Genomic DNA, 144179 nt, shown 5'->3' with positions numbered 1-144179 from the left:
GACGACCCTGCTGTTAGGTGTGTACCTAGCTTAAAATATCTCAATAGCTGTCATCCCAGTTCAGTGGAGGACCATGACCTCACCTACCAATATAGATTGGTTTTCTAGATTGGATTATAATATGTCCATGGATGACCTTTTATTATCCAGAAAAGATAAACTTCAGTAGTTTAGTGCTGTTTGGGGACTGTGGCTTATGTTTAAAGAGACCCCATTTATTCTGACCTATTCCAATGTGGCCAGCAAAGGCCTATTTGTCACGACCATTGGCTTAAGTCTAACTCGTATGGATCCACACTCCCCTATTCTCCATCCGGAGCATCTGCATGATTTACAGACGGAAATCCTGGCCTCTTCCTAACCCCCAATGGCGGTGACACACCTGCGTTTGGGGAAACGGAGGCTCTTGCCGCCCCCTCCTCACCCAGAAACAGCAACAGACTGTCAATCACTGACAGTCTGCTACCGCTCTTTGGGTGAACATGCAGGACCCATACTGCATATACAAATGTAATAGGGTGAGAGTTTAGAAAACAGGGGCATGTTAGCCCCATTTTCCAGGAGTGGCAAGGCCAGGGGCTGTGTCCACGGATGCAGTTTCCTGGCCTCATAGGTTGGCCAGCCTACGTAAGCTGTGGCTTACTCAGCTGGTCACGATGGTTATCCCAGCCTGCAACCTCGGTCGCAGTGCTGGGATCGCAAATGCAGCAGGGGGTGTCAGACACCTCTTGCTGCATTATCATATTTGCAAGGACGGAATTGCAAAACTGCTTAAGTGCAGCTTTGCAATTCTGTCTATTACTGAATCACCCCCTAAATCCAAAAATTGCCCTAAACTAGAAAGATGTGAGTTTAGACAAATTTTTAGTCATCAGCCAATCCTGAGTTCCACTTTAAGTGCTAACACACAGTTTTTTAATATGCAAATAAGGGTCCAGATTTGGCTTCAGCTGAAGCATTCGGGTACTTTTATACTGTAGCCCTGTTTTTTTTACAGACTTTGTCATTTTGGCTTATAGTAAACTGGTGTTGATCTGGACATACTTTGAGACTCTGCCCTGCCACTTGCCGGACTCTGGGCCCAGTGGTGACTATCATGTTTGACATGCTGCTGAGATGCCATATTATTGAAGTGCACCTGCTATACTAAATAAATCTGTGTTGCATATATACCTGGTGTTGATCTGAGTGATCTAAGATACCCTGTTTCCTCACAAACATGCTAAAAAAACTTCACATATATGCAAACAGCAGCCAATTACTTTATTGCACCACAAAGACCCTTACCCAGCATTCTACAAATGGCAGACTGTGGGTCTGACTCAGAGATGTACACTATCCTGATGGTTAGATCTTAGCACACATCATCGCTGATGTTTGGGAGTCTTCTCTTGCACAGGACCCATTCTGCGCATGTGATCTCGCACACATTCCCCCAAGCCCCTGTCTGATTGACAGGCAGAAGCGTTTGGGGGGGCCGCGTGGGGACGGGGACGGCCTGCATTCCCGGAAACAAGATTGTGTTGTCCCAATTTTCTGGGAGGGGAGTACTGAGGCTAAGAGTCTACATCCATGGAAGCAGGCCGATGCCAGGAAACATCATTCGGGATGGTGATCCCAGGCTGCCACCGCAGTGGCAGCACTGGGATCACAGATGCCGACAGTAGCTGTCTCATCTCTTCAGATGCCTCCTGCAGCGTTAGCATTTTAGATGAGCGGTATTGCACAGATGCTTGTTTTTGGCTCTGCAATACCATCCATCTCTCAATCAGGCCCTGTGTCTGCGAGGAGACATATCTTCGAGAAGATGGAACAAAATGATCAGTGTGCAAATTGTTTATATAATCAAGGACAAGGACCAAGAACTATTTTAGGGTTTTATAAGTAATGTCATTGACATTGCAACCCTTTAAATAATATTAAAAATAATGCTAGAGAACATTCACGTATAAAGAGAATTTCAGGCTTTTTTGTGCAGAACTGATTGTTCTGGCCAGCATGTGACCATAGAAGCATTAGAACAATTAGAAGGGTTCTCTTCTGAAATGTAGTATTCCCCTTCTGTTGAAACTGGAAGTTTGTCTAACCTAGAGAAATTTACCTATTGGCAGTCACACACCAGAAGCTCTATCAGCATTTTCCTACCTACACTTCCCTGAATCTATCTCTATATCACTACTATTGCAGAGATCGCGACTCATGTGCACCGCTACAGCTGATCGACGTAACCTCGCTGCCTGTGATGTACTGGCTGTCAGCACACAGCAGAAGTACAGCAGAGGCAGATCAGCTGAGATATAGGAGGTTATGTATCAAGCCTTGGAGAGAGATAAAGTGTAGAAAGATAAAGTACCAACCAATCAGGCCCTAAATCAGGCTGTGTTTGAAAAATGACAGGAGCTGATTGGCTGGTACTTTATATTTTTCAACTTTACCTATCTTCAAAGTTTAATACATTTGCCCCATACTGCTTAAAATCCACCCCAGTGAGTCCAACCAGCTTTGCACTACTCAAAGCACAGAGTCTTCATAAGACCTTTGATCTTCTGTGGTCCGGATGATTTTACAGTAAGATTGGAACCCCCAAGTAAGTGTCACCTACTACATCCATCTAGTAAATAATTATAAAATACTAGCTGGGATACCCAGCATTGCCTGGGTTGAAGACTGGACCCTGAAGTACACCTATAGCATTTATTTGTTTACATTGTCCTCGCCTATAACCCCATTCCATTGATCCTGAAAAGGACCCCACTGTTTGCTAACATGCATGCAAACAGTAGTGTACCTCCCGTGGTGCAAGGGGTGCAGCTGCTATGGTGCCCGCACTGCTTCTGTGGCCCACCGCTCACCCTGTACCCAGTCACGCACACAAGGTGGGCCGGACTAGTCAGAGCCGCCAAGGGTGATCCAGTTGTCAGCAATGTTGATTTGGCACAGGTGGCCCACCAGCAGGCAGACATGGAGAGACAGTGCCGCCAGTCACGAGGCAATCAGAGCTTGCAGACTGGCAGCCAATCAGCAGATTCAAATTGCACTGGCACTGTCTGTCCATGTCTGCCACTGCCTGCCAGTGACCCAGAACAAAATCACCACTTGCTGACTGCTGATGGCACACAGGGGGCAGGCGAGAGAGAGGCTGCTGGAGGGACAGAGGGAGATGAGTTGCTGGAGGGGCATAATGTGTAAGGGACTTTACTGTGTGGCATAATGTGTAAGGGGTATTACTATTGTGTGGAATTATGTGCTGTATTGGGTACTACTACTACTTTACATAATTCGTAAAGGGCATTACTGTGTGGTATAATATGTAAGCGGCACTACTGAGTAGTGTAAGGGGCATTGCTGTGTGGCATATTGTATAAGGGGCACTACTACTGCATGGCATAATGTGTGTAAGGAGTACTACTGTGTGGCATAACTTGAATGGGCTCTGTGTGAATAACATGAATGGGCTCTGTGTGGGGGCAAATTAATGTATTTTTTTTTACCGCTGGTGGGTGCCTTTTAAGATCTTGCGGCCCCCAAAGTTCTAGTTACACCCTTGCATGTAAACACAGAGGGCTGACTAATATATATGGTCACTTTAAAAAGGACTTACTTTTGATTTAATATGAACTTGCATGAGTCATAAAGTTTACTCCACCTGTGAGATTACTGTACATTTGTAGCTTTTACACAGGTTTTTGGCAGACTGTCAATTTCCACTGGAGCCAGTCCCAGTACCTGTGTAATGTAAGAGTGTCCCCATTTTTAGAAGTTGTGTGAATGTTTGTGGCCCAAGACAAAAACCTAATCCTGGTCTAACTACACCACCCTGTCAAATTTGGTGGAGCTAGGTCCAAAACTCTGGCTGTGCTTAAAGGACAGACAAACAGACACGCTTTCTCGCTTATTATATAGATTTTCATATCAACACAATACTATTCTAACTAATGCTCCATATTTTTATTTTATATTCCACCTATTAGCACAGTAGGTAGCAGGACTGTAAGAGCTTCCGTTCTGTGACTGGTCATTTAACTGAACTGTTTTCCTTCTTTATTTCCCTGCAATACCTCAAATGACATTTACAAGGTGTATATATAATTGGATGTAGTCATTAGGTCGACATTCATAATGTCCATATCACAATATCGACTTTAGGGTTAGGTTGCAGGCATGAGGGTAACGGTTAGGCTGCGGGGAGGTTAGGCCTAGGCTGCAAGAGGGGTGCTAGGGATAGGGATAGACGAATAATACTAACTGGCACACTGGAGAATCACAGGTGGGACCTGGAAGTGACTGTCACATGACTGCCAGGCCACTGCAGATTTCGGGGGCAGGTAAGTGATCACTAGGCCACCAGGGACCATATATCGACATGCTAACATGTCGACATTTCATCAGTGTCTACAAGATGAATGTCTACATGGTCAATGTTGATATTATGAATGTTATCATATCATTCCACACCCATTTATAAGATCTATATAAGGATGTAGCAATTGTGTTGTGTCTGTTGAATAAGCAAAATGATTTGACGTACAGTAAGTCCCCACTTTGTCTTCTTGGTGCTAACGTATAAATTTATGTTTAACAATGTTACAGTGACTCTGTCAAATCTATATATTTATTACATTATGGGGTAAATTACTAAAGTGACAGTTTTTAGAAGTGGAGATGTTGCCCATAGCAAACAATCATATTCTACTATACATTTAACTAGCACCTTCTAGAAGATAATAGCTAGAATCTGATTGGTTGCTAGGGGCAACATCTCCACTTCTAAAAACTCTCACTCTCAATTTACCCCCATGTATTATTTCACTTCTCAAAAAAAAGAAAAACTTTTTTTTTGTTTTTTCTCTCTAAACTTAGACAATAGGCAAATGGGTATATAATGATTACATAAATAATTGTATTGTTTTCAATTAAAATTTTTATAAAAATTGTATATTTTGTTGGTCATTTCTGCAGAGCACGGCAAATCAAAAAGTTTACATGCTGTAGTAGATACATTGCTTACAAAACTTTTATCTCAGTTCTTTTTCCTTACTTTACATTGAATTGTGCACAAAGAAACACTGTTGTCAAAAATGTGCTTCCGTCTCGGTTATCAGTTTACAAGGATGCACTAGAAAAATACCACCAGGTGTCAGCATTGTAGGGAAGCAACAGCATGAAACTTATGTCTGTAACAAAGGTTCCTGGAAGTTAAAGAGCTGAGTTTTATACTTATCCCACTGTGAACCTTAAATGTTCACTGTACAAGTTGACATTTGTGTAGAGAAATAAAATGCAAATAACAGGAATTCATTGTAAATTGTTACTGTTACCAATGGTTTTAGGGAGACCCAATATCACACTAGCAAATAACAGTGGGCCTGATTCTGAGATTTACACAATGCCGATATTTATGCAGATCGTGCAATTGTATTGTCATCATGCTCACACAGAAGATTCACTTGCAAAGTGATTGACAGGTAGTCAGTGTTTGGGAGTGGGAAAGGGGGGCTAGGCAAACACGGGCGTGTCAGGACCGTTTAAATTCTGTTTTATTGGGGTGCATAAATTAGCCATTGCATTGCGATCCAGCCGGATAGATGACATATCGGGCAAATCGTCTAGTACATTGTGTACCCGCTATGTTGCTGACAATGTGCGCTCCCATGCGTTGTCAGTGTCATCACCCATCGGACCTGCATGCTGGTGCGATGGGCGACATCATTAGCGAGGGACATGCTGATGAATACACCATGGCCACTGTCTTTGCTTTGTTGTTGCTGGCATCGGCAGGTGTGTACGCACTTGCCGATGCCGGCACCCCGCCGGGCAGTGGCATAACTAGGGCAGGTAGAGTGGGGCATGTGCCCTGGAAGATTTGGCAGGCCCAGCAGAGGGAGGCTCTGCTGGGCAGGGTATCGTACCCCCACCACCCATGGTGGGGAGGTGATGGTGTGCTGAGGGATGTCGCAGGGGGGAGGTGATGGTGTGGCTGAGAGATGATGCGGGGGGGCACTGGTGTGCTGAGAGATGACACGTTGGGAAGGTGATAGTGTATTGGGAGATGACACCGGAGAGAGGTAAAAATGTGGCTGAGAGACGACACAGGGGGGAGGCGATGGTGTGCTGAAAGATAACACAGTGGGGAGGTGATAGTGTGCTGAGAAACGCAAGGATGGAGTTAATGGTGTATCTGAGAGAAGCAGGGGGGAGGTGATGGTGTGCTGAAAGATAACACGGTGATAGTGTGCTGAGAGACAATGAGAGACAATGCAAGGTAGGAGGTAATGGTGTAGCTGTGAGACGCAAGAGAGGAGGTATTGGTGTATCTGAGAGAAGCAGGGGGGGAGGTGATGGTGTGCTGAAAGATAACACAGTGGGGAGGAGATAGTGTGCTGAGAGACAATGCATGGGAGGAGGTAATAGTGTAGCTGTGAGACGCAGGGGGAGGTGATGGTGTGCTGAGATACGACGCAGAGTGGAGGTGATGGCGTGGCTAAGAGACAATGCGAGGGGAGGTGATGGTGTGCTGAAAGGTGACATGGTGGGGAGGTGATGGTGTGCTGAGAGACGACGCCAGGGGGAGGTGATGGTATGGCTGAGGAACGTAGGGGGAGGCAATGGTGTGCTGAGAGATGACGCGGTGGAGAGATGATGGAGGGCTGACGACACAGGGGGAGATTGTGTGACTGAGATACATTTAGGGAAGGAAGTTACACAGGAGGAACGAGTCTAGTTGAACCGCTGTTGTATGATGATAACCTTGTTCATTTTTCAAACAAAGAGGCATCTTCCGGACGATGTAACGTACATAAATAGTGAATACAGGGCCTGATTCACTATGGATCGCTATTTTGCTTATACACATGCAACGCAAGTTGCTAATATTAGCGGTGATATTTAAATGTGTGCATTCGCATTGCAATCACAGCCTGACATAAGGACGCCCACTTCCCCTTACTCACATCTGTATACTAGGGCAACATACCGAAACTATCAGTAATATTGAGTAACATCAGACAGCTAATGAAGCCCAGACCTTACTCAGAATTTGCTTACTTCAGTGCATGCTATGAAACCTCAGGCTGCATATGGTATCGCAGTGGCTAATTTATGCATGCCCCTTCAATGCTGTTGAAACGCACTGGCATGCCTGTGTTCGCTCGACCAGCCACCCGTCTCCACCCACATACTGATATTCCTGTCAATCACTCTGCCATGGGTCTGCGTAGCCTCTGCGATCGCAGTCCCGATCACAGTGTCTAGTTCGAGCACACGCACTGCAGTGCATGCACATGCACAGAATGCAACAGTCGTTTGGGGGGAAGGGGGGGGGGCGCTGCTCTTCTACTTGCTATGAGCTCCAGAGACCCTAGTTACGCCTCTGCCACTGGGTCCCGTCTCTAACAAGGTTGGTACATGCTAGACATTGCTCTGGTAGGTCCAGGTGCTCCTATAGACACAAAGGTGGTAAAAGTCCTGGTTAGGGCACCCTAACTATGGGTTTATCGCAAATGTGTGCTCGCACCCTCCTGAGGGTGGGAGGAGAAATGCCAGCGCCGACGGCTATGATGCTCAGACGGAGCCACAATTGAATTTCTCCATCGGGGGCCTTAAAAAAAACAGCCACCGCCTAAACAATTTGAATCGCCCCCATAGATGTACCTCAGTAACCAGGGCCGGATTATGGCTGGTGGAGGCCCCAGGGTAACTAAATTGTGGGGGCCCCCTTCAAGCCATACGGAGCCCCCCCTTCCCCCTAAGCCTACCGCCCTCCTACCCCCAAAGCCTATTGCTCTGCCGCTGAATTACCTGAGTGACGGCGTGCGGGCATGACCTCCCGGCAGAGCTGCTCCCTTGTCCTCTCATAACCGTCGTGGACGTAATGTATCACGTGGAGCCGGTGAGAGGACTGTGCCGCTGTATATAGTAACAGCGGATTGCGGCAGTGAGCCTCAGTCCTGGAACAGGTGCCACTGGACACCTGTTCTCGTCAAGTCGACAGGATCACTCCGACCCTGTGTGGGGGCCCCTCCGTGGGTGGGGGCCCAGGGACGACCGCCTCTAACACCCCGTCCTTAATCCGGCCCTGTCAGTAACTTAATAAACCCAAAATATGCAAAGTTGGGTATTTTGCTTTTATTAAAGACAAAATGAGATATATCACTGTGGATGATGTGTTCCTGGTTACAGTTGATTGCATGATGACAGATAACTGGAGAGGCTGCAAAGTTTGGGGTGTGAAGTTTAAATATTATTGGCTGTTGGACTGTTTTGAACAGTCTATTAAATAAAGCAGCGTATTTATCTATTTATTACTACTCATCATGTTACTCATCACAGCAGTAGTGTCATTTTGAATAAATGACTTAGAAACAAAAAGAAAAATACAGGTGTATTTTATCTGTTCTGTGTGTGCTGGATAAATTTCCATATATTTCCAACCGGCAAACCTACATATTTTGTTGTTGATAAGCGAAGCTGCAAATTAAAAAGGATTCTGTTTGATTCCTGCTTCATATAAAATGTAAGCATTTAGTTTTAGTCAGTAAATTATTCTGGAGATATTTAACAATCTAGTGTGTGCAATTAATATTTTGATGAAAGTTTGGAGGATATGCTGACAGATATTTATCATAATGGCTTGGCTGCTGTCATAATTCAAGTTTTAAAATTGTGCCTCATACACAGCTCTGATGATCTAAAATAAGCAATTGTTAATGTTGTGATTTAAACACTGTGTTAGAGAGGCAGTTTTATTTTAATTTATGAGCAAATTGCTGCTTTAATGCTATCAGTAGTACGTGCACTGTATAAGTTTCATTCATATTACATACTATACCGTTATTTCAATGCCAAACAGATGAATAATAGTATAACAATGTAACCATGAACTGAATGTTGTACATTTGGTTACGTTTGAATATGTTAGACTTCTGTACAGTAGATTGTTACCTAACATTGGAGTTGGGTACGTGATCCCAGTGCGCATAATGCCAGGGGTCAGAATCCTGGCAGTGTAATCCTGATGCATGCAGGTAAGTATCCTAACTCTTTCCCTAACCCACCTTTCCTGCAGCCTAACCCTAACCCCTCCGCAGCCTAACCCTAACTGCCGCCCCCACAGCCTGTCCCTAACGCTCCCTTACCACAGCCTAACCCTAACCATCCCTTAGTGCCTAACCCTAACCTTAACCTTAATACTTACCATCGGGATCGCAGCCATTGGGATTCAGAGTACCTCCTTGAGCACCAAATAGAATTATTGAAGGAGGTACTCTGAGTGGAATTTTGAGATTTCCCTTTTTAGGTAGAGCATAGGTGATAAGTGTTAGAATGAACATTCATGAAGTAATTTTGTCATCGCACACCTACTGCAAATATCCTAATTGAAGACATATAACCCAGACTCTTTTGAGTATCAGAAGGGAATTTAGTTGATATTATTCGATATTTCGCATAACCCTTGATATTTAATACTTGTTTTAATGATATTTTCTTTGATATACCCCCATTTTGAACACGTTGGGAATATTTTAAAGGGGTAGTATCCAATAAAATTTGTGTTTTAATACATATACTCATCATATTGTTTGAATTACTATTTTTAAGTGTGCCCCAAAAAGTGTTTTTTTGTCTTCCCCTTGCTTTCTGGCAAGAATAGAAAAATAAAAAATTATAGAAGTTCACTAAGCAGGTTCTTATTGTGGCTGGCTGATGGGTAATTCCCCGCATGAGTCATCAGTACTGGAGGTTAGTGGTAACACCTGAATGCTAGAGGTTAGTGGTAACACCTGAGAGACGTGTTATGTCATCTCTAGCCTGAGGCGGTGCTTAGCTGAGATCTGTTAAGGATTCTAATTGGGAAGGCCAGCAGTCAGTGTAGAAACTGGACATGCTGGGCAATGCCGGTGTCTACCACTAATTATGTGAGAAGTAATGCAGTGTGATCCAGCTCTTTTACTTCAATGTGACAAGTCGGAAAACTACTAGACTCCATACTCAAATGTTGAAGTTGGCCCCCTATGATATACAGTTTGGGTTAGGTTAAGTCGTACTCGCTATTATAGACCATACAGTTATTTATTGCTGAGTTTATACATACAATAAAGACATTCTCCACCAATTGTCCCTTCTAAGTACATTATTATTCCTGCTTATTTCCTAATTTTAAAAACCTATTCTGCATTTGGCTTTCCAATATTTTATCTGCCCAGATTGGATTATATAAGATCCCCTTATTGGATCTATACCATTTCGTGGATTATTTAAAAAAAAAAAACATAAAAGAGTTGTTCATATTAATGGCTACTGTGAGAAGGCAACAGATGTATACAGGGAGACAGATAGAAACAAAAGGAAAATGAAAAGAAGAGAAAAAAGGAGAAAGTGTGAAAAGGAGAGAGAAAGCAATATGTAAGTATATACAAATATAATATATAATAATATGCTATAACGGTTAATCTTCTTAACTTCAGTATTTTTATTTTAAGTGTAAAGCACAACTGAATATGCTGGCACTATATACATAAATAAATAAATAAATGAGTGGGTAAGCCTAAATTAAACATAAGGAATAATTAATTAGGGAGAAGGAGAGGAACCATGAAAGGATGGGGGTAGTAGTAACAGTAAGTGACAAAAATGTGACAAATATAAAAGGAATTCATGGATGTAATAGTAAAACAAACTAGTAGCTGTAATATATTTATTGAAAGGATAAATAGTCAATAGAATGGACGGCCTGGTGTTCTCATACTTTGGAGGATGTTATCAAAATTTTGCATGAAACATGTTATACAGTATATCAAGTCTTAAGTTTGCAGGAATTTTTTAAACTGCTTGATAGGAGGGGGAGAGGGGAGGGATGGGGGTACCACTGAGCTATCAATTAATTTATTTTATTAACAGTTTCTTATATAGCGCAGCATATTCCGTTGCGCTTTACAATTGGAAACATAAATAGAACAAAACTGGGTAATAACACACAGATATATAGGTAGGAAGGCCCTGCTCATAAGCTTACAATCTATATGTAATATACTAATGATATGCCTTATGAGAAAGTTTGATTCCTAGCAGCATCTGGCATGGAAATGGGAAACCTGGAGTATTTGATAAGCAGATGCACATCTATATGAAAGATTGTGAGGATAGTGGCTGTTCAAGACTCTTTTTGGGTCACTCATCCAGATGAGTTGGAGTGAGTCCACATGTGAGCAAGATTTCTAATATGTGTTAGGTGCGGTGAAGAACATTTTGTATATCCTGTATGGGACAAACTACCAGTGAAAGAATAATTTTAAGCATTTTCTTTGGTTTGACCCTCATCAAGGCAAAATCTGCTCCAGGTCTCTAACATTCCTCCTCTTTAAAATTTTCAGAATGGTTGGATTCCCAATGAGTTTCATGTAAGAATTTGGTTGATGTGTGTTGGGGAGATATACTTCAATCTCGAATTTATTGTTTAAGCAGTTATATGTTTCTAGTCTATTCTATCTCTTCAAAAAGGTTGTGTAGGGCTATGAGAGGGCTGGTGTGGGTCATAAGTCTGCATAGCTATTTCATGATATAAATAATGTGAATTAATTTCTGTGATGTTAGGGTTGAGTCTTCTTAACAATTGGTTAAACTACTAGAGCAAATATTGAGGGAGAGAGTGTATCCTTGCTTAGTCTTGTTTAAATATTTAAAGGGAGTGGTTGTACTGTATAGCCATTAGCAGAGATTGACTCCGCACAGTCCAAGAGGCCTGTGCAGAGTCAAAATCTGTGCCTTCACAAATTTATTTTCAAGAGCAAAATCTGTATTTTGCATAATAATTGTAGTAAAGTATCAAAATGCCTATAGAGAATGTCCCAGAGAGACCCTCAGCATAATAAACAATCCGATCCTTTCAAAAACCTTCTTAGCAACCAGGACTAGAATTACGGCAAGGGATTTATGTCGGGGTGCTATATGAATTACGTTGATCGTACATTGGGGCATTGTCCAAGGCTTGTTAGTCAAGGACAAATCCAACTAGATCAGGGTGAATTATATCAGGCAAGATTACATTTAAGGTTATAGCCAGTATTTTACAAAGAAAGGTCAATGGATTGATAGCTTCTTGTATGGCATATAAAAGCATGGTAAGTGCCATCAAAAGGGTATTAATAAATATTTTTTTAAAATACTCCAGGCAAGCCATTCCAGATGGGAGCTGAGAATAGTTTAATAGATTTAGTGGCCTGCTTGGTTTCCTCAGTTGTGATCCTTTTCTTAACAGATGAAGATGTCGTTCTGTAATGCAGGAAGTTTAATTGTGCTTAAATACAGCATATTTTATCAGTTAGTGATTCAGATGGCGTAGAGAATCAGGAAAACTTTGGGGTCTATGTACTAAGCCTTGGATAGTGATACATTTTTCAAACACAGCCTGTAAAGTGACAGTTAGGAACTGATTGGTTGGTACTTTATCTTCATCCACTTTTTCTCTCTCCAAGGCTTAGTAAATAGACCCCAATATAAGAGGGCATAGAAGTCTTTAATCTCATATACATTGTAAACGTAAATTAGAGAGATTTTCTTAGATTTAATTTGTATAATGAAATTCACAGAAAATTTTTCTTCATTTGTTGCCCAAGATAGAGCCAGCTACCTGGGGATTTAAAAAAAATATTGTTGTTGGAGTTTTTTGCCCGTCCCTTTTGGAAAGTAATGTGTTTAATTGGCCTTTTAATTTAGTTATTCCAGTGAGTAGTGTTGTGGAAGTAGACGTCTGATGTTTGTCAATTAAGGTATCTTATTGTGTTTGTAATTTAGACACTTCTTATGCAGCCTTTTTCACAATGCTGGAGATGAAACTAATGAGGTTAACTTGAGTGACAGCTCTATGAGCTTTCCTCCAATAAAATTTGAGCTATCTTCAGCAAGGTTATATTAAAAACAAAGGTTTCTATGTAGTAGGGAGGGTTAAAAAGGAGTGATTTGTATAATCACCAATGATATTTGTGTGGAAGGATAATGGCTAGTGAAAAAATGATGTTGATGGGTGGTCAGAACAAGGTAAAGATGTAATACCTGCTGTCTTGAGTCAACAAAAATTATGTCTATTAAATAGTAGGTTAAATGGACATAACTATAGTGTTTTAGTCTTTAGCCAAAGAGTTTACAACAAGCCATATATCAATTAAAGCACCAGTTACTTGGCAGGTATAGGATGGAGGAGAGATGTGGGCAAAATCAATTCAATTTGGGATCAATAATCGAAGTAAAGTTACTGCCTAGGATAATGTGGCATTTTGTGGCCTGCTCAGTGTGCCTAAATATCTTATTTTAAACATAGGATTGGGTATGATTAAGTACATATAGGCAAACTAGTGTAATAAAAATCGAATGTAAGGTATTTGAGATAACGAGACATCTGCCTTTTGGATCTATTGTTTATTGCTGATTTCGACATCTACTCTTCTGTATTTACAATTTGCTAATGTAAAATTATTTTTTTATTAGTGTTTGTCTGCGGCTTCGCTCATATGGATGTCTGTTATTGCTCAGCTGAACTAATTTTACAAAGACAGTGTCATCTAACATTGTGATGTATACTTTATATTATAGACATCGATTACAAAATGTCTTTGTAAACAATATTTGCAGTATTTTCTTCAGGGAATAACACAAAAAGATGCTAATAACTCATGAGCAAGCCACATAAAGCTGCCCATGGGAGAAGCAGCTGGCCCTGAGACCTATGCCTGCTGCCCTGAGCGTTTGTCCCTTCAACTTGTAGCAAAGCAGACACTTACAGGAAACTGCAGGCGCTTAAATTGTAAAGGAAAATTGTTGGTGATAAGGGTTATACATGGTATAAACACAGTCTCACCTGCGCCAGATCTCGTTAGAATCTGTGCCTCAATTAGGTTCCTCTGTAGAGAAGTGACTTTAAGTTGGGTTCTGTTGCATAATTTGGGCGAGTCAAGTTCTGCAGAAGCCTGATCAGAACACCATCTTTTGCAACTCTATGATATGTAGCATTTGTCTTGGTGTCCCATCTACTGGATTGACATGTATACTGCAACTTCATGAGTCCAGGTAAGCTGCCTGATTAATGCTTAATAAATACTAGTTGGATTTTCCTGAGAAATAGCTCTTGAGATATAAATTGTTGGTGAATTGGTGAATAAGTTGCCCAGGTTATAGGCCAAGGGGTGGCTACTGTTAGGAGTCTTGGATCTGCTGTTTGGACACTGCTGTTTGTGTGACTTTCTGTGACCTCTGCTATAATCTGTGACTTGCTTGTAGCTGTAACCTGCTGACATTCTGCTAAGAACTGCCTGTCTTGGAAAGCTGTGGAGAAATGAACTTGTAATTTGGAACTTTTACACCAGTGTATGTGACCCTTGTCACAGTATATACAGTATATGTATTTCTATATGCATACATATACAGGTTGAGTCTCCCATATCCAAATGCTTGGGACCAGGGGTATTTTGGATATCGGAGTATTCCGTTGTTTGGAATATTTGCATACCATAATTAAATATCTTTGTAACAGGACCCAAATCTAAACACAGAATGCATTTATGTTTCATATACACCTTATACACACATGCTGCAGGTAATTTTATACTTTTTTTAAATAATATTTTGTGCTTTAAACAAAGTTTGTGCACAATGAACCATCAAATAGCAAAGGTTTCACTATCTCAGTCATGCTAAAAAAAAATCCATATTTTGGAATATTCCGTATTTCGGAATACTTGGATATGGGAGACTCAACCTGTATATTTGTTTGCGTTTATATACATAGGGGTTTATTTACTAAAGGTTGATTTTAATCAATTTAAAATCGATCAACATCGATCAACATTGATGTTCGGTGTTCGGTTTCTGGTGCTAAATCTCACATTTACTAATACTTAAAAAAATGAAATAAAAAATTGTCTGTCAGTAAATGTGTGATTTAGCCCTAGAAACATAACATCAATGTTAATCGAATTTGATCGATTTTAAATTGATTAAAATCGACCTTTAGTAAATATACCCCATATAGTCATTTTGGACATGAGGAGTATGTGAAAATTCTGATTTTTTTTTTGTCTCCATAGTTCATAAGTAGGGATGTGCGCCGACCCCTGTGTTTTGATTTTGGTTTTGGATATTTATCTCCTTCAAGGTTTTGGATCTGGATTTGGTTTTGCAAAACCACCCTCAAGTGTTTTGGTTTTGATATTGGTTTTGGATCTGGATTTAAAATTAAAAAAAAAAGATAAAAAGTTTTAAAAACAGCTAAAATCATGTAATTTATGCAATCCAAAACCTGAAATTTGGATTTAAAATCCGAATTCCGAACCACAAAAATATCAGAACCACGAGCTGGATTTACCCGGACCTCCTCAGGAGATCAGAACCGAGTCTCGGATTTACTCAGATTCACAAAATTTGGGTGGATTCGGATTTCTGGAGAAACCAACAGCACATCTCTATTCATAAGCAGTCCCTAAAAGTATATTTGTCCCCCCAAAAATTAAATTTATGTGCATCTTGTCATTTTTGGCTTGAGGAGCCAGCACACTGCACGTGGTGAGTGTCAGGCGTCTGGTTTTTCCTTTATTGCTCCTCTCCCTGATGTCACATTGAGATAATACAATCCTCAGTTTCTTTCTAGGTGACTAAGCTATACAATATTGAAAATGCAATCCAAATTCATCCCATAGCTTTTGCATGATGACAGAATGAACAGACAAACAAAAGTTCCGCAAACAAATAATAATTTTGTCTCCATATTTCATACGCAGTCCCAAGGAGCTTACTCCAAAATAATTCTATGAACAGACACAATCATTACAACTTTATTATAAGTATACATAAAAGTTTAGCTTATAGAGATTAAGGGGTCTATTTACTAATCCTTGGATGGAGATAAAGTGAACGGAGATAAAGTACCAGCCAATCAGCTCCTAACTGCCAGGTCACAGGCTTGAAAAATTACAGTTAGGAGCTGATTGGTTGGCACTATATCTCTGTTTACTTTATCACCTTCTGAGACTTAGTAAATAGACCCCAAAGTACTGTACATTTCATGCAGAAAGTGTTTGCTGACTTTTTTTCTCAGCAGAACAATTATTACCATTGTGCGTATTCTTGGGAAATTAAGTCTAGCCATAACCTTATTAAATGGATATATTTCTTGCAAATAACATCCTGTAGAGCTATCATTTTCATGAATTAAAAAACAAGATATACAGTGCATAGCAAGAGGTGTCTGGGTGAGTGGAGGATAACACGTAAGGGAGGGGGAGGAGACAGATGCTCTAATAGGCAAAACATTTTAAACTATAGAGCCTCAAAAATACTCAGCACATTATTGGGCCTTCTCAATTTTGAATGCTGGGTGTTCCCCATGGGATGAGTATTTTATAGAAAGTTGAAGCAAGCAACTGCGGCTTTCAAAGACCAAACCAATTTATTTGCCTCACTACTAAAAACAAAAGGGAGTTCTTGGTTTTGGATGATTTCTTTGTGAATTCAGTAGGATCCTTTATTTGATATCACCTAATATTCAGTTGCAGTTGTACACCTATGCTCTGGCTCCATGGGTTTCGGTGCATATCTGGATGGAGTCTGTTGTGCTGCCTCATGGCCCAAGCTTTCTATGAATATGGTGACACTGGAATTGTAGGATGCTCGCTTACATAATAAGAGAGTGACAATTTGGTGTGACAATTTGGGGGTGGTGCAGGCTATTAACAAACAGCGAGCTTCTTAAATTGTTAGTGATTTGCCTGCTTGCACAAGTTGTCCTTTGTTGATTGTACTGCAACATCTTTTTTAAGATGTTCCCAAAGTAGAGAATTTAATTGCATATCTCTTACTTAATTCAGTTAGGATTAGGGAGTTGGTGCTGAATGCTAACCTGCCTGGTGAGTTGCTTTCTTCTTAAAATGACAGGTTAGCAAGATGGAATGAAGGATTTAGCTTGGCAGGTGGTTGCCCTGGGAAATGTTAGAGCCCACAACTCTGCATGGTAGAGCACTATCTGGAGAGTCATGCACATACTAGTAAGTCAAGGACTGAGCTTATGTTTTTATTCCCACCACAGCCCTACCTGTGTGGAGTGTGTATATTCTCCCTGTGCTTGCGTGGGTTTCCTCCGGGTGCTCCGGTTTCCTCCCACACTCCAAAAATGTACTGCTAGGTTAATTGGCTCCGAACACAAATTAACCCTAGTGTGTATGTGTGTGTACATGTGATAGGGAACATAGATTGTAAGCTCCACTGGGGCAGGGACTGTTGTGAATGGCCAAAATATTCTCTGTAAAGCGCTGCGGAATATGTGTGCGCTATATAAATAACTGATAATTAATAAATAAATAAATAATAAATAAATAAAATAAATACATTTGTGTGTGGCCTTTTCTTAAGGTGTTAGCCCCAGGCTGTAGCAGTAAGGATGCTTGCTATTGTTTTCTGTTTTATGTGCTTGCATGGACAGTGTGATATCACCAAAACCTTCTTAGTTACCAAAGCTTTGAAGGGTTGGGCCAAGGCTACACTTGTACCTCCTGACTCCAGATTACCCAATGACATGCAATTGCTTACTACATTTTTGGAAGTGGTGGCTGACATTTGTTGCTTGGTTCATGAGGTTTCTTGTTTTCATTTAGCATTTATCATGGTGTTTCCTGTGGCTTTTAGGGTGGGCTCGCTGGTTGCTTCTGCATGGTATGCTGTAGCGTCTATGCTAGTTTCCAATGTTCTTGGTTTAAAAACATTATATTTGATTCTCAATATAGCTTGTTGGCACACCTCGGGCCAAATGTTATAGGGTGAGAGTTTACAAAATGTGAGAGTTTTCTCTCACTTTTTAAACTCAGCCAATGTAATAGAGTTTGAGAACATGCAAACTTGCATGTTTTTCAGACTCAAAAAACTCTAACAATTTAAATTCTCATCCAGATGTTTTCCCATTTTGAAGATACAGTACAACTAGACCAATGTAATAGTGTGAGAGCTTACTGTTAAACTGATACATTTTCTAAACTCTCACCCTATTTAGCTCCTGGTGTCCTAACTTGGGGCTTCATCCACTTGTCACTGTGCATTGGTGAGGGCCCTTTAATGGATTTTGTCCTGTTTAGCCTGACTAGTACCTTGATTGGCTGTTGGCATCCTAGCAGGTATTCACCTCAGGTCAAGTTACTTGCCTTTTCCCCCCACCGTCACCCTATGTTGGAGTTGTTTAGAATTAGCGCAAAAGAAGGTTAACATTAAGTCTATAGGGTGTTGTTGTTGGCCACCCTTTTTAGGAATTTTAGGACTCCTTTCTCTATAGGTCTAATGGGGTTGACTCAAGGCATTCCACTCTTGTTACAAGTTTGTTATGGAGGATTAAAACCTAATGTCAGGTTAGTATGGTGGCAGGCTTCAGTTATCTACTAGGAACCTGGTTTGGTGGGAAATTACGACAGTCAGTGTTCATCACCTCCAATAAATGGATTTGGCTAAAATTACCCGACCGCGCTCAGCGGCAACACCCGACTGGGTGGGCCTGTTTTGTGTCATTGGAAGAGGAGTTTGGATACCTCAATTTTGGTTGTGTAGATGGGCTGGAAATTGGCCCCTATCTTAGGTCTGTTGTAATTTGATTCAGCAATTGGCTTAACTGCCTAGCTGGCTGATCACCCCCATTTAGGTTTACTTAATAATTGTTGATTCTTCAATAAAAGCTAAAATTTTTCCTACAACATATGCCTTTGTGTGTTTATTTAGTATATGATTGACTGGTTTAATTAGTTTATTGGATCCATAGAAGACTACAGATAAATGTTTATGCTGGAACTCTCTGGAACTGACATAACTAACAAGGGTCCTGATTCAGCAGTGGTTGTTAATGCAACCACAATTGCAGTCTTTCAAGGAATGCAGCTGAGATTTTATGCTGCCAAGGTCACCAGTGCTTAAGAACGCCCTATGGTACATATACAGATCTGTCCGTCATAAGGAATCTCCATAAATATTGGTAGCATTGTCGCAGTTTGTCCAGCCCTGGGTGAGTCTGACCTGTCTCAATTGTTGTGGATTCCTGTCATGCATAGAGCTCTCATGCTACAACAAGCTTCACAAAGGCTAAATTATACACTTCCTAGAAATGGTGTTTAAATGGCCATGCACGCCTGCATTTGCACAGCCACCACCCATCCCCCCCAAACGCTGGCTGGCTATCAGTCAAGTTGCGGCTGGTTGCATTGCTGGTGCAGCGAATGTGCATTATGACTGGTGAGCAGGCACAGTGGTGAATAATTGTCCAAATTGTGATTGATAACACATTACCAACCACTGCTGAATCAGTCTCACTAATAAAAGGGTCTGAGGGCCTGATTCAGAGCCACTCGCTCTGACAGAGCACTCGCTCTGAATCAGGGCCGGGCTTTTTTTTTTTAGAGTGGCCCCTTGGCCACTCGCATAGCTATGGGTGACCACCCACAGCTATAGTGAGCGGCCATGATGATGGTCACGATGGTCAAGACCATCGTGACCATCGGGCTTGCGACGAGACCCTTGTGGTAGGGTCTCATTCATTGCAAGCCCCAGAGAGCTTTCGGCTCCAACAGAGCTGAAAGCTCTCCACAGCAGGCGTTCTCATGGGAACGCCTCCGTTTGGGCAGCCACCCCCCCGGCCCGCCCACCAAAGGGAACGAGCTGTCACTCAACATCGACAGCTCGCCCCCCTTGGGATTGCCCATCGTTAGCCGGGTCTCATGCATACGCACGATGGAGCCGGCTCTGTCATGCGCATGCACTGTGGGCCACCATTGACCCAGTTGCGAGCACTCAGGGGGTCATTCAGACCCGGTCCTTAGCGTCGATGGCCCCCCACAGAGCATGCGCATGATGGTGCCGGTGCTGTCGTGCGCATGCGTAAGACCCACTACGACCGACAGCGCCGGTCGTAGCGGGTCTCGATCCAAAGGGGGCAAGCTGTCAATGTTGATTGACAGCTCGCCCCGTTTGGAAGGCGGGCCGGGGGGGTGGCAGCCCAAACTCAGACAGAGCCAGAAGCTCTCTGGGGCTTACGACAAGGGAGAGCCTACCCTAGGGTCTCGTCATAACCCCCGATGGTCGCGATGGTCTCTTACCATCGTGACCATCACCGGAGCGGTCGTTAGAGCTGCCTAACGACTGCAACAGCCTAATGACCGCAACAGAGGCGGGCGGTCAGGATGCAAGCGGCTGCCCAGTTTCTGAGCGACCGCTTGCATCCTCCGCTTGCCCTCAGTGCTTGCAACTGGGTCTGAATCAGGCCCTGAGTTCATACCACATGTCATTAACTGTAATGTAGCTGTTACTTAGCAAAGGTTTTTGTTTGTTACTCCTTCATATTTGTACCCATACTTTATTAGCACCAGTCTACAGAGACAGTATTAAGAATGAGAACATATTGAAACTATTTTTCAGAAATATTGTTTGAAACAGTACTAATGTTTGTGAACCCCAGCTGTAGACACTGATAGGCAAGCAATGAGAACTCTCTTGGATAGCTGTGGTTTTGTATAAGACTGGACTGGATCCAGTCTGGGATGGATCCAGACTGGATGAACTGGAATAGAACAGGACTGGATGAACCAGAATGGGCCCTGACTGGATGCACTGTGATGGGACCAGGCAGGATAACTGGAATGGAACCAGATAGATTAGCCAGAATGGAGCCGGACAGGATAACCAGTATGGTACCAGATAGATCAGGCAAAATGGGACCAGGCAAGTAACTGGAGTGAAACTGGTAAGCAACTGGAGCCAGTGGTGCAGCATGATGGGAATCTGCACTGAGTATCACAGAACTGCAGGAGCTCAGACGGAAGCTGTCAACTAGGCTGAAGACAACAACATTGCACTGGCAACTTGCACAGTGCTGGGATCTTCCTTAAATATCCTGCGCTAGTCAGGGATTGAATGATGAAGTCAGGTGATGGCAGACTGGGATTCCACTGGTGAGGAGTTAGTCCCCTGATCGGCAACAACACAGCAGTACAGTACCCCCCTCTTATAGGAGGCCTCTGGACTCTTCTTGGCTTTTTGAGTTTTTGTTATGGAAGTTTTCTCCAGCTGAGGAGTGTGAACATCTTTGGAGAAAACCCAAGACCTCTCCTCAGGACCATAACCTCTCCTATTGATGATGTACTGAAGGTGACCATAGCATAAACGGGAGTCCAGGATCTCTCTATCTCAAACTCCACACCCCATTGAGTTTGTACTTTGGGACTTCTGGAAAGAGAAGCCTAAAACCGATTGAGGATGAGCGGTTTCAGCAAGGACACATGGAAGACATTTGGGATGCAAAGAGATCGAGGAAGTTGAAGCTGATATGCCTCTGGATTAATGACCTTGGTGATTAAGAAGTGTCCTATGAAGTGGGGCACAAATTTCATAGAAGGAACCGGCAACCTGAGATTGTGTGTGGACAGCTATACCTTATCATCAGCTTGTATATTGGGGATCGCTCTTCTCTTCTTGTCTGCAGAGATTTTATAATGCACAGAAGACTCCTATAGAGTGGAATGAACCCCTTTCCAGACCTTTGCAAAATCTTGAAGAGATGCTTTGGCAACTTGAATATCAAATACAGGTAAGGACTGGAATTCTGGTACTAGAGGAAGAAGACCAAAGACTGTGAGGAATGGTGTGGAACCAGAAGAGGATGTACAATTGTAGGAATCCTTCTAAGCCTTGGTTAACACATTCAGTTTGTCCATTGGTCTGAGGGTGATAGGCTGTGGATAATTTTAATTTGATTTGTAGAGCTGAGTAGAAAGATCTCCAGAATTTGTCCACAAACTGAACTCCTCTGTCAAAAATTATGTCAGAAGGAAGTCCATGAAGCCGGAATATTTCAGATATGAACATTTGAGTCAGACGTAGAGCAGAAGGTAAACCATCCAAGGGTACAAAATGGGACATCTTGGAAAAACGATCGATCACTACCTAGATTGTGTTATATTCTTTAGAAGGTGGGAGGTTGGTAATGGTCCATTGATATATGCGTCTATGGATGGGTTGGGATGGACAAAGGACAGAGCAACCCTGCAGAAGGCTAATGAGAGGTTTTGTGTTGTGCACATTTTGCACAGGAGGCGACATAGGCCTTAACATCTGTATTCCTGAGTGGCCTGAAAATTAAGAAGCATGAGCTCAATAAATATGTTTCTGACGTAGATCAGGATTCACAAAGGTTTTCCCTGGAGGGGGATCCTTAGAAAGTCAAGTGGATGTCAACATAGCAGGATTCATTACGGATAAGGTTCTGTCTTAATTGGATCCTCTTCTGAGCACACAGAGCAAGACAGAGAATCAGCTTTCTTGTTCTGAGAACCGGGTCTGAAAAACAACTTAAACTGGAAATGAGAGAATGATGCCCAAAGAAACTGATGAGGAGATATGCACTGAGCAGTCTTTAAGAACAGCAAGTTTCAATGAGTGGTATAGACTGAAATAGGAAAATGTGCTCCTTCCAGCATATAGCACCACTCCTCAAAGGCCATCTTAATGACAGAATGGCTTTTACCTTTTCTGGGTCCATTTGGAGGTTGGATCCTGAGATTATATATCCCAAAAAAGTGATAGATGGGACCTCCAAGATGCATATTTACAACTTACAAAAGAGGTGATTGTTGCGCAAACAACTATGGAATTATTTTACTTTCTCTCCATGAGAAGAGAGATCTGAAGAGAATATAAGAATATCATCCAGGTAGACGATGATGGATTTGTAGAGAAGGTCTCGGAAGATTTCATAAGTGTTGAAATACAGCAGGGGTATTACTCAACCCAAAGGGCATCACCAGATATTCATAATGACCATCTCTTGTGTTGAATGCTATTTTTCATTGGTCTCCTTCTTTTATCCATATTAAATTGTAAGATCCACGAAGATCTAATTTTGGAAAAATGATTGACCCCTTGACATGGTCAAAGAGTTCAGTAATGAGGGGATAATGATTTTTCACTGTGATATAGTTTAAACCCTAATAATCAATTCAAGGGCGGAGTCTGCTGTGTTTCTTTTTTACAAAGAAGAAGTCTGCCCCAGCTGGTGAAGTAGATGGTCGAATAAATCATTTTTCTAAGTTTTCCTTAATATATGCAGATGTGGCTGCAGTCTCAAAAATGGAAAGAGAATAGGTATGACGTCATGATGGCATCTTCCAGGGTATTAAGTCAATGGGTCAATCCCAGCTGATCCGCCCCTTGTTTACTGAATACATCCTGGAAGCAGTGGTATTGTGGTGGAATTGACTCCTTGGAGAATAATGGATCAGATCTCTCCCAGAGAGGTGATATCCAATCAAGCACTGAACCAGTAAGCAATGATACAATGAACGCCACTTTGGCTTTATCAGTGGGAAAGTTTGCTGGTTGTGGAGTAAAATGGACATCGCACTGATTGAGAAAACCATTAAATAATTTAGGATTTCCATTGAATTTGTTCAGAGTAGACAGACGGAGATTAGGAACTCAGGCAAATGAAGCAGAGGCTGTATTCCTGGAGCTAGATTCTTCGGATGTGTTAGAAGCCTGTAGACCTATAACATTAGTCTAAAGACTTGATGAGCCAAAATGTCCTGCAAAACATGCACCAATTGTCACTGAGATGACTCGAGCCTTTCAAGGAGTCATATGATGCTTTGCAGGACTTCTGCACCACTAACAGGACTGCTTGTCAGATCCATTGGGCCAATGCAAACTGTCACACTTGTGTGGTATGCTTGTGAACCCAAGCTGTAGACACTGGTAGACAAGGGTTCGGGAATGCACAGAATGAACCTGGGAGGCTTGATGTAATTCCGTCTCATGGACTGAGAACTGAAGACAGATGACCAGTGTTAGGGAAGTTGACTGAGACCCAAGTCAGAGGTGCAGAATCTAATATGCCGGTGGCGTTCACCAGTGACCCCCGCAAGGGGATTGGGCTTGGCTGCACCCAACATGCAGGTCGCGTTCCTCTGCTTGTGTTTCCCTAAACTGGACTGTAGTTGGAGCAATGAGAACACTCTTGGATAGCTGTGGTCTTGTATGAACCAGAATGGGACCGAACTGGATGCACTGGGATGGGACCGGATTGGATGCTCTGGGATGGAACTGAATTGGATGAACCGGAATAGAACCTGACTGGATGAGCTGAAATGGTACCGGACTGGATGCACCAGGATGGAACCGCACTGGATGCACCGGGATGGGACCAGACAGGATAACCGAAATGGAACTGGATAGGTTAGCCAGAATTGGACCGGACAGGATAACCGGAATGGAATATATGAAAGATTGAGGTGATATTAGTGTGCAATAAGGGCCCGATTCATTACCCATCTCAACTGCGATTATGCACACAATCGGCCGATTGTTGTGTTCTGCACATGCGTATGCATTGCAGTGCACGAAGACTCCACTGCTATCAGGACTGCAATTGCAGTGACTACACAGACCCATTGCAGAGTGATTGACAGGAAGTGATGGTGATGGGGGGGTGGTTGGCGAAATGCAGGAGTGCCAGTGCGTTTGAACGCCATTACAGGGGAGTGCATAAATTAGCCATTGGAATGCCATAAGAAGCTTGGGCTGTCACTGCATGTGATGAGGTTAGCAATTTCTGAGTAAGTTCAGGCCTTGTGCAAGTATGCATGAGGCTACGATTGTACATGATGTTAGCGATGGTTTTGCAGACTTGCAAAGTATTACGGATGTGTATATAGTAAAGTGGGCGTCCTTATGCTTGGCTGTGATGGCATTGCGATTGCAATCATTAGCATATTTTTGCAGTGACACTGCGTGTGTAATCGCAGTTGCGATCACAATAGTGATCCTTGCAAAATCAAGCCCTAAGTCCCAAAGATCAGCCAGCAAAAAAACAAAAGGAAGTTTTTACCTTGCTTCCACAGAATAACTTTGTACAGGATTAAAGTTATGTCTCCACTCAGGCACTCTTAGGATTACCATGTAGCCCTCAGTACTCATCATACACATACTTTTAACACCTACTGTAAAATACGTGTCTCCCTGCTTATATACTCATATAAAAATGAGAGCAGGAGAAGACACAAAAGAAGAGAGACCAGTAGCGCAGAGATCTCGCAATTTTAATTTCACACATTACACTCACATAGTAAACAGAAGATCTGCTATTCCTTTACTGTGGCACAGTTTTTTTCAAAAATGCTGAGGTGATAAAACGGTATGAAATACAGCCGGTTCTGTGTCCGTCAGTTTGCATCCCGGCAGAGGCAGGCCGACAGAAGCAGAGTTCCCGGCAGTGGAAGCCCGACAGCGCTGGAAATCCTGATCGTTGTAAATGTAAGTAAAAACTAACCTAACCCCCTAACCCTAACCCTCCTTAGGGGTGCCTAACCCTAAGCTCCCCCCCAAGTGCCTAAACCTAATCCCCCCTCTAAGAGCCTAACCCTAACCCCCCCTTCCCCCGCTGCCTAAACCTAAGTCCCCCGGGGGGGTGCCTAACCTTAAGTTTCCCCTGGGGGTGCCTAACCCTCCCTCCCCCTAGCCTAACCATAACCCTCCCGGGGGGGTGCCTAACCCTCCCCCCCTGCGGCTGTCCGCTTGCGGCGCCCGGCATCCCTTCGATCGGGATGCCGCGCGCCGGTCTCCCAGCGTTGGGAAAATGACAGGCGTCTAGATATAGATGCCTGTCATTTAACCCATGCCGGGATAAAGCAATGGGGAAGCCGGCTGTCGGGTTTAAGACAGCCGGTTTCCCGATTGCATCCCGATAAAACAGCCAGGATAAGCACACAGTTCCCGGATACTTAGCTTGTCCATAGGGGGACTAATACAGTGCATCCGGAAATTATTCACAACGCTTCACTTTTTCTACATTTTGTTATGTTACAGCCTTATTCCAAAATGGAATAAATTCCACAGTCCCGGATACTTAGCTTGTCCATAGGGGGACCAATACAGTGCATCCGGAAAGTATTTACAACGCTTCACTTTTTCCACATTTTGTTATGTTACAGCCTTATTCCAAAATGCAATAAATTAATTTTTGTCCTCAAAATTCTACACACAATACCCCATAGTGACAACATGTAAAAAGTTTTTTTGCGATTTCTACTAATGTAATAAAAAAAAGACTATGAAATCACATATACATTTGGCAGCAATTACAGCCTCAAGTCTTTTTGAATATGATGACACAAGCTTGGCACACCTATCTTTGGGCAGTTTCACCCATTCCTCTTTGTAGCACCTCTCAAGCTCCATCAGGTTGGATGGGAAGCGTCGGTGCACAGCCATTTTCAGATCTCTCCGGAGATGTTCAATTGGATTCAAGTCTGGGCTCTGGCTGGGCCACTCAAGAACATTCACAGAGTTGTCCTGAAGCCACTCCTTTGATATCTTGGCTGTGTGCTTAGGGTCGTTGTCCTGCTGAAAGATGAGCCGTCGCCCCAGTCTGTAGTCAAGAGCACTCTAGAGCAGATTTTTATCCAGGATGTCTCTGTACATTGCTGCATTCATCTTTCCCTCTATCCTGACTAGTCTCCCAGTTCCTGCTGCTGAAAAACATCCCCACAGCATGATGCTGCAACCACCATGCTTCACTGTAGGAATGGTATTGGCCTGGTGATGAGCGGTGTCTGGTTTCCTCCAAACATAACACCTGGCATTCACGCCAAAGAGTTCAATCTTTGTCTCTCATGGTCTGATAGTCCTTCAGGTGCATTTTGGCAAACTCCAGGTGGGCTGCCATGTGCTTTTTACTAAGGAGTGGTTTCCGTCTGGCCACTCTACCATACAGTTCTGATTGGTCGATTGCTGCAAAGATGGTTATCCTTCTGGAAGGTTCTCCTCTCTCCACAGAGGAATGCTGTAGCTCTGACAGAGTGACCATCGGGTTCTTGGCTAGGGCCCTACTCCCCCGATCGCTAAGTTTAGACAGCCAGCTAACTATAGGAAGAGTCCTGGTGGTTCCAAACTTCTTCCATTTATGGATGATAGAGGCCACTGTGCTCATTGTGACCTTCACAGCAGCAGATATTTTTCTCTACCCTTCCCCAGATACAGACAATTTCTTGGACTTCATGCTTGGTTTGTGCTCTGACATGCACTGTCAAGTGTGGGACCTTATATAGACAGGTATATTCCTTTCAAAATCATGTCCAATCAACTGAATTTACCACAGGTGGACTACAATTAAACTGTAGGAACATCTCAAGGATGATCAGTTTAAACAGGATGCACCTGAGCTCAATTTTGAGCTTCATGGCAAAGGCCATGAATACTTATGTACATGTGATTTCTTAGGGGTTTTTTTAATTAAATTTGCAAAAATCTCAAAAAAACTTTTTACACGTTGTAATTATGGGGTATTGTGTGTAGAATTTTGAGGACAAAAATGTATTTATTCCATTTTGGAATAAGGCTGTAACATAACAAAATGTGTAAAAAGTGAAGCGTTGTGAATACTTTCCGGATGCACTGTAGATGAAATAGCCACAAGGTCTGGTATGCAGTTTCCGCAGCTGCCGCTTATCATGTTTTGGATACAATTACTTTGTCAATAGCGGGTAAGAAGGTTTGTGACAACTAATATCAGCCTACACAGCAACTGATCTGGAAGCAACACAGAAGTGATAGCTATAATCTCAAGCAATGGCATTTTCTCTCTCTCACTCTATCTGTCTTTCTTTCAGTATATCTGTCTGTCTATCTATCTATTAATCTATCATATATCTCTCTCTCTTTCTCTCTCTCCTAGTATTTTGGACCCAACATTCGCCAGGAGGCAGCACACACCATGCTTCAAAAATTGGATCTGCATGGATATGTCTTTTGGGGTTTTTTCCATTCTTCCCTCAATGTCCCCATTTCCTTTCCTTTTTTTCTCTCTAATTTTCTCTGTATCTGTCTCTTATTACACATATCTGCCTCCCCTTCTACACTCTTACCCCCTCTCTGTTTCTTTTCCCCTGTTCCCCATGTTTCCTCCCCCTCAATTTACTTTCCCACTGTCTCCTTCTCTTCCACACATCACCCGCTTGCAATACAAGTATGTATTGCAGCTTAAGTTCCATCACACAATTTCCTGGCCGGCATGTGTGAAGATGGTACAGGTTCATGACTGTGGCTGTTTCTCAGTATTTGTCTGGCTGAAGGAAGAGTCATGTATGCAATGTGCTGGCTTCACTGTTACCCAAAACCCAGCTTAGAGCTCCATGTATAGGCTCTGGTGACAGGTGATCAGGGTAAGCAGTGAGTAGAGGAGGGATCTGCCATCGTGTCCAGGACATGGATGCCATGTTCCCTAAGACCTTCGCACATACAGCAGACTCTGGCACAGAACCAAAGTCTACTTTGCAAATGTAGTGGTGAGAAGGGGGCCACACGGAGTTCTGCACATGGGTCCCCTACTTTCTTAAACTGTTCCTGCAGAATTATATATACAGGTATGTACACTAAAGTGCCAAAAGTCATGGGATAGATGCCTAGTATTGTGTAGGTCTCCCTCTAGCTTTGCAGAGTGCAGTAATGGGCATGCCATTGATTCCACAAGTGGATGGAAGACCTCTGGAGAGATGTTGACCCATGCCATCTGGATAGATTCCCACATGTCCAAGATATTTGTAGGTGCAGGATCATGGGTGTGAATAGACCTCTCCACCACATACCATAAATACTCAATTGGGTTCATGTTGGGTGAACATGGTGGCCACATCTTTCATCAGATCTCTCCAGAATGCTCCTCAAACCAATTCTGGACAACTTGGGACCGATAACATGCATTATCCTGCTGGAATATTCCATCATTATGGTGGTACATGAAGTCCATTAAAGGCTGCAAAAGGTCATCAAGCAAAAAGCCTGTATGGTGGCTTGTTGACGACTGGGGTCTGTGCCACACTCAAACCCCACCATCAGCCCGAAACAACTAGAACCATAACTCATCGGACTATGCCACATATTGCCATTCTCCAGGAGCCAATTAGTGGTTGTTAGGGATAATTACCCAAGAGCCTAGTCCAGCACAGTCTTGAGGGCAGAGATGTTATCACAAGAAGTGGCCTGTGGCCAAATTATGAGATGCAACCTTTGGGCTGTGTAACAGTCTAAGAGCTGTGTGGCAACCTCTCAGCTGACTAGCAACTTTGTGGGCTGGTAACCTTGGCTAGATGCAGCCTTTTAGCTGAGATGCAGCCTTTGAACTGAGGTACAGCCTTTGTGCTGAGTAGCATCCTTTCGGCTGTGTAGCTGCCTTGAGGACTGGTAACCTTGGCTTGATGCAGCCTTTGGGCTGTGTAGCAGCCTTGAGGGCTGGTAACCATGGTTGGATGCGGCCTTTGGGCTCAGTAACAGCCTTGGGGGCTGGTAACCTTGGCTTGATGTGGCCTTTGGGCCAAGGAGCAGCCATTAGGCTATGTAGCTGCCTTGCGGGCTGGTAACCTTGGCTGGATGCAGCTTTTGGGCCAAGTTGCAGCATTTGGGCTGAGTAGAAGCCTTTAGGCTGTGTTGCAGCCTTGAGGGCTGGTAATCTTGGCTTGATGTTGCCTTTGGGCTGTGTAGCAGCCTTGAGGGCTGATAGACTTGGCAAGATGATGCTGAGGTGCGCTAAATGCCGCCAGAATGACACTAGTGGCAGTACACAAGATTGCATACACAGGATGCTGAGGTGTGCTAAGTGCCGCTGGGATGACACTTGCAGCAGTACACAAGATTGCGTACACATTATGCTGAGGTGTGCTATGTGCCGCCGCTATAACACTAGCGGCTCTACACAAGATTGTGTACACAGGGCCTGATTCAGAGCCGGACGCTATTTGTGCTCGCTCGTTCAGAAAAAGGGGCTGGCTATTTAAATTGAGCGCTCGCTCTTTGCGGTCTGTTGACGCCTCTATGTCTGAGCGAGCAAACGAAACATGCGCTCGCTATTTTGTAAAGACGCCCCCTGGCCGCTCGCATCCTACGTCATCTCCGCTATTTATTTGATTAATCGAGTACCTAGAAAGGCATCTGAACTGCTCGCAGTGCTTGTGGTAGGATTTTCCTACCGCAATCATGCGAACAGTTCAGGCTAAGAAACAACCAAGTGACGTGGTCGATGACCCTGCTTTGTTAATTATGCACACCCTTAAAACGTCCGTTTTGACCTTTTGGCACCCTTGCGTTCTGATCACCACTCCCTGTTTTCAAGCACCTTCCCCTGTTACCACCCACAAATGCCTCATCCTGTCACTCAAATTAGCAGGCACTCTCTATTTTGCGAGCGCTCGATTTTCGACTGCAATGACTGGTTGGCGCATGCGCATTTCAACCCATACGCATGCGCAGATGTGCGAACATTGCTCGGAGCGAACGAACGGCCGCTTACGAGCGGCTCTGAATCAGGCCCACAGGATGCTGAGGTGTGCTAGATGCCACTGAGATGACACTAGCGGCAGTACACGTAATCACATACACTGGTGTGCAACCTGTGCCACCAGGTTGACACAAGCCGCTGGACGGTGGGTTACACACTCTGGACACTGAGTGCGGTCTGTGTCGCCAAGATGACACAAATGGCAGAGGGTAGTATTACAGACCGTGCCGCCAAGATGACACAAGCAGCAGGTAGTATAAATGCGGACTGTGCTGCCTAGATGACACAAACAGCAGGAACAATAAAGCTGGCTGGATACTGGGGATTTAACTAGATACAGGAGATAATGCCAGAACCGGAAACACGTGAAATGTTATCACCAGTATTGGAGCAGCTTTCACACAGGGAGGAATTAGAGATAGGAACCAATCAAGGTCAATCCCAGCATTACAGACAGGAGGTAGGAGGAGTTTCAGTGAACATCCATCTGGTGTTCACCTTGTCCTGATGCCGCAGTTCAGTGGCTTGTGACAGTGAACTTTAACCCCTTGACCCCCCTTAACCCCTTGTACTTTAACCCCTTGACGAGGGGTTAAAGTACCTTTAGACCCTGGTTTGTGAAGAAAGTCCTCAAATAATTTTCTTTTCAGGGTAGGAGCATGTAACGACCTTTCAGGAATCCAAGAGCATTCCTCTGGTCCATGCCCTTTCCATTGCACAAGAAACCGAGGACCACCTCTAGAATTCTGGAGTCCAAGATCTTTTCAGGGACAAATTACAGGTTCCCCTGGACTAGCACTGGTGGAGGTCTAACTGAATGCCTTGGAGAAAACCTGGTGGAGAGGAAAACTGGTTTCAGAAGAGAACAATGAAAAGCATTATTGATTTTGAGAGTCCGGGGTAACTTCAGATGGAAAGCCACAGCGAACGGCAACAAGTGTTGACACTTGGAAATAAAGCAATGGAGGTACTGTTCCAGAGTTTGATTGGCCCGCTCTGTCTGTCCATTGGACTGTGGGTGATACCCTGATGACAGACTGACATTAATGCCGAGATCAGCACAAAAGCACCTTCAGAACCGTACCACTGTCAGGGATGATGTCTACGGGATTTTCATGAAGTCTAAAAACATTTTGGACAAAAAGACCTGCCAGAGGGCAACTTGCCAGAGGGCAACTTCCTGAGAGGAACAAAATGTACCATCTTGAAGAAACGGTCCACAATGGTCCAGATGTCCATGCAGCGGGAAGATGACGGAAGATCCACCAAGAAATCCATTGCGATATGTGTACAAGGTCTGAGAGGAGTGGGTAATGGACTTAACAGACTAGAAGGAGTGGTATGGAGAGTCTTGTTTCTAGAGCAGACCTCACAAGCTGCCACAAACTCATGAACGTCATGAGACATGGACTACTACCAGGCAGAGCGAGAAAGCAGATCAAGAGTCTTGGAAATGCCTGGATGCCCAACAGCCTTGGATGAGTGGAACTCTTTAAGGACTGCCTTACAAGACTTCTCCGGAACAAAAATTCATCCTGGAGGATCTCAGGAGGAGCTACAGACTGTCGCTGCTTCAGGGAGTCTGCTAAGGTCCTTGTCAAGGCCAAATGAATCCGAAAAGTAGTAATGATGGTTTCTTCTAGAGCAACAGTACCATGGTCAAGAGAAAAGCTATGGGAAAGGGCATCCGCCTTCACATTCTTAGTCCCTGGCCAAAAGGAGATGGTAAAGTTAAAGCATGTGAAGAACAGGGCCCATCGCACCTGTCTAGCATTCAGTCTTTTAGCAGACTCAATATAGGCCAGATTTTTATGATCCATCAGCACAGAAACAACATGGTTAGCCCCTATAACCAGTGTCACCAATCCTCAAATGCCCACTTTATGGCCAAAAGCTCTTGGTTGACACATCATAATTTATCTCTGCTGACTGAAATATCTGAGAGAAAAAGGCACATGGATGTAATTTATTGTCCTCCAAATCTCTCTGGGAAAGAATGACCCCTGCTCCAACCTCAGAGGCATCCACTTCCCCCACAAAGGGAAGGTCGGGATTAGGATGTCGGAGGACAGGAACAGATACAAACATCATCTTGAGACAATTGAAAGCATGAACGGCTCTGGGAGACCAAGTACCGACATCCACCCCTTTCTTGGTCAGGTCCATGATGGGAGAGACAATAGTGGAAAAGGATTTGATTAATCAGTGGTAATAATTAGAACATCCTAAGAACCGCTGAATTGCCTTTAAGGATGTGGGTTGTTCACAATCTAGGACAGCCTTCACTTTACTCGGATCCATGAGAGGAGATTATGTAGCCCAAAAAGGAGATCTCTTTTACCTTGAACTCACATTTCTCCATCTTGACATTCAAGCTATTATCCAGGAGTCTTGGCAATATCAGCCTCATGTGTTGTCGATGTTGTTCCACGGGTTTGAAAAAAATAAGAATGTCATCCAAATAGACAACAGCAAAGACCCCTAGAAAATCCCTAAAAGTCCTCGAAGACGGCTGGAACGTTGGAAAGACTGAAGGGCATAACCAGAAATTCAAAATGCCCCGAGTGGGTGTTAAAAGCCGTCTTCCATTTGTCTCTTTTCCGGATGCAGATAAGGTTATAAGCTTCACATAAATCAATCTATGAACAGGACTGAGATGAGCGGTAAGGGATAGGCATCTTTTACGGTGATTTTGTTCAGTCCTCTAAAATCGATGCAGGGTAGGAGAGATCCATCTTTTTTCTGAACGAAAAAGAAGCCAGCACCTACCGGAGACTTGGATGGCTGAATAAATCCTTTCTCAAGAGTGTCTTGGATACACTCCTGCATCAACTTAATTTTGGGAACTGACAAGGTGTATAGCCTACCTTTGGGTAATCTGGCATCAGGTATCAAGTCGATGGCACAATTGAAGGGCCGAGGTGGAGGAAGAACATTGGGTTTCTTTTTAGAAAACACCTCTGCCAGGTCACGATAAGGAGCGGGGACCACGGAAGTCCCAGACGGAATTACTGCAGCAAGAAAAACTGGACGAGACAAACAATGAATGAGACAGGAGGATCCCCAATGTAGAATTTCCCCAGTTTGCCAGTGGACAACGGGGCTATGCTTCTTCAGCCACGGCAAACCCAATTGCCATTGCAGGAGGAGAAAGGAAAGTTCTTCCCAATAAAGAGCTCCAATTGTCAACTGTATAGGAGGTGTCCAGTAGGAAATGGGAACTGAAGAAAGATACTTGCCATCCAGTCCAACGACTGCGACTGGGGTACACAATGGTTCTGGAGAAAGTCCCAAGGTCTCAAAAAATGACAAGTCCATGAAGTTCTCCACAGCTCCACTATCAATGAAGGCTGACACAGAGACCTGGCCAAAAAAAGACTTGAGTATGGTGGGGAAAAGGACTGAATTTGTAGGAGAGTTGGATGCAAGGCCTAGAAGCAACTCTCCACTTGCATCTAGACCTTGCCTTTTCCTGAATTGACAGGACAAAGTTGGGCCATATGACCTTTACCCCCACAATACATGCACAGTCCTAGTGTACGTCTTCTTCGTCTCTCTTCAGCAGGGAGATGGTAAGCTCACAGTTGCATAGGTTCTTCCTGTTCACCAGCAGGCATCCAAAGAGGAGCCTGTGGAGGCAGATTCTTCTCCAACCTGCGCTCTCAGAGACGTCGGTTGACGTGGATTGTCAGAATCATGAGATCATCCAGTGTGTCTGTGGAAGGATGTTGGATCAGGATGTCCTTAACCACTTAACTGACAATGTTTTTCCAAAATCGCTCCAAAATTGTCGTTCTTTTTTAATGAGTGAATTAGGTGAGGAGCATCCATTTAACTTGTTCAAAATGGTTTCATAAAAAAAAAAAAATTTTTTTTTTAGATTTGTAAAAAAAATAGTTTTTACAAATAACAAAACATCGGAACATCGGAAACATCGTGACCATCACAACATTTGATTTGAAACCGGATACAGGAACCAGGTATGTCAGGGGCATGAGGGGGGAGGTTCATTTACTTGTCCCCAGCAGCTGCTCAGTTCTGCAGGCGCTGGGTAGGGGGTCCTGCTTTGCTGACCGATTAGCAGTGATCAGCAGCACAGCAGACAGAGGGGGAGAGGGTGCTGGCAAGCAGAGGAACTGGAAGATCCCTCTGAGAGCAGCAGCTGTGGGAATATTCTCTTCCTGCAGCCGCCCTCATGTTTATCTAACTGGACGTCCAGAAAAGATAAAGAACTGCCTGGTGTGGTCAGATTACGACCATGCCAGACAAGTGGTTAATCTGATCTGATAGACCCCATCACAACTGAAAAGCAGAATCGTTCCATCCCGAGTCTACATCCCACTTCCGGAACTCCATACAATAATCCTCCGCTGCCCTGTTCTCCTGTTTAAGAGACCGAAGGCTAGCCTCTGCTATGGCTGCCTTGTCTGGCTCATCATAAAGCAACCCCAGAGCAGAGAAAAAAATAATCCATGGTGTTCAGAGCAGTTGAAGAGGAAGGAAGAGTTTGGGGGCCTCCCTGTAAAAGAGAGATTACAATCCCGACTTGCTGAACTTTGGAACCAGAAGACAGAGGTCTGAGTTTAAAGTAAAGCTTACAACTTTGTCTAAAATTTTCAAAGTCCTTTCGACTCCCTGTAAATCAGTCGGGCAAGGTCAATTTGGGCTCACAGTGGGATAGGCAGGTGCAGCCTGTCTCCTCAACTTTGAGGAAAAGTTCCTGCACTTTTTGGGTGATCACCTGAATCTGGGCTGCAAGAATTTGCGCAGGATTGTGCCCTGGTTCCATGCTAAATCACAAAAAAATTTTGCGCCGATGATAATGTTAGGGTTTGTAGTGATAATTACCCAAGAGCCTAGTCCAGCACAGTGTTGAGGGCAGAAATGTTATAACAAGAAGTTGCCTGTGGCCAAATGACGAGATGCAACCTTTGGGCTGCGTAACAGTCTAAGAGCTGTGTGGCAGTTTCTGGGCTGAGTAGCAACCTTGGGGGCTGGTAACCTTGGCTAGATGCGGCTTGTGGGCCGAGATGCAGCCTTTGGGCTGAGGTGCAGCTTTTGGGCTGAGTAGCAGCCTATCAGCTGTGTAGCTGCCGTGAGGGCTGGTAATCATTGCTTGATGCAGCCTTTGGGCCGAGATGCAGCCTTTTCGCTATGTAGCAGCCTTGGGGGCTGGTAACCCTGACTTGAAGTGGCCTTTGGGCTGTGTAGCAGCCTTGAGGGCTGGTAATCTTGGCTGGATGCGGCCTTTGGGTCGAGTTGCAGCCTTTGGGCTGTGTAGCAGCCTTGAGGGCTGGTAACCTTGGCTTGATGTGACCTTTAGGCCAAGGAGCAGCCTTTGGGCTGCCGGAATGGCACTAGCGGCAGTACACAAGATTGCGTACACAGGATGCTGAGGTGCGCTAAGTCCCGTCGGGATGACACTAGCGGCAGTACACAAGATTGCATACACAGGATGCTGAGGTGCACTAAGTGTCACCGGGATAACTTTAGCGGCAGTACACAAGATTGTGTACACAGGACACCGAGGTGCAAAAAGTGCCGGCAGGATGACACTAGCAGCAGTACACACAATCGCGTACACTGGTGTGCAACCTGTGCCGCCGGGCTCACGCAAGCCGCTGGATGCTGGGTTGTGCTCTATGGACACTGAAGGCCTGATTTAGAGCCGAACGCTTTGACCAGAGCGCTCGCTCTGAATCAGGGCCCTCCTACCTAAAAATGGAGCGGCCTCACAGCTTATGCGAGCGGACAAAATGATGGTCGCGATGGTCTTGACCATCATGACCATCGGGCTTGCGACGAGACCCTGTGGTAGGGTCTCACTGCCGCAAGCCCTGGAGTGCTTTTGGCTCTATCAGAGCCAAAAGCACTCCCACTGACATCACTAGCGATGTCAGTGGGGCCGGCCCCAGATGGTAATCGTTCCCATGGGAATGCCTCCGTCTGGGCAGCAACGCCCCTGGCACGCCCCCAAAGGGGGCGTGCTGTCACTCACCATCGACAGCATGCCCCCTTTGGTGCCAGACCCATAGCGACAGCTTGGCTGTCGCTATGCGGGTCTCGTGCATGCGCATGATGGAGCTACCTATGTCGTGCGCATGCGCACTAGGGCACCATCGACCCGCTTGCGAGCGCTCAGTGCTCGCGAGCGGGTCTGAATCAGGCCCTGAGTGCAGTCTGTGCTGCCAAGATGACACAAATGGCAGAGGGTAGTATTGCAGACCATGCCGCCAAGATGACACAAGCAGCAGGTAGTTTAAATGCAGACCGTGCCGCCTAGATGACATAAACAGCAGGAACAATAAAGCTGACTGGATACTGGGAACTCAACTGGATACAGGAGACAGAAACCAATCAAGGTCAATCCCAGCATGACAGACAGGAGGTAGGAGTTTCAGTGAACATTCATCTGGCGTTCACCTTGTCCTGAGGATGCAGTTCAGTGGCTTGTGACAGTGATGGTTCTTTTGGATCTTCTGCTCCCATATCCTATGGAAGCTAACAAATGCTGCACTGCACTGAGCAGAAGGACTTGAACTCACACAAGTGGTTAAGGAGCCCCTATATCGATGGCGATGTAGGGGCTTTATTGAGAGAAGCCTTGTTATATTAAGTTGTTATCAGTCAATCAATACCTTTACATCCACGCAATTTTTTTTGATGCATATATTCACCACCTTGGCGCAGTCCTATATATATGTACAGGTGTATAAGTGTACACGTGGATACAGTATATATATATATATATATATTGTGACACAGTCAGATTATGAGGTCCCTCTCCAGGGTAGGGGACTCCTTCCTTACACACACACAGCTGCCGGGAAACAGTACGTCAGACTGGATTCGAGTACAAGCTGGTCGGCCCAAGTCTTTATTGTACAATGTCAGAAATAACATAAAGAAAACATAAACATAAATCCTAGCCCTGTCGGGGCACTAACTTCACAGGTGGTTCCCTCACTACCAGAACCTGGCAAGGCCTAATGCCCCCACCAGCAACAAAGACACAGCACAACACTCACAGTTAGGTTTTTTCAGTGTCTCTGAGCAAACTCCCTGTCTGCTCTCCCAGGTGAGACACTCAGCCCTAAACACACTAGGCTTATATTGGCCACTCTCAGGTGGGAACCCTAACAAGCCTGTTACCAGGCTGCGAGAACCAAAATCTGGAGTGGCCGTGGGTGGAGCCCTCCCTCTCCTCTTACCCACAACCCCCAGGTCCCAAACCGGCTTTTCAAAAAGCCGAGACTCAAGCCTGCTACACTGCAGACTTTCTCCTGGGGATTTAAAACACATAAGACAGGACTCTGGGATAAATGTCCCTGTCACAGACCACTTTACCAGTGATCCTATCACATATCCCCCCCCTTTGTTTTGACCTATGGGGCGGAACAACTGAAGCCCCCAAACAATGAACGCGTGACAACGCGTCTGCTTTGGCCAGCTGGCTTCCTGGCCTATGTTCCACTGAAAATTTTAAAAGTTTGTAATGCCAAGAACCATCTCGTAATTCTCGCATTACTGTCATTATTTTCGGACATCCACTTCAAAGGGGCATGGCCAGTGATCAATTTGAACTTTCTCTCAACCAAGTAGTACCTGAGAGCCTCTAACGCCCACTTTATGGCCAACGCCTCCTTCTCCACTGTGGCATCGGGTAGGCATCGAATTTTGAAACACTGTTCAACTTTCGGAAGTCATTGCAGAAACGCACACTCCCGTCGGGCTTTGGAATCAACACAATGGGACTTGACCATTCACTATGTGATACTTCAATAACCCCTAACTCTAGCATATTTATACTTTCTTTCTACACCGATTCTCTTGGTGCTTCTGGTAACTTATAGGGCCTTAGATTAACTTTAACCCCTGGGTCAGTGATGATGTCATGTTTAACGACCGAGGTTTTCCCAGGTACGTCAGAGAACAGCACCCTATTTCTGACCAGAAACTCCTTGACCTCTCGTTGTTGAATTGCCAACAGGGTTTTTGCCACTGTCACTTCGGGAACTAAGGGCCCTGGATTTACTGGAGGGGCTCGGACGGCCGACAGTACCGTTCTATCTTTCCAGGGCTTTAACAGATTTATATGGTATATCTGTTCTGGCTTTCTTTTCCCCGGCTGGTAAACTTTGTAATTGACCTGTCCCACTCTTTCTAAGATTTCAAAGGGCCCTTGCCATTTAGCCAAAAGTTTATTTTCCACAGTGGGAACCAACACTAACACTCTGTCCCCAGGAGCAAAGCTGCGTAACCGAGCATTGCGGTTGTATACCCTCTGCCGTGCCTGTTGAGCCGGTTCCAGGTGCTCTCTTAGTATCAGCACCTCTATAATAGGCACTGGAACTAGTGGACCCTTAAAATGTGGTCTGGGAGCATGATACTGACACTCAGGGCAGGATGCGCAAAAGTCAGACACCTCTTTAAGAAGCACGGGCCAGAAAAACCTCTGCATTATTCGCTCAGTGGTTTTCTCTACCCCTAGATGACCTGCCGTTATACGACCATGGGCCAGATCCAACACTGTTCTTCTGTAGGCTTTGGGAACTATTAGTTGTTCCACAACATCTTCCCCCTTCTTAGTCACCTGATATAACCAATCCTGACACATTGCCATGTGGGGATAGGACAAAGGACTGTCAGGGTCTATGGGTTTTCCATCAACTACTTTTACATTCTCCCTGGCTTTTACCAAAGTAGGGTCATTCAACTGCTCCACGGCAAAGACCTCTCTTCTGACCTCTAAACCAGGCAGACAATCACCTGGCCCAACAACACTTCCCACCTCAATGGGAGGCACATCAGTTGGCGGGCCACCGTCATGCTCCGCATTCTCTAGTTCGCCAATCATAGTAGAAAAAGGGAGTACCTCTGACTCAGAAGAAACTCCCTCCTCCACTACACCAACAACCTTCTCAAATGGATCGGGGTTGTTCACTTCTGGAACAAAACGGCTTTCCCACAACTTCCAGAAGTGAGCAAAGTCTCTCCCCAATATTGCATCGTACATCAGACCATGCACCAAACCCACAGAAACTATAACAGAACCTCATGGTGTCTCGATGTTCTCCTCGGCAGTAACATAATATCGAGTATCCCCATGTATGCAGGTCACACCAACAGTTTTCCCTGTAAGCCTCAAGGGGTTCACCAGCTCAGCTTTCATAAGTGTCACCCAGCTACCAGAGTCTAACAGTGCCTCTACTCGGTTGCCATCTACAGTGAGTACACACATGTGCTTATCAGTCTCAGCCTGCCGATCAGCCGTACAGGCTGTCTGCGCAAAGAAACACCCCCTGCGGTAGACATGAGCAGTATCACATTGCATAGGTTCAGCTGTAAGTGAACAATTAGACCCCCAGGTCCCAAACCGGCTTTTCAAAAAGCCGAGACTCAAGCCTGCTACACTGCAGACTTTCTCCTGGGGATTTAAAACACATAAGACAGGACTCTGGGATAAATGTCCCTGTCACAGACCACTTTACCAGTGATCATATCACAATATATATATATATATATATATATTTAAATACAATAAATTCGGCTCTGCCAGGTATGTATAGAAACTTGGCCCTGTGCTGCACAAACAACGGAGTGATACTTATCCAACAAGATGCAGCACTCAGGGTACTTGAACCCAAAAAAGTCCTTTATTAAAACATCCAGCAATGTTTCAGCGCCTTTACACGACCGGCACTGTCCTCAGGCTATAATCACAATGTAAAACATCTTACCTTAAGTAACAAACACCCGTGCTACATGTGTCTGCCGGGAACCCGGAAGTGGGACAACAGACCCACACCGGCAGACACGTGTAGCACGGGTGTTTGTTATGTCGAAGGTGGATTATTGGCTGAGACAAGATCAGTTTAAAATTGAATTGCAGCGATGCCATCTCGCGACTGACCGCAAGACATCGTCTTGGAAATGAGATCGCAAGACGCCATTTTGCGAATGGCCGCCCAAGCGCCATTTTAGATAAACTCACATTTAAGTACATATGGCGATATTACTATTAGCACCATGCGATTGCATCTTTCACCATTTCTCATATACATTTTAATACGCACAATTGCGCTGTTAACTAGTCGCATATTAGCGAATGCATAAAAACGCTGTTTAGTAGCTAAATGCGCACGCACCTGTCCCAAGTTAACTAGCATCCTTATATCAAACCCCGCATACTCACACATTACATATCCACATACAAGGTTCCATAAGCTTTAAAGTACAAGATTTAAGTTTGTTCATTTAGTATAAATGCTGTAAAATAAAGATTATTTGGTAACTAAGGTTTTATACATGCTAAGAAAGCCGTGTTTGGTTTTGTACTGATGCGTACTCTTTCAACAGAATTCCGGTATTATCGGTGTGGAGATCGCATCATGCATTCTCAACTTATGGACCGCAGAAACTTCAAGCAACAAAATGTATATTATATGAACAACTGTTAGGATGTTGCATGAGGCGGGAAACAAGAGACCCCCAGTTGTTGGAGGCTGGGTGGGGTCTATTCGAATCAGCCTGTTAAATGCTCTGTAACAGATGCATCCCCCTTGGGAACCAATGGCATCAGCAACAAACTTCTCTATTGTGTTGTCTATTTGTGAGGGGTATAAATATGTGTGCTCAAACGCTGGGTTTTTTAGTCTTTGTGCTGAATGCTGATTGACGAGGGGTTTCTTGCTGATGCCTAACATCTGGTCCGGAAGCGCTGCGTATGTATACTGTACTTGGGTCTGTATAATTCTTTTGCACCTAATTGTGTTTGGATCAATAGCGTGTAACTGACTGTACTTTTACTTGAATAATACTTGTGCTTTGGAACCACAGATTCCAGGTCTGAAGTCTTTATTTACTGTATGACTGCGTACGCAAATTAGCGTCATCCTTAGAAGGTATAGGCAGGATATTAGAAGGTATAGGCAGGTTTGTATAGAGGTTCTAAAGCAGTATCATTAGTTACTTAAGGTAAGATGTTTTACATTGTGATTATAGCCTGAGGACAGTGCCGGTTGTGTAGAGGCGCTGAAATGTTGCTGGATGTTTTAATAAAGGACTTTTTTGGATTCAAGTACCCTGAGTGCTGCATCTTGTCGGATAAGTATATATATATGTATATATATATACTATATATATATATATATATATATATGTTGGTATGGACTGGCACTCCCAATAACATGAAGGTAACCGCTGCCAGTGCCCTCACAGCAAGTCAATGTAGCAAGGAAGGGTGTGGCACTCGTGGCATATATGAACAAAAGACAAAGAGTGGTGGCTAGTTTCAACGTTTCAGTTCAATCAGAACTTTTTTCAAGATAACATATTTAATAATACAGACATACCTTAAATACCAGAAAGGTAATAAATACCTTAAATACCAGAAAGCTACACCTCGTGTACCGCCGCTCCCCCAGAACAGGGACTGCACACATTGGCGCCGCCGGATGGGTGTGCAGTCCCAGTTCCGGGGAAGCGGCGGTACACGAGGTGTGGCTTTCTGTATTTAAGGTATGTCTGTATTATTAAATTTGTTATCTTGAAAAAAGTTCTGATTGAACTGAAATGTTGAAACCAGCCACGCTCTTTGTCTTTTGTTCATATATGCCACGAGTGCCGCACCCTTCCTTGCTATATATATATATATATATATATATATACACAAAATACGTTATACTCGGCACTAACACCTCCCACAGTAGTACAAACCATCCGGTGCCTTCCACAAGATTGATAATATAGTCAAAAAAAGAAATCAGGTGGCACACAAACAAAGCATCAAAAAAAATTTCACACGGAGCCTCAGCTCGTCAACGTTTCAATTGTATTAAAGAATTTTCGGCAGGACATAACACATAACAGCATAGGAACATATTTATATACCCAACACCACTTACCCCCAGTGCAAATGAGCCTCCCGCTGACACCTGCCAGCGCCATCCCGGTACTCCGTCACGTCAAGCTGACGTCATCGCTGGGAGACGCTCATCACCCACAGTGCAAAAAAGCATCCGAATCTCTGACACCAAGAATTTCTGGCCGTTGATCAACAATGAGAGTGACTTACCATTACTCAAGAATGCCACCTTAATTCCTTGCTTCAAACGAGGAAAAAACATCAAAGATTGGGTGATGAGAACAGATATCTCTAATTGGGATAAAAAGGAACAACAGCACTTTTTAACTAAAAAACCGGGCAATTATCGGTGTTTGGGGTGCACAACCTGCAGTTTCCTGCAACAGGGGGACTTCTTCTCACATCCTCAATCAGGGAAGAAAATTAAAATTAGATATGTCTTTACCTGCTCGTCTAAGTTTGTGATATACTTCATCCGCTGTCCATGAGGTTTGTTATATATTGGCAAAACTATGCGTCAATTTAAGGAGCGGGTGGCGCTACATAGGAGTGCCATACGACTTGCTCTAGAAGGGAAATTTACGGACCAGCCAGTGGCTAAACATTTTAGGGATGCACACCATAGTTTGTCATCCCTTAGGTATAAAATGATAGATTGTGTACCAGAAAGTAAGCGTGGAGGGGATAGATCCAAAGTCCTTTTACAAAAGGAGGCACGGTGGATCTATAATTTGGAAACTATAAGTCCTAAAGGTCTGAATGAACAATGTATTCTGAATTGCTTTATTTGAATATATATGATAAATTTGATTGATTAACATTAATATGGTTAATAAGCTTGAATTAAATATAGAGGGGAACGTTGTTTTTTCCTCCTGTATGGTTTTGGGAGGGTTCTCCAGTATCCTTTATGATAATATTTCTCATTGTTTATCTGTGGATTATTTTCAACTATTATTTTACTCAGTATGTGCTCTGTTATTGACTCTCTGTTAGATTGTATTGTTTTTTCACTTTGTTTATAGTTGCCTAGCAACTAGCCACGCATGCTGAGGTCAGAGAGTCGCGACGGGGCTCCGGGACGGCGCTGATGTCAGAGATTCGGAGGCTTGTTTGCACTGTGGGTGATGAGCGTCTCCCAGCAATGACGTCAGCTTGCCGCGACGGAGTACCGGGACGTTGCTGGCAGGTGTCAGCGGGAGGCTCATTTGCACTGGGAGTAAGTGATGTTGGGTATATAAGTATGTACCTATGCTGTTATGTGTTATGTCCTGACAAAAATTCTTTAATAGAATTGAAGCATTGACGAGCTGAGGCTCCGTGTGAAATTTTATTTGATGCTTTGTTTGAGTGCCACCTGATTTCTTTTTTTGACTATATATATATATATATATATATACAGTATATATATATATATATATATATATGCACAAAGACAATACCTTCAACTTGCGCTTTAACAATACAATGTATGGAAATTAGAAATCAGTGTTTCAATAACAGTATTTAAATATGTTTCCAAGCTGCTCCCTTTCAATGATGACCCAGAAATCTTGTTGTCCTCTCTGAAATAGTATAATTCCACGCTGTAACCTTTGTCTGGAAGAAATTCTTCCGTGGATGACCTTTTGCTAAAATTGAACCCTCGCACCAAGAGAAGAACACCCAAAATATAATAAATCAACCATTCATATGGACATGAGTATATTTATTCCAATAAAAAAAAAATTTCTGGTAAAATTTTTTTTTACAGGATATTCATCATTACATCAACAATGAAGCACAACTTTTTGTTTTACAAATATTTTTTATATATAAAAAAGGGGTTTCCCCACCTTTATACTCTTTGGTTCACCAATTTTGGGGACCCATAAACAAACGTGCCCAAAAAAACTGTACCCAACGCTGTACATGTGCTCAATACTATTGTCAGGACTGAATTCACAGGTCCAGGTATCTATCTGGTGAATATATGGTCCCATAGATATACTATCAAAAATTAGGGCGAAACGCGTTGGGTACAGTTTTTTGGGGCACGTTTGTTTACCTTTATACTCTTTGGTTCACCAACTTTGGGGACCCATAAACAAACGTGCCCAAAAAAACTGTACCCAACGCGTTTTGCCCTAAAAAGGGCTTCCTCAGGGGTAGTTTTAACACATAGACATAATGCCTCACCAAACAGGTAAATGGAAATATTCTGAGATCCAGACTGCAAATATTCTGGAATTCAAGATCTTAGAAGGTCTATACAGAGCAAAAAGGCTAGTTTCTCTGGACAAGATGATACTAATTTTTGATAGTATATCTATGGGACCATATATTCACCAGATAGATACCTGGACCTGTGAATTCAGTCCTGACAATAGTATTGAGCACATGTACAGCGTTGGGTACAGTTTTTTTGGGCACGTTTGTTTATGGGTCCCCAAAATTGGTGAACCAAAGAGTATAAAGGTGGGGAAACCCCTTTTTTTATATATAAAAAATATTTGTAAAACAAAAAGTTGTGCTTCATTGTTGATGTAATGATGAATATCCTGTAAAAAAAATTTTTACCAGAAATTTTTTTTATATTGGAATAAATATACTCATGTCCATATGAATGGTTGATTTATTATATTTTGGGTGTTCTTCCCTTGGTGCGAGGGTTCATTTTTAGCAAAAGCTCATCCACGGAAGAATTTCTTCCAGACAAAGGTTACAGCGTGGAATTATACTATTTCAGAGAGGACAACAAGATTTCTGGGTCATCATTGTATCCTCCTCTACTAAAAGATTGAATCACCAAAAATAGACTGAGACTATTTAATTTTTGCAGATTATATATTATTAGCGCCCTTTCTCATACTTTCGGTATATATATATATTTATATATACAACTCCTTAAGTGATTGTAATATCTGTACATGTAGTAAAAATAATTATGCTCATCTGAAAACTTGCCAATTTGTCCTCTATATGCAAACATGAACATTAAACATGTAACATCTTCTATTTAGTTTTTAGCATGCTTTTATTTTTTTTATGTGCATCAGTTTAAGGTAACATAAAACAAGTTGGAAACAAAGAAATATGTAATAGGCTCCAAGTTTAAAACCCCAGATGAGGCAAAGTATTTTACTTTAGAATTAAACACTAACAATTATTATTCTTTCTCTTTAATGAGTTAATAAATTACTATGTGTCTAAACTTAATTACCTGTATATAATACAGTATAAACATAATGCAGTCAATCAGGATTTTATAATATTATGAAATCTTCAAGGAACCTCTTTTTGCCAGAGGCTTTTGCTGTTTTTAAGCTCTTAATAGCATCTCCAACATCTTCCCTAGTGTGATTAGTTCAATACCTATTTGCCTGAAGAATATTGAGATCTTTTATCTCTTTGAAGAATTCTTCACCACTGTCAGATTATTAGCAATAGAAATCCACGACATTTCGAATTACCAAGGGGGCATTCCATCAATCTTTTCTGAAAGGAAACGGCATCTTTTGCCTTTTAACGTTGACAAATATTGGAAACAAAGATAAAGTCCTTAGGTTGAGATGCCTATATTTTAATCAAACTTCTACTATCATATACAGATAGAGTTTTCAACTGCATCAAATAAACTTTCTGAAAATCTATAGAGTACAGTATGTTTAATTTTCACAAATTGTTGAACATTCATTTAAAATGCCTATCCCAAAATCTAGAACATTTTTAATTATCATATTCAAATTGGTTGATTACAGTTCTGTAAAATTAAAATACAGTGAGTTATATTCATATTATGAATGCACATTGTTGGAAACTGCATATAACAAAATTGAATAGTGTACAGATAGAATTCTTAAGCTGGGTACACATTGAGACGACAGGCATTCGTTACAACATGGGAACGAATTCCCATGTACGTGGATTGCTCGTCTACACTTGAACGAGTTAATGAACGAAGGAACGATCACAGTTCCATCTTTCATTAACTTACCATAGGTCGCTAGCAATGTCATCAGGCCTGCCAACGTCACATGGGACCGTGGGAGCGTGCATACTGAGCATAAACACTGAGTGATGTAGGCGATTTGTTGTTACGAAATGGCAAATCTGCCCGACATCGCCCCAGTGTGTACCCAGCTTTAAGTTTTAAGGAGAAGGCTAAAAAGGAGACATGGGATTGCTATCTACTTGCACCCCTGTACACAACATAATTCTTATCCACGTAGCTTCCTAACTGATACTAATATTAAGGAAACTTGAAAATATTCACTTTTCTGGGGGCATAGAAACCAATTTATCTATTATACCTCTGCAGGGATTTCTATTCTCAAACTTCGCTAAGAGACTCAAGCACAAGGAGCCAGTATCAGCATGTCAGGAGTTAACATTTTTGTCAGACTTAATATGAAACTACTTTGGCTGAAGCACCTCTTCTCTAACTCAAACCATTACATATAGTCTTCCAGTAATTATAAACGTTCATGGTATGTTTATACATAAGTAAAATATGTGGTACAGTTATGAAACGGGTATCCTGCCACTCCATGTCCTACCACCGTAGGTATGGGCGTTGGTAGCCTTTATGCAAATCCAGGTGTGAGTGTGCTCCCAGTCTTTTTGCACAACTATTAGCAGTGACAAACCCGATAGGTGAATACAAATGTACTAAGAGACTGACATCCAAACTAGGTTGAAAAACATAGCTCTGAAAATGACATGGTTTTAACTGCTCCTCTGTGATGATTTCATACACACAGATGTACTATAACTACCAGTCACCAGAAAACCAGAGAAAGAATGAAGAGAGACAGTGTGTTTTGATTTTGGTGTTCCAAGCTACATAAGCCCCTTATCTAGGAAAATTAGAAATCAAGTGAATTCTGGATAAAGGGCCTGATTCAGACCCACTCGCAAGCGGCTGTCCGCTCGCAAGTGGGTCGATGTTATGGACTGAGCATGTGCACGACGGAGGGAGCTCCGTCGTGCGCATGCGCCAGACGCGACGAGCGAAGGAAAGTCCTTCGCTCGTTGTGTCCGATCAAAGGGGGCGTGCTGTCAATGTTGATTGACAGCACGCCCCCTTTGGTGGGCGTGCCGGGGGCGTGCCTCCCGTCAAAAGCCGGCCCACTGACATCACTAGTGATGTCAGTGGGAGTGGTTTTGGCTCTGATAGAGCCAAAATCACTCCGGAGCTTGCGGTTGAAAACCTCAACCGCAGGCTCCGGCTCGCAAATTTGATGGTCGCGATGGTCTCGACCATCGCGACCATCACAATGCACGCTCGTATAGCCTGTGGGTGGTGACCCACAGCTATACGAGCGTCCAGGAGGACGCTCCATGAAAATGGAGCCCGGCCCTCATTCAGAGCGTGCGCTCTGCTCAGAGCGTACGGCTCTGAATGAGGGCCAAAATGTCTTATACTTGTCTAGAATAATTAAAAGAATCAATAGAATTTAATAAAGATCTTTAAACAAATCCAGTTCAAAACTACAAATGAAGATTTATTAATGACTCCAAAATAATATCTCTCATTTTTCTGTTAGACTGAAAGGGAAATAGGATCATAAAACATAGGATTTGCACTAAAACTATGTGGGTTATTTTATAACTTATTTTACTGTCTCAATATTAAGTAATCTAATCTAAACTATGCCTGAGGATTTGAGTGCTGTAATTCTGAAAGATGACCCCAAAGAAAGAAATGGTTTTCATTAGTTAACTAGATGGTGACAAAATTGCAATTAAAAAACTCCCTCTTCCTGATTTTGCAAAATTGTGGGTCAGTCAAGTAGAGCGACATACGAGTAAGCAGTTGATATAGAGCCAGATACAGCAGCGATCGCAACTGCGATTGCGCACGCAATCAGCCAATTGTTGCCTTCTGCACATTCGTATGCGTCACAGTGCACATGCACGAACACTCTACTGCTATCAGGACTGCGTTTGGGGGTGGTGACGGGGGGTGGTTGGCAATATGCAGGCGTGCCAGTGCATTTGAACGCCGTTGCAGGGGCATGCATAAATTAGCCATTGCGATGCCATACGCAGCTTGGGCTTGCACTGCGTGTGATGAGGTTAGCAATTCCTGAGTAAGGTCAGACCTTGTGCAAGTGTGCGTGAGGCTGCGATGGTACTCGATCTTACCGATGGTCTTGCAGTCTTGCTAAGTATTACAGATGTGTGTAAGGTAAAGTGGGCGTCCTTATGTTAGGTTACGTATGGCATAGCGATCACAGACATTAACATATCTTCGCAGTGAGACTGCATGAGTAATCGCTTTAGCGATCACAGTTGCGATCCGTACTGAATCAGACCCATAGTGTACGATCTGCACTGCTGAGCAGTATCATTGCTCCTCTCCTACATTACAGCAGGTCTCTTACTTGTATGTAAAATTGGAAATCAGAAAGTTTCACACTTTGCAACACTCTTTTTTGCGAGAGATTGGGACCCATTCTGAGATTGAGAGTCACCAAGCGAGGAACATTGTTTTATCATTGTGTTTTTATCAGCATCACTTTAAAAAGAAACAATAATGACAAAACATGTCCCACTAGTGAGTGTTCCTATCGTGCATAGCCAAAAGGAAGCTAGTAAGAAAACCATGCTCTCATACTAAGGTGTGGCTTGCCTCAATGGGCATACTTATGTATCAATTATAAGGTTTAAGACCCAATAATTGTAATTTCCTATGGCCACTCTGTGCGGCAGTATGACATTAACATTCACAGGGATGTCTAAAAAAAACACTTGTCGGTACAGGGGCTCTAAAAGGAGGATGTTCCTGTGATGTGTTGGAAGTGAAGTGATCAACTTAGCGGTCACTTCACTTCTGTTTTCTGTCTCCGAAAGCCATACTGTGCATGTGCGATCTGCTGACCACGCATGTGTGGCAACCATTGCTGGGGAGAGGTCCGGAGGAACCCTCTTGTAGTAACTTTTGTGGAATGTAATCCATAGACTATAGTGACTAAGACCATCTTGAGTCCTATTGGAAAAAAGCACTATAAAAATAAAATGATTATTATTAAACTGCTGGGGACAAATATTCTGAAATGGATATGAAGATATCTGCTGTGGTCCCTCCTGCATACATTTGGGTGATACTTAATATTTGTGGGTATCAGGCAAAAACACCCGTTTTTGGGGGATATGCTGCAAATATTGAATAATAAGTAGGCCCAATATCTCAACACTAATTGCACCTGTTTCCAGCTAATTGAAGAGCTTAATTATGTCAGAGATAACAGACCTGTGAGGAGTAGTGATCATAATAAATGCAAATCTGGAACCATTTAGCTATGAGAAACAAGACATTTTGAGAAATGGCTATTGCTATGGAGGACAATGTAGCGCAACCCTGTTACTCACGAGCAATGTTACGCTGTAACGCTGCTAAAGCTAGTCAGTGATGTTTACATTTATAGACCTAATACAAATATCAAAATATATTAGCCCAATGCAAATTTGGTGCACACGATCATTGATCACTGTAGCTTCATCCATAAAGTGCTTGGTTGTTGACAAGCACAGACTGAAATGTGATCTCACAACTTTTCGCAAACACATCATATGTGGGAAGAGGCGTAAATAGTTTTTCTCTTTAATTCATTGGTGATACCCTACATAGTAAGAAAACTCATAAAAAGCATCTGACATAAATACAAAGCCATTGCGCAAACAAATCCCAGTGTCCTCTCCAGTGTTAGGGTGACATCTTTTTAAGATTGCCCAATCTAAGACAATGTTATTACTAATTTCAAACAGCCGGAGGGAGTTATTCCATGCCATCCTCAAGGTACTAATTCTGTTCAGCTGTATCCATTAGCGTCATAGACTACAGATGTCCCTTCTGCTTTTGCAAGTTTTATGTTACAGTCATGAGACCAACATCAAAAGACCACTACTTTCTTCCGTTAATGAATAATGTTTTCTTCTTTATATAGAGATGCCTTTTACAGGTCCAGGAAGTATATTCTTAATCTCCTGCCAACTGCAGATATACTGTACAAAAGAAAATGCCTTTTTCTTCCTCGTGGAAGCTGCAGACAAACGTGGGGGCTTTATGACCACAGCAGGTTGGACTGTCATTCCATGGGTAGTTCTTGTCAGTCCAACTAAACTCTGTCATCCTTCAACCCAGTTTAAATTAACAGGTAATTTGTAGATGTCACTTCGGGTTAGGCCATTCATTTTACTTCTACTCTACCAATGCAAAACATTGGACTAATTTTTCTTGTCTTCTCTTAATAGGATTTTCATTTATAAATAGATTTATGTTCTGAAAATAAATTACTGTAAGTGATGCACAGGAATGGTAGCAGAATGGACTTTCATGGAATTTTAAGCGTCTCTGCATCATGGAGATTAATAGGAACACTTCAAAGACTAAATTCTAGTTTAAAAAAAAAAGAGTGTTGAGTTAATATTTAATTGGAATAACAGATCTGGTTGAAAACATAATTTTTAATATCTAAATTAATTTGCAAAACAAAACCATCAATTTTACCCTGATTAATTGTACAGTGTTATATTTTAACAATGTACTTGTACAAGAAAGTTTCACAATTAATATTGGCGTTAAAGTGCATTTGATCAAATCTCATTATGCCACTACACTTCATGGATACAAGCAGATTTATATGTGCTTGTGTATATATTTATGTATAGATCTAGAATGTATCTAGCTACAATATCTATCTATCTATCTATCTATCTATATATATATATATATATATATGTATATGTATATATATGTATATATATATATATATGTATACTGTACATATACATATGTATATATATATATATATATATATATACAAAGTATAATATTATAATATACTGTATATATATATATATATATAATATATATATATATATATATATATATGCACTTTCTACTGTCTGTATAGCCTTTCTAGGATTTTAGACTTTGTGTCATTTGGGAATACACTAGTACACGCACAGTGTAATCTCTTAGGCATACATCCATAAGTAGATTTTACTGCATTTTACAGATATGGCATTACAATGTGTTCTTTTAATTGCGACTGAAGTTGACCTGGACATGAGACAATGATGTATTTATTATTATTAATTATTATTATTATCCTTTATATATATTGGGACAAAAAGGGTTCTGCAGCACAAAATACATAAACAGAAACAGTTTGAATAATATAAGAAAAAAGTGACTCCAGTACCAAACATTTCAGGACATGGTCATGGTTTATAAACATTTCTTCATCAGCAGTCATAATACTCAAATAAGCGGAACCCTAGTGCTGTTGCAGTGAGGAGGAGATGACTGTATAAGTGTGGGAAGGAAAAGCACCTAAGGGAAGAAGAACAGTGTAAGGCAGCTGCGATCTGACTGAGCCAGGTTACACCCCGAGGTTCTAGTAGCAGGGTACCTTTTAGAATTATGTGTTTTTTGTGTCAGACATTTAGAGTCAGCCTATAGGGTTCTTAGGGGGCGTGTCTTTGTTCTTATATTACGGCTGGAAAACCAGGAAATCAGTCTCTTTGATTCTAGAAATGTCCAGCACAGGAGTCAGGGATATGGTCTGTGTTATTTATTGTATAATCAGTGCATAAATTGTTCTTTCTTGCTTCTTACTTTACCTTTTCTGCCTCTTTCATTCTCCTATTTCTTCCTTGTCTCTTTAGTCTGCTTTTTCTTTCTTTCTGTCATAGTTTTCCGTTTGTTTAATTTCCTGTTCTGCCTTTATTCTTTCCCTATTCCCTCATTTCTTTCCTTACCCCATTTCTCTTTCTTCTTCCCTGTTCCTTACCAGTCGTTCCCAAGGCACTCAACCCTCCTGGTTGGAGTCTGCTCGAAGAGCAGGGTCTGAGGGTAGCCGCATGGTAAGTGGTCACGTGTTCCGCCATGACCGCGGGTTGCAGCGATGGACACGGGAGGTGACCATAACGCCGGGGTCGGAGGCAGCTTCAGTCCCCTTGGCTCCCGGTTCATGTGCAGCTCCAGCAGCATGCCCTTCTGTGCCGTCTACTAATTAGAGACGCGGCCCGCATGGCAGCTGTTGTGGTCGTGTCTCTCTAGGCGGTGATTGACATGACAGCGGGGTTGGCGGTGCTTCCGCTCAACCCCGCTGTTAGTGCAGGCACGTTTGGCTGTATTTCTCCTTTGTGCTAGGGACCTGGAAGTGACATGAGTGAGGGCAGAAGTGCAGTTCCTGCCCATGACAGCCAGCTAAAGAAGTACTTTGTCCTCACTTAAGCAAGTTTGTTGTCCCTTGGCGGGCTCGCTGCGCTCACCACAATTCGGGCACGGTGGATCGCTACGCTTGCCACATGGTTATATTCTCCCTCTATGCCCACTTGGATGGCAGGAAATGATGCTGGACAGTGGCTGATGATGTCAAGGTCCTCTCCATGAAGGGGATTTAGACATTACTGTTCAGGCACGGTAGATGCAGCCTTGGTCACCGATGACTCTGTCTGGAATCAGCGGCGTTCCTAGCCAGGGGCGGGTCGCAAATGGCCAGCTGCTTCCATTCCCGGGGGCTTACAGGCAATGAGGGGGTATGGAGTCACAGCATTAGGTAGCGGTCGGACATTGCAGGTGCCTCTGATGCAGCCTTCAGTTCAGTCTGGCTCCATTTTGCAGGATCAATCTGTCCCTTTTTATAGTGAAATGGTAGTTGCTGGGTGAGCTGCATTTGCTCTAGGGCCGGTGTCACTAGGAAATGTTCCCTCCCCTCCTTTGGTGCAACATGTGAGGCATGAACGTTTTCATCAATCACATGTTTTTCTCAGATTTTCGCTAGGTACTATCGCATCTATAGAGCACAGGTTCCATTAACCCCTGCGTTCTCACATAGCACTAATGCGGGGGTCTCCTCTATATTGCCACCTCCCCTACCTAGAGGGACACCAGACCCATTGGCAGCAGCTAACGTGTTGGTGGCTTTGGCAGGTGCTTTGGCACCATTTTTGTTGGTGCAGTCTGCAACAGCGTCTGGGCCTCCTGCAGTTTTGCAGTCTTCTGCTAAATTGCAGGATGCTTTAGCCCTTGTGACGGGATAGTTTTTGCACGCTTTAGGTTTGCAGGGTTTTCGGGTCAACCACCCTGCCGCCAGATTGCTGACACAGTGGCGTAGGTGGGCGGCGACCCACTGGGAGCTTCAAGTAAGTCGGCAGTAGGGGTAGCAACAGCGCGAGCGTCTAGTTCTTCCGATGATGCGTTCTCTTCATATGAGGCTGTGCCCTGTAGAGCTAAGCGGGTGAGACATAAGTCTCGGAGTAGGTCACGGAGGTCATGTAAATCCAGCTCAGACTCATCTAGCAGTTCGGATGCAGATCCACAGACTAAAAGAGGCGTGGTACATTGTGACACTACAGCTATATTGCGTGGTTTGTGTAGGCGTGTGCAAGATCATATTATTATTAAAGGGATATATGTAGATGTCTTCGCACTCATGTCCAAGTCCAAAAAGGAGCTTAGAGCCGCCAAGCGAAAAGGGGGCACTGGGGAGCAAGCTTTTTGGTCACACACGAAATTAGCTTGGGGAATGTATATGTTTTTGGCTTGCTATTTGGATACAAGACCAGCAGAACACCCTAATGTGCTTACATATTTGCACATGATTCATGTAATGTTTTGCCTCAATAAAGGGCCCATGTGGCATACCTACAGTATGATGAGGAATTCCAGAAGAAACAATCAGGATTGGCCATAATAGATTTTGGGTGTAAGGATGTTGTGGTTTGGTTGGAGGTTACTCAGCCAGCCTCAGGATCCACCCCCTTGGCAGCAGCGCATAAGGCGCCAGCGAGCACTCACTTCTCAATAGGAGGAGGCAGCGTCGGTGTTATGCTTTTAATAGCTCTTTCTGTAAACTTGGCACGCAGTGTCGATTTTGGAACGTTTACCTCCATTGCGGGGGACAACATCCAGCTAAAGATTGCAGCCGAGCCCCTGAAGCCGCCCCTTTCAGTCGGCCAACCAGCAGGGGTGGAACTAAGTAAGGCGCCATCTCCCATTCGCATTCCTCCTTTGTTGAAATGGCTGGCCTTGTAACCAAATAGAAGCATTTTTGGAAGGATTTCATCTTCCTATTAGAGGCCAGGTATTGTCGGGTACCCCTCAAAATATGTGGTCTGCTTTTGAGTTGCCTCACATGGGTCATGAAAAGGTTTTAAAGGAGGTTGAGTTGGGGTGGATGGTCGGCCCTTTTACTTTGCCTCCTGTGGCGGACCTTTCTCCGGTTGTTGACGTTCCGAAGAAAGCTCAGGGTAAATATCAGCTGATTCAGCATCTTTCTTTCTCCTATAGCAGCTCGGTCAATGACGCCATCCTGGAGGAACTGGCTTGTGTGTGGTATCAGTCTTTTGACGGTGCCATTGATCTGGTTCGTACTTTCGGTGGTGCAGCTTTGTGAAGATCGATGTTGAGTCTGCTTTCCGCCTGTTGCCCCTGCATCTGGATTCTTTCCGTTTTATTGGGTTTCAGTTGCAGGGGGGGTATTTTATGGCCAAATGTTTGCCTTTTTTCGAACATTGCAGCACATTCTTACACTGGTGCATTTCTGACGGGCATGGGGTAAATGGGCCTGGTTCATTACTTGGATGATTTCCTCTGTATCAGCCTGGTGGGCTCCCCCTGGTGTGTGAGTTTGCTTTTTTCAGTGCAAGCTTTGTTTGCAGAGCTCGGTGTCCCCATTGCATATGACAAACGGACGGTCCGGTTATGTGGCTTTCCTTTTTTGGTATAGAAATAGACACTGCTGTGGGTTGCTGTTGGCTTCCGGCTGATACAGTTGATAACTAAGAGCAGCAATTGCTTCAGGGAAGGTGATGAAGCTGGGAAGGTGATACTGCACCAGGCGCAATCCCTCTTGGGACTGTTTAACTTTTCTTGTAGGGTCATTCCTATGGGTAGTTGGAAAAAGCAACGTCGGGTTTGCATAAACCACATAATTTCCTACGCCTGTACAAAGAAATAAAAAATGACCTGCGTGGCTGGTCCACTTTTCTGTCTGATTTTAATGGGGTTAGTATTTAGCTGCAGCCAGCGTGCAGCAATAGGGAATTACAGCTTTGTACAGATGCCACCGGGTCATTTAGTTTCGGGGCTTACTTAGACGGGTCATAGTGTGCTGCTCCTTAGCCGTCTGTGTGGGTCAGGGAAGGTTTGACCAGAAACTTTTCCTGATCATAGCTGGCCATGGAGCTTTGGGGTGAGCATCTCCGTAACTCTAGCATTGTATTTTGGTGCGACAATCTTGGCGTAGTTCAGGCTGTTAACCATCAGCGAGCGTCCTCCTTGCTGGTTCTGTGCTTGCTTGCTAGGCTAGTTTTGCGTTGTTTGGTCTGCAATGTCTACTTTCAGGCTAAGCATGTCCCTTGAGTCGATAATTCAATTGCAGATGCACTTTCTAGGTTTCACTGGGTCAAATTTAGAGAATTGGCGCTGCAGGCGGCATTGGTAGGTGATGATTGTCCTAATTATGTCTGGCAGGTCATCAGGCCGGATTGGAGGAATTAGCAAGGTAATCTGTTGCTCCTGAGACTCTATGCTCATATGAAGCTGCTTGGCATGAGTTGGAACAGTATTGCGTTTCACCTGGGAACACAGGTAGGAGTCAGCATCAATTGATGCACTCTTTTATCTGGTTCTATTTGTTGCGCGTCGTTCCTTGTCAGTCATGCGTAAATGGTTGGCTGGAGTGGCATTCTTCTCTAGTCTGTTTGGTCGGTCTGATCCCACACAGAGTAATTCTAGAAACTAGGGCACTTAAGGAATGGGCAAGGGCCGGACCAGTTCGAAAGGATCGTCGGCTTCCCATTGATATTTGTTGCCACATCTATTGAAGGCAGTCGAAGGTGTGTGCTACTCAACATTTGAGGTTTGTTTAAATTGGCCTTTGCAATGGCATTTCATGGTACATTTTGGGTTAGTGAGTTGGTGGCACCGGTGCGTGATGCTGCGTCGGCTCTTCTTCGTAGGGACGTATTGTGCAATTGTGCAATGGTGATGCTCTATTGTGCAAAATACGTAGTTTTGAAGACTGACCAAATTGGGTGGGGTCATTGGATATCTTTGAGGAATTGCCTGGACAGTCGGTGTCTTTAGCGCAGGCATATTTGGAGTGGCATCCTGCGCATGGGGTTGCATGGCTTGTGCATGCAGATGGATACCCAGTTTCTAAGTACCAATTTGGTCAGGTCTTGAAATGGTGTATTGCGGCTCTCGGCCTCCCTTTGCATGAATATGGCACTCATTCATTTAGAATTAGGGCTGCCACTTCTGCCGCGGCCTCCGGGCCGGTGGAAATCGGGAGTTTTCATCATTATGTGCAACCAGGTAAGATGACTGCTAGCGCTTTTTCAATATGCTAGCCAGAGGTTAAGACTAATTGCTTTTTAGGGGTCTGGAGGGATTTTAAATTTTTCCTACGGAGGCATCAAGTAGATTTAATATGCAAATATAGAAAATATCCTAGTAGGTTTTCTGTTTTTTACCACCATTCTGATTTTAATGCTTGTGTTTGTCATTAACATTGTTATTCTTGTCTTCATGTTTGTGGCAATTGTGGTTTCTGTGTGTGGAAGGGTCTGATGCCGGTTTCAAACACCATTATCAACAAAATTGTATTCTGATTTTACAGGCTTGTACAATGAACGGCCTATATGGATTATTGGCCACTCATTCATTTATTGGGCTGCAAAATTAGCTGCAGTGCATGAATCTCGTTCTTTTGCTTCTGTTCATAGCGTCAGGTGGTTAGGCTTTCGGGGGATCCTCTGGCATGAATTGAAGGGGTGCTTGTTGTCTGCTGTATGAATGTTTGGTCAGCCTAGGGTTTTAATTGTGCACCTGCGTGGCAAGGATCTGGGGAAATGTACGTCCTTGGACCTCAGGTGGACTACTGTGCACGATTTTGAATTGTTACATCGGGAATGGCCTTTTTGTACTGGTTTTGTCTGCGATAATTCCTCTCCATAATTGGTATTCCAGCAAACCAGGTATGGTGATGGAGGAGGCAAGGCAGAAAGTGACTGCTGCAGTGGCCCAGTTTTTGTTGTCAGTGGGTGGCAGAGTCGTGGTCCATTGCACGATTTGGTTTAAGGACGTGCATTTGTTTCGGCCTGATGGAGTAAATCTGATGGACTTCGGTTTGTTTTTGTTTGTAGAGGCTTTGTTTGGGGTGCTGGTGAAGTTGATTTAGTTTGTTTTGGTGGTGGGCAGCGGTTTCAGTGGCCTCGCTTTGGCAGAAAGAATGGTAGTGTGCTTTTTATTTGTTATCAAGTTAGATGGGTATGCTATCCTTATTCACATACAGTAGGCCAAATCGTCCCTACAGGGAAATGACAAAGCCCGTCTAGGCATGCTTTGCTGGAGAGTTGAACACCAACGAGTGATGTGTTTGGTCTGCAAGTGTTTGTTGGCGTGTCCATTCTTTGTTGTCCACCACCATACTAACTTTAAGTTCATAACAATTAATTTCAATTGGCAATATCTAATTCCATTATTAATTCATTAATCAATAATTTAATAATTAATAATCCTATGTCAAAATAAATTCAACCTTATTTTGATTCCAACTCCTGTTGTCCGTGTGTTTAATTTTAGATATCATGTTAGTCATGATAAGAGAGGTGAACAGCCTGATGGCAAGAGGTAGAGAGTATCAGAGGTAGGGAACAGCATGGACAAAATCTTGGTGGCAGGAGTGGAAGGACATAATCAGTTGGGAGGAGAGGCTGCATTCGTTTGTCTAGTAAAGTGGCAAGAGTGTGAAGGGAGATAAATTCAGAGATGTAAATAGGAGAGGACTATGTCAGGGCTTTGTAAGTGAGAAGTTTGAATAAGGTTCTGTAGGGGAAGGGGCATCAGTCTACTGCTTGTAGGAGAGGAGAGGCAGATGAAGTACGTTTGGAGAGAAAGATGAGCTTGGCAGTATTAAGGACAGATTGGAGTAGAGAGAAGTGTGGAGGCAGGAAGGTCAGATAAGAGGACGTTGTGGTAGTCCAGTTTGGAGATGACCAGTGAGGGGATTAGGGTCTTAGTTGCCTAAGGGTGAGAAAGAGTCTGTTCCTGGAAATATTTTTAGATGGAAATGGTAGGACTGTGAGAGGTACTGAATGTGTAGTTTGAAGGAGAGGGAGGAGTCAAAAATAACTCCAAAACAACACACTTGCGAGCTTGAAGAGATGGTGGAGCTGTCAAAAGATAATGAAAGTTTATGGTCTGTCAAGTAGAGCGACATAACAAGCAGGTTAACTACTGTACTATATGCACCGCTGGGCAGTATCATTACTCCTCTCCTACATTATATCAGCACTCATACTTGTATGTAAAATTGGGAAACAAAAAGTGTGTAGCCCAGCACTATAATAATTACAATGGGCATGCTACTGATTTTAGAGATTGGGACCCATTCTTTGTGGGAGGTGAGGTTATACAGGAGGTTGGGAAGATTATCAGGTCAATCTAAAGACATATTAAGTTTAAGAAAGTGCTGGGACATCAAGGAGGAAATAGCAGAAAGACAGTTGGAGATATTAGTGAGGAGAAAGGAAAATAGGTCAGGGTAGGAGAGGTAGATCTAAATGTCATTAGCATAGAGATGATATTGCAGGCCAAAAGAGCTGATGAGCTCACCTAAGGAGGATGGATAGAGGGAGAATAGGAGAGGTCCAAGATCAAAACCTTGGTGGACACATACTGGAAGTGGAGTCATGAGAGGAGACTGAGAATGAATAATCAGAGAGGTAGGAGGACAGCCAGGAGAGGGCAGATTCACACAGACTAAGGGAGTGAAGCATTTGCAGGAGGAGCAGCATACCCTGCATCCAGAATGATCTTACTAGGCTGCTTGTGCCGCTATCCTTCTGGCAATGTCTTCAGAATGGAATCCGTATGTAACCACTGTTTAGCCACTGCTTCAAATCCCAACACGAGAAGCCCGACAGTAGGAGATCCCGATGCCAGCTGGTAAGTACCCTAATCATAACCATCCCTTAGGGGTGCCTAACCCTAAAACTCCCGGGGTGGTGCCTAACCCTAAGTCCCCCCCGGGGGTGCCTAAACCTAACCCCCCCTCCCCCCACCCTAAACCTAACCCTCCCGAGGGGTGCCTAACCCTAACCTACCCCCAGGGGTGCCTATCCCTAACCTTCCCCCCAAAACCTAACCCTGCTACACTCCCTAAACTTAACCCTTCCCCCCGCGGCTAATGTTAAGGATGCCCCAGACTTCCCTCATTCGGGCTGTCATTCGGCATTCCGGCGTCTGGATTCAGATAGGCCTATCTGAAGTCCCCCATCGGGCTTCTTATGTAGGGATATAGAACCTGAATCAGACCTGCTCGCTAAGTTGCGCTCGCTAGCTGTGAGCGATTTTCACCCGTCTGCGCATGCATATAATTCACAGTGCGTGTGCGCAAGCCATTCTTTGCGATCTGATTTTGGTTGCTCGTAAGCCACTATCAGGACGCTACTTTGAGTGACAGATAGTGCCATTTGTGGGTGGTAACAGGGGAAGGTGCTTGTGAACGGGGGAGTGATGTTGCGAACACAGGCATGTCAGGCCGCCAAAACGCTGTTTAAAGGGCATGCATAATTAGCAAAGTAGCATCATTGTACACGTCACCTGCATGTATTTCAGCCAGCACTGATTGCAGTACTTGCACGGGGTAAGGCTACCTCAAGGGCTACGAGCAGCTCCGATGGCTTACGATGGTCCCGACTAATCCTACATTTCCCAGAGATGATGTGTATTGTGAGTGGCAAGGGGGCATCTTTAGACACTTTGCTCACTAAAACATAGTGGGCGTCCTTACGCGACGCAGTGCGAGCGCTTAATTTAATTATCCGGCACCATTTTGCCAGTGAGTGATCGCATCTTGCGAGCGGTTCTGAATGAGCTCCATAGTCCGCCGGTCTATAAACTGCATCCCCTTTAGATCAATGGTGCCAACACAAAAGTAAGTAAAGACTTTGCCAGCGATTTTGTAATCTGCTGCATACTGTATATGCCACAATCAAGAAGACATCAACCAAGGGAAGGCTCTAGTGTGACAGTATCAACCTATCAGGACAACACGTTACCACACATGGGACCTCATTCAGAGTCAGACGTTGCGGCCGCATGGTCGTACGCCACCGATATTCGCTAAACTGCGCATGCATAAAGTTCGCAATGCGCGTGCGCAAACCAGCTGCTACGATCAGAAATTTCTCTCTCCTTGAACACAGCCAGGTCGGTAGTTTGAGTGACAGAATGAGGCGTTTGTGGGTGGTAACAAGGGAAGGTGCTTGAAAATGGGCTAGTGAAGATCCAAACGCAGGTGTGCCTAATTATGCGAACAGCGTTTTATGGGAGTGCATAATTAACAAAGTAGTGTCATGGCACACGTGACATGGGTGGTTTGTACACTGACCTGATCGTAGTGCTTAAGAGAGGGTATGGTCAACCTAAAGCTCTACGACCAGTTCCGATGGTTACCGATGGTCTCGATTAATCCTTATATGGCCGGAGATGACATGTAATGTGTACGAGAAGGGGGCGTATTTTTTGTCTTACGGCCGCATCCTCCCCTTGGTCGGCCAGCTAACGATCCGATCTTAAGGACGCAACTTGCGAGTGCATCATTTGCATATCCGACCCCTTTTCCCTTATGACCGTGCGGCCGCAATGACCGACTCTGAATGAGGTCCATGGAGCTCAACAACAATAAAACCTAAGTATCTTCTTTCTGTGTTTAATTCTAATCAATAATCAGTTCTTGTCTCACATAATCAATATCTATGTGGAATCACCATCATCATCTGTTGCTTACTCACAGGACAGGTATTACACATACTATCTGATGACGAATGTACTGTATGTGATTATTTTATTAAAGAGGCTTCTTATCACCCATAATTAACTGCTGCATATAGTGTAGGAATAATAAATATGATTTTATTAATGTTATAATCACAGCAACATACAGGTTCCAGCCATTATTTGCCATTACTTGCCTTTGCCTTTTGTATATAAAATCATCTGTTTTCTCAAAAAGCTGGGGATAATACCTGTCTACACACACAAACGCTGCATTTATATGAAACTGATAGTTTTAAACTAAAAGGAAAAAAGTGTTCCAATTTCAGTACAGTATGTGGTCAAAAGTGATTGGACACTGGGCCTGATTCAGCAAAGATCGCTATTCTGACAATACTTTCGCTCTGCAGTTGCTAATATCAGTGGTGTTATGCAAATGTTTGCAATCACATCCTAACATAAGGACGCCCACTTCCCCTTACACACATCCGTATACTTGGGCAATATGGCGAAATAATCGGTAACATCGAGTAACATCGGAACCGATAAGCACAGTTAAGGCAGGTCAGACCTCACTCAGGAATTGCTAACTTCAGCACATGCTTCGAGGCCTCAGGCTGCATAGGGTATTGCAGTGGATAATTTATGCATGCCCCTGCAATGGCGTCCGAATGCACTGGTACGCCTGCGTTCGCCTGACCACCCCCCCCGTCACCACCCACAAATCACTGTGCTCTGGGTCTGCGTAGCCTCTGAAAGTGCAGTACCCATTGCACAAGAGCACTGCGATGCATACGCATGCGTAGAGCTTAAACATTGGTCGAGTGCGTGTATTTTCTCCTGTACGTTCCTTGCTGAATCAGGCCCTCTGACAGCAAATAGATCAACGAGATTTTATTGACGTCAGTACTTTGTAGGGCCACCATGTGCAGTACTACAAACTGTCCACAAGTTCCTGGACAACAGCAGGCGGTATGTTTTGACATTCCGCTTTAAGTACAGTGACCAGCTGTTACACTAAAGAAGGTCGAGTCGGCCTAGAATGCACCCGTCTCTCCAATTCGTCTCAGAGGTTCTCCATGGGGTAAAGGTCTGTACTCTGAGCTGGTCAGTCCCTCCGGGTTCCCGAATATTCTGTATACCAGTCCAGTGTCGCTTTGGAAACATGACAGGTGGCATTGTCGGCCTGATAAAAACATTTGTTGTTTCCTATCAAGGACCCGTAAAATGTATCCCCGACGTGGGGGTGCCACTCTGCTATAGACAGAGCGCCGTAATACACATACGTTACTTACCAAACTGCCACCACCGATGGAAACGATTCAAAGAGGCCACCGGTCTTCTATTTACCAATAATTGCACAGGCTCGGCAACAAGATTCCCACGCAGTTAATCTGTTGCCTCCTGCTTCTAGCAATTAACACAGTTATTGCATAACCTCTACCCAATTGTGCAGACACAGCGTCCCAAACGACCACACAGTTCGCTGAGACCTCCTCTGCTTCTTGTAATTAACAATGGATGTAGAGTCACCCTAGCGGACTAACAATCTCTTCAAAGACTAGGTTTCGGAGCATATGTGAAATAAACTAATAAAGAATACTTTATTTACAAAAAGGAAGTACAATGCTTAAAAATAATGTTACAAAGAAAAGAATGGTTACAAAGTACATACATGTATAGCAATTTAAAATATAAATGGTAGAAACTTACAAATTAAAGCTCAGCTAATTTGTCCCCGGAAGGCACGGTAGAAATGCAAGGACTGCAGGTTAAACTTCAATGTGACATTAATCCCTCAATTTGAACCCAGAACACAGGACTTCAATCCATTTTATCAACAGAGCATCACACCTAAAATTATGTCATCCCAGTCATCTCTGATTGGTGGATTAAGATAATTGGGGTCCAGGACCTCCCAGCTAACTTCCAAACTCCTTTAAACTTAAAACCGAAGAATCCTTCATAACTTCCCCTGTGGAAGGATTACCTAATATATGGGGTGTTCATCTTACTTGTCTTTATTTTAGCTATTATGTGAGTGTAGATATCATGTGTTTATGATGGTGCATTCTTGAGATATCTCATATCTTTAAAACTGTATGTCTCTGAGTGATTTGTGAATCACACCCAACCTGGATGTTGATTCCAGTTATGTGCATATGATTTTCCAAGCTTCCAGCTATCACTGATACATCAATTTTATCTCATAAACCATCTGAAATATGACTGATCTTTGATCTGACTATATCTAATCACACCTGAATGTCAGCCTGGCTACTCTTTGTTTTGCACCCCCTATGGTGCTTGCTTCCAATAGATGCAAACACAGAGGGCTGAGCAATCTACATGTCCTGGTGACAATGTTACCATAATTGAATGAATCTGCAGATGGGCTCTAAGCTAGACAAATCGGCTCAGTACTTCTTGACTTCGTTAACAGGCTAGTGGGAACTTCTTAATTTCGTTACCTGGGCTATTCTGACAGACTTTAAACAAAAGGCCTTCCTGCCCTGTACACTTCAAAGAATCATTATCATGGGAGTCATATGAAATTAACATCATATTGATCAGTGAGGGGCCAGAGTTTAACAACAAACTATTACGAAACAAATTCACAATCATATAAAATCTATAATTCTTCACATTTCCATAGAACTGGCACAATGTAGGGAGCCCAGAGTTCTGGAGAACATCTCTATACTTCTCATTTTATACCTTCACAAACATGAGTCTGCTGCAGGAGCACACCATTTTGCTTGCGTGGGGGTGTCCAATCACTTTTGTCTACATAGTTTACTGTGCACATCCCAATCAATATAGTATTTAATGAATAATGGAAAAAAAATGTAAGTACTATATGAAATGCATTTAATCAAAGTACAGATACAGATATCAAAAACTTGAATACTCTGGGGCTGATACAAAGCTGTATGCTCATTTGTGCAGCGTATTTTGCTTAAATGTGTAATGCACATGCTCGGAAAATGAGTAGAATCATGCACAACCTTCATGACTAAAGTAATATATATATCTCCAATGTTTTCTGTACTGCACATGCGCAGGAGCCGTTTTGCACATAAGTAAAATGAGTCCTACATCATTGGACGCCGTGCCGCCTAAGCCCCAGATTGATTGAAGGGCTGCAGCCATTTGGAGTGGGGAAGGGGCATACATGCCGACTATCTGGCTGCCCCTTCCGGGAGGGAGCAGCCAGATCGGCATTACTGGGGGGCGTGGCCAGCAAACAGGGGCGGGCCAGCCAGATGACAAGTTTTTGCAGGCGGGGCGGAGCCACACGAGCACATCATTTTGGCCCCGCCCCCGCTACACACTGCCAATATTACAGGCAGTGTGAAGCAGGGGGAGGTGCCAAAATGACGCGAATCACGTCACCACCCCCCTTAACTGCCGGGGTTTTTACAAGTTATTGTGGTGGGAAAGGAGGGATCCGGGGCAGCCGGGAGACTTGCCTACCATCCCGGGAGGTCGGGAGCGGCACCCGATTTTCAGGAGGCTCCCGACCAAATCGGGAGGGTAGGCAAGTATGGGAAGGGGCAGTGATGGGAAATGTTTCCAAAAACTGAAGCATGTCACCTTTTGTGGGCATGCTGAGGCCAGTGTCTGCGTCTCCCAATGCATATTTACTGGTCTCTGCAGTGTGAAATCCCCGGCTATCCTGTGTAACATGAGGGTTACTCAGATGATCAATGTTCATGAACAATAATCCGATACTGCGTCTTCAGATGCAGACGATAATCACACAGGCATAGCATTAGCAGCTCCTGTGCTTACTGTGTCATCTCTGAGGTCCATAGGCAACGGTCAAGGAGGATGTGTTCACACAAATGCGTGATACGCAGACCTGCAAATATTTACAGAGCTGTCTGTTATTAGTCTTATATTTTGCAACTGCTATAGGGAGGAGCAAGTATGTACTGCTGATGACTGGACGGAAATAGCCACGTATGCTGCCTATACAAAGGCTAACGCAACTCAAAAATATGTTATGTGCTAAAATAATTATTTATGCGAGAATGCTTCTTTTGTGTACAGCAATTTACTTCTATTGTACTTCAAACTCTGTCTCGTCTCCTATAAGTGCAATTATTAATAATAACTGTGGGCCTGTTTCAGCAGGGGAGTAGCTATCGCAGCTGCTAATATGGTAGCTGCTGTGATAGCTCTAATATGGTAATGTAGCAGGAGGCGTCACGTCTCCTGCATTTATTACTGATCAGAGCTACGTCGTAGGATGCAGCATCGGATCATCTGTGTGTCCATCGGCTGGCTAAGTGACCCATGGGGGTCATGGGGCCACTGCAGATGCACAAGAGGTCCTGGCCTTTTCAATCCCCCCCAATGGCGGCATCACGTCTCCATTTTGGGAAACGGAGGTCGTCGCCGCCCCCTCCCCATTCAGAAATGGCAGCAGACTGTTAATCACTGACAGTCTTCTGCCGTACTGCATGAGGGATCACGTGCAGAACTGGTCTTGTGCAGGCGCAGATTCCCGATTGCCAGATAGTAAAAGTATAACAACCAGTCCACTGTAAACCATAAGCTTAAATATTTGAATCAACAAACCCCAAAGTGTTTCACTCCTACTGAGTTTATAATGAAAGAAAGTCCAGTCACATCTACCTGATTTTAGTAGAGTAATTGCTATTACACTATAGGGATAAAGCCCTATCAGAAACTCTAGCTAATAGGAGCTCTGTTGAAATCATTCACCATTCTGTGGCCAGTTGAAATAGATTAAAAGTCTCTTCTTTACTTGGCAATATGCATAATTAATTAGCAGAATGAAAAGCTTGAAAGTATAAGAGTAAACCACCAACACAGACTGCAGTTAAATGAATCTGAGAACAATCACCTTTGCTCATAGAACACTGCTGTATAATTCTCAGTGAACTGACTGGCCACTGTTCAGCTTGCAGAGGTCTCTAATTACAGTATAGTAGTAAAACCAGTGTATTTTAGAATGCAAACTTTGAACGTGAGCTTCAAACTTCAAACTGCACAACCAAACGGTGTCAAATTTAAGATCATACTGCAAACACGTTTGAGGTCCTTGAACCGCCCAGCTAGATATTTGAACAGATTCAAACAATTCAAGTGTCTTGGGCTGCAAGAACAAGGAAGGAGGACATCACCCCGAGTGTCTTATGCTCTCTAGGCCTCAGGGTACCGTTATGTCTTGTGGGAGTGACAGGTCTGTGAGTTTCTGTAGACATACCTTCTGGGCTGACATACAATACAAGAGTTAAGTTTAATGACACAAACACAAGTTCATAGCTTTCTCTGTGATCTCTCACTCCTCCACAAAAGACAGAGGTTATACCAGCCACACAGATAGCGGTGAGCAGACACTTCCCTAACACCCCTCAATACTATATGCATTCTCTGTAATAAATACACACATTACATATAGATATGCTTTTACTCTGTGACCTAATATTTATTAACATGCATAAATTGAAACTGCGAGTGAGTCGTAGTAAGAAGAGGCTTCTGACAACTGGATGAGGTCGAACCTGTCTGCAGCATGGACCAGGTCTGTTCATGAAACTGAGAACACTGCACAATCCTACACTCACCTCACACATAGGATCATCAGCAGAGAGTTATACAGTCAATAAAAGTTATATACAGAACATGTTTTAGATGACGTTGGATGACGAGAAGCCCAAATACATAATTAAGAACTTTGTGCCTCATTTATCAACAAGTTTTATTATTCACAATGAGTGCTAAAACTCATTGCCTATGATAAATGGTGCTCCAGCCAATCAGTACCCAACTGTCATTTTTCAAACAGATGACAGTTGGGAGCTGATTGGCTGGAGCACCATTATCATACGTAACAAGTTTTATCACTCGTTGTGAATGATAAAACTCATTGATAAATGAGGCCCAAAAGGTACTTCACTGTAAAGCCCTTGAACTCCAGTGAAAGAACAGTTAAATAGAAAATCCTGACAGGCTGCTACTACCTACATTTGCGACTCTGCAGTTGCTCAGAGTCGTGTCGAGACTTACTACTTCAGTTCAGAGACACAAGTAGCCAGCCATGAATTCAATCTGGTGAATTATTACAAAGGAGACTAATTGCTATTCTCATGGACCACTCTAAGTACCTTAATGGAGACTACTTACCATAATATGGTTGTAGCTAAATTATCAATTTAGACACCCTAAGTCCAAACCTGCTCCACAACACCCCTGCAAGGACAGCGCATACTTATCCTAAGCTAGATAGTCTACTACATAGGAATCAGCTTTTAGAACTTTAACCCTGTTCTACATATAATGTGCACCTCCAACAAAAAGGCCAGGGGGAAAGTGAAGTAGTTAAGACTTTGTGGTATCTACAGTATATTGCTGTATTTATATGGATATATTAATTGTGAATATATAAGTGTGGTATTATATTCCAAGTGTATCTGAGTGATGTTATATGTTTAAACTAGTGCTCTCATCTTTAAACTGTATGTTCTAATATAACACAAATGTGCTACATTGTTGAATTGATAACTATGTTTAAAGTCAAATAGGCTATACAGCTGAAGAAGTGTTCCAGTTCAATCAACCTGAATTTATTTAAAAAAATGTGTTCTTATTGTGTCTGGGGTAGGGTTACCTTCACCTCTCTGCTAGGGAAGAGAAAGGAAGCACACCTGTTATGATTGAAGGAACCTACTTGAACCACTGGAATCTGAAGGTGGGTGTTACAATAGAAGGGATACAGTAGCAAATATTCATAGTTTAGGAGACCACCTAGTGATAAATATTGCTACTGTATCATTTTACTGATCAATCACTTATTGACTGCGGAACATTACATTTTTGTGCTGTTGAAGGCACTGCTCTTACTGTTATTTAACTATCAGTCTGCGGGTTTCAACTTCTCTCCACACTCCTCCTCACATTATGATAATTCTGTTGTCACATGCAGACATGTTCTCATGATCATAATCCGATGAGTCTCCACATCAGCATATTCATCTCCTGCTGCTGTGAACTATCTGATCTTGTGACTAGTTTTAGGATGTTCTTTCCTTGCCCAATTCAAAACTAAAAACATGTGGGAAAACAAGAGATGACCTTTGAATGCAATAAGGTTTTAAGACCATAGACCAAGGTGGGCAAAATGCGTCCCGCAGGCCATATGTGGTCCACAAGGCAATTCAGTCTGGCCCGGCAAGTGGTGGCTGATGGGAATGGGGGAACACACACTGCCTTGTTTCTATTGTGCAGTAGTGTACACTCATTAAGTTTACAATAATAGAATTTTACTATGCGGTGCACATGTGATGCGGTAGGGCCCACCTCCCACTTTCTATTGGTCCATCTATCTTGGCTATCATGACTGCTTAAGTCACTCAGTGACTCATACTTCACTGCAAGGCCAGTCCAGCCAGCAGCACAACAACAGCTCGTGTGTATGTCTGTAACAATGAATGATGCACAAGGTGCGCCCAGCACAACCCATAACCTTGTTTGAAATGTTGCCTCCAAAACCCCTCCCACAATGGGCCCTCAACAGTTTACTTAAACTTGCTTAGTGCCAACCCAGATTAAATAATTGTCCAACCCTGCACTAGCCAAACTGCTTTATAATCCTACTGGCAAGAAGTATTAAGTTAAAATACTTTACTCCCCCAAATAAGCTACACATAGAAAATAACAAATTTACACATATGGTAAACATGTTAAGCTGGGTACACACTAGGAAAATGGATCGATCCGCCATCCCATCTGACGATTGGTAAGTGCATACACACTTACGGATCATTGGACCGATGTGTCGTGCCTGATGTCACAACTGTAATTTACATGTGACACGATGTGCCAAAATATCTGCAGATATATACAGTATACAGTATATACCAACGCAATATGTTTGTGAACAACATCATTCACAGACATATGATTGGTACATACCTGTTGAAACTTGAACGGTCGATAAATCGGCTAGTGTGTACCCAGCATAAGGTCCAAGAGTGCTCACAGTCTAAAGGAATTGGGGGCTATAGAGGAAGAAAGAATGCTCTGGGCAGACGAGGTTTAAGTTTGGTCCCATAGAGGTGGGAATTCAGGGTTAGATAAAAATATGGGCAAGATACAGTGGTCCGTCTTGGAAGACTGGATAGAAAATAGAGAGTAGATCTTCAGATGTTTCTTCCTTGATGGAGATGAGAGTAAAAAGATGCACAGCAGTCAGAATTTAAAGTAGTTCACAAAGACAGAAACTCCAAATATAGATTAATACTGCAGATGGTTATCAATATAATATAGATAGATTGTTGCCTGCTTTAAGAACCAAAAAAAAAATTACTATTGCATATGCGTGATTTGTACATTCATGTCACCATTCATATGCAGATATCTTTAAATAGCACCTCCAGGAATTGTTAGGAAGGTAAAAAGAGGTCCTATCAAAGAAAAACAGAACACTGCTGCATATGAATGATGATGCCAGGGGAGAGCTGAATACTGGAGTTGCATGATGAAGGTACTGTAAGATTCTTAGAATGTATGTACTGTTTACCATTACATTCCATTTACATCTGTAGATAACAAAGATTCTTTGCATTGTTTATTTTAAGATCATTACAGCCACAATGGTTTGATATTATTATTAAAATGCATTTTCACATTAAATCGTTTCATTACCATATATATTCAATACTTTAATCACATACCTTTACCTTGCTAATGTGAGCTCGATCATGCATATATCAGATTCCATTATAGTAGCTAGTCTGCATCATTAGAGCCCAATCCTGAAGTGGATCTGGTGTACATCAATATCTAACAATCTGGTTGTACCAACACTTTATTTTCATAGGGGTCACTTGCAATTTGATTACCTTCTTCAGTCATCACTGCCATCCCCTTCCAAATGTGTCTTAGTAGAAAGACATTGAACCAGTTATGCCAGTGGTCATAAAAGACAGGGGTGATGGAGTAACACTCTTGTCTTCATGTTGAGTACAAGGACATTCCTAGAGACAGTTAAAGTTTATTGAAAATTGGTTTATTGGCTCGGCTCTAAAGTATGACATTTACCGAAAGTTCCTGGCCTTTTAGATAGACTGAAAGATTCAAGCAAAGCAGACAGGTTCAACCATGGTAGAGCCGATTCAAGCATGTATGAGACAGTTTGAAGAATACCATATCTTGAACATAAATGTATATTCTCGAACATGAATCTTTTAACATTTAAAGAGGCAAGATGTTATAGTTTAACATTTTTAAATTCCTTGAATGCCAGCTGAGGACCCCCAACCTGTATCTTGAACATCAAAACCTTACAATGCAAACTACGACTGTGAGCCTCAAACTTCAAACCACAAAATTAAACTGGCTCCTATTCATGCTCACACCACAAACAAGTTTGAGGCCCTTGAGCCGACCAGCTAGAATTTTTTAACCAATTCAAATGATTCAAGTGTCTGTAAACAATAACATGTCCTCTGGGCTGATACATAGCACAAGAGTTAAGTTTAATGACACAAACACAAGTTCAAAGCTTTCTCTGTGATCCCTCACTCTTCCACAAATGGCAAATATTATATACTACAGATAGCCATAAGTAGACATTTCCTTCACATCCCTCACTACTATAAAATCCTATGTTAATAAACACACATGACATATACACATGTTGTTGTTTCTTTTTTTAACACAAAGGTTTCAGAATATTAAGCATATTACCTAAATAATGACCGTATCAAATAACTGAACGTTTAAATATAATAGGAAAATAGTTTCACAATAGTCTGATATATCCAACATTAATAAGTTTGTTCTGTCACCTGATACCTTGGAACAGCCAAGTTACTTTCCAACTGGCAGCTGATAAGTTAGAACTTGATGAATGTTTCAAACATATAAATGACAGTTAATAGATTCCAACTGCTAATTATTGCAGTTATGGAGGATCATATGCGAAAATCAACCCCTGTGAGACTTCGGATCTATGACTCAGTGCCAGCAAGGATGGGAAGAAATAATATTTTTTTTCCTGCTAGAATATTCCAGCACAGATAAAAAAAAACATGTGCTTTTAATATAATATAAATGACAATAAAATGCAACAAATAAGATACCTTGTTCAAATGTTAATAAAAAAAATATTTAATTTGTAATACTAATAATACTACATTAAAATGATTGTTGTATTCTAATCTATCATCACCCCTAAGATAGAAATGTTTTACTTGTTTGTTTTAATACGCTGGAGTGTTTGTAATTGACATTTTGTTGACAATTCAATGTTGTTGTTTTGTTGATGACAATAAAGTGTATTGTATTTGTGAGGATACGGGGTTCACTCAATCACCCAGACACCGAGCAGATGAAACCAACGTGATGGTTTATTTTTCCACAGCACACAGAAATAGATAATATGTCAGGACAAGCTGTAAATCCAGTGAACGGGCAATAAACAGGTAGCAGTCCAGACAGAGGCAGTCCCAGTAGAGTATAATGTCCCAGAACAATTCCACAAAATAGCTAGAGACCCTCAGTCCCCACAGAAGAAACTATCACTGATCACACAGCAGTGCATAGCGTATGTCCACTCAATCACTTCCAGGACCCCACACGTAGAAACTATCAGAGATCACACAGCAGTGATAGTCCCTGGGTACAATCAAGCATTTCCAGGACCCCATGCAGTAGAAGCTAATCACAGAACACACAGCAATGAATAGCGTAAAGGTCCTTGCAGAATTTCCAAGTATAAATCCACAGAACTGGTGATGCGTTCCACTAGCACCTTGGCAGAGCGAGGCCTCTTAGCCAAAGTCAGCGACTAACATGTGGAGTTACCTTCAGTGACCTGTTTTAAAATATTCCAATTTCCCACGATATTGTGACCACCCAGGGGGGGTTGCACCATTTCCTGATTGGTGCGAGTCCCTTATGCTGTCACTTTCTCCTACCTCCTCTGGGTATTACTTCCCTGACCAACACCTGCTGGGATGGTTCCGTTCAGTCTACCAGGTTCACGTGATGCACAAAACAGGCAAATGGAAGGAGGAGTAAATCCTGAGCGTCCCCTGGGGAGGTGGGAATTAACTTAGAGGGTCTTTTGTTCTGGGAGGTGTCACCTTGCTCTAACACAGACATATGGACCAGGCTAACATCAAGGCTTATCCAGTATTAAACATTTCAATAACTTACATTATTACAGTACATAATAGACATGCTAATGAAAATGTGTGTCCTGAGAATGATCACACATACACTAGGAAACGGATGGGGGACACAAAAGGACTAAAAAGTAAATTGATCTCTGCAATGACTGAGATGCTGCCAGTAAATTTGTAACACACATCCCATGTCCTCACAGTATTGTATTACCTTTTACATATTATATGGTTGCGAACCACTTATATACATCCAACTCTCATTGTATGCTGTGTGTGGCTAAATAGCTATGGCACCCATAGCATGAACATGACCAGTAAGAAAACTTTAAGAAGTCCCTCATCATGAAATGAAGTAATTGTATTGCCCCGTAATCTAAAGAAGAAACTACATGCGCCTGTAATGAAAGGGATAAAACATAGTGCCACCCTTTATTTAATAAATAATAGTGCATTATCAAAGAACAGATAAATAATTGTGTCCCCTTCAATAAACAAATACAAAAGTGTCAACAGCAATAAATAATTAAACATAGTACCCACTCACATGAAATAAATAATAATAGTGACATCAACAAGAAATCATTATTTGTAGCCATATATTTTCTATTGTACATGTGCCATGTCCTGAATAACTATCTTGTTGTCTTTATCCAATGGAAATACTTATGGTATGTCAATGCGAATATGTTGACAAACTGTATGTGGACGTGACAATGGCGTCGTCATTATGCAGAGACGGTTCTAATGTTAGTTGAAGCATTTTTTACCATGTCGGCAGCATCACTTTATACATGATCATAACGCATCATGTTAAAACTGCTACAGCTGACCCAGTAAAAATGCTTTAACTAACATTAGAACCTTGTAGGCATACTGGTGCCGACATTGTTGTGTCCACATACAGTTTGTCAACATGTTCACCATGGACAAACTGACTATATCCCATACAATGTAATCTATTTGGACAAAAAATAACTCTCATAGACGAAGTGGAGTGTTCCCTAAAACTCCCATCACCAAATGTATTTTAATCCTTCTTATATTATAAACACGCAGTCAATCAGGAAAGACCTGCTGCCTCATTTACTTTGCAATGTACACTCTCTATGAGAGTGTATTAGCCTCTCCATTCACAATGAGAGCTTTAAACTAGAGATGTGCGCGGACCCCGTGTTTTGGTTTAGGTTTTGACAAAACCAGCCTTAAGTGTTTTGTTTCAGAATCCATTTTGGTTTTGGATCTCTTTATAAATTGATAAAAATAACTAAAATCATGTAATTTGGACTTGTTTACATGGAATCCATAACTCAAAATTCCGTTTTTAAATCCGAGTTCCGAACTTCCAGCAGACCTGAGCTAGGACTTCTATTTGGAATCCCAAAAGTGATCCAAGAGGGCACTCAGTTTGACTTGGAACCCCAAAATTCAGGTATGTCTGGTTTTAGGAAAATCGAACTGCATATATCTACTTTAAACATCTATTACTTTACCAGTGGCAAATCTAGGGGGGCCGGCAGCATGGGGGGTGCCACTGGTCATGGTCCAGGACACTAGTCAGTAAGAAACACTGCCGCCGGCTAGTACACTCGTATTACCCGGCAGCAGTGGGTTTGTTTTGGCAGCCAATGAGAGTCGGACAGAGTCTCACTGACTGCTGTGCCCACTGCCAGAGCCGGGCTGGAACTCACTCATGAGCTCCATCTTTCGGCTCCCACAGTGGGTGATGGAAGAGACGTCATGATGTCTCTGCCATAGTGCAGAGCAGGCCAGCCCGGGAGGACGGAGAACCAGATGGCTGCAGGTGCATGAGTGAGGATTTAGGTAAGTGTTGTTTTTTTGTGTGTGTCTTTGTTCTTAAATATGTAAGGGCCATTGGCACTGCTGGGGGGGCACCACTGGGGGCACTGCATAGGGGGGACTACTACTATATGTATGCTCAATTTTCAGTTGTTGCCTAGATGTAACCATTATAGATAATTGATACATACCTCTGAGATCTGTTATGTATATACGGAATCAGTTGAATAAAATTAAACTAAACTTGGCTATATCCCGATATAAAAACATGGCTCTCTAAACTGTATTGGTTTTTAGAAAACAAAACCAATTTTATTCACTATTCTTTAGACAACGATCTATGGTTTGAATCAAGTGATCTAAACTACACTACCCAGAATCCTATGTTGTAAAAGATCAATGCTGACAAGCTCAAAATGAGCGGCACTATAAGTGTGAGATCACGTGATTTGAACGAGCCCGATTGTCTTTTTAACTATGGACTCATTATTTGGCAATACTGACACCAATAGCGATCATGAGACACAAACATAATATAACACTAAAAATGTTGATAGCGGTCACGTGGCATAAACACGTGGTCATATAAACCAATAATAAGGGAACTACACATGTCTCTACTATTGTTTAAAAACTACAAATATGGAGTCTCCCGGAATCACGTGACGGTGATCACGTCACGTGACCGGGCTCAGAACTCAGAGAACAAAAATAAGGTAAAATTATCTGTGATATACCGAGTTTATCAATTATAAAAAGTTGATTGTTTATATGTATTTGCATTTTGCATACAATATCTGAATAGGTCTGCCTCCAATTCTTATTTTTAACAACATTTGCAATTTATTTACTAATGAGCTGATCATTATGATCAGGTGTGAATAATCACGGATATTTGGAAGGGTATGAAAAAGATCCACCAGATGCACAACCTATACCTTTGAAAAAGCTGTCATTTTGTACAACGAAACGCATCAGGTTACCACCAGGACACCACCCCAATTTGCCCAAGTGACCCCACCAATAGCGTCACTGCTTAATCGATATACCCAAACAGGGGCTCTATTTGGAACACTTATTTCCTTTTATTTACTGGACCATAACACAGATCCACACCATGAACTTTGGAGGACTCCAAGTGCAGCATATCAAGTGTGTATGTCAATAGGAGCATTCCCCCTATCGGGGTAAGGAACGGTAAATATACCATGAACAGTCCTATTTACCACTGTGTCGAAGCTGGATAATTGGCTGAGACAAGATCAGCTTAAAATTAGATCGTAAAGACGCCATCTTGCGACTGGCCGCAAGACGCCATTTTAGAAAATGAGATCGCAAGACGCCATTTTGCGAACGGCCGCCCAAGCACCATTTTAGGTAAACTCACACTTAAGTACATATGGCGATATTACTATTAGCATCATGCGATTGCATCTTTCACCATTTCTCATACACACATTAATTGCGCTGTTAACACACACATCACACGCATCTGCCCCAAGTTAACTAGCGTCTTTATATCAAACCCCAAATACGTACACAGTACATATGCACATAAAATGTCTCATAAGCTTTAAAGTATAAGATTCAAGTTTGTTCATTTATTATAATTGCTGAGAAATAAAAGTTATTTGGTAGCTAAGGTTTAAAACATGATAAGTAAGTCATGTTTGATATTATACTGATCTGCACTCTTTCAACAGCATTTTGATATCGTCAGTGTGAAGATTACTTATATGACTGCGTACGCAAAATAGCGTCATCCCTCGAGGTTTATAGGCAGGATATTAGAGGTTTATAGGCAGGATATTAGAAGGTATAGGCAGGAGTGTATAGAGGTTCTAATTCAATATCCTTAGTTGGGGGCTCATAGTGAAGTCACTTACTTACTCACACGATACATACGGTTATCGATATCTCTCCAAAGGGTGGAGTGGCCACATGCAGGGTTTACCTGCAACCACTTGGTGCTGAGAAATTGCTACCCATTTTCGTGTGAGCCAGGGACGCTGACTAGAATCCAGGGACAAGAGAGGAAAAAGTTTGTTTTCCTTTGTTGATAGAACCTTATGTTTAGAGGGGTGCCGCATTATTGAGCACACGGCGGAGTCGCAGTTTTGCACACAGTCAAGATGCACTTTTGTGTATGCAGCTAAAGTTTGTCATACGGTTGTGTGGTAGTCGCATTATTGTATATGCGACTGGTCGCACAATAGTGTATACGTACTTCCGGTTGTGCTGCCACGTGTTTAAACAAAGCCATTGAGGTTTACATTCTTTTCAATTTTTGTCAATATCTGGGTTAACGTGTATTTTTCTGCGCAGGAAAAAAGTGTGTAAAAGTGAGTATTTGTTGGTAGGGGTAACTTGTTCCCTAAAGTTAGAGGTACTGTATGACCTTTAAGGGCTAAGTGCTAGCCGCTCGGTAAGCAGCTTACCGTTCTATACACAGTAGCAGGTGTACATGTTGTCTTTGTGGTAGAGAGGTGCGTGGAAGTAGCCAAATTAAACTTCCATAGGTGTGGAAGTTGCCTTCTTAAATCTTATCCGGGTGTGTGCAGTAGCCTTCTTCAAATCTTCACAGGTGTGTGGGCACTGCCGTTTAAATCATCCACAGGTAAGTGAAAGTATCTTGACTGTCTTTCACCAGTTTAAATCTTTATTGAAAAACGTAGGAGTTGTCTCAAGATGGGAGCCATGCAAACAATAGAGATGTTAGACAATGATGTGCTGCTAATGGAAGCGCCGTTTGGATCGGCCCATCGTATTATGCATACTAAGTATGGTACTTATGCAATAAGGTATTGTGATGTATGGTTTAAAATGACGATGAAGAGTGTTACTGTTTCCCAGAATTGGTAGTTTTGATAAAGATGTATTAGATAATGTCCGGGATCACATCAGTCTGATGCGCTCACGAGAGAAAAAGGTCAAATATTATGAATGTTTAAAGCTGTGGCAGCATGAAGGGAATGCGTGGCTTAAAAATGCGCAAGTGACGCAAACTAGCGTTGCGAGCGCATTGCCAGAGAATACATCCGCGATGCCAAATTGCAATGTGGGCAAGCCGCAAAATGGCGCGCACGTGCAGCAAGGTAGCATCGTGGAAAGTATTGTCAGCAGTTCACGCGCACCACCTCCACCTTATGTGGATGGAGGTGCAAGTACAGTTATCAAAAATACCCATAAAAATGTAACAAGCAATTTATACCCTCTCTTAAGCAACCATAAAGAAAATGTTCATGATGTGGATGATGAGCCTGTTGTAATGTCTGCCATTTCCCATGCTGTGCAGATGATAGATGCTGCATCACCACAATCACGAGTGGTGCCGCCATCTCCATCAGTAACAGTAAGGGAAGTGCTCGCCCCCCTCTGCACCCGTAGAGGAAGTCGTTAATACCATACATAGCAGCAGCAGATTAAACCCCCAGCCAGGTAACAAGGTCAAAGGTAGCAGCGCTACTGGTCTGCATCCCTTTCAGACAATAACGGTTCCGAATGGAAATGCAGATGCAAACGGTATAGTGCCCACAAGTGAAGTGGTAATGCAATGTCCTTGGACAAGAGCAGAACTGAATTCCATCATAAATGATTTCCCCGATCCCAAAAAGGAACTAGCCAAATGTCAAAGATTTTTGAGGAATTTGGGTAGTTCTCAAGAGCCAACTTTTAAAGATTGGCGTGTGGTGTTAAGGGCCTGTCTACCACGCAATACTGATGTGACAAAATTTATCATGGATTGTGTATTGGATGGTGACGTTCCCTTAACAGACCAAGTAAAGCAAGGTAACATTTCGCGCATTGCAACTCAATTGGGTATATATTTTCCGGTAGTAGTTAACTGGAACAAAATTTTCACTGTAAAGCAAAAGGAGAGTGAATCTGCAGAAGATTATTGCGACCGGGTTCTCACCCAGTACACTGGGATAGAAGATATTAAAGATAGGGGAATGATAGTCATGGTACTCATGGACAGTCTTAAAGAAAACTTAAAGACTCGGGTTCAGACCTCACAACCTGGCTGGAGGGGAGTCACAATAGATACCATAATAGAATCTGCCATAGAACATGATAAGAACATCTCAAAGAAAAGAGAGACCCAGAGTGAAAAACTAATGGCTGTCAGTATCCAGGCTCTGGAAGGAATGACGGTAACATCACAGCCAGCAGACACACTTGCATCTACACACACTTACACCTGAACAGTTATATGCCCTCACTAATCCCACGCAACAGGTCCCATACTACTCACAAACTTCATACCCCCCACAATACCCTTATCTTCTATATCCCTACCCATATCCATCACCTTTTCCCCCTGCTCAAACCTCACAACAACCCATGTCTTCATCCGATCCATGAACATGTTTTAATTTTAACCAGAAAGGACATTTAATTAGAAACTGCAGAGTAAAAAGGGTAGAACCCTCAAATCAGGGAAAACCTGCATACCCCCATAAGGGATATGCACAGAGGCCAGCAAATATCCAGCAAGCACCAGCTCCAATTGTGGCCATTAATGCTTTATTGGAGAATGGTAGCCAACGCTAGGTGTCAGGTCATACCTGTAGTCTACAGAAAGTCAGGTTAACGGGAAGTACTAGGGAAGAACCGGTCATGATGGTTGATGTAGCTGGTACTGAATATCCTTTTCTTGTAGACACAGGGGCGACCAGGTCAGTGATAAAATCTCCTGTTAATTTACAGGTGACCAACGAGACAGTACCAACAATGGGTGTAACAGGTAAAGTGCAACATTATCCTTTAACAAAGTCCACAGAGGTTACTATTGGGCCGATGCATACCAGGCATTCTTTCCTTCTGGCTGCTGTGGCTCCTACTAACCTGCTGGGTAGAGATTTGTTATGTAAGATGGGATGTGTCATATATTGCACCCCTGATAGTGTATATCTAGATATCCAAGAAAGAGTTGCGCACGAGGTGTGGGATATGTTAGACACTCCCCAAAGGATAATGTATCACTCTACCAGTTTAAATGAAAATCCATCTCAGGTAGATCAAATGTTGTCCCAAATTCCAGATTCCCTTTGGACTAAGGATGGACAGGACACTGGATTAATGGCAAACGTAAGCCCCGTAATGGTAAATTTAAAAGGCAGTAGGCAAGCTCCAAAAATTCCCCAGTACCCACTAAAACATGAGGTAGAATTAGGGTTTCTTCCAATAATTGAGCGATTATTACAACAGGGAATTTTAATTTGTACAGCTAGTGTAGCCAACTGTCCCATCTTTCCGGTGAAGAAGAGTGGTGGGAGGGGTTAGAGGCTGGTACAAGACCTTAGAGGTGTTAATAAAGTAGTAGAGAGCAAATTCCCCATAGTGCCAAATCCAGCTGTCATTCTTATGCAGATCCCACAAAATGCAACCCATTTTACTGTCATTGACCTCTGTTCTGCTTTCTTCTCTGTGCCTTTCCACCCTGACTGTCAGTATTTATTTGCATTTACATACAGAGGTGTACAATATACATGGACACGTTTGCCCCAAGGTTTCATAGACAGCCCCAGTATCTTCTCCCAGGCCTTGCACGACTGTTTACAATCTTTTCAACCTGCCAATGTATCTGTTCTAATTCAATATGTGGATGATTTATTGCTATGTTCTGATTCGTTTATGTCATGTTTAAATGATACTAAACTTTTGTTGCTTCATCTCTCACATACAGGACACAAGGTTGCTAAGGACAAACTACAGCCGTGCAAATCCAGAGTAAAATATTTGGGACACTGCCTAACCCAGGGGTTACGACATCTCACAAATGATAGAATCCAGGCCATACAGAACATGACACTGCCACAGAATCAACAGCAAATTCGTACCTTCTTGGGAATGTGTGGATACTGTAGAATGTGGATCCCAGGTTTTTCTATTTTGGCCTTGCCTTTGCAGGACTTAGTCTCTTCCTCAAAGTCCAATCGTGTCATACACACAGAGGAATCAGAGCAGGCTTTCCTTAACTTTAAGGATAGTCTGACAAAAGCACCTGCGTTGGGAATAGCTAATTATGAAAAACCTTTTGATTTGTATTGTATGGAAGCCGATGGTTGTGCTGCAGGTGTCCTCACACAAAAACATGGTGATGCCAGTAGGCCCGTAGCATACTATAGTGCCCAATTGGACACTGTGGCAAGATCACTCCCCACCTGTTTGAGAAGTGTAGCAGCTACCGCTCTATTGGTGAGTAAAAGTGAGGACATAGTATTGGGTCATGATATGATTGTCTATACTCCCCTTGCTGTATCTGCTCTGCTGAATTCTGCTCAAACCAGACACATCTCTTCAGCTAGGTTTACCAAATGGGAACTAGCTCTAATCGCACCTGCAAACATCACTGTTAAATGTTGCAGCACGCTGAACCCAGCAACGTGTTTACCATATGTACAACATGATGTACAATGGGTGGAAGGAGACGAGTTGCTGGCGGGAGGTGAGTTCAGCGGACATAATGATGCACACGATTGTATGGAATATCTGAATCAGACCTTTACTGTTAGACCTGACATACATGACACACCTTTAGAGAATGTAGATGCAACTTTTTACATGGATGGGAGTTGTCTTAGACAAACAGACACAGGTGAATTATGTACAGGTTATGCTGTTGTAAATGACACAGACATCATAGAAGCTAAACCTCTTGGTCCTCCTCACTCAGCCCAGGTGGCAGAGTTAGTAGCACTAACTAGAGCTTGTGAACTGGCAGCAGGCAAGTCTGCTAACATTTACACTGACTCGAGGTACGCGTTCGGGGTGGTGCCCGATTTCGGGGCTATATGGCGTCTGAGAAATTTTATGACAGCAGCAGGCACACCAGTTGCACATTCCCGACACATAAAACATCTTTTAGAAGCAATCCAACTGCCCAAAGCGGTGGCAGTAATTAAGTGTAAAGCCCATACATGTGAGGATGATCCGGTGTCACTGGGCAACAACAGAGCCGATGAAGTTGCAAAATGGGCAGCAGGGTTAAAAATGTTTTCTCCAACTGAACAAATTATGTCTTTCCAAACAATTGATATGCTGAAATTAATTGAGATGCAAAATTTGTGTTCAATCCAAGGGATGTGGGCAAGAGTCCTCCGGGCTCTGGAGGGACGGTCAAGGTAAGCCAGTAGCCCCCAAAGCATATTACCCCAGCCTGGCTGAGGCAGCCCACGGGCTGACTCATCTGGGAAAATAAGGTATGTGTAAATTGGTGAGGGCATACTGGTGCGCACCAGGTTTTTCCTCCCAAGCAGAAAAGAGAGCAATTTCCTGTCTGAACTGCTTGAGGAAGAACATAGGGAAAGCAATCCCTACCGAACCATCCCACATTCCCCTGACTGATGGACCTTTCCAGGTAATACAAATTGATTTCATCCAATTACCACCCTGCAGGAACCTTAAGTATGTGTTAGTGTGCACTGATGTATTTTCCAACTGGGTTGAGGCCTACCCAGTGGCCACTAATACTGCTGCATTTACTGTCAAGAAAATAGTTCAGGAATTTGGATGCAGATACGTTATCCCTAAAATCATCTAGAGTGACAGGGGTACTCATTTCACAGGTGATGTTTTCCAAAATATGTGTAAGCTGATGGGTATTAATAGCCGACTTCACACCCCCTACCAGCAAGCCAGTGCCAAGGTAGAGAGGATGAATGGGACTATTAAAAACAAGTTAAGTAAAATCATGGCAGAGACTGGACTAGGATGGCCAGAAGCATTACCGTTGGTCCTGCATAGCATAAGGACCACTCCTAGACACCCTCTAAATTTGTCCCCATTTGAAATACTGTTCGGTAGACATATAAGTCCACAGGAAGACTTGAAAGGTAACAACAAGGTAACTGTAAGGTATCTTATATCAATGAGCAAGCAATTAAAGCAGCAACAGCAGAAACTGAAATTGTTGTCCCATGATATGCCTGAAACTAAATGTCATGATGTTGAACCAGGAAAATATGTTATGATCAGAAATTTCTTGAGTTCAGGTTGTTTGACTGATCAGTGGGAAGGTCCGTACCAGGTGCTGCTGACAAGTACTACATCTTTGAAGGTGGCTGAGAGAGATACCTGGGTCCATTCCACTCACTGCAAAAAGGTCAATCAACCGGTGGAGAAACAAGTCGGAGACAAGGCTGATAGAATGGACATGTCGATCGCAAACTTGTTCCGGGAAGATTGAAAAGGTCGTGGAGAGATACCTGAACTAAAAGAAATTTGCAGGTCTTGTTGTGGCAATGGACGGGCCTGCTGTGTTCATTTTCATATTCTCTTTTAGAGTGTTCACCATTCTGGTTGGTTCTGGGATATCCGATTTCTGTGATGGGGGACCGATTGAGGAGATGGGAGCTGATGGCAGTGCTGATGGAGTGGAATCAGGAGGAGTGCAATGCCAATAAGGGGAGAGTCTGACCAATATTAGTACTGTTATTGTTAAGAGAGCTGTTATTCCGGATACTCGGGGACGGTGTGGAAGTTTATCGTCTGAAGATTCCTGTATTTGTGAGCTTTGTGGGTCCTTAGTTGATGGGAACTGTATTCAATGGTGCCAGCCTAAATATAATCCATACTGGGGTGGGTATCCTTTAGAGGATTATCATAGCATGGTAGGCAAAATATTAAATCAAACTGATTGCTGGGTGTGTTCACATGTGCCACAGGGACAGCATAATGTAGGGTTGGTGCCATTTCCACTGAATATCACGGAAATTTTAGAATTGCAAAAAGGGAAAACATTGGATGGAAAATTCCTCTCATCCAAACCACCAAATTTTAAACTCTATCAATTCCAAGTAGATATATCACTTTTGTGTTTAAACATAACCAACCCCAATAAACCCGAGAGTTGGGAAGTGATGGGGAATAATCAGATGATGACCTTCCCACAGAGAGCTGATAATGAGTCCATAAACCATGATCTGTTATGCTCAATTAAATCTAGTGGGAAACATTTTAGGTACCGGTATACATTGAGTTCCACCAAAGAAATTATTGGTAAGGTACCAGATGGTTATCATGCTAAAATAATACAACCAGAAACTTGCATATACCAGGTGGAAGAGCCTGAGATAGGATTGTTTGCAAGAGAAATGTGTTTAATGATAATGATGCATACCATCCCTTATGTTCTCCCCGATAATGTGTATTTTATATGTGGAAGAAAGGCATATAAGTGGCTCTCTCCGCGTTCCAAAGGATTGCATTACCTGGGAAGAGTAGTCCCAGAAGTTATGACCCTCACACATGTTGAAATGCTCGGGATTCATAAAAATACACCATCACCATATCTTCACACACAATATGAACACAGAGACAAATGAAATATGATACCTGGTGACGTGCATAAAGCCACTCAATTAATTAGTGAGACAACTGGCTTCCAAGTTTTAGTCACACTGGATCCCACCAGGATCGCTCGGGTACATTACATTTTAGATATATTCAGGAACTTGCTAAATTGATAGATAATATCACCGAGATGTATGATGACACATTCAGGTATACTGGGAGAGAATTGCAAGCGTATAAGAAAGAACTGGTGCAACACAGGCTAGTGTTAAATTATTTAACTGCTGTTACTGGAGGGTACTGCATAACTTTGGCCACCCAATTTGAAGTAAAATGTTGCACCTATGTCACCAATGATACCAGAGACCCCAAGGAGTTGATAGACCGAAAGATGGATGAAATTCTCCAGATAAAATGGGAGTTTCGTAAGAACCATAACGCTTCAGTGGCTGAAGTAGGGGAGAAGATAGAAGGATGGGTTTCATGGCTGAACCCAGTGAAATGGTTCTCAGGTCTAGGGGAATGGGTCCAGGAAGTAATCGCCAACATAGGCAAATTCTTGATCCTTATACTGATTGTCATCATAATAATTGGCATATGTGTTCAGTGTATTCCTATTGTGTTGAAGTGTGGAAAATGTAAAAATAAAGTAAAACGAAAGAACGAAATTATGATGGTGGTCAGTAATGATAATATGAATACCGAGGTAAAAATAGAACTGCATTACAACAATGAACTAGGAAATACCATCATTTAATGTATTATATTTAGACCTGCATAGAATGTATTATTGAAATGTTATTTTTAAAACACCTCAGATAATGTAAAGTCTCAAATTCCCCTTCAAGACTGCCTATATAGGACTGGTGTATCCCCACACCTTTCACATGATCTTCCAAGATCCACGGTGTGCGTATTATAGTAGTTTTATGTCCCCACTCAGAGACACATTATTGATGGATTAAGAACAACCTTGTGCCATCCCATAATAACACTACATAATATATAAATGTAAGCCTAAATAAATTTTTAAAATCAGATTGTGATATCATGTTGTTCACTATCAAAGGGTGGACTGTCGAAACTGGATAATTGGCTCAGACAAGATCAGCTTAAAATTAGATCGTAAAGACGCCATCTTGCGACTGGCCGCAAGACGCCATTTTAGAAAATGAGATCGCAAGACGCCATTTTGCGAATGGCCGCCCAAGCGCCATTTTAGGTAAACTCACACTTAAGTACATATGGGGCCGGCAGCATGGGGGGTGCCACTGGTCATGGTCCAGGACACTAGTCAGTAAGAAACACTGCCGCCGGCTAGTACACTCGTATTACCCGGCAGCAGTGGGTTTGTTTTGGCAGCCAATGAGAGTCGGACAGAGTCTCACTGACTGCTGTGCCCACTGCCAGAGCCGGGCTGGAACTCACTCATGAGCTCCATCTTTCGGCTCCCACAGTGGGTGATGGAAGAGACGTCATGATGTCTCTGCCATAGTGCAGAGCAGGCCAGCCCGGGAGGACGGAGAACCAGATGGCTGCAGGTGCATGAGTGAGGATTTAGGTAAGTGTTGTTTTTTTGTGTGTGTCTTTGTTCTTAAATATGTAAGGGCCATTGGCACTGCTGGGGGGGCACCACTGGGGGCACTGCATAGGGGGGACTACTACTATATGTATGCTCAATTTTCAGTTGTTGCCTAGATGTAACCATTATAGATAATTGATACATACCTCTGAGATCTGTTATGTATATACGGAATCAGTTGAATAAAATTAAACTAAACTTGGCTATATCCCGATATAAAAACATGGCTCTCTAAACTGTATTGGTTTTTAGAAAACAAAACCAATTTTATTCACTATTCTTTAGACAACGATCTATGGTTTGAATCAAGTGATCTAAACTACACTACCCAGAATCCTATGTTGTAAAAGATCAATGCTGACAAGCTCAAAATGAGCGGCACTATAAGTGTGAGATCACGTGATTTGAACGAGCCCGATTGTCTTTTTAACTATGGACTCATTATTTGGCAATACTGACACCAATAGCGATCATGAGACACAAACATAATATAACACTAAAAATGTTGATAGCGGTCACGTGGCATAAACACGTGGTCATATAAACCAATAATAAGGGAACTACACATGTCTCTACTATTGTTTAAAAACTACAAATATGGAGTCTCCCGGAATCACGTGACGGTGATCACGTCACGTGACCGGGCTCAGAACTCAGAGAACAAAAATAAGGTAAAATTATCTGTGATATACCGAGTTTATCAATTATAAAAAGTTGATTGTTTATATGTATTTGCATTTTGCATACAATATCTGAATAGGTCTGCCTCCAATTCTTATTTTTAACAACATTTGCAATTTATTTACTAATGAGCTGATCATTATGATCAGGTGTGAATAATCACGGATATTTGGAAGGGTATGAAAAAGATCCACCAGATGCACAACCTATACCTTTGAAAAAGCTGTCATTTTGTACAACGAAACGCATCAGGTTACCACCAGGACACCACCCCAATTTGCCCAAGTGACCCCACCAATAGCGTCACTGCTTAATCGATATACCCAAACAGGGGCTCTATTTGGAACACTTATTTCCTTTTATTTACTGGACCATAACACAGATCCACACCATGAACTTTGGAGGACTCCAAGTGCAGCATATCAAGTGTGTATGTCAATAGGAGCATTCCCCCTATCGGGGTAAGGAACGGTAAATATACCATGAACAGTCCTATTTACCACTGTGTCGAAGCTGGATAATTGGCTGAGACAAGATCAGCTTAAAATTAGATCGTAAAGACGCCATCTTGCGACTGGCCGCAAGACGCCATTTTAGAAAATGAGATCGCAAGACGCCATTTTGCGAACGGCCGCCCAAGCACCATTTTAGGTAAACTCACACTTAAGTACATATGGCGATATTACTATTAGCATCATGCGATTGCATCTTTCACCATTTCTCATACACACATTAATTGCGCTGTTAACACACACATCACACGCATCTGCCCCAAGTTAACTAGCGTCTTTATATCAAACCCCAAATACGTACACAGTACATATGCACATAAAATGTCTCATAAGCTTTAAAGTATAAGATTCAAGTTTGTTCATTTATTATAATTGCTGAGAAATAAAAGTTATTTGGTAGCTAAGGTTTAAAACATGATAAGTAAGTCATGTTTGATATTATACTGATCTGCACTCTTTCAACAGCATTTTGATATCGTCAGTGTGAAGATTACTTATATGACTGCGTACGCAAAATAGCGTCATCCCTCGAGGTTTATAGGCAGGATATTAGAGGTTTATAGGCAGGATATTAGAAGGTATAGGCAGGAGTGTATAGAGGTTCTAATTCAATATCCTTAGTTGGGGGCTCATAGTGAAGTCACTTACTTACTCACACGATACATACGGTTATCGATATCTCTCCAAAGGGTGGAGTGGCCACATGCAGGGTTTACCTGCAACCACTTGGTGCTGAGAAATTGCTACCCATTTTCGTGTGAGCCAGGGACGCTGACTAGAATCCAGGGACAAGAGAGGAAAAAGTTTGTTTTCCTTTGTTGATAGAACCTTATGTTTAGAGGGGTGCCGCATTATTGAGCACACGGCGGAGTCGCAGTTTTGCACACAGTCAAGATGCACTTTTGTGTATGCAGCTAAAGTTTGTCATACGGTTGTGTGGTAGTCGCATTATTGTATATGCGACTGGTCGCACAATAGTGTATACGTACTTCCGGTTGTGCTGCCACGTGTTTAAACAAAGCCATTGAGGTTTACATTCTTTTCAATTTTTGTCAATATCTGGGTTAACGTGTATTTTTCTGCGCAGGAAAAAAGTGTGTAAAAGTGAGTATTTGTTGGTAGGGGTAACTTGTTCCCTAAAGTTAGAGGTACTGTATGACCTTTAAGGGCTAAGTGCTAGCCGCTCGGTAAGCAGCTTACCGTTCTATACACAGTAGCAGGTGTACATGTTGTCTTTGTGGTAGAGAGGTGCGTGGAAGTAGCCGAATTAAACTTCCATAGGTGTGGAAGTTGCCTTCTTAAATCTTATCCGGGTGTGTGCAGTAGCCTTCTTCAAATCTTCACAGGTGTGTGGGCACTGCCGTTTAAATCATCCACAGGTAAGTGAAAGTATCTTGACTGTCTTTCACCAGTTTAAATCTTTATTGAAAAACGTAGGAGTTGTCTCAAGATGGGAGCCATGCAAACAATAGAGATGTTAGACAATGATGTGCTGCTAATGGAAGCGCCGTTTGGATCGGCCCATCGTATTATGCATACTAAGTATGGTACTTATGCAATAAGGTATTGTGATGTATGGTTTAAAATGACGATGAAGAGTGTTACTGTTTCCCAGAATTGGTAGTTTTGATAAAGATGTATTAGATAATGTCCGGGATCACATCAGTCTGATGCGCTCACGAGAGAAAAAGGTCAAATATTATGAATGTTTAAAGCTGTGGCAGCATGAAGGGAATGCGTGGCTTAAAAATGCGCAAGTGACGCAAACTAGCGTTGCGAGCGCATTGCCAGAGAATACATCCGCGATGCCAAATTGCAATGTGGGCAAGCCGCAAAATGGCGCGCACGTGCAGCAAGGTAGCATCGTGGAAAGTATTGTCAGCAGTTCACGCGCACCACCTCCACCTTATGTGGATGGAGGTGCAAGTACAGTTATCAAAAATACCCATAAAAATGTAACAAGCAATTTATACCCTCTCTTAAGCAACCATAAAGAAAATGTTCATGATGTGGATGATGAGCCTGTTGTAATGTCTGCCATTTCCCATGCTGTGCAGATGATAGATGCTGCATCACCACAATCACGAGTGGTGCCGCCATCTCCATCAGTAACAGTAAGGGAAGTGCTCGCCCCCCTCTGCACCCGTAGAGGAAGTCGTTAATACCATACATAGCAGCAGCAGATTAAACCCCCAGCCAGGTAACAAGGTCAAAGGTAGCAGCGCTACTGGTCTGCATCCCTTTCAGACAATAACGGTTCCGAATGGAAATGCAGATGCAAACGGTATAGTGCCCACAAGTGAAGTGGTAATGCAATGTCCTTGGACAAGAGCAGAACTGAATTCCATCATAAATGATTTCCCCGATCCCAAAAAGGAACTAGCCAAATGTCAAAGATTTTTGAGGAATTTGGGTAGTTCTCAAGAGCCAACTTTTAAAGATTGGCGTGTGGTGTTAAGGGCCTGTCTACCACGCAATACTGATGTGACAAAATTTATCATGGATTGTGTATTGGATGGTGACGTTCCCTTAACAGACCAAGTAAAGCAAGGTAACATTTCGCGCATTGCAACTCAATTGGGTATATATTTTCCGGTAGTAGTTAACTGGAACAAAATTTTCACTGTAAAGCAAAAGGAGAGTGAATCTGCAGAAGATTATTGCGACCGGGTTCTCACCCAGTACACTGGGATAGAAGATATTAAAGATAGGGGAATGATAGTCATGGTACTCATGGACAGTCTTAAAGAAAACTTAAAGACTCGGGTTCAGACCTCACAACCTGGCTGGAGGGGAGTCACAATAGATACCATAATAGAATCTGCCATAGAACATGATAAGAACATCTCAAAGAAAAGAGAGACCCAGAGTGAAAAACTAATGGCTGTCAGTATCCAGGCTCTGGAAGGAATGACGGTAACATCACAGCCAGCAGACACACTTGCATCTACACACACTTACACCTGAACAGTTATATGCCCTCACTAATCCCACGCAACAGGTCCCATACTACTCACAAACTTCATACCCCCCACAATACCCTTATCTTCTATATCCCTACCCATATCCATCACCTTTTCCCCCTGCTCAAACCTCACAACAACCCATGTCTTCATCCGATCCATGAACATGTTTTAATTTTAACCAGAAAGGACATTTAATTAGAAACTGCAGAGTAAAAAGGGTAGAACCCTCAAATCAGGGAAAACCTGCATACCCCCATAAGGGATATGCACAGAGGCCAGCAAATATCCAGCAAGCACCAGCTCCAATTGTGGCCATTAATGCTTTATTGGAGAATGGTAGCCAACGCTAGGTGTCAGGTCATACCTGTAGTCTACAGAAAGTCAGGTTAACGGGAAGTACTAGGGAAGAACCGGTCATGATGGTTGATGTAGCTGGTACTGAATATCCTTTTCTTGTAGACACAGGGGCGACCAGGTCAGTGATAAAATCTCCTGTTAATTTACAGGTGACCAACGAGACAGTACCAACAATGGGTGTAACAGGTAAAGTGCAACATTATCCTTTAACAAAGTCCACAGAGGTTACTATTGGGCCGATGCATACCAGGCATTCTTTCCTTCTGGCTGCTGTGGCTCCTACTAACCTGCTGGGTAGAGATTTGTTATGTAAGATGGGATGTGTCATATATTGCACCCCTGATAGTGTATATCTAGATATCCAAGAAAGAGTTGCGCACGAGGTGTGGGATATGTTAGACACTCCCCAAAGGATAATGTATCACTCTACCAGTTTAAATGAAAATCCATCTCAGGTAGATCAAATGTTGTCCCAAATTCCAGATTCCCTTTGGACTAAGGATGGACAGGACACTGGATTAATGGCAAACGTAAGCCCCGTAATGGTAAATTTAAAAGGCAGTAGGCAAGCTCCAAAAATTCCCCAGTACCCACTAAAACATGAGGTAGAATTAGGGTTTCTTCCAATAATTGAGCGATTATTACAACAGGGAATTTTAATTTGTACAGCTAGTGTAGCCAACTGTCCCATCTTTCCGGTGAAGAAGAGTGGTGGGAGGGGTTAGAGGCTGGTACAAGACCTTAGAGGTGTTAATAAAGTAGTAGAGAGCAAATTCCCCATAGTGCCAAATCCAGCTGTCATTCTTATGCAGATCCCACAAAATGCAACCCATTTTACTGTCATTGACCTCTGTTCTGCTTTCTTCTCTGTGCCTTTCCACCCTGACTGTCAGTATTTATTTGCATTTACATACAGAGGTGTACAATATACATGGACACGTTTGCCCCAAGGTTTCATAGACAGCCCCAGTATCTTCTCCCAGGCCTTGCACGACTGTTTACAATCTTTTCAACCTGCCAATGTATCTGTTCTAATTCAATATGTGGATGATTTATTGCTATGTTCTGATTCGTTTATGTCATGTTTAAATGATACTAAACTTTTGTTGCTTCATCTCTCACATACAGGACACAAGGTTGCTAAGGACAAACTACAGCCGTGCAAATCCAGAGTAAAATATTTGGGACACTGCCTAACCCAGGGGTTACGACATCTCACAAATGATAGAATCCAGGCCATACAGAACATGACACTGCCACAGAATCAACAGCAAATTCGTACCTTCTTGGGAATGTGTGGATACTGTAGAATGTGGATCCCAGGTTTTTCTATTTTGGCCTTGCCTTTGCAGGACTTAGTCTCTTCCTCAAAGTCCAATCGTGTCATACACACAGAGGAATCAGAGCAGGCTTTCCTTAACTTTAAGGATAGTCTGACAAAAGCACCTGCGTTGGGAATAGCTAATTATGAAAAACCTTTTGATTTGTATTGTATGGAAGCCGATGGTTGTGCTGCAGGTGTCCTCACACAAAAACATGGTGATGCCAGTAGGCCCGTAGCATACTATAGTGCCCAATTGGACACTGTGGCAAGATCACTCCCCACCTGTTTGAGAAGTGTAGCAGCTACCGCTCTATTGGTGAGTAAAAGTGAGGACATAGTATTGGGTCATGATATGATTGTCTATACTCCCCTTGCTGTATCTGCTCTGCTGAATTCTGCTCAAACCAGACACATCTCTTCAGCTAGGTTTACCAAATGGGAACTAGCTCTAATCGCACCTGCAAACATCACTGTTAAATGTTGCAGCACGCTGAACCCAGCAACGTGTTTACCATATGTACAACATGATGTACAATGGGTGGAAGGAGACGAGTTGCTGGCGGGAGGTGAGTTCAGCGGACATAATGATGCACACGATTGTATGGAATATCTGAATCAGACCTTTACTGTTAGACCTGACATACATGACACACCTTTAGAGAATGTAGATGCAACTTTTTACATGGATGGGAGTTGTCTTAGACAAACAGACACAGGTGAATTATGTACAGGTTATGCTGTTGTAAATGACACAGACATCATAGAAGCTAAACCTCTTGGTCCTCCTCACTCAGCCCAGGTGGCAGAGTTAGTAGCACTAACTAGAGCTTGTGAACTGGCAGCAGGCAAGTCTGCTAACATTTACACTGACTCGAGGTACGCGTTCGGGGTGGTGCCCGATTTCGGGGCTATATGGCGTCTGAGAAATTTTATGACAGCAGCAGGCACACCAGTTGCACATTCCCGACACATAAAACATCTTTTAGAAGCAATCCAACTGCCCAAAGCGGTGGCAGTAATTAAGTGTAAAGCCCATACATGTGAGGATGATCCGGTGTCACTGGGCAACAACAGAGCCGATGAAGTTGCAAAATGGGCAGCAGGGTTAAAAATGTTTTCTCCAACTGAACAAATTATGTCTTTCCAAACAATTGATATGCTGAAATTAATTGAGATGCAAAATTTGTGTTCAATCCAAGGGATGTGGGCAAGAGTCCTCCGGGCTCTGGAGGGACGGTCAAGGTAAGCCAGTAGCCCCCAAAGCATATTACCCCAGCCTGGCTGAGGCAGCCCACGGGCTGACTCATCTGGGAAAATAAGGTATGTGTAAATTGGTGAGGGCATACTGGTGCGCACCAGGTTTTTCCTCCCAAGCAGAAAAGAGAGCAATTTCCTGTCTGAACTGCTTGAGGAAGAACATAGGGAAAGCAATCCCTACCGAACCATCCCACATTCCCCTGACTGATGGACCTTTCCAGGTAATACAAATTGATTTCATCCAATTACCACCCTGCAGGAACCTTAAGTATGTGTTAGTGTGCACTGATGTATTTTCCAACTGGGTTGAGGCCTACCCAGTGGCCACTAATACTGCTGCATTTACTGTCAAGAAAATAGTTCAGGAATTTGGATGCAGATACGTTATCCCTAAAATCATCTAGAGTGACAGGGGTACTCATTTCACAGGTGATGTTTTCCAAAATATGTGTAAGCTGATGGGTATTAATAGCCGACTTCACACCCCCTACCAGCAAGCCAGTGCCAAGGTAGAGAGGATGAATGGGACTATTAAAAACAAGTTAAGTAAAATCATGGCAGAGACTGGACTAGGATGGCCAGAAGCATTACCGTTGGTCCTGCATAGCATAAGGACCACTCCTAGACACCCTCTAAATTTGTCCCCATTTGAAATACTGTTCGGTAGACATATAAGTCCACAGGAAGACTTGAAAGGTAACAACAAGGTAACTGTAAGGTATCTTATATCAATGAGCAAGCAATTAAAGCAGCAACAGCAGAAACTGAAATTGTTGTCCCATGATATGCCTGAAACTAAATGTCATGATGTTGAACCAGGAAAATATGTTATGATCAGAAATTTCTTGAGTTCAGGTTGTTTGACTGATCAGTGGGAAGGTCCGTACCAGGTGCTGCTGACAAGTACTACATCTTTGAAGGTGGCTGAGAGAGATACCTGGGTCCATTCCACTCACTGCAAAAAGGTCAATCAACCGGTGGAGAAACAAGTCGGAGACAAGGCTGATAGAATGGACATGTCGATCGCAAACTTGTTCCGGGAAGATTGAAAAGGTCGTGGAGAGATACCTGAACTAAAAGAAATTTGCAGGTCTTGTTGTGGCAATGGACGGGCCTGCTGTGTTCATTTTCATATTCTCTTTTAGAGTGTTCACCATTCTGGTTGGTTCTGGGATATCCGATTTCTGTGATGGGGGACCGATTGAGGAGATGGGAGCTGATGGCAGTGCTGATGGAGTGGAATCAGGAGGAGTGCAATGCCAATAAGGGGAGAGTCTGACCAATATTAGTACTGTTATTGTTAAGAGAGCTGTTATTCCGGATACTCGGGGACGGTGTGGAAGTTTATCGTCTGAAGATTCCTGTATTTGTGAGCTTTGTGGGTCCTTAGTTGATGGGAACTGTATTCAATGGTGCCAGCCTAAATATAATCCATACTGGGGTGGGTATCCTTTAGAGGATTATCATAGCATGGTAGGCAAAATATTAAATCAAACTGATTGCTGGGTGTGTTCACATGTGCCACAGGGACAGCATAATGTAGGGTTGGTGCCATTTCCACTGAATATCACGGAAATTTTAGAATTGCAAAAAGGGAAAACATTGGATGGAAAATTCCTCTCATCCAAACCACCAAATTTTAAACTCTATCAATTCCAAGTAGATATATCACTTTTGTGTTTAAACATAACCAACCCCAATAAACCCGAGAGTTGGGAAGTGATGGGGAATAATCAGATGATGACCTTCCCACAGAGAGCTGATAATGAGTCCATAAACCATGATCTGTTATGCTCAATTAAATCTAGTGGGAAACATTTTAGGTACCGGTATACATTGAGTTCCACCAAAGAAATTATTGGTAAGGTACCAGATGGTTATCATGCTAAAATAATACAACCAGAAACTTGCATATACCAGGTGGAAGAGCCTGAGATAGGATTGTTTGCAAGAGAAATGTGTTTAATGATAATGATGCATACCATCCCTTATGTTCTCCCCGATAATGTGTATTTTATATGTGGAAGAAAGGCATATAAGTGGCTCTCTCCGCGTTCCAAAGGATTGCATTACCTGGGAAGAGTAGTCCCAGAAGTTATGACCCTCACACATGTTGAAATGCTCGGGATTCATAAAAATACACCATCACCATATCTTCACACACAATATGAACACAGAGACAAATGAAATATGATACCTGGTGACGTGCATAAAGCCACTCAATTAATTAGTGAGACAACTGGCTTCCAAGTTTTAGTCACACTGGATCCCACCAGGATCGCTCGGGTACATTACATTTTAGATATATTCAGGAACTTGCTAAATTGATAGATAATATCACCGAGATGTATGATGACACATTCAGGTATACTGGGAGAGAATTGCAAGCGTATAAGAAAGAACTGGTGCAACACAGGCTAGTGTTAAATTATTTAACTGCTGTTACTGGAGGGTACTGCATAACTTTGGCCACCCAATTTGAAGTAAAATGTTGCACCTATGTCACCAATGATACCAGAGACCCCAAGGAGTTGATAGACCGAAAGATGGATGAAATTCTCCAGATAAAATGGGAGTTTCGTAAGAACCATAACGCTTCAGTGGCTGAAGTAGGGGAGAAGATAGAAGGGTGGGTTTCATGGCTGAACCCAGTGAAATGGTTCTCAGGTCTAGGGGAATGGGTCCAGGAAGTAATCGCCAACATAGGCAAATTCTTGATCCTTATACTGATTGTCATCATAATAATTGGCATATGTGTTCAGTGTATTCCTATTGTGTTGAAGTGTGGAAAATGTAAAAATAAAGTAAAACGAAAGAACGAAATTATGATGGTGGTCAGTAATGATAATATGAATACCGAGGTAAAAATAGAACTGCATTACAACAATGAACTAGGAAATACCATCATTTAATGTATTATATTTAGACCTGCATAGAATGTATTATTGAAATGTTATTTTTAAAACACCTCAGATAATGTAAAGTCTCAAATTCCCCTTCAAGACTGCCTATATAGGACTGGTGTATCCCCACACCTTTCACATGATCTTCCAAGATCCACGGTGTGCGTATTATAGTAGTTTTATGTCCCCACTCAGAGACACATTATTGATGGATTAAGAACAACCTTGTGCCATCCCATAATAACACTACATAATATATAAATGTAAGCCTAAATAAATTTTTAAAATCAGATTGTGATATCATGTTGTTCACTATCAAAGGGTGGACTGTCGAAACTGGATAATTGGCTCAGACAAGATCAGCTTAAAATTAGATCGTAAAGACGCCATCTTGCGACTGGCCGCAAGACGCCATTTTAGAAAATGAGATCGCAAGACGCCATTTTGCGAATGGCCGCCCAAGCGCCATTTTAGGTAAACTCACACTTAAGTACATATGGCGATATTACTATTAGCATCATGCGATTGCATCTTTCACCATTTCTCATACACACATTAATATGCACAATTGCATTGTTAACTAGTCGCATATTAGCGAATGCATAAGATCCTGTATGAAAACGCTGTTTATTAGCTTCATGCACACGCATCTGCCCTAAGTTAACTAGCGTCTTTATATCAAACCCCAAATACTTACACAGTACATATGCACATAAAAGGTCTCATAAGCTTTAAAGTATAAGATTCAAGTTTGTTCATTTACTATAATTGCTGAGAAATAAAGGTTATTTGGTAGCTAAGGTTTAATACATGATAAGTAAGTCATGTTTGATATTATACTGATCAGCACAGCATTTTGATATCGTCAGTGTGAAGATCGCAACATGCATTCTCAACTTATGGACCGCAGAGACTTAAAGCACCAAAATGTACATTATATGACCAACTGTTAGGATGTGCATGAACAGGAAACCAGAGACAACCAGTTGTTAGAGGCTGGACTGTGTCTATTTGAATCAACCTGTTAAATGCTCTGCAACAGATGCATCCTCCTGGGAACCAATGGCATTAGCGGCAAGCCTCTCTATTGTGTTGTCTGTTTCTGTGAGAGTATAAACGTGTGTGTTGTGACCCCAGTCTGAGTCTTCCTGCTGAATGCTGATAGACGGGGGTTTCTTGCTGAAGCCTACATCTGGCCCAGAGCACTGCATATGTATAACTGTACTTGGGTCTGTATAATTCTTTGCGCTAAATTGTACTTAGATCATAGCATGTAACTGACTGTACTTTTACTTGAAATATCACTTTGTGCTTTGGAACCACAGGTTCTAGGTCTGGAGTCTTTATTTACTATATGACTGTGTACGCAAAATAGCGTCATCCTTAGAGGATTTCAGGCAGGATATTAGAGGTTTAAAGGCAGGATATTAGAAGGTATAGGCAGGAGTGTATAGAGGTTCTAATTCAATATCCTTAACTGATTGAAGTACTACCTTTTGTCATTTGACCATGTATATGGGACAGTTCCAGTGAATTTTTACAAGTGTCATTGTTTATCATTGAGACAAATATTCTATCCAGGAGCATTATAGCAACAGATGTATGCCTGTATGGATGTGCAATTAGCGTGGAATATTGTCCTAATATTTTAGTTTGCTGATTTTACAGCACATTTTTCATTGTATCTGCAATTAATTGCTTTTTATACTATATTTGATTTTTATTAAATATAATGAGTTGTTTATGTAACTAGACATATATTAATTTATTCATATCATCAAAAGCGCTACTACATACTCTGTTTTATGTATATGCTTTTATGGGCCTGACTAGCCCTATTCAGTAGCAGCTTGGAACTGACAGCTCATCAGTGCCTGTACCCAACTTGTTGGTAATTTCTATTGCTTCTACACATAGTCTTACAGGCAGCAGAATGAGCTGTTTTTCCAATTTTGATGAAAGAATACAAAGGAGGCAGACCTATTTTGAGAAATGGGACAAACCCAATAGGGAGAATAAAGAGGAGACTAACTGTGAACTCAGAGAGGATTTTTTTAAATTGGAAGATCTCCTTAAATCAGAACTTAAGCACTGGTTAGATAGCACAAATCTACAGAAATATCTTGATAAAAAATAATCCCCAGAGGTTTGCGACTATTTAAGCCTTCCATTTTTCAAAACGATAATTACTACCAAAAGAAATGGGAGAGCATCTTAGATAAATGCTCTCTTTCATTAATGGAATTGGTGATTTCCTATAGGTCAGACAAAGTTAAAATAATAGAAAAGGATATTGAATTACTAAAAACCAAACTAGAACCCTGGAGCCATACAAGAGAATTTAAAGAAAGGGACAAGACTGTTACAGAGAGAATATCAAAGTTTGAACAGACATTGCTAAATACCAAATGCAGAAAGTTCCAAAGAGACGTAGATGACTATAAAGATGGAAGAGTCAGAACATATAGAGATAAGCCTAGAAAGGAACCTATACTACAGACTTTAGACTATGGGAAAAAAGAACAGCTACGTAGGGATCCAAACCAACAACACTCCTCCAGACATACAGTATGACCACTTATGAGCCCAATAGGAATCATGTAAGGAGACAGAGAGTCCTCTCTGATCAATACACACCTAGATCTCGTAAGAATGGTTATAGAAGGGAGGAGGAATACAATAAATAGGGAAGGGACACATACAAAGAAATATCTATGGGTGCACGACCTACAATTAGGCCTCCCACTGCCGAGATGGGGGAAGATTATACATCAAAGGTTTTTTTAGATCAGTGAATAAAAAGACATCCCAGAGACACAGGAACATCAAAACAGTGGATCTCAGGGACCCCAAAAAGAAGAAGAAATTTAAGCCCAGAGGAAATAGAGGAGGTAGAAGACAGAGACATATAAAATCGAAACAAATAGAGAAAAAAGATCTTGTCAATACCAATTTCAACCTGTCCTCTAAACAATTATCTGAAAATGAATCTCACTATTGAGTAAGGGTCTAAAATTTTCCCCATCAACAACACCAAACATATTTGATCTCTTTGTCGAGCTACATCGATTTATAAGATCACTCTGTAGAAAAAAGTTTTTTGCTAAACAAAGATTAGATAAAGAAGATGATGAGGCATCCCCAATAATATTGGATCAAGGAGATGTTCTAGTGATCAATATGCTTAATGAACTTCTTGAAGAAAATGGCCATGAAGTAACTGAGATCCAGAAACTGTTTGATATTAACCAAAACAGAGGGAAATTCAAACTAAAATCAGAATTTTACCCAATAAAATCAAAAGGGACCAGCATAGAAAGCTTTTATAAAACAACCTTGGATGACTTCAAAAAAATGTGTAAAAAAAACAGTCAGGCCCAATCTATAACAACAAAAAAAGGGAATTTAAACAAACGTGAAAGAAAAGCGATTAAAGATCTAATAAAGGATACCTCAATCATCATCAAAGAGGCGGATAAGGGAGGGGGACTCATAATTCAAGATAAAGCTGATTATATCAAAGAAGCCAATAGGCAGTTAGAGGTCATTAGGTTTTATGAAAAATTAATCAATCCAACAGAAAAGTTTTTATCTGAATTACATTCTCTATTGATAGGTAAAATCTCAATACAATGGATCTAGATACCTCCACTGCGCAAACCTCTAACAACAAAAAACCTCTGGGACCAAAAAAAATGGGACAATAATTATATATACAACTTATGTCCTCAGATTGGACATTCGATCTTGAGGTCCTGGCTCCCTCTGATAATTTCTCAAATTCACTCCGTGGTGGTAAACATAAAAGAGAAAATAAACAAACAAAAAATCCCAATGGGTATATCTGTATGTACAATGGAATGGATGAGATAGATCTACATATCCTCCACTATAAGTTCATAATGAGGTGAACGAAAGTTCTTCAAATTAATGGACACATATAAAAATATATATCTCTGTCTTCAGATCTCCCACCAACAATAACAGTAAGTTATAGGGGACGTACCCCACTCACTTGGCAATAGGGATGTAAAGATATATCTAGGTATCTTTGATCTTCATGCGTACCATACTCACGTGTGTTTCAAATGTTGTCCTCTTATCTAGGTATCTTTAGTGGAAGCCACCTTGTCCTCTGTACTTTATTTCGAGGAAAAATGGATATCCACCCAGATGAATGGTTAAAAAATCCAAAAGCATTTATTTGCCCAAAGGGCAGGCTATTAGCCCAGAAGAAAGCAGATATACAAATGTTACATGTGTATAATCAACTCTCCGGATGAGTGATACAATATGAACCTGCTTCAGCTGGAAAACAGCTTGCCCACCAAAACATAAAATATACAATGGCAGCACACACCGAAGCGTTTCGACCCTATAGGTCTTTTTCAAGGTATCATTTTATGTTGATTCTTTTCTACAACCACGGGTGTCCACCTTAAGATCACACATTAAAGACACTACTCACTTTTTACAGTTGATCCAGGATATTAAATGGAGAGATTCATATGGCTTTCTGACTCTTGATGTTCAAAGTCTCTATTCAAATATACCCCATGATTTGGGTTTAAAAACTATTTCAAATAGACTAACTGCAGACAACGATCTAACAGAAAGACATAGGAAGTTTATTCTGGACTCAATATCTTACATTTTACATCACAATTATTATTTTTTTCTAGACACTTATTACTTACAGGTGATGGGTACGGCCACGGGGACCAGGTTTGCACCAAGCTATGCCACCCAATACATGGGTGAGGTGGAGGAGCACCTGGTGTGGGGAGGCGGCTTCGGCACACACCTAGTACTCTATGGCTGTTATATTGATGAGATAATTATTATTTGGGATGGGGACCACTCCTCTGCACTTGAATTTGTCACTTTTCTTAATTTAAATACTTATCATTTTAAATTTACACATAAATACCACAGAAATCGGACCAACTTCTTGGATTTGACCTTAGAAATTAAAAATGATAAAATTTGCTCCTCCAATTATGTAAAAGATGTAGGGAGGGATGAGTATTTACATTTTAATAGTGCCCACTACCCCCCATGGAAAAAGAATATCCCCAAGGGACAGCTATTACGATTATGCTGCAACTGCTCAGAAACTATAACTTTTGAAAAACAGGCAAATGGAATGATAGACTCTTTTAAACAACAAGGTTATCCGGATTTGATCCTCAAAAGAGCTTTTGATGAGGTCAAAATTCTAAACAGAAATAAACTCCTGACACATAAAGTTGAAAAAGTAGTTTCCTAAGATATTCTGGAAAATAGGGAATTAGCTTTTATATCAACATATAACAACCATTGTCCGGAGATTAAAAGTATTGTAAAGAAAAACTACAACATACTTAAACAGGACCATATATTAAATGACCTTAGAAATTTTTTTTTAGAAAAAATAAATCATTGAAAACCCTATTGGCACCAAGTTTTCTTAAACCTATGAACAATACAAAAGAGAATATTTCGAACCACCTATGCTTAGAAAGCAAACCGAAAGGTTTCTATAAATGCGGGGGCAATAAATGTCTGACATGTAATCATGTAATGAATAAAACAACATCAGTGATGACCAATATGGAGAAAAGAAATTATGAAATTAGGAGCTTTATTAATTGCAATACCCACTTTGTGATTTATATGCTTCTATGTGAGTGTAATTATAAATACATCGGTAGAACTAGAAAACGGAAAATTTGCTTTTTAGCGCATCGCAGAAACATCATTAACAAAGTACGTTCTCATAGTGTATCCAAACACTTCTGTGATGCTCATAACGGAGATCCAAGTAGCCTGAGAGTAGAAGGTATTGAGTCTATTCCACTTACTAGAAGAGGGGGGGATAGAAATAGACGCTTATGTAAACAGTAGGTCTTCTGGATGTTACAGATGAATTCTATTCATCCAGATGGTCTCAATTAAACAGTGCAATTAAATACGGTGATATAGATGCTTTTAAATACTCAGTTCCATTAATATAGTAGTAGGCCATCCGGATATAAGTACCTACAGTATAATATCTTAGTTCTCATGTGTGGATACATGGGTATAGATAACTATTTTTATATACCCTTATACATGATAGTCCATATATATATATCCACTTTGGATTTTAATATGTACCTTTGATATTTGTTTATATTTGTTTATGTATTTACATATTGAATTATTAAAATTAAAATACATTTTCAATGGGAAGTTGTATATGGTCTAGGAAGCCATATTGGATTGCAAATCTATACGCTTCCCTTTGGACGATATATTAGTGCTTTATATGAATTGTCTAATAAACTACAATATCCATGGTGAAAAAGATATTCTAGAAAAGAAATGTAACATCGTGTAAGTAGAATGAGCCAGTGTAGTTAGCACTTGGAAAAATAAAGAGATAACCACATACTGTATGTCTCAATAATAGCCTGGGAACTATGCATCTGGAGTTTTTTTTAGAACTTTATGATAACTAATATTATGTACATCAAGATAGGCATTTCGTAACTATTTATAGAATAAATGTCTGATTCATGGTTCCCCTAGGATTATATAACATCGCATCTATATGCATGTGTATGTACTGTATATATATTTGTACATATGTTCATATGTATATATATATATATATATTTGCTCAATTTTCAGTTGTTGCCTAGATGTAACCATTATAGATAATTGATACATACCTCTGAGATCTGTTATGTATATACCGAATCAATTGAATAAAATTAAACTAAACTTGGCTATATCCTAATATAAAAACATGACTCTCTAAACTGTAATGGTTTTTAGAAAACAAAACCAATTTTATTCACTATTCTTTAGACAATGAGCTATGGTTCTGAATCAAGTGATCTAAACTGCACTACCCAGAATCCTATGTTGTAAAAGATCAATGCTGACAAGCTCAAAATGAGCGGCACTATAAGTATGAGATCACGTGATTTGAACGAGCCCGATTGTCTTTTTAACTATGGTCTCGTTATTTGGCAATACTGACACAAATAGCGATCATGAAAAACATACATAATATAACACTAAAAATGTTGATAGCGGTCACGTGACATAAACACGTGGTCATATAAACCAATAATAAGGGAACTACACATGTCTCTACTATTGTTTAAAAACTACAAATATGGAGTCTCCTGGAATCACGAGACCGTGATCACGTCACATGACCGGGCTCTGGACTCAGAGAACAAAAATAAGGTAAAATTATCTGTGACATACCGAGTTTATCAATTATTAAAAGTTGATTGTTTATATGTATTTGCATACAATATCTGAATAGGTCTGCCTCCAATACTTATTTTTAACAACATTTGCAATTTATTTACTAATGAGCTGATCATTATGATAAGGTGTGAATAAACATGGATATTTGGAAGGGTATAAAAAAGCCCCACCAGATGCACAACCTATACCTTTGAAAAAGCTGTCATTTTGTACAGTGAAATGCGTCAAGATACCACTAGGACACCACCCCAATTTGCCCAAGTGACCCCACCAATAGCGTCACTGCTGAATTGAATACTCTGGACCAGCTCACTGGATATACCTCAACAGGGGCTCTATTTGGAACACTTATTTCCTTTTATTCACTGGACCATAACACAGATCCACACCGTGAACTTTGGAGGACTCCAAGTGCAGCATATCAAGTGTGTATGTCAATAGGAGCATTCCCCCTATCGGTGTAAGGACCAGTAAATATACCATGAACAGTCCTATCTACCACTGATTCAAGTACTACCTGTTGTCATTTGACCATGTATATGGGACAGTTCCAGTGAATTTTTGCAAGTGTCATTGTTTATCATTGCGACAAATATTCTATCCGGGAACAGATGTTATATTCCTGTATGGATGTGCAATTAGGGTTGAATATTGTCCTTATATTTTAGTTTGCTTATTTTGCAGCACATTTCTCATTGTATCTGCAATTAATTGCTTTTTATATTATATTTGTTTTTTATTAAATATAATGAATTGTTTATGTAACTAGACGTATATTAATTTATTCATATCATCAAAAGCGCTACTACATACTCTGTTTTATCATTCACAATGAGAGCTTTAAACTAGAGATGTACGCGGACCCCGTATTTTGGTTTAGGTTTTGACAAAACCACCCTTAAGTGTTTTGTTTCAGAATCCATTTTGGTTTTGGATTTCTTTATAACTTGATAAAAATAACCACTGGCCATGGTCCAGGACACTGGTCAGTAAGAAACACTGCCACTGGCTAGTACACCCCTATTACCCGGCAGCAGTGTGTTTGTTTTGGCAGCCAATGAGAGTCGGACAGAGTCTCACTGACTGCTGCGCCCACTGCCAGAGCCGGGCTGGAACTCACTCATGAGCTTCATCTTTCGGCTCCCACAGTGGGTGATGGAAGAGACGTCATGATGTCTCTCCCATAGTGCAAAGCAGGCCAGCCCGGGAGGACGGAGGATGGAGGACCGGACGGCGGCGGATGCATGAGTGAGGATTCAGGTAAGTGTTGTTTTTTTGTGTGTGTCTTTGTTCTTAAATATGTAAGGGCAACTGGCACTGCTTAGGGGGCACCACTGGGGGCACTGCATAGGGGGGACTACTACTGGGGGCACTGCATAGGGGGGACCACTACTGGGGGCACTACATAGGGGGGACCACTACTGGGGGCACTGTATAAGGGGAACTGCATAGAGGGGACCACTACTGGGGGCACTGCATAGGGGTGCTACTATTCGGGGCACTATATAAGGGGCACTGTATAGGTGGAACCACTACTGGGGGCACTGCATAAAGGGGACTACTACTTGGGGCACTGTATAATTGGCACTACTGGGAGCACTGTATAGGAGGGACCACTACTGGGACACTGCATAAGGGGGACCACTACTGGGGGCACTATTTAAAGGGCACTACTGAGGGCACTGCATAGGGGGGACTGGGGTCACTATATAAGGGGCACTACTGGGGCACTGAATAGAGAGGACTACTACTGGGGGCACTGCATAAAGGGGACTACTATTAGAGGCACTATATAAGGTGCACTACTGGCAGCACTGCATATGGTGAGCACTACTGGGGGCACTGCATAGGGAGGACTACTACTAGCATCACTGCATAGGGGGATTATTACTGGGGGTACTATATAAAGGGCACTACCAGAGGCACTGCATAGGGGGGACCACTGCTGGGGGCACTGCATAGGGTGGAGCACTACTGGGGACACTATATAATATAAGGGGCATGGCATAGGGGGGACCACTATTGGGGGCACTGCATAATGGGGACTACTACTGGGGGCAAAATATAAGAGGCACTACTGGGAGCACTGCATAGGGGGAACCACTACTTGGGGCACTGCATAGGGGGGCTACTACTGAGGGCACTATATAATTGGCACTACTAGGGGCACTGCATAGAGGGGACTGGGGGCACTATATAAGGGGCACTATGGGGGGCACTGCACTGGGAGGACTACTTCTGGGGGCACTATGTAAGGGGCACTGCATAGGGGAGACCACTACTGGGGGCACAACATAAGGGGGTCTACTACTGGGGTTACTGCATAGGGAGGACTACTACGGGGGCACTGCATAAGGGCCACTGTATAAGTGGTACTACTGGGGGCACTGCATACGGGGACCACTACTAGTGGCACTGTACAAGGGGCATTACTGGGGGCACTGTATAAGTGGTACTAATGGGGGCACTGTATAAGGGCACTACTGGGGGGTACTGTATAAGGGGCACTGCATAAGGGGCACTGTATAAGTGACACTACTATAAGGGTGCATTACTGGGGGCACTGTATAAGGGTGCACTATTGGGCCAGAATCTATGCAGCAATGTCACCTGGAGCATCCTTAGGATGCTTCAGATGGTTAGACCACTGCCCTTACAGCTCCCCGGAGCATCCTCAGGATACTCCAGGCATTGCTGTAATCACTTTAATCCCCCACCTGTGACATCACACAGGTGGGGGAATGGCCTGCAACGGGACAGCAAATAATGTTATATATATCAAAATGGCCCTCAGCAAAAAAAAAGGTTCCCCACCCCTGTTTTACTCCAATATGTATGTGCACGCTGTTGAGTAGACTTGAACAAACCTTTTCTCAAACCTTTGGTCAAACCAGCTCAAACATACAGTAATTGAAAATATTTGATTTTCAGGATTTTTAAAGGGTCATTTTTGACATTTTAGAACTAATCTCTTAAACATGCTACCAGTTGGAGGATCTACATGTGAAGGTTGAAGTCTGCTCTATAGACAAAGCTTTCTAGAAATACTTGAGACTCACTGAATAACGAGGCATCCATCAGCTATACAACTCATAGACAGTTTATCTTGTAAATATTCAAGGCAGGATTACAATATATTACAGCGACGCAACTGGGTGTTATGGCACCCGAAGTTCATGACATCATGAAGTTATGCAAAGGGGAGGGGGGACATCCACCAGCGCCCAGAAGAACAGTAGTGCCCAGAACATCCTGAGATGCTGATTTTGACTTAAGTTCAATTTATAAGCAAAGAATAAACTTTTTTTACTATACTTGCATACAAAAATGTGTATGCCTACAGTATGGTGAAAAGCAAATCTGGACACAATAACTACAGCACACCTTATGCTTAGAGAGGCGATACAGGGGAAAGAAGGGGAAGCACAGGACAAGTACAAAACAGAGTTTAATGCAGTTTGAGATATACCTGTTGATTAAATTAAGTTCAGTAATACATTTTTATCAAGGAACCTTATTGATACATTGTCAATTAAATTAATTTGCAACTAGACCCCAGTTGGGTTTTAGCCATTATTAACCAATCTGAGCAGCTTTCTCTCATTCTTTTATGTCTGCATTATTGAGGACACAAATGTATCCATCTCAGCTTCAGGGACCAATCTTTATTCTACATGTAGAGTTGTCCATTAATACATGTGTATCTACCACAACTCAGAAAGACTGAGTCAAGCAAAGGCATGCACAAGATGGCTGGTGATCTTCCAGATGACGTTAAAGCCTGACCCCAACGGGAGACGGGCAGACTGCACTGACATCACAGCAATGCAATAATGATGCCAATAAACTCCAACTTACAAATGCATAAAAAAGCAGCAATAACTAGTTCATGTCTCTTACCAGTGACAATATCAGCAAACCCCTTGTTTGTATTAGCTGGTGTTGGAAGCAGTACCTGTGGTGCTTAGTATGCATATCTCTGCCTTAGCTTACTACTCTTTTTGGGGCCTATTCATGATACATTTTTTTTGTATAACAGGTGCATTTATTATTAGGGGCCTAGTATTCAGAAAACTCCAAAACTCAAAGTTTTAAGTGTTTGCTTGCGGGAACCAACACCATCTTTAGTTGGCGTTGATTCCCGGAGCCCCGCTTGTTACTATGGGAAGGAGGTCTGGGGTTGTAAAAAGGGATTAGAGTGGATACCTCTACCACTTTCCTCTCATACCCTGGTGCCATGTGCATGCGTGCACTCATGCTACTTTATTTGCAAATTTAGGGATCGCAGGGACAGCTGCTTTTTGAAGCAGCTGTCCCTGCTTTTTGGAGCAGCTGTCCTTGCAATAAGTATCCACCGCCACAGCTCGTGGCTGGTTGGGTACTTAATTATAGGTGGCCACCCGGCCCCCAATGATGAACAGGCCCCTTTGTCACTTCAGGTCTTTGTCATGTAACATAAGATACAGCTCTAAATGCAAACTGCTCCTTGTGGGCGAAGCAGTCTATGCACACTACAGCCAGCCTTGTCCTGCCTGCTGCCCACTATACCGGACACGTGCTATGATTACTACAGTACATGTACAACAGCTTCTTCCCTGAAAACTTGCCTCCTCCATATTTGGATCTCTCAATGTGTTTAGAGAACTTTAACCTTTAGGAAACTATCCATTTTCCTAGTATATCTTCAGCAGTGGCGTAACCAAGGGGTGTCGAGTAGGGCGCGTGCCCTGAGCGCCGTAGGACCGGCGGCACAGGGGGGGTTTTGCCGTCGGCCACGGTACCGACCCACCCTAGTTAGGCAGCGTAGTGCCGACCGCAGTGTGTGCGGTCAGCACTACACATTTACAAAGGACCGGCGCTAGGCTTCACTGCGCCTAGCGCCGGTCCTTTGCTGCACAGCCGAGACCTTCCCTCTCCCTGAGCGCTTACCCAATAGTGCCAGGAGGTGGGCGGTCTCAGGCTTTGCAGTAACATACACTTCGCCGCCAGTGCGGCAGCGATGTGTGTGTTAACCAGCAGCCAATAAGAGTCAGACAGACTCTCATTGGCTGCTGCTGCTGCACACACATCACTGCCGCGCAGCAGCGATGTGTGTGTCAATCAGCAGCCAATGAGAGTCAGACAGACTCTCATTGACTGCTGAGCTCCCACTGAAAGAGCCAGCTCCCTTCCGGCTCCTGCAGTGGGTAATGGGAGAGACGTCATGATGTCATGAGGTCTCTCCCATAATGCAGAGCGCGCCTGCCCAGGAGGACTGACGTGCGGCACCAGGAGCAGTGGCTGGAGCCGGAGCGTAGATTTAGATAAGTGTATTTTGTTTTATTTTTTTTTACTTGTGTTGTGTGTCTGCACATCGGGGGGGGCACCATTACAGGGGCTCTACTGGGGGCACCATTACAGGGGGGACCACTACTGGGGCACCATTACAGGGGGGGGGCACTACTGGGGGCACCATTACAGGGGGGAGCACTACTGGGGGCACCATTACTGGGGGCACCATTACTGGGAGGGACCACTACTGGGGGTGGGGCACTACTGGAAACTACAACTGGGGGGACTACTATTGGGAACACTGCATCGGGAGGGGAGGGAACTACTACTGGGGGCACTATATAAGGGGCTTACTACTAGGGGACCACTACTGGGGGCACTAAATAGGGAGAAAAACTACAGGGGGCACTGTATAAGGGGCACTGGATAGGGGGGATCACTGCAGGGGGCCTGCATAAGGGGGACCACTACTGGGGGCACTGCATAAGGGGGGGGACTACTGCTGGGTGCACTATATAAGGGGCTTACTACTAGGGGCACTGCATTGGGGGACCACTAGGGGCACTAAATAGGGAGGAAAACTACAGGGGGCACTGTATAAGGGGCACTGGATAAGGGGGATCACTGCTGGGGGCCTGCATAAGGGGGACCACTACTGGGGGCATTGCATACTCTGGGTACTGTATAAGGGGAACTAATTGGGGGCTGCATAAGGGGGACCACTACTGGGGGTACTGTATAAGGGGCACTACTATGGGCCTGCATAAGAGGGACCACAACTGGGGACATTGCATACTGGGGGTACTGTATAAGGGACACTACTGGGGTTAAGGTGCATATGGAAAGGAATGTAAAGAGTGACGATAAAGGGGTGTGTAATGTTGACACGCCCCATTTTTAAGTGGCCACGCCCATTTTTTTGCCGCACATAGGGGTGGGGGGGGACTCCATTTTTACATTTGCCCTGGTCTTCAAATACCCTAGTTACACCACTGATCTTCAGTTCCATTAGTATAGACGATGTTATTACAGTAGCTGAAGACAAGTAACTCATTATTTAAACCACATAGGCTAAGCAGTGAGGAAGGGTTTATGTCATTTTCCATGGACACAATAATCAAGACAGGGCACAACTGGGGGGTTGGGGGGAAATGATAGTGAACTTAGGAGATGTGAAGATGTTGAAGACATTTACTGTAGGAAAGTTAATAGGTGGCAGCAAGCACATCACCTGGGCAGGACTAGTTATAGCTTGTCCAGTGGAGAGTGGTGTCTCCGACAGATATATTGGCCGATCAATTGATCGGCCAATTTATCTGCTGCATGTCGGCCAGTGTGTACCCGCGATATGTCGGTGATCGTCGTTGTTCACTTACATATCGCAGTGGCTGTGCTGCACAGCCGATGGACAGATATGTCTGCAGACATATCTGTCCATCGGCAGGTGTGTATCGGCGGTCCGCAGACTGCACGCACACACACAGTGGCAGCCGCGGGGAGGGGGACGGAACACGCCCCCCGCCTGCTGGGACACCCCCCCCTGACATGCCCACTGTCCACCGGGACCCGCAGCCAGACACAGATGATGGCCGTTCATTGTGTATGAACGACCATCATTTGCAGATATATCTGTATAGTGTGTACCCACCTTTAGAAGCATTATGGCATTTCTAAAATATTGCTATTAGTCCCAGAATGTTCTAGTTATGCTCCTGGTACGTTGACTCTCCTTTAAGTTACAAGCTGCTGTATTAAGTGCTATGCCGGAGTTATCTTGCCTCCTCTCATTACCCCATTGCATTTTGCTATTCAAATCCCAATATGCTCTGCATTTCCCACTTTTCTCTGCCCTCTGTTGCATTTTAATTTCCTTTGGGCCTATTTGTTAACATTACTCTACTAAGTGCACAAATAACACCAGAATAAGAAAGTAAAAGCTATTTTATTGTGCTTTATTTATTATTATCTTTGTATGATGCTGGTTTTGCGGCTGCTGGACCCCTGCATTTAACCTTTGTGATATTGCCAGTAAAGAGCCAAGGAACAGACCACTCTGTGCTGTGTTAGCCTAGAGATTAACCATGACTTCCGAAGCATAAATATTTTTTTGAGACAGTGAAATGAAATCACAACATTATTCCCTACAGTTAATGTTGCTTTATTTCTGTACCTTCAGCACTCTTTAGCAGAAATGTGTGTACTATATTTCAGTCTGTCCTAGGGGCATATTATTTATTAACTTTTATTTACTGCTCATGTTTAACTGCTGCCGTTTTTTTCATGCAAAAGTTAATATATAAGCAGTGATCTTTAGTACTTTAACTAATCTCATTCTCATGTCTTAGGGTCTATTTATAAAACCTCAATTATTGCAATTTGGTGAGTTCACAGGACATCGTTTCCATACAGTGCTTCAGTTATGTACAATATAGTTAGACGTGTAACTAAGTATAAGTATATAGAATGGATTGTAATATGGAGAAAAAGTTTACTCGTGGAAATAACACTAAATATTTTATATGGTTTGAATGAGTGTGATTAAAACTGAAATTGTGATATTGGACAATCCACTGTCCCTATGATCCAGGCACTAGAAATCTATTTACATCATAAGCTCGGTGGGAAAGAGTGCCTAAACTGAACTATTCTGTGTACAGTACTGCATATAACTGTAAGCACTTTATAAAAAAATATAAAATATATTAGGTTTGCAGGACTATAACTAGGGTTGTGGAAGTGGCACCACCACCTAGGGCACAAAGTCGAAAGGACGGCACTGTCCCTGCTCCGTGGCATTTGTATTTGGCTTGCAACGTGCCTGAAACTGGCGGCCTGGCGATTCGCCCAGAGAGCCACTCCCTACATTCATAGGAAATGTCGGGAGCTCGGCTTCCTTGTCCCAGTGGTGGCCAGGCCCCCACTTTGTGACATCACATGTGCAGGGGGCGGGGTGGTTTAGGGCACATTATCACCCTGCTACAGCTCTACAGGGTTGTAAAGACAAATAATCAAACTGGCCAAAGATTTTTAGGAGGAAAATTAAGAAATTTTTATTTCTTATGAGATTCTAACCTGTCATGTTCTGCTCTCCAAACAACAAGCAGAGTGTTAGTGTTCCATCTCTGTCCTGTAGATTCTTCTCTAACCAGAGAATTCAACAATTAGCAGGTTATGTTTCTGGAGTTAACGATATCCCATAGAATGGGTAATTAAGCAACTTTCTATTTCCACTAGTGACAGAATGGAGTGATCTGTTACAAATAGTGTGATTTCATTTTTTAGCTACTACATTAACTAGAAAACACTGCACTGCCACAATATACTCCTCTTTATCACAAACATAAAATGTGTTGTTTATTAAGGCTTGCACTGCTGCTGGTGTGTTTAAGGTTGAAGATCAATTCTAATTCAGCAAATTAAAAGGTCATGATCTAGGGGTCTATATACTAAGCTTTGTTAGGAGATAAAGTGAACGGTGATAAGGTAGCAGCCAATCAGCTCCTAACTGCCATGTTTCAAACACAGCCTGTGACATGGCAGTTAGGAGCTGATTGGCTGGTACCTTATCATCATTCACTTTATCTCCTAACAAAGCTTAGTAAATAGACCCCCTAGTCTTTTAATCATCAAGTTGATACAAAATGTTGTGAGAGCTCATCTAGAATGTAACTTTGATTTGGTATTCTTTGCATTGGTTTGCAAACTTAAATCCCTTTAACCTTTGTTTCTAACAGTATGATTATTATTTCACAGTAAGCATTTGCAAGAACAAAAAGAAGAGCCACAGCGTATGTTGATAGACAGTCATAGTTATCCAAATTACAGCCTACATCTATCACAGAGATGAATAGTCAAGTTTGACAAGAAATAAAATAACAATGTGAATAGAGCATTTACAGCAGTAAACAAGCCTTGGAACACTTGCTTCACACTGGGTCTGATTCAGAAATGGGCACTATTGCACTTTGTACGCAGCGACTGTGCGATAATATGCTTATGCCGCAGGACACGTCTTGTGTAAATTTAGAAGGCTTGTACTGAACCACATATCAGACAACAATAAGTTACATAGCTTCATTCATATAAGATCCTCTACTGTGCTCTTCTCGCATCTGTGTTTTTATTGTGGGCTTGCAGAATGGATTTAAAATTACAATAACATTTTTAAAGGACTATTATAAAATTTTCACATTGTAAAACTGGTAAAGCAAAGTTTGGAAACAGAAATGTGTGTACTGGAATCAAAGAGTAGAGCCTCGTCAGTTCCTATATACTGTTAGAAATGGATGAACATTTCTCTGGAACAAATTATCAACTGAGTTTACACCTAAAGGTCTAAGCTATGTATTTTGGGCCTGATTTAGAGTTGCACATTCACTTGAGGATGAAGGCACATCTCCGATGGTTAGGGGTCTGCGCCTGCGCAGGACCTGTTCTTTACATGTGCAGAACGGGTCCTGCAATCTCGCTCACGGACTCCCCCAGCTGCAGCATGATTGACATGCTACGGTGTTTGGGGGGCAGCGCGGGGTTGTGCCTGGTTGCCGTTCCCGTAAATAGAGGCGTATCGTCTCCATTTTCAGAGAGGATGAGGCCAGAGTCTTGCTTGTCCAGGCACCGGAAAGTTTCAGCTCTCGCAGCCTGCCAAAAAGAGTAACCATCGCGACCATCTGTCGCAATGGTCATGATGGTGATTCCAGCCTCGTCAGCGGCGCCGGATTATAGGCAGGGATACAGGGGTGGTCGTCCCGGGGCCCCCACACACTTTCCCCGGCACCCGACCATATACCCAGGGCCCAGATGAACATTTTTTATTCTTTTGACGGAGCCGACTTCCACGGCTCACGATTAAGCCCCACCACCTGCATTTGGCTCCGCCCCCTTTTCAATGATCCGTGAATAGCGATAATGTCTGCTGCTGCTGCCTCTGAAACCAGGAGAAGTAATCAGCATTGTATAAATGTGTGTATGTATACGTGTATATGTATGCATACATGTGTGTATGTGTATATTTAATTTATATATATATGCATATATATGTATCCAAAACTAGCATATGGCGGCATTCCTTTCTTGCATGGAATGCTGCTGTATGCTTGTATGTGTGTATGTGTGATATATATATATATATATATATATATATACACACACACACATGGCTGGTAGCCTGGTGCATGTGTGTGTGTGTGTGTATATAAGTTAAAATTTATATATTTATTTATTTATTATTTATTAACAGTTTCTTATATAGCACAGAAAATTCTGTCGCTCTTTACAATTTGAATCAACATTAACATTATACTGGGTTGTAAAAGACATACTGTGAGGTTCTGGTTTTGTTGTGGACCCGGGGTCATAATAAGAGCAGACACTGAAGCAGGTTTTAAAAGTACAGTAAATGTGGAGTTTTTAATGAGTGGCTTAACAGACATGAATATGGTAAAACAGAAAGTCCGGGTATAGCACTAAAGTGCACTTGGGAGCTGTAGTGAGGCAAATAGGAAAAAGTACAGTTAGTGACAGGCAATGTCAAATGTCCAGGTAGTGACTGGTTAATAGAAAATGTCCAGGTAGTGGAAGACAAGAGGAACTGTCCAGGTGGTGACTGATTAATGAGGAATGAAGACTGAGGAAGAAATATCCAGCAGAGTGTCAGTGTAGGCAAGGTGCAGGGTGAACAGCATGACTCAGGTACTCAGGCAAGGGGTATGCAGGGTAGTTCAGGGGAGGATGCAGGGTAGTTCAGGGGTTGTTGGAGCAGACAAGCAGGCAGGTAGCGTTTCACAGGTAACAGGTGATGAGCACAGGGAACTCTCTGTCAGCTATGCTGAGAAACATGTTACACTGGCAATGAAGTGAGGCTCTGAACCTCCCTAAATACCAAGTGCTGTGCTGTGACTGGCCAGAGAGATCATTTGACAAACCAGGATTGGATGAGCATATCACATGGCCAGAGTCAAGATGGCAGCACCCATGCCAAATGGAACAGAAGCGCTGCCAGGCCTCACCAGGCCAACATGACAGCATGCCCGCGCAGAACCACAAACAGCCAATGCCCCTCGCCACACATCAGCATCACCGCTTGACACCCCTCGCCACAGTGACCTCACAGGTAATACCCGTGGATCACCATGCCGAGAAACCCTGGTCATGACAGTAACCCCCCCCCCCCTTATGGGTGGCCTCAGGATACTCACCAGGTCTTCCAGGATGAGCCAAGTGGAATTTTCTGACGACTGCGGGAGCATGGATGTCTCGGCCATCGGTCCAACAGTGCTCCTCCGGGCCGTAACCCCTCCAATCTAAGAGATACTGTAGTTGTCCCCTGCAGATACGAGAATCCAGGACCTGGGAGACCTCGTACTCCCCGCCTCTCTCAGTCTGGATGCGGGGGGGAACATTAAGGACCTTGCGAAATTTGTTCAAGATTAGGGGTTTCAGGAGGGAGATGTGGAATGAGTTAGGAATTTTTAGGTAAGCGGGCAACTGAAGGTGATACACCGCAGGGTTGATGATTTCTTTGATGGAGAAGGGTCCAATGAACCGGGGAGCAAATTTCATTGCATACTCTAAGGCCGAGGTTCCGGGTTGACAACCAGACTTGGTCTCCAACTTGCATGCAAGGTACCTTCCTACGTCTCCTATCTGCCTGAAGTTTGTAGCGAGAGGACGCCTTCTCCAAATCAATACGTACTTGTGACCAATTAGATGCAAATCTTCGTACGGTATCCTCCACGGCTGGCACATCAAAGACAGACAGGCTTCAGAATTCAGGAATCCGAGGATGAAGACCGTAGATGATCAGAAATGGGGCTTGATTAGTAGAGGAATGGTAGGAGGCATTATGTGCAAATTCCACCCATGGTAGCAACTCAGACCAATTGTCTTGGGATGATGACATGAAGATCATTAGGAAGGTCTCAAGGTCTTGATTGACCCTCTCTATGGATCCATTGCTTTGAGGGTGATAGGCCGTGGAAAAGTTCAACTTTACTTGTAAAACAGAACATAGTGCTCTCCAGAATTTTGCCACAAATTGCGTACCACGATCAGAAATTATTTTGGTAGGGAGTCCATGGAGGTGGAATATGTGCTGGGCAAACAGATGAGCCAAGTCAGGAGCAGTAGGCAGTTTCTTTAGAGGTACATAATGGACCATCTTCGAAAATCGGTCTACCACAACCCAGATGGTGGTGTAACCCTGAGAGTTCGGTAAATCTGTTACAAAGTCCATGGAGAGGTGCATCCATGGACGTGATGGAATAGACAGGGGCAACAATTCACCAGCTGGGCCTTGATACGAAGACTTATGTTGAGCACATGAGGTACATGAGGAAATAAACTCCAGCACATCAGCCTTCATGGATGGCCACCAGTAACTTCTTTTTAAAAGTTCCAGAGTCTTCCGAGTACCTGAGTGACCTGCAAAGTGAGAGGAATGAGCCCAGGTGAGGAGCTGCTTCCTTAACTCCGGGGCTACAAAGGCATGATTGGCGCCTTTATGGGTCAGGGCCATAATGGGAGCCATCGGTGATGAGAATCCTTTGATAAAACATCTATAATAGTTGGCGAATCTGAGTAGTCTCTGGATGGCTTTCAAGATTTGAGGTGAGGACCAATCCAGGATCGCCTGTACTTTCTTGGGGTCCATTTCTAGGCTGGAGCCAGAAATGACATAACCGAGATTTGGCACACTGGGTACACTAAAGACACATTTCTCCAGCTTACAGTAGAGGTGCCTGGAAAATTTCATTGACAAAGCCCTGAAAGACAGCAGGGTCATTGCACAAGCCGAAAGGCATCACAAGGTATTCGAAATGTCCATCTCTAGTATTAAAAGCTGTCTTCCACTCATCACCTGAGTGAATACGAATGAGATTGTAGGCCCTGCTAAGATCTAACTTGGAGAATATGATGGACCCTTGACTCTGTCAAATAACTCTGTGATTAGTGGAAGCGGATATCGATTCTTGACCATTATATCATTCAAGCCTTAGTAGTCTATACAAGGTCTTAAGCCACCGTCCTTTTTGGCAACGAAGAAGAACCTAGCTCTGGCAGGAGAGGTGCAGGGGCGAATAAATCCTTTCTCCAAATTCTCCTGAATGTATTCAGATATAGCTTTGATCTCCGGTAAGGACAGAGGATAGGTGCGACCACGAGGCTGCAACTTGTCTGGCAATAGATCATTTGGACAATCCCACTCTCTATGAGGAGGTAAGACATTTGCTTGCTGTTCAGAGAAGACATCAGTAAACATTTGATACTGCTTAGGAATTGATGGAGATATTACTGAAGCTGTTTTCCTTACAGGTTTTATCTTGGGAAGACAGGATTTCTGACAGTCATCTCCCCATGAAAGAATTTGCATAGAACACCAGTCTATCCCAGGTTTGTGCAGGCGTAACCAGGGTAGTCCTAAAATGACGTCTTGAGATGCCTCAGGTATCACTAAGAACTTTAAAGACTCGGAATGGAGTGCTCCGATATGGACTAGTACTGGTTGAGTCTCTTTGGTGATGACTCCATTAGCCAGAGGCTGACCATCTACGGCAGTCAAGGAAATCGCACGATGGAGGGATGAACAAGAAATCTCTAGTTTGTCCACTAAGCTGGAGGTTATAAAATTTCCGGCTGCTCCAAAATCTAGTAGAGCAGTAACAAAGGCAGGTTTAGGCTTGATATCTATAGCTAAAGTTATGATGAAATCTTTATTATTTGAGGACGGACTCATTAATCCTAACTTGATGTCCCCAGTGTCAGTTAGGAATGGGCGTTTCCCGACTTGCAGGAACAGGAGGCCACCAGGTGACCCGAATCTCCACAGTATAGGCAGAGGTTTTTTAATATCCTTCTCTGATGTTCCTCTTTGGAGAGATGGGTATGGTTCACCTGCATAGGCTCTTTGTCCGTTGGAGGAGGGGCTGGATTGGTTAGGCAAGGGAAGGGTAGATGACCTTTGCCTGTCAGACCGATGCTTTTCAGCCTGACATTTTCTGAAGCATAGGTCGATCTTGTTACAGAGCGAAATTATGTCATTTAGGTTAGTAGGGAGCTCACAGGTGACCAGATCATCTTTTAGTCGGTCCGAAAGTCCATGCCAAAAGGCTGAGGTGAGGGCTTCCTCATTCCACTTGAGCTATGATGCCAAAATTTTAAACTGTATGGCATATTGGCTGACGGGACGGATTCCTTGTCTCAGAGTCATGATACCAGACGATGCTGATACAGTACTTCCAGGTTCGTCAAAAATCCTCCTGAATGATGACACAAAGCCTGCATAGTTATCCAGGGGAGGATCTGAACACTCCCAGAGTGGGGAAGCCCAATCCAATGCCGAGCCGAACAACAGGGAGATGATGTAAGCCACTTTGTTTCTTGCAGTGGGAAAATGATCAGGCTGTAGGGTGAAATGTATATTGCACTGATTCAGGAAGCCGCGACAAAGCTTAGGGTTGCCGTCGAACTTGCTTGGCATAGGGAGATGTAAGCGGGGAGATGTCCTGCTTCCTGTATTCCCAGACATAGAAGCGGGTGTAGTTGCTGGTACCCCAGAGGTGGATAAGGAGGTTTGCAGTTTATCTTGTCGTTTAGACATTTCTTGCAGAAACTGAGCCATTTGGTGCTGCATGGTTTCCAGGTTTTCCAGACAGCCAGCAATGCACAGAAATAAATCTACTCCAGACTCCTGTTCCGTGGCCGGATCCATGGGGCCAGTGCAAACTGTGAGGTTCGGGTTTTGTTGTGGACCTGGGGTGGTAATAGGAGCAGACACTGAAGCAGGTTTAAAAGTAAATGTGGAGTTTTTAATGAGTGGCTTAATAGACATGATTGTGGTAAAACAGAAAGTCCGGGTATAGCACTAAAGTGCACTTGGGAACTGTAGTGAGGCAAACAGGAAAAAGTCCAATTAGTGACAGGCAATGTCAAATGTCCAGGTAGTGACTGGTTAATAGAAAATGTCCAGGTAGTGGAAGACAAGGGGAACTGTCCAGGTGGTGACTGATTAATGAGGAATGCAGACTGAGGAAGAAATATCCAGCAGAGTGTCAGTGTAGGCAAGGTGCAGGGTGAACAGCATGACTCAGGTACTCAGGCAAGGGGAAGGTAATGAAGGATGCAGGGTAGTTCAGCGGGGTTGGAGCAGACAAGCAGGCAGGTAGCGTTTCACAGGTAACAGGTGGTGAGCACAGAGAACTCTCTCTCAGCTATGCTGAGAAACACGTTATACTGACAATGAAGTGAGGCTCTGAACCTCTCTAAATGCCAAGTGCTGTGCCGTGACTAGCCAGGGAGAGCATGTGACAAACCAGGATTGGGCAAACAAATCACATGGCTGGAGGCAAGATGGCGGCGCCCATGCCAAACAGAACGAAAGCACTGCCAGGCCTCACCAGCCCAACGTGACAGCATGCCCGCACAGAACCATGCACAGCCAATGCACCTCACCACACACCAGCACCACTGCCAAACGCCCACCGCCACAGTGACCTCACAGGTAATACCCGTTGACCACCATGCCGAGAAACCCTGGTCGTGACACATACATACATAAAAGACATACATAAGGGTAAGAGGGCACTGCTCGCAAGCTTACAATCTACAGGGAAATAGGTGTTGATACACAAGAATAGGTGCTACATATTGCAAATTGGTCCAGCCCGATTGCAGATGTTTTTGGTGGGCTGTATAATCCAATCACACTGGAAAGTTGGCCTAGGGTTAGGAGGATGTTAAATTGAAGAAAGAGAAGATGTGATAGGTGTTTCTATATAAGATGAGAGTTAGCTAGGGAGCTATAAAAGGTTATGTGGGCGGACCTGGAATCTGATAAGCTTGCCTGAAGAGGTGAGTTTTCAGAGAATGCTTGAATGTTTGGAAACTAGTGGAAAGTCTTATTGTGCATGGGAGGGCATTCCACAGGGTGGGTGCAGCCCGAAAAAAGTCCTGTAACCATGCATGGGAACAAGTAATGCGCGGGGATGAGAGACGCAGATCTTGTGCAGAGCGGAGATGTCGGGTTGGAAGATATTTTGAGATAAGTGAAGAGATGTACAGTATGTTGGTGTGGTTTGGTTAATAGCTTTATGTATGAATATAAGTATTTTAAATTGAATAAAGCAGAAGACCGGCAGCCAATGGAGGGACTGACAGAGTGGATCAGCAGACACTGAACGTTTGGTGAGAAAGATCAACCTCGCAGCTGCATTCAAAATGGATTGTAGTGGGGAGAGCCTGTTTTTGAGAAGACCAATAAGGAAACTATTGCAGTAGTCAATGCGGGAAATTATGAGTGCGTGTATTAGAGTTTTTGCAGTGTCTTGTGTAAGATATGGTCGAATTTTGGCTGTTTTTTAGATTTATGTAACAGGATTTAGATACAGATTGAATGTGGGGAACAAAAGACAGTTCAGAGTCAAGGATGACACCTAGACAGCGAGCTTGTGGGGTGGGGTTGATTGTCGAGTTGTCAACAGTAATAGAGATATCAGGTTGGTAACTGCTATTGGCCGGCGGAAATATAATTAATTCTGTTTTGGATATATTAAGTTTGAGGTGGTGAGATGACATCCAAGATGAAATGGCAGAGAGACATTCAGTGACACGGACCAGCACAGATGGTGACAATCTGGGGAGGATAGGTAAATTTGAGTATCGTCCACGTACAGATGATACTAAAAACCAAAAGAGCTGATTAGTTTGCCAAGAGAGGTGTTATATATTGAGAAAAGCAGAGGACCTAATACTGAACCTTGTGGTACGCCAACTGATAAAGGTAGCGAAGTGGAGGTAGAATCAGAAAAGCGATATATATACACATATATGTGCATATGTATATATACAGTATCTATCTATATATATATATATATACATATATATATATTTATATATATATATACATATGCACATATGTGTATATATATATATATGCATGTGTGTATGTATGTATATATATATATATATATATATATAATATATATATATAAAATATATAAACACATACAACTTTTAGTGATAGGGGTCCCCACATATTTGGACCTTAATCCAGCCCTGCTCATTGGTCGCTGTGCTGGGATCGTAAATGCAACAAGAAGGTGTCTGACACCTCCTTCTGCATTTGCATCGGAGATGTACGTATTTGCCCAGGCGCTTGTGTATGGCTCTGCAAGTCCGTCCATCTCTGAATCAGGCCCTTTATCAGTGTTGTCCTGATTATTAGATTATATATATACTGTATATATAGACCAGCACATAGCTGGCGCTTACCATACCAATATAGCAGGCCCAGGTGCACAAACAAAAACAGCATGTATAGATTCCACCGGGGGTTGCTCTCCAAGACTTAAACAGGCAATAACACAGGCTTGCTTAGCGATGTTTTGGCTTATTTACAAACCATCATCAGGCATCAAAGTAGAAAACAAACAACTCTTACTTTAAATATTGTGATAGGATCACTGGTAAAGTGGTCTGTGGCAGGTACATTTGTCCCAGATTCCTGTCTTATGTGTTCTAAACCCCCAGGAGAAAGTCTGCAGTGTAGCAGGCTTGAGTCTCGGCTTTTTGAAAAGCCGGTTTGGGACCTGGGGGTTGTGGGTGAGAGGAGAGGGAGGGCTCCACCCATGGCCACTCCAGGTTTTGGTTCTCGCAGCCTGGTAACAGGCTTGTTAGGGTTCCCACCTGAGAGTGGCCAATATAAGCCTTGTGTGTTTAGGGCTGAGTGTCTCACCTTGGAGAGCAGGCAGGGAGTTTGCTCAGAGACACTTGAAAACCTAACTGTGAGTGTTGTGCTGTGCCTTTGTTGCTGGTGAGGGCATTAGGCCCTGCCAGGTTCTGGTAGTGAGGGAACCACCTGTGAAGTTAGTGCCCCAACAGGGCTAGGATTTATGTTTATGTTTTCTTTATGTTATTTCTGACATTGTACAATAAAGACTGGCGCCGACCAGCTTGTACTCGCATCCAGACTGGTGTGCTGCTTCCCTGCTGCTGTGTGTGTGTGTAAGGAAGGAGACCTCTACCCAGGAGAGGGACCCCTAATCTGACTGTGTCACAATATGGTGGAGAATGCGGGCAACCCACATACACTGAAGTTGCAGTGAGAGGAAAATTTTCCGTTTAAAAATTAAAGGGACAGACACCCAATTGGTGAGTGTGGAAATAACACTGTGTCCTTGAAGTCCCATAGAGGAGGCGTCAGCCAGTGCTCAGAGAGGCAAGGTTCAGCTTCCAACCTACACCCCAGGACAAAATGGAGGACATTATTAAGGCCTTGCTCCAAGCTACAGCAGCTCAGCAGGAGACAAACAGAGTTCAGCAGGAATCCACCAGGGTGCAACTGTTGGCCTTGGAGACAGCCCAGAGGCAACAACAGGTCGCCGTCGAGGAAACCCGCCAGGCCTTAGCGGAAAACAGCCGGGCCTTAGCGGAAAACAGCCAGGCCATAAAAGAGGTGGTACAGCACCTGGTCGCCCAGCCCAGAGATGTTACTACTGGTCCTCCCACCACCACTCACTCCATACGAGCCAGTCACTTCCTCCAAAAGATGACTTCGAGCGATGATGTGGAGGCCTACCTCACCGCATTTGAAAGAACGGCCGAAAGGGAGAGTTGGCCCAAGGAGCAGTGGGCAAGTCTGGTGGCACCTTTTCTGTCGGGGGAGCCACAAAAGGCCTATTTCGACTTATGCCTGGCTGATGCCAAGGACTATAAAAACTAAAACAGGAGATCCTAACTCGCTTGGGAGTCACCACCTTTGTTCGTGCCCAACGGGTCCACCGCTGGGAGTTCCATATGGATAAGCCTCCACGTTCACAGATGCATGACCTCGTCCATCTGTCCTCAAAATGGCTACAGCCCGAGACGCTGACGGGACCACAGATCGTGGAAAGGGTCGTGATGAACCGGTACCTGCGATCATTACCTGTGACTCTGCGCAAGTGGGTGAGCCATGCAGACCCTAAGTCCGCGGACCAGTTGGTCGAGCTGGTGGAGAGGTACGTGGCAGCTGAGGAGCTGATGAGTATGCCCCACCGAGCCCCGATGGCGCACCAGCGAACTCCCACAGACACTGGTAAGACTGTTCCAGGGGAGAAGGGTGCTGGGCGGTGGAATGTACCTAAGACTGGGGTGTAGAACCTGGAGACAGGCCTGCCAGGCCGGGAAGGTTCTTGCCACATAAACGACTAGACATTAATATGACTCAGTGTTTCCGATGTGGTGGCTTCGGCCATATTGCCGCTAATTGTTCACTTACAACTGAACCTATGCAATGTGATACTGCTCATGTCTACTGCAGGGGGTCTTTCTTTGCACAGATAGCCTGTACGGCTGACCGGCAGGCTGAGACTGATAAGCACATGTGTGTACTCACTGTAGATGGCAACCGAGTAGAGGCACTGTTAGACTCTGGTAGCTTGGTGACACTTATATAAGCTGAGCTGGTGAACCCCTTGCGGCGTGAGGGGAAAACTGTTGGTGTGACCTGCATACATGGGGATACTCGATATTATGTTACTGCCGAGGTGAACATCAAGACACCATGTGGTTCGGCTATAGTTTCTGTGGGTTTGGTGCATGGTCTGATGTACGTTGCAATATTGGGGAGAGACTTTGCTCACTTCTGGAAGTTGTGGGAAAGCCGTTTTGTTCCAGAGGTGAACAACCCCGATCCATTTGAGAAGGTTGTCGATGTAGTGGAGGAGGGAGTTTCTTCTGAGTCAGAGTTATTCCATTTTTCTACTATGATTGGCGAACTATAGAATGGGGAGCGTGACGGTGGCCGCCAACTGATGTACCTCCCATTGAGGTGGGAAGTGTTGTTGGGCAAGGTGATCGTCTGCCTGATTTAGAGGTCAGTAGAGAGGTCTTTGCTGTGGAGCAGTTGAATGACCCTACTTTGGTAAAAGCCAGGGAGAATGTAAAAGTAGTTGATGGTAAACCTGTAGACCCTGATAGTCCTTTGTCCTATCCCCACATGGCAATGTGGCAGGATTTGTTATATCAGGTGACTAAGAAGGGGGAAGATGTTGTGGAACAACTAATAGTTCCTAAAGCCTACAGAAGAACAGTGTTGGATCTGGCCCATGGTCATATAACGGCAGGCCATCTAGGGGTAGAGAAAACCACTGAGCGAATAATGCAGAGGTTTTTCTGGCCCGGGCTTCATAAAGAGGTATCTGACTTTTGCGCATCCTGCCCTGAGTGTCAGTATCATGCTCCCAGGCCACATTTTAAGGGTCCACTAGTTCCATTGCCTATTATAGAGGTGCCGTTTGAAAGAATAGCGATGGATTTGGTTGAACCCTTAATGAAGTCTGCCAGGGGACACCAGTATATTCTGGTCATAATGGATTACGCTACCAGGTACCCGGAAGCGATCCCGTTGCGCAATACGTCAACCAAGACCATTGCCAGAGAGCTAGTTCAAGTCTTTAGCAGGCTGGGTATACCTAAGGAGATACTAACTGACCAGGGTACACCGTTTATGTCAAAAGTCATGAAAGAGTTATGCCGCCTGTTCAAAATCGAACAGTTAAGAACTTCAGTTTATCACCCCCAAACCGATGGGCTGGTCGAGAGGTTTAACAAGATGTTAAAACACATGCTTAGGAAAGTGGTCGACAAGGATGGTAGGGATTGGGATTACTTATTGCCGTATTTATTGTTGGCCATAAGAGAAGTTCCCCAGTCCTCCAACGGGTTTTCACCCTTCGACTTGTTGTATTGGAGACACCCAAGGGGGTTACTAGACATTGCCAAAGAGACATGGGAGGGGCAGTCTAGTCCTTACAAAATGGTGATTGAGTATGTTTCTCAAATGCAGGAGAGAATTGCTGCGGTAGTGCCGATAGTGAGAGAGCACCTGGAACAGATGCAACAGGCACAGCAGAGGGTATACAACCGCAATGCTCAGTTACGCAGCTTTGCTCCTGGGGACAGAGTGTTAGTATTGGTTCCCACTGTGGAAAATAAACTTTTGGCTAAATGGCAAGGGCCCTTTGAAATCTTAGAAAGAGTGGGGCAGGTCAATTACAAAGTTTACCAGCCGGGGAAAAGAAAGCCGGAATAGATATACCATATAAATCTGTTAAAGCCCTGGAAAGATAGAACGGTACTGTCGGCCGTCCGAGCCCCTCCAGTAAATCCAGGGCCCTTAGTTCCCGAAGTGACAGTGGCAAAAACCCTGTCGGCAATTCAACAACAAGAGGTCAAGGAGTTTCTGATCAGAAATAGGGTGCTGTTCTCTGACATACCTGGGAAAACCTCGGTCATTAAACATGACATCATCACTGACCCAGGGGTTAAAGTTAATCTAAAGCCCTATAGGTTACCAGAAGCACAAAGAGAATCGGTGTCGAAAGAAATTAAAAATATGCTAGAGTTAGGGGTTATTGAAGAATCACATAGTGAATGGTCAAGTCCCATTGTGTTGATTCCAAAGCCCAACGGGAGTGTGCGTTTCTGCAATGACTTCTGAAAGTTGAACAGTGTTTCAAAATTCGATGCCTACCCGATGCCAAGAGTGGATGAACTGATTGAGAGACTAGGGACGGCAAGGTATTTAACCACTCTTGACCTAACCAAAGGGTATTGGCAAGTACCGTTAACCGAGAGCGCCAAACAAAAGACAGCTTTTTCAGCACCAGAGGGCTTGTTTCAGTACAAGATGTTGCCCTTCGGGCTACATGGGGCACCTGCTACCTTCCAAAGAATGATGGACAGGATTCTAAGGCCCCATAGACGGTATGCGGCTGCTTATCTGGATGACGTGGTCATTCATAGTCCTGATTGGCAGTCTCACTTACCCAGGGTACAAGCAGTGTTGGACTCCATCTATAAGGCAGGTTTGACAGCCAACCCAAAAAAGTGTTGTCTAGGCATGGAGGAAGTAAAATATCTGGGATACACCATTGGCAGAGGCCTGATAAAGCCTCAGCTCAATAAAGTTGATGCCATACAAAACTGGCCACGGCCTCTGAATAAGAAGTAGGTGAGAGCCTTCTTGGGAATTAAGGGGTACTACAGGAGGTTTATACCCAACTTTGCCACCATGGCAGTCCCACTGACTGACCTGACCAAAGGCAAACAAAAAGTCATGGTAGAATGGAGTCCTGAGGCAGAGAAAGCTTTTCAGGAGTTGAAAGTAGCATTGTGTTCCCAACCAGTGCTGATGACTCCTAATTTTGAAAGGGAATTCATAGTACAAACCGATGCATCAGAAGTAGGTATAGGAGCGGTCCTGTCCCAGAACAAGGAGGGTGAGGAACACCCTATTTTCTATCTTAGCAGAAAGTTGAATGTACATGAGAGAAACTATGCCACAGTGGAGAAGGAGGCGTTGGCCATAAAATGGGCGTTAGAGGCTCTCAGGTACTACTTGGTTGGAAGAAAGTTCAAATTGATCACTGACCATGCCCCTTTGAAGTGGATGTCCGAAAATAAGGACAGTAATGCAAGAATTACGAGATGGTTCTTGGCGTTACAAACTTTTAAATTTGCAGTGGAACACAGGCCAGGAAGCCAGCTGGCCAATGCAGACGCGTTGTCACGCGTTCATTGTTTGGGGGCTTCAGTTGTTCCGGCCCACAGGTCGAAACAAAGGGGGGGGATATGTGATAGGATCACTGGTAAAGTGGTCTGTGGCAGGTACATTTGTCCCAGATTCCTGTCTTATGTGTTCTAAACCCCCAGGAGAAAGTCTGCAGTGTAGCAGGCTTGAGTCTCGGCTTTTTGAAAAGCCGGTTTGGGACCTGGGGGTTGTGGGTGAGAGGAGAGGGAGGGCTCCACCCATGGCCACTCCAGGTTTTGGTTCTCGCAGCCTGGTAACAGGCTTGTTAGGGTTCCCACCTGAGAGTGGCCAATATAAGCCTTGTGTGTTTAGGGCTGAGTGTCTCACCTTGGAGAGCAGGCAGGGAGTTTGCTCAGAGACACTTGAAAACCTAACTGTGAGTGTTGTGCTGTGCCTTTGTTGCTGGTGAGGGCATTAGGCCCTGCCAGGTTCTGGTAGTGAGGGAACCACCTGTGAAGTTAGTGCCCCGACAGGGCTAGGATTTATGTTTATGTTTTCTTTATGTTATTTCTGACATTGTACAATAAAGACTGGCGCCAACCAGCTTGTACTCGCATCCAGACTGGTGTGCTGCTTCCCTGCTGCTGTGTGTGTGTGTAAGGAAGGAGACCTCTACCCAGGAGAGGGACCCCTAATCTGACTGTGTCACAATATGCAAATATGCACCAACATGCAAGAGCTGCAGCTGCACGCTGCCAGCACGGCTCCCAATGATGTCAGATGCACAGCGGCACCAGCCCCCCATTTTGGTTTTGGATCTGGATTCATCTTCGTGTTTTGGTTCTCGCTTTGGATCTGTATTTTTAGAAAAGAAAGATAAAACAGCTAAAATGCTGTAATTTTGATCTATTTACATGCAATAAAACCAAAACCAGAGTTCGGTTTTAAATTCCAAGTTCCAAACCACGGGAAGTTCTGAACCGGGCCTTGGTACCACAAATTGATTCCGGACTCTGACTCGATACGACTCGGTTGTTGTTGGGTCTCTAGGAACCAAACCCGCAAATCTCTAATATATTTTACTCCATTATATAATGGGCCTGATTAAGAGTCCCACATACAGTAATGCGTTTGTGAATACTGTGATCATAAGTCCAATGTGACTATTCGGCAATATTCTAAGCTGATATGAATCTAAGTGAATGCACCACCCCCAGCAGCCATCATCACTTGTAATGACATCTACCCCATGCTAAGTGTAGAACAGTGGAGACTGAAAATGTTGTCACAACCTATATACACGACACAGAATAGGTTGCAACTTGGATAAAAAATACTGTAGTCCCAGCGATGAAAAAGATCTTACAAATTTTAAAATGTTATCAAGAACTCTATTGTCCTTACAATCAACCAAATTCTATGGCACTTTCACAGGTTTTCTTGACTCAAATGTGCCAATTGGGAACACTATTGGAAGTCCAAAACTATCTGCACTCTGATTTGGGAATTACCTGCACTATCCAAAAATCGGAATTCTGCCAAATAACTGGCAATGGCGTATTCCTGACACAGCTAAAGCTGTGGTAGGTAGACATACTTTGACCTCCAGTTTCCTGGTTTTACAAATTCCAAGCAATTGGAAAAAAATTGGGAGACAGTGCCATTGTGGGAGACTATGCTTGGGTTTTTAACTATGAGATGCTCAGAAGAACATATCTTAATGTTTTTGTCAAATACTATTTACTAGTACAAAAGGTAAATGAAATAGAGTACAGAGGCACTGAGGCTCTAGATACATACAACCTTGCCGACATAAGGTCAGTATTGGGTCTGCATTAAAAACATACATTTCCTTTTCCCTGTAAACTAGCCCATATCACACAAGTTGTCTGTTAATCTCCTTAATATTTCTGAAAACTATTTAATATCTAACCATAGACGAGAGGGGAATTTTTTTTGTGTTTTTAGTTTTTATGTGTGAAAAAATTTAAAACTAAAAAAAAATGAAATGAACTATCAATCTTCCTTAGTTAATATATATTTAAAAAAACAACATAAGATCTCTTTGAAAATTAAATTGTATAATTTCAAAAGCTGTGCGCAATTTAGTTTCACCTACATATAGCTTTGAAGTCTGTCCTGTACAGTATTTTAAAGTTTTCATATCATTATTACTTTAATAAGGAGAACTATAATCATTCACTTTCAAAGTTTTGGATGTGCATTAATATAAAAAGCAATATGTTATAGTATCATAAATTAAACAAAGGTCATCACTATTTCCCTTTAATACTGTAGATTACTTTATATTAAACAGATGCACTGTAGGCTAAAAGTAACTATCTTGTTCATTCAATGATATGCCTAAAAATGTGAGTTCTCCTGAATTCCCTCTGCATTATAAGGCTGAAATCTGACATACTGCTCAACAGAATATAACTGAATGTATCTATCGATTACTATCTGCAAATGACTGGTATAACAGATATACTATATGTGTTGATTTTGCTGGCCATGCAATGCTATAGGGCTGCAGGGCTATTGCATTGTCAGGGCAAATCACGGTAATGTCACCATGCCATGTCATTAGACATATCCTCAAGATCAGTGCCGTAGCAGGGCACTTCTACACCCTTTCCCATTTCCCACCACATGTGATGTCTTGTTATCACAGAAAAGGGGTCTGGGAACAAAAAAGCTGGGCCCTGGGCATGTTCAAGAGCTGATCTGCAGTGTGCCCTTTCAGGCAACCCACAAGTTGCATATAAGTGCTACCGGAGCAACAATGATACAATTCAGTCTTGAGTACCCCTAGTTAGGGTCTTGTTTAAGGTCAGGTGGTCAGGTACCATGCTTGGGAAAGCTTAATCATTTACTGTATAACATGCAGGGCCGGCATGGGTCTTGTAGTAAATGCTGCTATAGTTACTAGGATATATAGTTTGCATTTTACATGTTAGTAATAAAAATAAGCGGGACTTATTGAACATTCTGAAAATGCCTGGTTAATGGAAGAAACTGCAAACAGTTGTGGGGAAAACGTTAACTAAAATTTGAAGAAAACAATCCCTGTTATCTCATAATTCTCTAAGATCTTAATAAAAAAAAGTGCACAATACTTATCATTGCTGTACTGTGGAGGGGATATAGTTAGGATACCGGTGGGCCCGGCTATCCTGCCCGCCGATATCCCGACATCCACATCCCGACATGGGACTAAAGATATGCGCCGAAATCCCAACACCTATCGTTAGCCCCACTACTAAATCCCGACACCCGGCTAACCGAACGAAAGTAAGCTGGGTGTCTTAGTGTGTAGCCACGGGGGGGGAGGCTTAACATTAGGGACCCCTGGGGGGACAGGGTTAGGCACCCCCCTGGGAGGGTTAGGGAAGGGAAAGGGGGGCTAGGGTTAGGCCCAACTAGGGGGGTTAGGGTTAGGCACCCCCACCCAGGGGGGTTAGGTTTAGGGTGTGGGGAGGGGGGTTAGGTTTAGGCACTAATGGAGGGAGGTTAGGGTTAGGCACTAAGTGGGGAGGTTAGGGTTAGACAACCCTAAGGGAGGGTTAGGGGGGGAGAGGGGAGGGTTAGACTACTTACCTTATACTGTCGGAGTTCCGACCCGTCGGGCTGCTGCTTTTGGTATTTGATCCGGCGGCCAAACACTATATGTATACTTCACTATATGTGTTTTTTTTCCCCTTACTTTGGGTACTAACCTGGGGATACGTGAGCACTGTGCAAACATTATGAAAGAAAACCTGAAAAAAGACTATGGGAAGTATGTGATTGTAATGTATTATTAGCGCTGAAAAGGAGGTCTCCAAGATATATACATGTTAGGTAATTGTGAGGGTTTTGTTTGGGTACATTGATGCTCATTTGGCTGGAGTTTATTTAACCGGTTACTGTAGTTTCGCCATCTTTGTGGGCATGCATGGTAACAAGTATTTAATCGCATATGACCGGCTTCCAAAGGACTACATCGTCTGCAGCCCCAAGGAGCCTGGTAGGGCTGGCGGAAAAGCAGAGAAGCGGCTTCCTACCGGAAACCGCTCTCTGCTAATAGCAGCCCGGACTTTCAGTCTGATACTGCCTGTTGTGACTGGCAGGTGGTGCTTCCAATAGGAAGCTGCTGTCAGTCACAGTGTAGCCAGTGCAGTCACGAACTGCACTGACTACACTGAGGTGACAGATTTTACTGGGGGGGGGGCTGCAGCCTCGCAGCCCCAAGGCAAAATCCACCACTGATGTTTATTATTTTCGGTTTACCAACTTTGCATTAATTCTTGGCCACTATAGATCTTTGCTGCCTTGGACTTTTTGCTTTTGTAACCAGGCTTTTTGCCTCATGAGTTTGATTCCTGACCTTAAGGTCTGCTACTGTATATGTATTACCATTATTCCTGAATCAGTTTCACAAATTGTAAAATTCTGTGGTTTATCGAAGTTTAGATTGCATAATGAAAAAATATTGTTAACCATTTAACTGACAATTGTTTTTTTTAAAAACCAGCTCTGAAATTGTTATTTTTTTATGAGTGAATTAGGTGAGGAACATCAATTTCAACTTATCCAAAATGATTTCATTAAAAAAATAAAAGATTTTTCGTTAAAGAAAACATCAGAACTTCCATCGGAACATCGGAAACATCGCGACCACCGCAACTTTCAATTTGACACCGGTTAGAGGGACCAAATACTCAAAGGGGTGAGGGGGAGGTTCATTTACTTTTTCCCAGCGGCTGCTAATCTTTGGTGGGGGGACCTGCTTTGCTGACCGATCATAAGTGATCGGCAGCACAGCAGACACAGGGGGAGAAGTACCTTCTGAGAGCAACAGCTGTTGGAAGATCTTTGCCTCCCTCATGTTTATCTGACTGGTCAAAATTATGGGAAAATAACCCATATTCTTTATAAGCACCATATTTAACATTAAGTTTATTTCAATCATCTTTTTAGCCCATATCTTTAATAAATAAGAGTTCTAATTTGTTTTTAAGGTTATTATTAGAGATGTGCAGGTTCTGTTTTATTCAGTTGTTATCGCCAAATTATCGTAACTTCGGATTAGTTCGGATTTGTCTTATTGGGTATCCAAAACGCGAGACAACCGGATAGCCAAAATGATGCCATTTTTGAGATCCGAACATATCCGAGTAAAACTGAATCGCACATCTCTAGTTATTATATTTAATGAATACTAATTTGTGATTATTACCTATTTATGTGAGAGATGTGCGAGTTTGGTTTTACTCGGTTCTTTTTGCCACATTAGTGCAAGTTCAGATTAGTCCGGATTTATTTTATTGGCTATCCAAAACATGTGAGAGCTGGATAGCCAATAAGACAAATCCGAACTAATCCAAACTTACTCTAATGTGGCTAAAAGAACCGAGTAAAACTGAACCCGCACATCTCTAATCTATGTAGCCAAGCTCTGTTCATTAATAATATCTTACAATTTTTGAGAACAATGGCCCTCATTCAGAGCCGTACGCTCTGAGCAGAGCGCACGCTCTGAATGAGGGCCGCCCTCCATAATTATGGAGCGTCCTCCTGGACGCTCGTATAGCTGTGGGTCACCACCCACAGCCTATACGAGCGTGCAGTTTGATGGCCGCGATGGTCTTGACCATCGCGACCATCGCCACTGCGAGCCGGAGCCTGCGGTTGAGTTTTTCAACCGCATGGCCCGGAGTGATTTTGGCTCTATCAGAGCCAAAATCACTCCCACTGACATCACTAGTGATGTCAGTGGGCCGGCTTCTGACGGTAGGCGTTCCCTTGGGAACGCCCCCGTTAGGGAGGCACGCCCACCAAAGGGGGCGTGCTGTCAATCAACATCGACAGCACGCCCCCTTTGATCAGACACAACGAGCGAAGGAAAGTCCTTCGCTCGAGGCGTCTGGCGCATGTGCATGACGGAGCTCCTGCCGTCGTGCGCATGCGCAGTACACAACATCGACCCACTTGCGAGCGGACAGCCGCTTGCGAGTGGGTCTGAATCAGGCCCAATAGTTTATATTTTCTTATATTTATTAAAACAAGTAATACAACTGTAACCCAGATTTTTATTTGCTTGTATTTTCCTATTATTTTTTTAGGAGATTAAATTTATCTTGGCAATCTCCCTTTAAGATTAATTTAAATAACTGATTCCTACCTGTTTTATATATAACAATTTATTAATAAGTCAGTACATACATAAATTGGGGGAGTGCAATTCTGTTGGAGTCTATTACTTGGTTCCTTAGTATTGATTTCAGCCAAGTCTTTTATGCCCACACTTGGTCTGGATTTATTATATTTTGTTGATGGTTAGAATGTCAACAATCATCATGTTGACATGAGACATGGTCAGGGCCACAACTAGGGGCATGCGATTGTTTCCACCGCACAGAGTGCAGGGCTCCATTGCTGCCCCACGGCCCTTGCTTCTGGCTAGCAGGGTGTCTGGAACAGCACCCCAAAGTCAGTATCGATGCAGAAGTGCCACCCATAGTGTGCTTTGGATGCTACAGTCAGGCAGCCTGCTGGTGTACAACTGCCCAAAGCATTTTGAAGAAGCTCTGGGCCCTGTTACAGGACATGGAGCATGTTGTCACTAGGGGTGAGCGGGTTCGGATTTCTGAAATCCGAACCCCCCCGAGCCCCCCCGATCCGAGTCCGATCCGAATCAGGCTCGACTTTTCCCGCCTGACTCGGATCTGAAATCGAGGCAAAACGTCATCATCCCGCCTTCCGAGTCTCACGGGTTTTGGATCCTATATAAGGTACCCGCGTCGGCGCCATTTTCTCACTCGGCTGTGGACAGTGAAGAGGGAGGGTGGGAGTTAGGGCTGTGTAGTGTAGTGTAGTGTAGTGTAGTGCTGCTGTTGTCCACTACTTCAAAGTCCATAGGGGCTGGCTGTGTTGTGCTGTGCTGCTGTTGTTAATAGGGGCTGTGTCCACTACTTCAAAGTCCATAGGGGCTGGCTGGACTGTGTTGTGCAGTCAGTTCTCCATAGGGGCTGTGTCCACTCCAAAGTCCTGTGCAGTGTCCCAGTCCTAAAGGAGTGCTGTAGTGTTGTCCAGGGGGTGCTCTGTCCATCAGGGGTGCTCCCCCCAAGTGCTAAAAAAATAATATATTTTCTGTGTTTGTGAATTGTGTGCGCAGTAGCCGCACGTGCATCAACAAAGTAGTGCCAAGCGTGCGCCTGTGTCATAAGTAAAGGGCCAGCTGGCTTGACCGTTAAAGGGTGCTGTAACCCCCGAAAGTACACTCCAGTCCAAACCAAAAAAAAATTATTTTCTGTGTTTGTGAATTGAGTGCGCAGTAGCCGCACGTGCATCAACAAAGTAGTGCCAAGCGTGCGCCTGTGTCATAAGTAAAAGGGCCGGCTGGCTTGACCGTTAAGGGTGCTGTAACCCCCGAAAGTACACTCCAGTCCAAACCAAAAAAAAAATTATTTTCTGTGTTTGTGAATTGTGTGCGCAGTAGCCGCACGTGCATCAACAAAGTAGTGCCAAGCGTGCGCCTGTGTCATAAGTAAAGGGCCGGCTGGCTTGACCGTTAAGGGTGCTGTAACCCCCGAAAGTACACTCCAGTCCAAACCAAAAAAAAAATTATTTTCTGTGTTTGTGAATTGTGTGCGCAGTAGCCGCACGTGCATCAACAAAGTAGTGCCAAGCGTGCGCCTGTGTCATAAGTAAAGGGCCGGCTGGCTTGACCGTTAAGGGTGCTGTAACCCCCGAAAGTACACTCCAGTCCAAACCAAAAAAAAAATTATTTTCTGTGTTTGTGAATTGTGTGCGCAGTAGCCGCACTTGCATCAACAAAGTAGTGCCAAGCGTGCGCCTGTGTCATAAGTAAAGGGCCGGCTGGCTTGACCGTTAAGGGTGCTGTAACCCCCGAAAGTACACTCCAGTCCAAACCTAAAAAAAAATTATTTTCTGTGTTTGTGAATTGTGTGCGCAGTAGCCGCACGTGCATCAACAAAGTAGTGCCAAGCGTGCGCCTGTGTCATAAGTAAAGGGCCGGCTGGCTTGACCGTTAAGGGTGCTGTTACCCCCGAAAGTACACTCCAGTCCAAACCTAAAAAAAAATTATTTTCTGTGTTTGTGAATTGTGTGCGCAGTAGCCGCACGTGCATCAACAAAGTAGTGCCAAGCGTGCGCCTGTGTCATAAGTAAAGGGCCGGCTGGCTTGACCGTTAAAGGGTGCTGTAACCCCCGAAAGTACACTCCAGTCCAAACCAAAAAAAAATTATTTTCTGTGTTTGTGAATTGTGTGCGCAGTAGCCGCACGTGCATCAACAAAGTAGTGCCAAGCGTGCGCCTGTGTCATAAGTAAAGGGCCGGCTGGCTTGACCGTTAAGGGTGCTGTAACCCCCGAAAGTACACTCCAGTCCAAACCTAAAAAAAAATTATTTTCTGTGTTTGTGAATTGTGTGCGCAGTAGCCGCACGTGCATCAACAAAGTAGTGCCAAGCGTGCGCCTGTGTCATAAGTAAAGGGCCGGCTGGCTTGACCGTTAAGGGTGCTGTAACCCCCGAAAGTACACTCCAGTCCAAACCAAAAAAAAAATTATTTTCTGTGTTTGTGAATTGTGTGCACTGTGGCTGCACGTGCATCAACAAAGGAGCAGCGCCAAGCGTGCGCCTGTGTCCCATAAGTAAAGAGCCGGCTGGCTCATTTCTTAAAGGGTGGTGTAACCCACAAAGTGCACTACTCTCCAGCAAAAATAAAATAATATTTTCTGTGTTTGTGTGCGCTTTAGCTGCACGTATATATATCAATATAACATAAATGGAGGACCAAACTTTCTCCGATAAAAATTAAATAGGGAAAGATCAAGAACCTCTTCCTCCTAGTGCTGTTGCTGCTGCTGGGAGTTGTTCATCATCCCAGAGAGGAAGTAGGAACATCACTACTTTTACTAAACAATTGACCCTCCAACAGTCCCTAGCGATGAGGATGAAGTACGACAGCAGTCATCCTGAAGCAAAACGTATAACTGAGGCCTTGACTGCTATGTTGGTGTTAGACGTGCATCCGGTATCCGACATTAGTGCAGTGGGATTTAGACAATTGATGGAGGTAGTGTGTCCTCGGTTCCAAATCCCATCTAGATTCCACCTGCATCCTCAAAGCAGCAGCGACAAGCGTGCGTCTGTCTGTTAAAGGGTGGTGACACCCTCAAAGTGTTCTACACAAACAATTAAAATATTGTTCTTTTTTTTTCGGTCTTTGTGAAATGTGTGGGCTGTAGCCTCACCTGCATCCTTAAAGCAGCAGCGACAAGCGTGCGTCTGTCTGTTAAAGGGTGGTGTAACTCTCAAAGTGTTCCAAAAAATAAAAAACTATTTTTTTAATGTGTTTGTGACTTGTGTGCGATGTAGCCACACTTGCATCCTCAAAGCAGCAGCGACAAGCGTGCGTCTGTCTGTTAAAGGGTGGTGACACCCTCAAAGTGTGCTACACAAACAATTAAAATATTGTTCTTTTTTTTTTGGTCTTTGTGAAATGTGTGGGCTGTAGCCACACCTGCATCCTTAAAGCAGCAGCGACAAGCGTGCGTCTGTCTGTTAAAGGGTGGTGACACCCTCAAAGTGTGCTACACAAACAATTAAAATATTGTTCTTTTTTCTGTCTTTGTGAATTGTGTGGGCTGTAGCCGCACCTGCATCCTTGAAGCAGCAGCGACAAGCGTGCGTCTGTCTGTTAAAGGGTGGTGACACCCTCAAAGTGTGCTACACAAACAATTAAAATATTGTTCTTTTTTCTGTCTTTGTGAATTGTGTGGGCTGTAGCCGCACCTGCATCCTTAAAGCAGCAGCGACAAGCGTGCGTCTGTCTGTTAAAGGGTGGTGACACCCTCAAAGTGTGCTACACAAACAATTAAAATATTGTTCTTTTTTTTTTGGTCTTTGTGAAATGTGTGGGCTGTAGCCGCACCTGCATCCTTAAAGCAGCAGCGACAAGCGTGCGTCTGTCTGTTAAAGGGTGGTGACACCCTCAAAGTGTTCTACACAAACAATTAAAATATTGTTCTTTTTTTTTCGGTCTTTGTGAAATGTGTGGGCTGTAGCCGCACCTGCATCCTTAAAGCAGCAGCGACAAGCGTGCGTCTGTCTGTTAAAGGGTGGTGTAACTCTCAAAGTGTTCCAAAAAATAAAAAACTATTTTTTTAATGTGTTTGTGACTTGTGTGCGATGTAGCCACACTTGCATCCTCAAAGCAGCAGCGACAAGCGTGCGTCTGTCTGTTAAAGGGTGGTGACACCCTCAAAGTGTGCTACACAAACAATTAAAATATTGTTCTTTTTTTTTCTGTCTATGTGAATTGTGTGGGCTGTAGCCGCACCTGCATCCTTAAAGCAGCAGCGACAAGCGTGCGTCTGTCTGTTAAAGGGTGATGACACCTCAAAGTGTTCTACACAAACAATTAAAATATTGTTCTTTTTTTTTTCGGTCTTTGTGAAATGTGTGGGCTGTAGCCGCACCTGCATCCTTAAAGCAGCAGCGACAAGCGTGCGTCTGTCTGTTAAAGGGTGGTGACACCTCAAAGTGTTCTACACAAACAATTAAAATATTCTTCTTCTTTTTTCTGTCTTTGTGAATTGTGTGGGCTGTAGCCGCACTTGCATCCTCAAAGCAGCAGCGACAAGCGTGCGTCTGTCTGTTAAAGGGTGGTGTAACCCTCAAAGTGTGCTCCACAAACAATAAAAATATTCTTTTTTTTTTTCTGTCTTTGTGAATTGTGTGGGCTGTAGCCGCACTTGAATCCTCAAAGCAGCAGCGACAAGCGTGCGTCTGTCTGTTAAAGGATTACATCGGTGACAGCATCCAAGTAGGCATGTCAGACAGTCCGTACCTGTACTGGCAGGAAAAAGAAGCAATTTGGAGGTCCCTGTACAAACTGGCTCTATTTTACCTGAGTTGCCCCCCCTCCAGTGTGTACTCCGAAAGAGTGTTTAGTGCAGCCGGGAACCTTGTCAGCGAAAGGCGTAGGAGGTTGCTTCCACAAAATGTGGAGAAGATGATGTTCATAAAATGAATTATCAACTCTTCCAGGGAGACCAGCCTCCAGAACGTACAGAGGGACCTGTGGTTCCAGCAGGGACGAATTAATACTCTGTGAGGATGAGGATGTACACACTGAAGAGGGTGAGGAATCGGTGGATGAGGAGGATGAGGATGACATCTTGCCTCCGTAGAGCCAGTTTGTGCAGGGACACATTAATTGCCAGCTTGTTTTGTGGGGGCCCAAACGAACCAATCATTTCAGCCACAGTTGTGTGGCAGACCCTGGCGCTGAAATGATTGATTTGTTAAAGTGTGCATGTCCTGTTTATACAACATAAGGGTGGGTGGGAGGGCCCAAGGACAATTCCATCTTGCACTTCTTTTTTTTCTTTGCATTATGTACAGTTTGGGGCCTAGTTTTTCTAACTGCCATCCTGTCTGCCACTGCAGTGTCACTCCTAGATGGGTCACGTGTTTGTGCCGCCCACTCGTGTCGCTTAGCATAGTCATCCAGCTACCTCGGTGCAACCTTTTGGACATGAAAACACTATTGTGAGGTGTGAGGTGTTCAGAATAGACTGGAAATGAGTGGAAATTAAGGTTATTGAGGTTAATAATAGCATAGGAGCAGAGAAACCAACAAATTCTGTGATTTTAGCTGTTTTTATGCTTTTTTAAAAAAAAATACAGATCCAAAACACAAAACCCAGAACCCAAAACACGGAAGGGTGGTTTTGGCAAAACCAATCCAGATCCAAAACACGAAGAAAGATCCAGATCCAAAACCAAAACACAAAACACGAAAAGTGGCCGGTGCACACCCCTAGTTGTCACTGATGAAATGTCAACATGCTAACAATGTTGGCAAGAGTGATGTGGTGATGTGGCTGTTCCAGTAGTTGCAGGTGTAAGTACCCTAAACCTAACCCAAAGCCTTACCCAGTGGCTGTGGAAAATTTTCCGGTGGTTGCGGCTTTAATCTCAGGTTGAGACTTTAGTTGCAGTTGGTGGCAAATGACAACATGCTAACAATGTTGACAAGTGGCGGGGTGGTAATGTGGCTGTTGCGGCTATTGCGGAGATAAAATACACTAACCGTAACCCTAAACCTAGGCCCAGCCTGGTTGCAGCAGAAAATTTTCCAGCGGTTGTGGCTTTAGTCGCAGGTGGTGGCAAATGTCAACATGCTAAAAATGTCTACAAATGGCAATATTTGTATATTTAGTCCCAGGTTGTGGCTTTAGTAGCAAGTTACAGCAAATGTTGCAAAACTGCGGTATGCCCCTTTCCCTAATCCTACACCTAAAGTTGTCATTTCACTTGTTAACATTTAAGATGTTGGCATTGTGAACCTATGGACTTATTGCAAATGTCAATATGTTAGCTGTCGACATTTTAAACAATGTTGACATCATAACTGTCGACATTGTACTGTCAACATTATGAATGTTGACACTGTGACATGCTGTCTGCATTCCCTTGGTCTGGATATAAGTATTGCAGTTCTCTTAATTGTGCAGATACTGTAAATTACCTTTTTCTATCTTCAGATTTAAGTCACAGTAACATATATGCTTTCTACTAGAATTCATAAAACTTAAATTATAGTCATTATTTTTTATTAAACGAAAATGCAATAATAGCCAAATTATCACCACTCTAGACAATGCTCACAGTTAAAATGTATTTTTTTTACATATAAATATTAATGAAAATAGGGATTATTGTCCCAAATGCATACAAAAGAATGGATCGGAGCAAATCAATGGTTACAATCATAATCTTCTTAGTTATAAGAAATAATGGTATTGGTGAAATGGCTCTCATAAATAGACATTTACTACACATTTTTAATAAGTATAGAAAACATATAAAAAAGTAAAAATCCCTGATAAGAAAAAGACCACTCAAAGTTACTGCACAAAAAGATCTAGATGCTATTAAGAGTATAATCCCCACTGAATTGCAATCAAGGAGTATATTTACTAAAGGTAGATTTTGTTCGATTTTAGCTTTTTGGTGTATTTCCAGGTGATTTTCTGTGTGATTTGCAAATCGGGGATTTACTAAAGGCAAAATCGCCTATAAAATCGAATCCTGACCAAAATCGACCATCAACTAAATATCAATACTTTCACATAGACCGCTATGGCATTATCTCATTTACAGTCAGATCAAACATCAACTTAAAATCAACTACAAAATCGACCGAAGAATCCCCAAATAACTAGACTATTAAAAAACAGGTGATTTTAGCTTCTAAACACCATTCTATTGGTAGGAACTTAATTATTTCAAAAACAGTGGTGGTCTCAATTCATATACAGTAGGTGCTCAGGAAATAAATAAATAAATATGTCCCTTTATGGAGTTTTTTTAAGGATTCATGAGCTTCCAGTCACGTTCCTTAGTCCATCAAAGTTATCATTCCGTTGATAAATATGGGTAGGGCACCTCTATTCATCAATATTCTTAATAAATGCCATTAAAAGCCTCCAATTTTCCTCCTCCTCAGGAAGTATTACTCCCAGCATGCAAAAAGATTAGATAAAGACGAGGTAGGATAGTGTAAAAATGTTTTTAATCAATGAAGAACAAAGTAACCAATATACAGTTGTAGTAAATAAAGTGCGTTTAAAATGGACTCCTACCAGAAAGTTCTGAGACAGAAGCCTCAAAAACAGCAGTGGCTAAAGGTGTAAGCATCTGGGAATTCCACCGTCTGAATTGTCGGTCTCCTCCTTAACCTTGGTAGTGTCAGTCACAGCTCCTCTCCAACATGTTTCAACCTCTTTGCGGTATTTTTCAAGGTGAGGAACATCTATCACTTCCTGATATTTATTCCAGGTTCAGCCAATCAAAAAGGTGCCATGATCAGTTATCCACGTGTGTGCATATTTGAAACATAAACATTGTATATGGCATATAAATAACATAAAAAGCCACATAACATGTAATGCGTGAAATAGTACTTATGTAAAAAGATTATTGTTTTTTTAGTGAAGCAGGGTATGATTATTTACATGGACTGTGATGGACACTCGGCACCTCCAATATGAATTGAAGGGGGTGGATACAAATAACAGGAGTAATGTTTAATAATATACAGGTTGAGTCTTCCATATCCAAAATGCTTGGGACCAGGGGTATTTTGGATATTGGAATATTCCGTATTTTGGAATAATTGTATACCATAATGAAATATCTTGCGAACGGGACCCAAATCTAAACACAGAATGCATATATGTTTCATATACACCTTATACAAACAGCCTGCATGTAATTTTATACAATATTTTCCATAATTTTGTGGCTCAAACAAAGTTTGTGTACATACATGAAATTAACTTATGTTTCATATACACCTTATACACAAAGCCTAAAGGTACATTTATACAATTATTGTAGTAATTTTGTGCCTTAAATAAAGTTTGTGTACATTGAACCATCAAAAAGCAAAGGTTCACTATCTCAGTCATGCTAAACAAAAAATCCGTATTTCAGAATATTCTGTATTTCGGAATATTTGGATATGGGAGACTCAACCTGTATAAGTATCTGTGTTTAAGATATACATTAGCACTATTTCACACATTATATGTTATGTGTTTTTTTATGTTATTTATATGCCATATATACAATGTTTATGTTTTAAAAATGCACACACGTGGATGCCGAATCATGGCACTTTTTTGATTGGCTGAACCTGGTATAAATACCAGGAAGTGATAGATGCTCCTCACCTTGAAAAATACCACAAAGTGGTCATAACATGTTGGACAGGAGCTGTGACTGACACTACCAAGGTTAAGGAGGAGACCACATTGTTTACTACAACTGTATATTGGTTACTTTGTTCTTCATTTGATTAAAAAAAAATTTACACTATCCTACCTCCTCTTTATCTAATCTTTTGCATGTTGGGAGTCATACTTCCTGAGGAGGAGGAGGAAAAATTTAGACTTTTAATGGCATTTATTAATAATATGGGCAGTGGTCGAAGTGGGAATTCTGAAGTGGGGGTATGGAGGTAGCCTGTGCGCGCACACAAAGAAAATGGGTGTGGCCATGCATCACAAGCACATTGACACTCAAAATGGGGTCGTCAACATTTTCATTAATGTCTCATGTCACCCCTGCTCCTCTTCCTCTTTCCCTTAAACTTTATACCTCTTTAACCTTGCACTTTTCCGGTGAGATACACAGGGGTGGAGGAGTACACAGAGGAGGTGAGGGACACAGGAGTGATGATGTACACATGGAAGGACAGTGAGGGAGGACAGTGCACACATGGGGACAGAGATGGGGGACAGTGCATACATGGGGACAGGGAGGGGGTACAGCGCACACATGGGGACAGTGAGGAGGACAGCACACACATGGGGACAGGCAGGGGGGAAAGTGCACACATGGGGACTGGGATGGGGACAGTGCATACATGGGGACAGTGAGGGAGGACAGCACACACATGGGGACAGGCAGGGGGGAAAGTGCTCTTTTCCAGTGAGATACACAGGGGTGGAGGAGTACACAGAGGAGGTGAGGGACACAGGAGTGATGATGTACACATGGAAGGACAGTGAGGGAGGACAGTGCACACATGGGGACAGGGCACACATGAGGACAGGGATGGGGTACAGCGCACACATGGGGACAGGGAGGGGGGACAGCACACACATGGGGACAGGCAGGGGGGAATGTGCACACATGGGGACAGGGAGGGGGTACAGTGCACACATGGGGACAGGGAGGGGGGACAGCACACACATGGGGACAGGGATGGGGGAAAGCATACACATGGGGACAGGGATGGGGGACAGTGCATACATGGGGACGGTGAGGGAGGACAGCACACACATGGGAACAGGCAGGGGGGACAGTGCATACATGAGGACAGGGAGGGGGTACAGCACACACATGGGGACAGTGAGGAAGGACAGCACACACATGGGGACAGGCAGGGGGGAAAGCGCACACATGGGGACAGTGAGAGAGGACAGCACACACATGGGGACAGGGAGGGGGGACAGTGCACACATGGGGACAGTGAGGGGGGACAGCACACACATGGGGGGAAAGTGCACACATGGGGGTAGGGAGGGCGTACAGCACACACATGGGGACAGGGATTGGGGACAGTGCATACATGGGGACAGGGATGGGGATAGTGCACATATGGGGACAGGGAGGCGGGACAGTGCACAAATGGGGACAGGGAGGGGAGACAGAACACACATGGGGACAGGCAGAGGGGATAGTGTGCACACATGGGGAAAGGGAGGGGAGACAGCGCACACATAGGGGGACAGGGAGTGGGGGACAGTACACATTGGGGGACAGGAAGGGAACACTGTATATATCAGGGGCAAAAGGGAATGAGAACAGTAAATATGTAACATGTTTACAGTAAGCAATAGGCCGGGATATACGTATATATAACTCACCTTTTTTTCTCCTCCAGTTGTGGCTGCTCCCAGCCACTCTCCCGCGGCCCCGCTCCTCCTCGGAGTCCTTATGTGCTGCTCAGACGGGACCCACCTCCTGTTTCTCTGCACAGGATTAGTTCCTGTTCTCACCCCAGCCACACTTCCTGATCCTGAGCCCCCGAAGCTATGGCCTCTGTGGTTCTGCTGCTGGACAGTACCTGCCCGGCCGGCAGGCATTGAACACAATGCGGCGGCAGCAGCATGTGATGTCATATGTCACATGAGGGGAAGAGCTATAGGGGAAGAGCAGAGCACCGAATGGTTCCTAGCTATGTGCCAGCCAGGTGCCGTTGATCATGGCCTTGGGAGGCCACCTCGTTCTTTAAGGCCGGCTGTGACTGACCAGCCAGCATACTATAATGAGTCCAACAGACTCATTATTAGTACTGCTAATACCACGGGCTCCGGTGCAAAGCACCGGCTGTCTGTACTTTCATATCCGCACACTGCAGTCCCTGAAAACTTGTAAAAAAAGTTTAGTGCTTGAAGTGCCGGTATGTCATACCGTTACATACCGGCACACTTCGAGCACTGAATATGACTGAATATACAGTAGGTCCCCTACTCATATTTATCAACAACTGAATGATAACTTTTATGGACTAAGGAACGTGACTGGAAGATCATGAATCCTTAAAAAACTCCATGAAGGAACGTATTTATTTATTTATTTCCTGAGCACCTATATGAATTTAGACCACCACTGTTTTTGGAATATATTTTAGAGTATTTTTGGTGAAACTCTAGGCTTTAGTTTGTGCTGGTCGCTCTCCTTTGTGCTAGCTGAGCATTATTAATTCTTGTTTGTTAGGAACTTAATTATGTCTATGAAAGAAGACACAAGCATGTGGTGCACTGTGGTATGCATGTTAACTTCTGACACCAGTTCCTGCGGCATAATTCCCTTGACTTGTTCCTCATACTCATTATAATCCATCTCCACAAGTGACCCTCCTCCAGTGCTGCGTGTAGAGCACCTTTCCAGGGCCATCTTGGATTTGACACAGCATTTGATGTCTGAAAAACGCTTCACACACTGGGACTTGTTGCGTTTTAAATGCCCAATAGAATTCACTGCATCAATTGCTGCCTGCCACATGGCTCGCTTTCTTCTTGCAGATGTGCATTGGGCCCAGCAAACAACTCCTCAAAGTTAAACAACAGGAAGTTTACCAACACACACTTCTCCACAACGTTAAACCTGACATTTTGGCCAAGTTTATTTTTTGCCAGGTTGATGCTCCTCCCCCGTATCAGAGTCTTGGCCCTGTGCCTCCTCCATCACACTATCCTCACTAATTAGATCCCTCTCCTTCAGCTCCATATCATATCTTGCCCTACTCCTGGCAGCCTCCATAACAAACAGAAAAATAAATCCACACACTGCACTTAAAACCAACACTGAGCTTAAACATTCACACTCCCCAGGCACACAGACAAACTATGCCAAACACAAAATAACAAAATTAGCCAAAAAATAATACAAACTTCAAAATGACAATAACAATACTGTAATTGACAGGACAAATCTCTCAGAAATAACTTTTAAGCACCTACATGAAATCACCACTCTCCTGCTAAACACTGCTCCTTCCTCTCTCTCCACAAAATTCTCTTTAAATGTGCTTGGGTGTGTGCCAGCTCTTTTTTCATAATGAGTTTATGTGGCTTACAGTGCATGTGGTATGTTATGGACATAATGTATTTTTTAGGAATGTCTGCCTTTTTTTTTTAAGAAATCTTTCTATTTCTATTAGGCTTTGCTTATGGCTTATTATGTTATTCCTAATTCCAGGTTATTCCTTCTTTGGCATTATTTTTTTTTTATTGTAAACCTTTGTGAAAGAGAAAAGTTTAAACAATTGGTTTTTCCAGGAATTTTAGGTAATTTTTGAAAAATAGGCATACAGGACTTTTTCGGTATAGAAATGCAAATTCTTTTTTAGTCTTAGTGCTTACTGCCAGGGCCGGATTAAGGCTTGTGTCTGTCTGGGGCAACTAAGTTGTGGGGGCCCCTCCAATAAAACTGACATCTTGCCCCACAGTGCCCCCCCTATATGACACACAGAGCCACCCAATATGGCCCACAGTGCCCCACCATATGCCACATGGTGCCCCCAATATACCCCACAGTATGGTATACAATGCCCTCCCCTACAACAGTACTCACCTCCCATGGAAGATTCCTATTAATTGCTTTTGACTCTGTGTTCTACATATACAGGGAATACAGCACAGAACGGTTCATGAGCCCCCTCATCAGCGTTATGGATGAGATGTATCACATAATGCTGATGAGGGGACTCAGGAGCCTCTCTGTGCTGTATGCAGCATTGAAAGTGCATACAGAACACAGAGCAGTGGCAGCCCCCAACCGGGAACAGGTGCTGCTGGGTACCTGTCTTCTGCAATTTTAGGATCACACCAACACTGTGTGGGGGTTCCTCTGTGTGCAGGGTAACACCGCCCCTGTACTCTGCCTGCATATGAGGAAGACAGGATAAACCATACATGATTATTATATAAACATGCCTCTCTATATCTGTGTGTGCCCCTCTATGACTGTTCTGTATGTGCCTGTGTCTGTATGTTCCCCCATCTGTCCTGTATTGTGCTTACCCTTGTTTTTATGTTCTATGTTGTGCCCTTCCGGCCTGTATGTTCAGTACTGTATCCCATCTATATAGCAACAAAAGACCAGAGATTTACAATGTATGGAGTCTAGATAGTTTTAGTGTAAGGGCTGGAATCCGGGCCCATTGTCATCACCTTATACTACAAGTAAAAACAATCCTATACAGCAGAATCCTATACAGCAGAATGTATCCTATTTTTGGCAC

General features: G+C 43.1%; 1 pseudogene; it reads left to right on the top strand.

Moving 5' to 3' along the window:
• The first annotated feature begins 96749 nt into the window (after nt 1-96749).
• On the top strand, nt 96750-97390 carry LOC148540830 (uncharacterized; annotated as a pseudogene).
• Nucleotides 97391-144179: the final 46789 nt, after the last annotated feature.

The sequence above is a fragment of the Taudactylus pleione genome, unplaced genomic scaffold (genome assembly GCF_031769625.1).
Source record: "Taudactylus pleione unplaced genomic scaffold, aTauple2 ptg000017l, whole genome shotgun sequence".
Taxonomy (NCBI): domain Eukaryota; kingdom Metazoa; phylum Chordata; class Amphibia; order Anura; family Myobatrachidae; genus Taudactylus; species Taudactylus pleione.
Note: the sequence above shows the minus strand (reverse complement) of the source record. Positions and strands in the feature narration are given on the sequence as shown.